Source organism: Hemicordylus capensis, chromosome 1, assembly GCF_027244095.1.
Source record: "Hemicordylus capensis ecotype Gifberg chromosome 1, rHemCap1.1.pri, whole genome shotgun sequence".
NCBI lineage: Eukaryota > Metazoa > Chordata > Lepidosauria > Squamata > Cordylidae > Hemicordylus > Hemicordylus capensis.
In genome coordinates this window covers 348,608,579-348,715,142 of record NC_069657.1, presented here as the reverse complement: position 1 = coordinate 348,715,142, position 106,564 = coordinate 348,608,579, and the positions used below count along the sequence as shown (strand labels likewise).

Here is a 106,564-nt window from a genome sequence, read left to right as displayed (position 1 = left end):
CACACTATGACACACGTGGGTTCCTGAGGGCACAAACAGCAACTGAGCTCACAAGAATATAAGAATATAAAACAGGTATATTTATGCAAATATGCATTTGCAGAAACATTTCAACACACACACATATTTATTTTCCCATTTCCCCCCTCTAAAGCAGAGGTCATGCTCGGCACCCAGCGCAGGTCACAGTCATGCTTGGCTACCCAGCGCAGATTGGGCCAGTGGCATGGCGACCACACCACCTGGGACAGACTAAAGAAGATTTGGGGGGCGCCCAGAGGGTGTGGAGGCCTGGACTTTGGCCTGGAAGACCAGGGGTAAGAGTGCCTCTGTTTCCATGTTTTACATTTTTAAATGTTTAAATCATAAACATGATTAAATAATAATGTTTAAATCATAAACATGATACTTCTAGCCATACTGGAGCTGCACAGTTGTCCAAACATGTTACAGATCTGTCAGATTCCACAAGGAGCAACAATAACAAAAGAAATTTCCACAATCCAGGTGGAAAACAAGTTTTCTGCTATGCATATTATATACTGTACCATGGGAAATACGTAGAGGCTGCAGGGGAAAGACAAGCCTGAGCACAGGTACACACCAGTTTAACCCACTGCCCCCATCCCCAGCAGCTGTTATGGCTCAACAGAGGTTTAATATAATGTTTCTGGTCCCATATATTTTTCTCTTTGTGTTAAGGTTTGGCAGGAAAATATACCTATCTTCAAATGGGTGATTCCCAGGGGAAAATATTTCCTGCTCTCCCTTTCATTCTATCCACTGGACTGGAACTTTACTGCAAAGTGTCAGACAATACAGTCATAGTATATTATGGTCCTTTAAAAAGCAAAAGACAAAAAAGGCCTCCGTTGTTTAAAGACGTCTCATCTACTAACTCCTCTACGTGAGAACCAGCTGCAGAAGCCAATAGAGCCAGGTAGGTAGGTGACTCCTCCAGCCTCCCAGAAGCCAGGTCAACCCTTTTACTTCCTATCTGGCCAGACACTCGACTGAATGGGACTATGTGCAAAGGAGGTTACAGAGTCTTATCCCCTGCAGATTTCAGCTGGTCAGATACATCCCATCCCAGTCTTTCCTGCCACATGGTCTTGGGCAGGAAGAGAAAACTATCCTGAAAAGCAGGTTTAGCATAATCCCAAAAGACAGTGAAGCTCTTCTCACAATCAGTGAGAAGAGCCTGGATGGAGATTGAGCTAAGCCGGCTCTCTCCGCAGACAAGCAGTCAGTCTACTCTGGGCAGCTGAACCCGCTGCCCACATGACTGCCGGCTCCGTTACGGAGCTGGAGGGGGCTGGGAGGATCAGGGGCTCAGACCCCTGAGCTGGGAAGCTGCTTTTAAGCCTCCCAGTTGGGGGTCTACTTGTGAGTTGCCGTGGCGTGGAGCCGCGCCACAGCAACTCACAATCGTAGAGCCTGGGTTAACCGCTTGGAGGCCTGGGTTAACGGAGTGCTCACTCCCCTAAACCTGGGCTTAGGGGAGGGTTACTTAAGCAGGTTAACCGCTTGGAGGCCACCGGGCTTGCCTGCGAGCCTGGTGGTTCTCACGGTCAGGCAAAATCAGGCTAGGCTCCCCTAGGCCGATTTCGCCTGATCGTGGGAATAGCCTCAGTGTGATATTGCAGACAGTATTTTCAAAGAAGAATCTGGCCCATTTTCTGAGTAAGTTTGAAAATGTTCAGCAAAGCTTAATTAATATTGTAAATGAACTAACAAAATTACTTACTGTGCCACCTCTATAAGAATTTAATGTATAGCAAAATCCACACTCCAGCAATAAAGGTCTTTGCCACCCTTTTGTTCTCCCAAACTTGTTCTAGAGTTGTCTTCAAATCAGTAAAAATTTAAACTGTAAAAATGTGTATAGTTTCCAGATTTTCCAGTGGAAAATGCTGTTAAAGGCTAAATCAGTTTCAGCTCAGCATGATATGAATTAAATTACTAATATTGTCAAGCTACATATGCGAGCAGGAATGAATCGCTTAAAGGAAATCTCTGTGTCCTTTGGCCCCTAATCTGGAAAATGAATGTGATGTGTGAATGTATTTCCCTACTCCACTCTCTTGAACTTTTTCCTTACACAGATAATAAATAAAGTGGCAAGAATGTAGACAAGGCAAGTGTGTTCATGCCAGCCTCTACTAACAGACCAACATGATTACACAAGCATTCTGTTGGACATGCTTTCAAGTTATACAGAATTCTTGATCAGGGAGACAGCTAATCTTTAGGTATACAAAGAACATAAGAACTTAAGAAGCGCCTTACTGGATCAGACCCAAGGCCTATCTAGTCCAACACCCTCTTTCCCACAGTGGCCAGCCAAATACCTCTGTGAAGTCCACAATCAGGAAATGAAGACATGCCCCGGTTGTATCCTAACCAGTTATCTTTTGCAGTTTGTTTGTCCGAAGGGGGATCCTGTAGAGAGTGTGGGGGAGGAGTCAGAAAGGGAAAGGGAGAAGAAGAAAATAGAGTTGTTGCTGAATAAACCTTTAGTTAAATCCACATAAGATTTCCTTGTGTGTATGAGGGAAGCAGCTATAAAAGCCTCCTCTCCTGCTGTTGCTCCCCTACAACTGGTATTCAGAGGCACCCTGCCTCTGAGGCTGGAAGTATCCTATAGTCATCAGAACTAGTAGCCACTGACTGGTTTATCTTCCATGAATTTGTCTGGCAGTAAGTCCCTTTTAATGACATCCATGCATCCTGTGGCAGAAAATTCCATTGATTGTGTTTGGTGAAAAAGCACTGCCTACTGTCTGTCCTAAATTTCCCAGCAATAAATTTCATGGAATGACCCCACCCCCAGTCAGGATTAATGTTGTGGAAAAGGAAGAAACAATTCTTTCTCTCCACAGCATGCATAGTTTTTCAAATTCATTCATTCATTTGATTTCTATACCGCCCTTCCAAAAATGGCTCAGGGCACTTTACACAGAGAAACAACAAACAAATAAGATGGAACCCTGTCCCCAAAGTGCTCACAATCTAAAAAGAAAATTTCTGTCGTGACTGCCCTTAACTGCCTTTTCCCCAGCAAGTTAGTTACAAATGATATATTTGTAGTTACATCAGGAAGACAATGGCCTAATCATGCCACTTCATACTCACATTTCATATTCACATAATAATATATTGAACATTTTGGTGGTTACATAAAGACTCAAAAATCTTTGGTTGGTGTATTGTTGCCTGATAGATGCCAACACAAGTGTTTAGGATGGAAATGAGGACCAGAACAGGCCATTTGCTGGAAGTACTTGGGTTTTTGTAATGTATTGGTGAATGGAGGGGAAAAAATGCAAAACCCATGAACAAAAAACCCAAAAGTAAATGATGGATAAATAACCAGCTCTCAACACACGTGGAAAATAATCAAACACATCATAACACATATAAAAATTCAATGGCATAATACCAAGTAGAATTACAAAATACAATGAAAAGAATGAGAAACCAGTATATACAGGTGTCCAAACAGAGTCCGAAATGTCTTCAAAATGAGAAATTGAAGAGTACATACAGTACAGGTAATAAGTCCTCAAATCCAGAAGAAGGAAACGATGTACTCAGTAAGATGGTGTGAATGCCTGTAATTCAAGGCATGAATCCTTCATTCAAGGAAAGCAAGCAACATGCTCTGTAATGACTGATAATAATTGCTGATGGAAGACAAAGCACACCAGGGAAAAACCACGACAGCCACCCCGGGATAAGGAGCTGTTTCGCCCAAAGCTTCATCAGGGGCTGGTTCCCATTAGTACAGGACAAAAGTAGAAAAGAAAAAGTAGAAAAAGCAATCTAATTTCTCCAAGCATGTTAAAGCCTCAGGGCATAAGTAATGAAGCTCATTTTCAGCATTTGCTTCCACATTAATGTGGACCTTTAGCACTCAGCATCAGGGCTGCATAATTTTGACCCTTCAGTGGTTGTTTGACTACAACTCCCATCACCCCCAGCCACAGTGGCCAATAGTGAGGGATTATGGGAGTTGTAGTCCAACAACAGCTGGAGGGCCAAAGCTGTGTAATCCCTGATCAACATGGACTTTGGTTAAGGTCACTCTCACAACCAATAATTATTTTTATTGGTTGTGAGAATGACCTCACAACCAAAACCTAATCAGCCTAGGGAGGGCTGGGCGGGGGGAGAGGCAGGAACCTTTCTGCCTTCTCCCACATGATCAGTGGTGCCACTCACGGGCTTCCCAGTGCCACGTGCCCACATGACCATCATGAAAGGCCTCTGGGAACAGCGAGGGGGGTGGGTGGAACCAGGCTGCAGCCTCCTGCATACCACAATGCACTGCACAAGGAGCGTGGTGTGATGGGGTTTTCTGCCTGGCTTTATGGGCACTAGGCAGCCCAAGTGTTCACACAAGCCTAGAGTGAGAGAAGAGGCATCCTTCTCCCTCACTTTTAGCCCAGGTAATAAATCTGGGCTACCTGGCTGGAGAATGGCTGGGACCGATACTTGTGTTCCAGTGACCAGCCCTACCCTGGCAGGACTGTCTAACCCAGATAGGATTGGTCGTGTGAACCACCAATCCTTTAAATGCCGGAAATATTGATGTCACATGGGTAGGCTTGGAAATTTACAAACTAGTTATAGTTGTACCTTAATAATACATTATAGAAATGAAGATGTTACATTTGATCACTTAATGAAGTAGTTGGTTGGCCTTGAGATGTATTGATAAATATCAGAAATGTTTGTATCAGAAGGCTTGTTTAGAATATTTACAAATCAGTCATGATAAACATTGTCCTTAACTGGTAAAAAATTACCCTTTACTGGAACTGAGGATGAAATGTGGTTATTTACTGGAGGCAGGGGCATAGCTAGGGGAGAGGGGGCCCATGTTCACCCCATGAATTATCATATTATTTTTACTTTTCCCATTGGCCTCCTAATTGTTTACTGATGAAGGTCAACACTCATCAACTTTCTTATATTTATCATTAATTTATACTGATAGCTTTGGGCAGACCTGAGCAATTATCTGAATCAAGGGAGGAGCATGGGAGCTCATGAGTCCCTTCAAATGCACCAGGCATGCCAGCACACTGCCTTCTAATTATTCTGGGCAGTTCATCCAAACCACCCCTAAACACATGTATAAATACTATCTGCCTTTTTAAATTTGCCCATTTAGGGCTGGTTCCCCTCCCTGTGATTAGGAGATGGAGAGCTGAGTGCCAGGCAAGACATGTGCACCCACACTCCTCCTCCCTCACACATTTACAATGGTCAGCAGAGTATTGTCTGAACCAGCCCTTTGTGACAATTGTTAGTCTCACATTTCTATTATTCAAATGCTTGAATAATATATTAACAAGTTGTCTTCTCCAAGAGTTTCCATTGAATACTTGGAACTTATTGTGAAGTAAGAATGTGCATGAACTGAGCTTCGAGCACTAGTTTGGTGCCAAACGGGTTCGGACTTGGTCCAAACTGGTTCGGTGCTGCAGGGAAGTGAGCAGCAAGCAGAAGCTTTAAGAAAGAGGAGAGCAGGTCCTTACCTGCTCTCTGACACTGAATGCAGTTTCCTACTGAGGTAGTGCTCATCCCAAGTACCTGCATTTAGTGCCAGCATGCACATGGCATCTGCACATGTGGGTACTTGGGACAAGCATTGCTCCAATAGGAAGCTGCATGGGGCAATATAAAGAGCAGGTAAGGACCTGCTCTCCTTTTCCCTAAAGTTCCTGCTTGCCACTCCGCTCCCCATGGTGCCAACTCAGTGCTCGAACCTCAATGGTGCCGACTTCACTCCTTAGAGCGAAGTCTGGAAGACAGGAAACCAGACAAGAAAATTTGGTGATCAGGAAATAAATTCCAGCTTTACCACAGAACCACTAGGTGACTTTTTACGGCTTAGGCTCATCCATTTCCCTCCATCTCAGCAATGAGGATAATAATGAAATACCACTGGATAGACATGTGTAGCTTTATATGCATGATCAGAAAGTTAAAAAAAAACACCACCCCAAACCCCCAACCATGTTAGTGGAGCTCTGTGTTGAAGAAAGCTATAAATAAGAACAACAATTATAGGAACTGTGATGACTGAGAACTAGTGCACTAATCCTAGATTAGTGTTGTGTGCACACTCTCAATTTCCGGTCATGTGAACCTGGAATATTTTTGGTGATGTTGGGTTGGCACTGCATCAACCTGACATTTACCTAACATTTATAATCTAAGTTTTAATACTATTACTATCAATGTTGGTGAATGGGTTGATGTTGGGTCAACCTGTTGCCAACGCCACATCACCAAGAATTTCCGAGTTCACATGACTGGGAATCAGGAGTGTGCATACCATTTAACATTTACCAAAGACTGCTGTAATTGTGTGAATTACTTAATATATAATTTTATAATACTGCTTTCAATAAAAACTCCTGGGTATTCATGTAATATATCATTTTGCAGTCCCATGACCTTTAACCCCATGAACACAAATTGCACTTTCAAAGTTATGAACTGCTGATGCTAGCAACAACCCAATGTTTTTAGTTTTCCCTTGTTCACTAACTTGCCCCAGCTTTTATCCAGAGGTCCTTTACTTCTTCTCTGCATATAGCCCTGTAAGGCTTGCTAACTTCCAAACAAATTAGCACACAGGCCACTGATGAACACATGAGTTTTAAACTAGGGAAGTAAGTATGTAAGAAAGCCTGATAGCTTGGAGGCAATGCTCTTTGCAGGCTCAGGGGACACTCAAGTTTTGAAGACATTTTCAGAACATCTGCCCCACTGAACCATGAGCCATGAAGGGAGGTGTTTGAGATGAAAATGTGAGGGCATGAACAGAAACTATTTCAGCTGAAAATGTCTGCATGACATAGTTTTAAGAGGAGGTTTCAAAAAGCAAATGTAAAAGGCTAAATGGAAACATGTGACCTTATGCCTTATTTTAGCACGCACCACTATTTGTGAATTATGTACCACACACTGCATAGAAAAATATCAACAGATTTCTAAAAGCTGATTTCTTTCCTTACATTAGGATGTTTAGTAGTTATTTCCATCCCCTTAATTCTATGATGTCACTTCACCCTTTACAGACTGAAGTGTGAAAATGTACATTATGATTGGACTAAGTGGGAAGTTCACCCTTCTTTTGCTGCTCCTTTGTTGTAATTTAGATCTTATTCCCTACATTTTCTTTACCCTACATACACAATTAGGGATAATATATTAATTTGCTTCAGAACTGGACATAATTCCAGAAAATATTTTGTGTTTACTTGAGTAGGGATCAGCCAGATGTGGCCTCTTTGGAAACTTGTTGGAATTTCTCTGCTTTAACTGCTTGTGGTTTGTTGTAATTTCTATTTAAAAGTGACCATAAAACATCAAGCCTCTCAGAATACTTTCCGTATACAGTAAGTGGTCTCTTTGCAGTGTTCAGAGACTAAGGCAGCCGTCCTAAACACTAACCCTGATTACTAAGGGATCCAGGTGAAAGAGGAACCATGCGAGTGGACTCTCATGAAGAAAGAGCCAGACAATGAACCCAAAGAATCTGTGCCAGAACCAGAAGCAGGTTCAGAAGGGGATACAGATTCAGAAGGGGCTGCACAGCCTGACCCAAAATTGAGGCACTCACAGAGGCCCGACAAAGAGGTTCCACCCCAAAGGCTCTCACTCATGACCAAAGGAGGAGAGATTCAAGAACCCACCAAATGAAGAAATATAGAAAAGATGCCAGCTGATGAAGCTGAGAAATGGAGAAAAGCAGCATTAGAAGAAATTGATTCCCTGCACAAAAATGAGATTTGGAGACTTGTGGAACTACTTGCAGGAAGAAAGATTGTGAGATGCAAGTGGGTCTTCAAAGTCAAGCAGGATGCAGAAGAGGATGTACAGTTCTACAAGACAAGACTAGTAGCCAAAGAATAGTCCCAAATCTATGGTTAGGACTACAATGAGACATTTGCACCAGTTGTGAAACACACTGCTTAGCGTGGACACTGCTCAGCATCACAGCAGCCAGAAAGATGCAAGTTGACCACTTGGATGTAAGACTGCCTGACTTCATGGGGAAATTGAGGAAGACATGCAACAGTTACCAGGCTTTGAGGTACCTGGAAAGAAGGGGCTTGTGTGCAAACTACAAAAGAGTATATATGGCTTAAAACAAGCAGCCAGAGCATGGAATGAGAAGCTGAATCAACTGTTACTTAAGTAGGGGTTCATGCAAGGAAAAGCTGGCCCCTGCCTATATTCAAGATTCAGAGACAATAGATGGACTTACATCCTGACTTATGTTGATGACGTCATTATTACATATGAAGAAAAACAAGACAGCTATGAGACTGTACAGCATCTGAACAAGGAAACAGAAGTGAAGGAACTCTGAAGCATCTCCTATTACCTTGGCATCCAAATAGAAAGAGAAGGGGATGGGGCATTCCTTCTCAATCAGAAGCAGAAGATAAAAGATCTTCGAGAATGCCTGGGACTGACAGATGCCAATGAAGTCAGTACACCAATGGATGCAAATTTTTGGAAGCAAGATGGAGACAGTAAGCCTTTACCAGCCAACAAAAAGGCAATTGGAAAGCTTCTGTATACAGCCACAGTAACAAGGCCTTCACCTGTGGAAATCCTGAGCAACAGTTAGACCCCTGCTAACTGGGCAAAGAGGCACCTTTTACCATGGTGATTCACTTTATTTAGCAGGGGGAGAGTAACTGGCCCTATCCACCCCCCAGCACAGTACCTCCAGTGACTGTTGCTGGTGTTATCTTATGTTTCTTTTTAGAATGTGAGCCCTTTGGGGACAGGGTTCCATCTTATTTGTTTATTTCTCTGTGTAAACCGCCCTGAGCCATTTTGGAAGGGCGGTATAGAAATTGAATTATTATTATTATTATTATTATTATTAATAATAATAATAATAACAATAATAATATTAACCCCACTATTACCCAGGTTCCAGGACACTATTTGTATGAAGAGCAATTAGAATAATGGTTGTTCCCACCCCTGTATAACTTGCAAGTGTCCAGCACATATACCTGACACTCAAAAACTCTGTCTGCAATAATCTTTATTATTGGTACGTGTCACATTGCATGTACTTTAAAGATGGACAACTAACCATGTGTGCAGCCAACACAGCATCTGGGATTATCAAGACCAGTTATTGCCTGTTCACATGGCTACTTGGGGGATTATTCACCACAGTTTATTGACAAACCATCTTCTGAATTCCAGCTAAGGCTGAGATTTATTTATTTATATCCCTCTTGCTTACCTCACACTCTGCTGTAGCCTGATGGCATTGTGGCTGTAGAGGAGGACAGAGGGGAAGGGCCAGATGAAAGCTCGTCCTCCTCAGGCCGATGGAAGGACCTCTCTGTTTGCCTTATCTTCCGCTGCAGCCCCATTTCCTTCTGGCTTAGTTACGCATTGCAGAAAATTTTAGGAAGTAATCAGTCATGATTTCTCCATTTCCTTGATTCAAAAAACAAACTCATAACTTCTTTCTACATTCTACAGAGTAAAGAGTGGAGGTTGAAAAGTCTTCAGGTCTAAAAGCCTTCAGATGTAAATGGATGAGTATCTCACGTGCAGGGGCGTAACTACTATTAGGCAAGGGGAGGCGGCTGCCTGGGGGCCCCCACGCCTCAAGGGGGCCCCCACGCCTCAAGGGGGCCCCCAGAGGCAAGTCACATGACTATATATTGTGAAGTGTGTGTGTGTATCAGCGAGGGGCCCATTTTAAAATTTTGTCTCTGGGCCCACTCCAGCCTTGTTACGCCCCTGCTCACGTGGAAGTAGAAATCAGTGTGCTATGGTGATATCACATTATTATATATAATATTATAGCATTTTACTTCTTGCTAACAGTATCTGAAATGAATCGGTATCCCAACTGCTAGTAACTAGAATTCAAATTTTGCCTATATAATTATGCACTAAAAGGGTAATAAGGGGCCACTTTCCCCACACTCACACAGCCAAGTATGACATTGTGATTAAAAGGTATCAATAGGGAATAAATTTTCTTGAGTATGTACAACCAATGTTTTTGTGATTCTTATTTAAAACTTTTGGGATGTAATTTTCACTGTGTTGTGACCTGCCCCTAAGCCCTCAAGATAAAATAGCATACAATGTCCAAAACAACTAATGTTCCCACCCTGCTGATTGCATGATAAGTTGTGGCTTGTCTAGACATCAACTTGCCCCTTGGCTGGTTTAGTGCTGTATACTGTTAAACTGCTTGGGTGGGGATGAAGGACCAAATGAAAGACAGAGATGCCCTTTTGTGAAGGGATTTTGCATTAGTGTCACCCTTTTGTACCACCATCACGTCCACTGATCCTTCCAAAACCTGTTGGTTGGACTAGCAAGAGATCAGGCAGAGGCACAACCATCTGTCAAGCGTGTGGCAAATCAGCACACCACTTGGCCCCTAAAAATGCCTCCACCTATAAGCAGAATAGAGGTTGTTGCAAACCTTAACACAAAATCTTGCACAATGATCCCACCATGGTTCAGTAAATTTGAAAAAGCAACTAATACTGATCTTTCCAATCCTCCAGTATGCTATTTGCACTAATAAGGTGTAGCATGGATGGAGACTGTTATTGTCCTTATGAGGCTTAGGGGTGCTGAATGTGCTGGACCTACTCGTCTGATGCTCCATTTGGAAATACTCAGATGCTCCCTGTTTATCCCATCAATTCTCTGTTAACTGTTTGGAGAGCACAGGGTCGGTCCCGTTCCCTCCACAGGACTGGCTGACAGGCAGAAGTGCAGCAAGCGCACCTTTTGCCCGGCATGGAGATAGAGGAAGGGATGGGGAAAGTTTCAGCTGTTGACTTTTAGCCTGCCAAGGGTCCTGACGGAATGGGGAGTGTGACGGGGTGGGGAGTGGTAATCCTGCTCTCCATCATTCTCAGGACCTGATCCAGTCCTTGAGAAGAACTTGTCCAGTTTTACTCGCTCGCCCTTCAGCTTTTTGCCCCACCACAAACTTTCATCTGCTCAGGGGTAGGCAAACTTGACCTTCAAGTCCCATCACCCCCGCCCCAACCACGACAAATCTCCACCACAAGACCCGGAGGGGAGAGCCAAGGTTGCCTTCTCCGGGTCCACCGCCTTCCACTATCCCTCCACCCGCCTCCAGGCTGAGGCTGAGCATCTGCACTTCTCGCTCTCGCTCATTGCCTGTCCTCACTCCCGCTACTGTCGGGGGCGGGGTGACGGGTTCCCGCCCCCTCCAATTAGCAGGCGCTGCCACTAGCGGAGGCGCCAAGAAGCAGCCGCGCTTCAGCTCCAGTCGAAGCAGGCAAGCGGTGCGCTGCGCGCTGGCGCCAATTCTGCCTCCGAGGGCTGGAGCGCGCGCGCGGCCGGAGAGGAGGATGCACCGCTGGGCGCTGCTGCTGCTGCTCTTTCTCTTATGTGCGCTGCCGCCTGCCCGCGGGCGCCACTACCCGCATAGCGCCGTGCTGGACGGGGCGTCCCGCTACCGGCTCTCGTGGGCTCACCAGGGCAGCACCATCGCCTTCCGCCTGGAGGTGCGCACTCAGGGCTACGTAGGCTTCGGCTTCTCCCCCACCGGAGCCATGGCATCGGCGGATATCGTGCTGGGCGGAGTGGACGGGGGCAAGCCATATCTGCAGGTGAGGGGGGGGGTCGAAGTAGGGGCTGAGGGTAAGGCAGAGCTTGGATTGGGAGACAGCAAAGTGGGGGCAGGTCCTTGCCATCCGTGCCGCCTCCATGCTCACCAAGCCAGCTCACAAGTTTGAAGTGGGACTAGGGCTGGACGCCCCAAAAGAGGGAACCTGAAACTGACCGCTGATGCTGGAGAGTGGCCTGATTCGAGTTGCTTACTGTGGAGGCCAGTGATGGACTCTCTGTGTATGCTCAAAGGCATACAGTCTCCTCTTCACCGGAGGGTCATTCATAAAAGAAGGAAGGGTATTAGTTGAAATACCATACTCATGTTTGTTTCTAATCATCAGTCGTATTTGTACCTGGTGCCAATAAGTACATTTTCTAAGGGTTAACTGTGGAAAGTATTAAAAAATATAAATACTTGCATGTTTCTTCTTTCAGGAACTTTTACAATGAGCTTTCTGTTTTGTCAATTAAAAAAATACAACCATAAATGAAAGTATGTCTTGCAAGCAATACAATGTATAATATTTTATTGGAGTATGTCTGCTGAGTCCTCCGCTGACATGACAGAGTGCAAAATTGTGTTGTTTTTTTAAAAGTGTGGCAGATTTTATGAACAGTCTTGCAGCCCAGGGTTGTGTCCTGGTGCTGAAACAAGGTCTGAGTTCACACATTGAGAGTTGAGCCATGAAAAGAGTGGATCCACTAAAGCCCTGTCTCAAGTGAGAGTCTGGATGCTACAGGACAGGAACATAGGAAGCTACCATTTACTGAGTCAGACCATTGGTCTATCTAGCTCAGTATTGTCTACACAGACTGGCAGATGACCAGTGTGTCAGCTGGAGGCATAGGCAAAGGCAAGCCTAGAACACGGATTTTCCAAAATTATGCTGTTCCAGAAATTAATATGGTTAGTAATGCCAAATATTCTCTCCTCTATGCCCATGCCTTCTCAACACTTTTTTGCCAGTTCTCTGCAGCCCATCTCATCTTCTTTGATTGATTGATTGATGGTTCGATTTTTATACCGCCTTTCATTAGATATCCCAAGGTGGTTTACAAAAGTTAAAATACAATAAAACTCTATTTAAAACTTAAAATTAATTAAACAATAAAAACCATAAAACAACCATAAAACCCCCCATAAAAAACCATAAAACAACCATAAAAAAGACAAACGGAAGCAGGAAAACTGAGAGACCCACCCCTCCCCTTTCTTCGGTACACTTCTGTATCCAGTCTGGCCACATGGAAAGTGTTCTGGGGTGTCTGGGTCTGGGATGGCTAATTAATTGGGCTGTCATACTTAACTTAATCATTAATTGTCAGTAAGTGCACACATGAGCAAAACAAATGATTTAATAAAAGCAATATCTGTAGTCGGAGTTAAGCTATGATAATGTTTGATTCATCATTTTGCATTTCTGTAACTCATATTTCCTAAGGAAATATTCATATTTCTTAACTGCTTTCCTTAAACCCATCTGGTCTGGGTGGTGACTATTTCCATGGTGTAGTATAGCTACAACTTCAGAGCAGCTCACATTACCTGTATTCTGCAGGGAGATAGCAGGGTTGGAGTAGGCTCTGGGACAAGAAGTGAAGATGGCCCTGCCCCCTCCTGCCCCCCAATTGCCCCTTGCATTCTCCTCCACTGCATGTCTTTGCTACAGAATGGTAAGAACATGATGAGGCTATTCTCACAATGGGGAAAAACAGGGGAGCCCAGCCCAGTTTCCCCCCATCCTGAGAACCAACAGGCTCGCGGGTGAGCCTGGTGGTTCTCTGGCGGCTAGGCCACCAAGGTAGCCCTCCCCTTAACCCAGGTTAGTGGAGCGACTGCTTTTTGACTGCTGTTTTCTGATCGTGTGCCGCCGCAGCAACACACGAGGAGACCCCCACTGGGAAGCTCAAACAAACCTCCCGGTCCCAGATGTCTCCCTAGGATGCCTCGCACACTTGCGTGGGGCATCCTGTGATTTCCGTGGGGCAGGTAGCCCTTGATCCCTGCAGCCCGTACCAGCTCCGTGACGGAACTGGTAGTCGTGTGGGTGGCCAAACTGGCTGCCCAGCAACAAGCAGCTGATTGTCTGCGGGGAGAGCGGGCTAAGCACGCAATACCCGGAGAACCTTCCCAGGCTCTACACACGGGTTCTTGGCATGCCCTTTCTCTCGCTCCTATGCAAATAATATCACACACTCCTCATGCACGAAACTGAAGAGTGAGCTCTTGCCCAGCCACAAGGTCTCCCTCCTTCAGGGTCCCAGGGACATTTGTCCCACCTTGGTCAGTTATCGCTATACACCAGTACTCTGCATGGTTACTTTGCTTATCTATGGTAATTGCTGTCCATTCAATTTATGAAGGCAGCAGCTTCTGACAGCTTGAGTTTCTTTTAGTACAGTGAGATGCATTTACCCAGGTTTAGATCCTTCTCTCCAAGCAGCAACAGCATAGCTTTTCTTCCTTAATTGACAAGTTGAAAATTAACAAGTTGCCAGGCCTAGAAGGCACCCACCAAAGAATTCTGAAAGAACTAAAATGTGAAAGAACTAAAAAGAAAAAGATAAGATGGCTAAAAGCACCTAACCAAAGGGTTGGAAAGTTTTCAAAAAGGGTTCCAGGAAAAAAGAAGCATAGTTTATCTGCTAAGTAAAATGGCAAAAAGTATTTCCTAACCTTAAAATTATTTCTACTATTTCACTTTAAAAAGTTGGGCTTGTAACAAAGTAGTTGGGCTTTCTGGGATCATTTTAAAAACAGAGGTGCAAATGCTACCTTCCAACCCTTTGATAAGATAGGTTTTAACCACATTACCTCCCCCCACCCCTTATGTGAAAGAACTAAAATATGAAATTTCTAATTTTAATAAAATTTAAAAACACAGAACAAGTTTTTTTGGGGAAGAATCAGCTGCAGAATCAGAAGTCTTTGCTCACCAATCTTTCAGAATTCTTTGAGTGTATCACCAAGCATGTAGAAAGAGGAGATCTGGTACCCATTGAGGGTATGCACATGTGCCCTACCCAGGTAGGACTGGTCATGTGGAGCACAGAGATTAGTCCTGATTCCGGTGCTCCTTGCCCAGGCAGCCTGGGCTGTTTTTTTTTTTAAACTTGGGCTTAAACTGAGGCAGAAGGGCAAGAGTGTGCCGTTCTATCCCAGTTGTGTGAACACTTGGGCTGCCTGCAGCCCAACCATTCATAGAGCCAGACAGCTCAAGCCCTCCCCTTCCTTCTGCAGCCACCTGTGCCTCCTGAAACCTCTGCCGAACTAGAGGCAGCACTTTTGTGCCTTCAGTGAACACAATGAGCTGCCCTGCTCCCCATCACCAGTCCACCTCCCAACTCATCAACCGCCATGCCACTCCTCTTCCCCCTTACTGTTCTTGGCCTCACCTTCTGGCATGCCGGCATGCCGCTGCTTCTTGCTTTTGCAGGCTACCAAGGCAGCATTCATCATCTGGTGGCAGCTTTAGCCACTGGCCTCTCCTTGTTGCCACTCCTCCTACTATGCCAAGCACGTGCACGTGCTCTCTTTCTCTCCCCCCTCCCTTTATATCTCCTTGTCTCCTTCTGTTTCACCCCTTCAGTACCACACCTGTGCATGTTGTCTTGGACAAGTTTGGTACTTGAGGGGAGAGAAAGCAGAAGGGGAAGAGAAAGCAAGAGGGTGCTGGCACAGTAGTGGAGGTGACTGGTGGCTGAAGCTGCAGCCAGATGCAAGTCGTTCCACTGGTCTGCAAAATCAAGTAACGGTGGTGCAACCCAAGGAGTGGCCAGTGAGAGGGAAGAGGACAGGGGAAGAGGCGGGGACAGGCTGGTGAGGCAGGTGGGGATTGGACCGGCAAGGCGGTGGAGCCAATGAGGGACAAAAGTGCAAAGAAAGGTGAGGGCAGTAGAAAGGAAGTGGGGCAGCAGGCAGGTGGAGAGTGATGCCTGCAGAGAGGCAGGCAGAAAGCACCTGCATTTGCTGCTTGAGACCGTCACCTCACATGGCATCATGAAGGATTCAGCCATGTTTTGGAAGCACTGGCAGCTGCAGAAGGAAGAAGAGATCACCTGAGTTGACCCCATCCTCCTCACAATGGAAAATCCTGGTGTGTCAGCGGTGGAGGGATGGCCTGCATATTGGGCCATTGTATATGGAGTGCCTTTTCAACATTGTGAAACAATATTCAGATACGAACCAGATCTATCAGATTTAACTGCTTTTCCTTTATTCTTTCAGTGGTTTTATTGATGCCTACTGACAAGTCATACCCTTAGGAAAAACAGTGTGTAGTTTTCAAGGTGAATGCAGACATCAAAACTCTTGTTTCTGCTACTGAAGGTGTATTTTGGATAAAAATAAAGTTATACTAGCAAGTAACTTTACTGTTATTTGAGTATTTAAAGCATAATAAAAAGAATTACATTGTGCTATTTAAATCAATATTACTATTTTTAAATATTAAGATTACAATAGGATAGAGTGAGCACGGTGTGCATTTCAAGCTCAATTGAACAGCAAGAGTTCCAAGCTCCATAGGAATGATGGAAATTCAAATGAAAGTGCTGTAAAACTGCCACTTTTTTCAGTTTAAATGAAAAAATGTTCATTTTTAGCATAATTAGCATAAATGTTCAGGAGCAGTTTCCATAGTCTCATAGCATAGATACTAAAATTTGGATAACTTGTTTGACTTTCATAATGTGAAAATATACTACTTCTGAAACCACTGATGTGTCAAAGGTGGCCACTATGCAACAGAGAATTATGTATGCTTAAACGATTTCAGTGAGAATTGGGTGTGTAAACAGGTTGCACAAAACAGTCAGATAACCTTTTCAATGTGGACATTTACTTTCTCCTCCCTTTAGTTATGCTTCTTTGTCCATGTTTCAGTTCTTAAGGGGTAACAGTGAATTGTTATTTTAGGTGCCATCAATAAACATAGTGCTTTATAATAAAGACAGGTAGATCTCTGCCCCTAAGGACCTTGCAATTCATGTGAACTTTGCAATAGTACTTTGCTTTAAGATGTAGTTGTCAGGTTGGGAAAAGTCCAAGCTGAAGACTAAACAGTGGAATTTTGCCATGTGGAAGAATTCTATATAGCATTCATAGGAAATACAAAACAAAAGGGCGGGGGAGAATCCAAGGTTTTGTCTTTTTTATCACACCAAGAATGAACTTTCTACATTCCCCCAACCCCATCTAATCTCTGAGTACTAGAGATCAGTAAAATCTTTAATAAAAATATGAAGTAAATGAATCTGTCTCTCCACCCCACTCCTTGATGTTCTCATTGTGTTTTACCTGGAGCTTTTGCTTCACTATCTGGTATGATGTAACAGGACTTGAAGAGAATTCAACTCCTTCTAAATAGATCAATCAGGTTGAAGGGTGTAATTATGTTAGGGAGGCAGAAAGACAAAAAAAGAACTTTACAAAGGGCCTGCACATTCTTGAAAAGACTAACATGGCTATCCCTCTGGAAATTCTTTAAAAGTGTGTGGCTGAGTGGAGAGTGAGCAGGGAATGATGCATTAGTGGCCAAGCATTCCAGGAGTTCAGAGATTAGAGTGGGAACCCAGCACTAACTATTTGGAAAGCGCAAGACTCAGGTCTAAATAAGAGTGGTCTCTCAAGCATGCTTAATAGGTCTTCTGTGAGGGGTGGGAAAAGGCAAGGGAAAAGAGTGAGGGTGGAGGTAAAGCGGGGGCGGGGAGTATAGAATTGAGAAGTGCTGTACAGCTAATCTCAGGCACTTTTTCAGACCATTTAGAGTAGTGTGGCTGAAGACTGGTGAGGCTATTGTGGATTTGTTTAAATGGATAATAAAACACACACCCCTCAGTGCAGTGAAGCAAAGATGCTTGATAGCGTAAAGATGGGTGCTGCCTCAGAGAAATTGCTCACTCTGTTCATGCTTGTAGTTATGTTTCCCTTGCAATATTGCCAAAGTAGGTTTTCAGTGGATTACTTGCCATGAGAGTGCTCAAGGCAGGTCTAACTTTTGCATCCAGCTTCAAAAAAACAACAACCCATTTTGTGCTCATGAATTGACACAGCTTGCATTTTTCTTGCTAAGGGTTCTAGGCCTCCTCCATGGTCTCTACTCCTCCTGTCTGGCATTGTGCATCCCTACCCGCAGCACGTAGTAGCTCAGATCTATTTTGCAGAAAGTAATCCTCCTTTACAAATGTCTGTTTTGTGCAAGTTATACAAGAGGGTTGCATTGTAAAGTCCTTCTGTCAAGCTCTTACCCCAAAATAGCCCTTACTTGAGGCATAAATCCTTTTGTGAATAGGGCTTCATTAGTACTCAAGAGTGCTGTATTATTCATTATAACCCTTGCTTGTTAGCTGACACCCAAATGAAAGGATATTTGTTTATCAAATGTATCCTATATAATTAATTTAGAGAGGCTTGTAGAGGAGTGCTCAGTATAGATTCTAAATTGCCAGAAAACAGTGAACTATGAACTCTGTGCTACTTTTAAATGCATTTATGCCAACAGCAATAAATATGTTTTAAAAACAAGCTGAAAGGCAACAAGAGGGAGATATTTTAGTGTGTGCCCCACTCATATTTCTCAGCTAATGCTTTGTTGGAGGCATTTCATGTCTTTGGGTAACTTGGGAAATTCGGCATATCTGTAAGGTGCCTGTCCCGGCATTTTAGTGTGGCATACAGAGGCATTGCTGTATGGTTTGCTGCTGGTTGGATACTGCTGTGCCGGTAGGGTGGGAGAAGAGGTAAAATGCTAACTCTTAAGAGCAATAAAAATTAATCCAGTCATAATTTGTAAAGTAATACTTTCATTTAACAGGCTTTTGTGGAGGTGGGGGGGATGCTATTCATATTTATTTCCTTTAAATTTGTGAGATATCCTTTATTAATAGGATAGGAAAATGTATGAATTAACTTTAAAGAAACCCTCTTCCAATTCAGCTCTATGAACTCGAAAATATGGGGGAGTATTTTGCAAAGGGTTTCAAGCCTGGATATTTGGCATTGGGAGCTTTCAGAAAAGTATATAGCTGAATATAAAACTGGCTAAAAGCTTTGGTTGTGCTAGATGATTTCCCCACAAAGATTGCAAATTACAAGTTCAGTTTTATATATCTACATCGCAACTCTGGTGTTCCTAGTTGTTATGAGTAGTTGTAAGGTAAACTTACATCTTTATGGCCATTTTCACATTCCACAACATTAACTGGGCATAATGAAGCCTCTCTGCATTGACTTCCTGATGGGCAGAATAGAAATCATAGAGTAAGGCTGTGACAGCACAGTGAAAGTACAAAAGCATTTATGCTGGAGAGAACAGGAGAAAAGACAAGTTACCAGACCATCTATCTATATATTTAATTCTCTAAGGCATATCCGTGGCTAATCCCGTGTGTGGCAGCTCTCGTGAGAGTTTGTGAGCAAAAGCACCTGACTGGGCAGTGGGAATTCCATATGCAGAGAGGGAGGAGGAACCTGTGAGAGCAGAAGCACCATGGTGATTGGGCAGTGGGGATTCCATATGCAGATAAGGAGGAGGTGCCTGTGATGGTTAAAGTCAGTTGGACTGCAACAGTTACTGGTTGGAAGATGTTCTTGATTGTAGAGGAGAGGAATATATATGTGTATGTGTATGTGTATATATATGTGTGTGTGTGTGTGTACACACACACACACACGGATAGTGGGCAGGGGTCTATGAAGAGAGGGGTTGTGAGGGAGGAAAGAGCCCCTTCAGGAGAAGGAGGTTGCCGTTGAGTGAATTAGATGAGGAAAAAATATGAGCAAGGTCTGTTAACTCAGGAACGGAGAGAGAGAGAAAGGAGGGAGGGAGGAGAAGACAGACAGAGGGGGAAAGCGAATGGTGGAGGGACAAAGAGGGAGAAAGGGAGGGGAATAGAGAAAGAAGGAAGGGCGAGGGATGGGCCCGAGCCTGTGAATGGCCTGAGGGGAATGAGCGGCCATGGTGGCAGCAGCAGCAAGGAAGGGCCCAGTCAACCACTGTGCTGTTTGGGACATTGGCAGAGGGAGGCAGGCAGGCAAGGGACGAGCCTGGGCCTGTCACCGGCCTGAGGGGAATGAGTGGCCATGGCGGTGGCAGCAGAAAGGAAGGGCCCAGTCAATTGCTGTTGCTGCTCCTGTGGGGAGGAGCAGGAGCAGAGCTCAGGTAAGGGTAGGGAGGTCTCTGGGGATAGGAGGCTGCAGCTTGGCCGGTAGGTGCCAGCAACGCTGTAGCCGTGACCAAGAGGGGTGAGGGAGATGGAGTAAAGGGATGGAGGAGTGACCAAGAGAGATGAGGGGCATGGAAGCAACCGGATGGAGGAGGAGCAAGAGTGTGGCTCAAGTGAGTGTGGAGAGATCTCTGAGGTGAGAGATGGTGTGGCAGGGGGTGAGGGAAGCAATCAAGTACTAGCATGCAGATGCTCTGTCCGGGTTAAGCTAGTTACTCCATATTACACTTAGTTCACTGAGGGACATTCTACACAACCATGGTGCTCACAGCACCTGCTTATTTTCAACCTTTATTTAAAGTAGTCCTGATAAATGAGCAAAGAGGCACCTTTTTAAAGTAGTCATTTTCTTTACTGAGCAGAGGGAGAGCAACTGGCCCTATCCAACCCCAGCACAGCATCCCTCCAGTGGCTGTTGCTGGTGTCCGTCTTCTGTTTCTTTTTAGATTGTGAGCCCTTTGGGGACAGGGAACCATCTTTATTTATCTATGTAAACCACTTTGGGAACTTGTATTGAAAAGCAGTATATAAATATTCGTAGTAGTAAAATCTGCTTGTGTTCAACCAGACTACTGAGGGATAGGTGGCAATTTTTCAATAATGCTGTAATTTTTTTTTTAAAAAAAATCTAAACCAAGAGGATCACACCAGAAGTCCATCTAATCCAGCATTCTGTTCCCCCTCGGTTCCAACCATTCTGTTCTCCCTAGGTGCCAGCCATATGCTTTGGGGAAGCCCATGGCAGGAGATGAAGCCCTCTCCTGCTGTTGCTTCACAGTAACTGGTATTCAGAGGCTTACTGCTACTGAACCAGGAGGCAGCATAATTTTATATGGATCTATCATGTTTCCGTAGCCATATATTTTTTTCTAAACTAAAAAGTCCCTGATGCTGCGGCCTGTGTTTAGAGGGAAGATGCTCCAGCCCCCTGATCATTTGAGCAGATTATCAGTGAGGCTATGCTCACAGCTTGCAAATGTAGGGCTGTCCATATCTCCTAAGGAGTGCATCATTGCTTCTGCACTGCTGTTGCCATTGGGAATAATGGCAGTAGCAATGCAACAGTCATGATGCAGCCCTTAAAGGACACAGAACAGCCCATGTTCAGAAGCTGCAACAAGCATGGACTGGGACTGTGTGTGTGCCCTGCTCTTGGATTCATGGCATCCATGAGATGCTGCACAGTATGTTGGCCATTTGAACTGTGCTCTCAGTTGTACCATATTACAGTCCCTTCCTGTTTTCATTCCAGATTATCCATACCCAATTTAAAGTATCATAAAAACCATATTAACCTGCTCTAAATGTTTCCCCAGTAGGAGATGCCTGAAGCAATATATACTTGGTTCCTTCATCAGTCTCAATTTTTAGAAAACCCCTTGCATTTCTTCAGCCATTTCTGCTTAATATGATTTTTGTTTAACTTTTACCTTGCTTCCAAGGAGTTCAGAGTGTCGTTTTATCCTCACAATAACTACCGTATGTAAGAAGCCGATTAGGATGAGAGACAGAAAGGTCATTCTCACAACCCAAACTTACATGGCTAGTACTGCACTCCTGGACTTCCCATTGCCACATGCCTACACGAGTGACATCTGATGGCTCTGGGAACAGTGAGGGAGTGGGAGGAAAGCAGGCTGCGGCCTCCACATCCTGCAATGCACTGCGTGAGGAACATGGTACATTGGGGGATTTCCCCACCCCCGGGCACTCCAGCCATACAACTGGGGTAAAAGGGTGTGCTCGTGCCCTTCTAGCTCAATAAAAGCCTGGGGAGAAAACTCAGGCTACCAAGTGGGGCAGCACTGGGATCAGGCCCGATCTCTGTACTCCACACATGCAGCTCTACCTGGCCAGGGCTGTGCAAGCCCAGATAGGGCTGCTTGTGTGACCAGGCAGCAAACACACAGTGCTAGCCCCTGCACTGGGCCCCACACTTCCAAAGCTCAGGCACTCATGTCCAAGGGCGCAGTTATTTCAGAGCTCTCTCGCCTTCTCAAAGCACTCTGTTAGGAGAGAAACATGTCCTTGAGGGCCAAGGACATGTTTTGCTCTGACAGCGCTTCCAGAGCACAGGGAAAGTTCGGAAATAATTGCACACTTCTGCATGGGTGCCTGCACATCGGAAAGGGACTATCATGGGGGCTATTGCTTTATACATGCTATTGGTTTAATCACACATGCAGTGATGTTCAGGATCTTAGCCAGTGACATTTGCATGGACTAAATATAGATTTCTTACATGCAGCCTCAATTTTATTTATACATTTCTATACTGCCAAAAACAAGTGTCTCATGGCGGTTTATAAAACAACAACAATAAAACCAAATAAGTAAAACAGTAAAAAATAATTTTAAAATAACAGTAACAACAATAAAGACCCCTTACAGCTGGTCAAAGGCTTGATTAAATAAATGTGTCTTAAGAACTCTTTTAAAGACTACCAGAGATGGGGAAGCCCATACTGTAAGATCTTAAAGCTATGCACATGAGCAGCCCAGCTGTTTGTTCTATCTTATCCAAACCCAATTTAAAATACTTTAAAAACCACACAGCCCAAGCACACACAGAGCCAGGCGCCAGGAGTGTGTGACTCACAGGGAACTCCTTAAATGTACTGCACTTGGGGCAATGCGGATTGTGTGGGCATCCCACCAAAGTCCATGCATCCCACCAACAAACATGGATTGTTTGGGGGGAAGATAGGTTCTTCCCTGCCTTCCCACCACCACCCTTCCCGCCACAGGGGCAGTCATGTGAATAGCCTTCTTGTGTAGTATTCACAAATAATAACTCCAGGCAGACACAGAGCTCTTAAAGTATTTTCATTGAGCAACTAAACACAGTAAGTAAGGAATGCAGATACAACAGTTTGGCAGATTCAACATATTCCAGTAGAGTAAAATCTATCTGCAGATTCACTACACAGTTCAAACATGGCCAATGCTTATAACAACAGGGACTTTATTCCATAGTCTTCTGTTGGTTATGCTGGCCATTGCAACATACTGGCTGTGTGGTACAAATTATGAAAAAACTCGGAGAGAACTTATACTCACTTGGAACATAATTAACATCTTGCAAGTATAATGGTCCTTATTGATACAACTGCATAATTAGATATTCTTGTGAGTTTCTTCTTTGGAGTGCGGCAGTACAGTTGAGTATTTTGTTCCCATTTCTCTTGTGAGAGGAAGTAAAATATCTTGCAGGTTATCAAGTGTTTGGCAGGTTTCTTCCTCATATAAAACACCTGTTCAAGCACATGATGACAGCTGTGATTTTCTCCTCAAGGTCCTTGTGCAGCTGTGCTTACATTCTTCAAGGATAAAACAGGGCTTATTTACATCTTTTTACTACATCCATAAGAAATTACTCTCTCTGCCATTTTGTATAGGGCTAATCAGAAACCATATCAACTGCAAATCCCTTTTGAGAGAGAGCGAGAGCAGGGTCAACAGCATGTGAGGAGCAATTCATCATCAGTGCCTTCATCTGTAGGAAATTATGCACCATATCTTTTATGATCTGTAAAATCAACTTACCATGTGTTGTTTCAATTTCTAAATGACTTCCAGCAAATGAAAGACATCTAATTGTTTGACTCCACCACCGGCCTATAATTGCTTAAGCTATTTATTTTTTAAATGCTGATTTAGGCAATGCCATTACTACAAAACATGCAATATGTTGTCATAATACAGCTTACATCCCAAGATGAGCAGTAAAATAAATGCCAGCTACTCATATCTTTCTTTCAACTTTCCCCAGCATTATAGACTTCTTGAGGGAGCTAGGTTTTCACATAATGTGTCCAAATGTGTCCAACGACATCCAGCAGCAAGGTGGATGGACTCGACGCTGACTTGACGGCACTCACTCACTCACTCAATCAGTCAATCATATCTCCCAATGAATCTGGACTGTAAGATGTGGAATACACTCTTCAATAACTTCAGTCCAACTTCTCTTTCAACATGTGTGGAAACTGGTTCTTTCACACATCTTTTCTGAGGTGTTCAGCAGGATTCTAATGGCTGTTATTTTGAGCTGGACACGGTTGCTATCACTACCAGATATGTGAGAACAGCAGCAGCGCACCCGACTTCTTGTGATAACATGACTTTATATACAGTTAAAGCAAGAAACGTTGATTTACAGTGATAGTTATGGGTGTGGCAGCTCCAACCAAGCTCTAAAAAGTGAAAAGATTTATGATATTCACCCCATGGGAGCATGGGACTTTGATGTCCAGTCTGAGATATTTTGACTGATTGATTGATTAAGTGCCATTAAGTCAGTGTCGAATCTGGGACACCCATTTCCCTAAGGATATTCCACAACTTGACATGGTCGACGCCATCGAAGGCTTTTCTGTAGTCAGTAAAGCACATGTTGACTTCTTTTTGGAATTCTTTGGCTTTCTCAGCCAAACTGTACTGGCTTACAAAATCATAACCATGGAAACACAGTTTGGCTAGATCCTCCATGCTCCAATACACTACCTGCATAGGCTGGTGGCAAGATCAACATCTGTGGATTAGTGTGACAACAATGTTTTAAGAATAATTTGGAAATGTGCCTCTGAGCATATGGTGAGTGCTGTTATCTCAATAGGCAATAACTACAATCAGCACATTTAGTAAAAAAGAACTGGAGAAGAAATGGATATCTTTACAATAGGGATGGAATACCATAGGGCTGTAGATGCAAAATAAGCTACTCCATACTGTGCTTGTCATTTTTGAAATTTAGAAAGCTTCTTTTGTGTGTTGCGGGTTTCACACTGAATGTGTCAGATATTATAGGCATCTGGCATGAAATACTGACAGAGGAGCTACTCGATAAACAAAGCTACTATTTTGTTCTTCAGTGTAAATCTTCATAAGTAGAGTTTGTCACCTCTGTTTTGCTCTGAAATGAAGGTAAAGCTGGGGATTAGTGTGACATCAATATTTAAGAAGAATTTGATAACATCTGCCAATGGGTATCAAAGCCTCTGTTACTGGTCTATCTGGGCCTAGAATTGTTGAGGCCATGAAGAGATTATACAAGCTCAACCACTCAGAAAGACCTCTGGTGAAAAACTGTTTTCTCCAGTTCCCCTTTCATGGCATTTCTTATCCTTGGGCCTTCTGATCTTATTCAGGCTATGCAATAGTCACCACTATTGTTCTCCCACACTCCTGTAGAGTAGGGTTTCCAAACCTGTGGTACTCCAGATGTTGCTGAACTACAACTCCCACCATCCCTAGCTATAATATATTGTGGCTGGGAATGCTGGGAGTTGTAGTTCAGCAACATCTGGGGTATCACAGCTTGGGAAACCCTCGGAAACCCTGCTCTAGACAGTGGTTGACACTGAATGCACAGCGCACACCCAGGCTGCGGGGTAACTTTCATCAATCTCTCTTTTCCTCTTTAGCTGACTTTAAGGTCATTCATGCAATCAAAAACTGTGTTCTACCCGGGTTTGAGAGCTGTGTGCACACTCCCACTTGTTGGTTGTGTGGAAGCAAGGTAAGGTGAAAACTTGGGTAGAAGTGATTGTGTGGAAGCAAGGTTAGAGGAAAAGCTACCCAGATTTTCCTCCTACCTTGCTTCCACACAACTGAAAATTGGGACCTCCCAGACCCAGGTAGAACACAGTTTTTGATTGTGTGAATGACCTTTGTGACTCCCAGCAATATGTCTGCACAGCCTTTAGGGATGTATTTTTGGGAGTCACTGTTGGCTACAGAGGGAAGGAGAAATTGCCGTTTCCCCAGAGCATGTGCTGCACATTTGATGCATGTGATCTTTGTTAGTCTGGATACTGGCCAATGTATTTGTCTTTTACTAATGTGGTTGGAACATATTTCATGGTTATATATTATGCTGACATGATTATCATGCTGACATAGTTATGTATCATGCTTACATGGACCAGATTATCCAGAGTATCACAGGAGCTACTCCAGTGACAAAGACTTGAAATCCTCTGAAATATTGCTCAAGCTAATGTCTATAATGAGTTTAATTTTGCCTCATAGCAGGCATAGGATGAGAGTGGGTGAAATGACTGCTGAAGGAGTGAGGCAGGAGGCGTACCATCTACAGGCTAGTTCAATGCTCATAGCAGGTAGAGGTTCAACTACCACCTTTGCGTTTGGGCCTGGCAACCATACACTGACCAAAAAGCAAACAAGTGTGCAAATGCCCTAGTCTCCAACACTATGGAAGTCCTTTTTGAATGAGCATCACACTGTTGCTTTTATGTCCGTAACTGAGGTTGTGGTGACCTGGAGAGGAGGGGCAGATTCAGAGAGCCAGCTGCATATTACGACAAAGAATTCAGAGGTGAAGAGGTTAATGACACTACATTACTGCGGCTGCTTACACATTATATCATACTTCTGCTATGTTGAGGGCCAGGATAATCTTTCCTCACCAAAAAAACCCACTTTAACATTCCTGTGATTTGCCATGTGAACAGCATGCAACAATATCATATTCTTATTTAATCCCCCCCCCCCCCGGAAAAAAAATGAACTAGCTTTAGAATAACTGATTTACTTACTCCCTTGAGTCTAAGCACATATACTGGGAAATAAGTTCAATGGAAATCAATCAAACTAATGTTCAATCAAAATGGATTTAGGATTGGAGAATTAAACTCTTAATTTTAAGAAGTCTTAATTTTTCTAAAGAAAATTGAATAGAAGAGGGCATTAAGATGCATGTCCTTTTTATGATTTTACAAAATTAGTTTATACATTCTACTGTTGCAAAGCTAAACCATAATTAAGTGCAATGCCAAGGAATACCAGCCATACACAATGCGAATTAGGATTAAAAAAAAAATAATTATTTTGTTGAAGCATGTTTCTGTTGTCGCTATTGTGGTTGCAGTATAGGTACATTTGATCTGTTGTCTCTTGTAGGGATGTGCAAACTGGTTTGAGGTCAAGCTGGTTTGACATCGAACCAGTTTGGTTTGACAATTTGGGGTCGAACTGAACTACCCCCTTTATGGTCTAACCCTGGCCCGAGCCCCCAGCCATTCAGGGGAGTTAACGAACTTTAATTTTTTTTCATGTAACCCCTCGGGGGGGGGGGTTCTCAGAGGCCATGGGGGGTCCACAGAGGTTCCCCCTCCCCACCGCTGGCCTCTGTTATGCCTTAAATCGCCCAGTTTGGGCAGTCTTTGGACCTTTCCGGGCCTTTCTCCTGTTGTGGTGGCCATTTTGGAGACCACCACACATGCCCAGTGGGCCTCTGTGTGGCCTGGGTCATGATTTTTTTTTTAAAAAAATTGCAAACCACCAACCCCAGACCGAACACCACCCCGGGGGGTGTTGATGGGGGGTGGGGAGTGAACTGGCCCAATCCATTTTGCGTCCGTTTTAGACTCGAACTGAACTGGGCCAGCCAGTTTCATGCACACCCCTAGTCTCTTGTACCTCCCTCTCCTTTTTGTGGGGTGTTCAGATAAAAAATCTGCATACTTTGAAAAGAGATCATGGCTAAATTTCACAAAAATTGTGAGGAGAAACTGTTTTCTATTAAGAGAAAAAAAAAATCCAAAAGCTCATAGCTGAGTAATATATTTCAGAGGATTTCATGTTTGCTAATCTAAAAGATTTGTTCAGGAAAAAAAAATGCAGGCTTTGTACTTTCTGCTTTTCCTAGAAAAAACTGAAAGGGTTGTAGCTTTCTGATCATTAGAAATAAAAAAATAACAGCAGGATGATGTTTTGGTTTGTATTTCAACAGGATTATTTTACAGCTGCAGATAGAACATTGAAAAAGGACTCTCAGCAGGACTACCATCTGGAGTACGCTGTGGAAAATAGTACCCATACCATACTAGGTTTCAACCGTCAGCTTCGCACTTGTGACCCCAATGACAAGAGTATTACGGTAAAGTGGCTCATGTTAAATCTGATTTAATGAGAGTTAAACAAAGACTGAGTAAATAAAACAGTTTTTCAAATATAAACCTATTTATTCTCAAGTCTGGATAACCTTTATGCTAATTATGCTATTGTTTCCGGTCCTTGCTATACCAGTGCATCTGCTAATCTGTATTTAATTGAGAGTACCTCTGAGTGGAAAGTATCTGTTCTTCTTCCTCTGTTGGCCTCCTTTAAACATCCTCACCACTAGAATACAGTGGCTGTTTTCTTATTATATGGCAGTGGTGAAGTGGCCATCTTCTTGGTGGAGGGGAAACTTTAACATACAGATGTTTACGGAAAATATTTATTCCACCTTCCTGATACAGAATAAGATGCTCAATGTGGCTAATAACACTAAAGTAAAAACAATGATATAACTATCATATAACTAAAAGCAGCAAAAAAAAATCAAGGATCAGACTGTATTATTGCAGCATAATAATAATCATCATCAAGCAAGCAAGCAAGCAAGCAAGCAAGCAGCATCAGCAGTTTAAGAATCAGCCAGATCAAAGGTGTAGTGAAGCAGAATAATAGTGTTTTCTAGGTGCTTCCCTCATACAAAGAAAACTTAAGTAGATTTAACTAAAAATATATTCAGCAACAACTCCATTTTCCTCTGAAAAATTGCCGCAGCAATTTTTGCTACCCCCCCCTCTACTAGGGCCGTTTTCTGCCCGCCCGCCACCTGCCCTTACTTCCCCCACTGCTCAGCCAGCCAGGCACCCAGTTGCCCACCCTCCCACCGCCCGCCTCCTCCCACCGGTCAGCCTGCCACCTCCGCTGCTGGTGGCCATCACTGTTTTCTCCCTGTTGCTATCCTGGCAGCTGCTCACGAACTCTCGCTAGAGCTGCCAGACATGGGATTAATGACAGGTATGTCTAAGTTAAATAGATTGATAGATAGCATGGTGTGTAAATGCCATGTAGGAAGGATCCAGTTGGCTCAGTGTTGTGACACAAAAGGCTCTTTCTTGCATTACAGCACAAGAATATAAGAAAAGCCCTTCTGGATCAGGCCAAAGGCCCATCTAGTTCAACATCCTACATTACGCAAAGGCTAGCCAAGTGCATCTGGGAAGCCCGCAAGTGGGGAATGAGGACAAACCCCTGCTCATTGGGATCGCTTAGGAAATCATATGCCTCAAAGGTGGAGACTTGAAGGATGAGTGGTCCAGAAGAACAAATCAGAAATGTAGAGTGATGGTATTTAATTCAAATGAACATATTAGGATATAAAGAAAAGCTACCTGATTGGCATCAACCAGTCATAACAAGAAATAAACCACATTGCTGAATATGATATTTGATTCCTGTGGGGTGAGTTGTAAAGTGTATGAATTGGGTTACAAATTGATTATGAATCGGGATTTGCGTTCTGGGTTGACCTATGGCTCTGCCATCTTGGTTGACCCATGCTACTTTAGCATGCTGTCCATCATAAGGTTCACCATCTTCCAATCCTAACTTGAGCCACCCACCAGTGTTTCTACTTTGCTTTGCTTGACTAACTGAATCTTGCTATTGCTCTCTGCTGTGCTTGCTGTTTTGCTGTTCCACTATCTGCTGGAGCTGGTTATTTGCTAATAAAGCTTTGAAATTTTATTCTGTGTAAGTGAGTTTTGTTCTCTTGGCAGCAGGTTGGAGTTGGAAGACCCAAAATAGGGTATCGCAGCTGGGCTTTGGCCAAACTGAGCTCCAGATTATTAAAGTAGGGCTTGTTTAGTGCTTCTACAGTGCTTCACTAGTCAAGATGTCAGCCAGTGGTGACACTGGAATAATTAACTCCACAGAAAATCTCAGTTTCTAGAGGAACACAGAATTTCAGTCTAAGTCCTGAGTAATGCCCCTTTAGAATCACAACAGTTGATATCAAAGCAAGATAATTTCATCTGCTAAGCTATGATGCGTGATTAGATTTTGTTTTACATCTAATCAGCAAAGTTTTTCTTTTTCAGGAGAGCACAGTAAGGGTGATATGGGCATACCATGACAAAGACTTTAGAAAAGGAGGTCAGAATTACCATGGTTCAAATCGTGGGACAAAGAGTTTGCGCTTATTGAACCCTGAGAAGACTGCTATTACCTCTCCCTCTTTGCCCTACTTTGACTTGACAAACCAAGACGTAAGTTACTTTGGGTTTTGCTTTTATTTAATATCAGGATAAAATGGGTAGAATTACTAGCTGAATGTACAGAGAACAAAAATATGCTTTTATATTAGTCTTCTCTTTTCCTTTTATTAAGACAGGTGCCTATACCAGACAAAGACACAACATATTGGTGCCAAATGTTTAAGATACCTGCAGTGCATGAAAAGCACCATGTGATAAAGGTATGTCATCCATCTAAAAAATGGAACCCAGCTTTATATGCTTATAATTGAGAGTTTGCTGTCATTTATTTATTTATTTATTTATTTAGTTTACCGCCCTTCCAAAATGGCTCAGGGCGGTTTACAATTAAAACACACCACTAAAACAGTAAAGAGCGACGATAGATGATAGTGGGCAGCATGCATTTTAGACAATGGTGGGCAACATGCAGACCAATGCTGTCTTTGTGTAAGAACATTTTGCTTGTGTAAGAAGTGATGAAGAGTGGGAAATGTTTGGCCTCAATTTCCCCTGGAAAATATGATCCTAAGGATCCTCTGGAAAATAATGAGGGGGCATCAGGGGCAGTAAAGAGAAGGGGGAGTTGGTGGAAATTGTCCCTCCGCTGTTGCACAAGTGTTTTTACTTGAGGGAAGTATTAATTTGGCTGCTGTCCAGTATTATTATTATTTTTTACTGTAACTTTCTTTCTAGATTGTATTTAAGGACTATTGAAGCTCTTTGAAGTATGGGGTCACATTATTAGCTTCTAAAAATCAGTACGGTTGCATTAATTTTACTACTTTTTTATTCCCTGCCAAAGATCTGTTGATAACATGTAATCCTAGATAAGTCAAACAAAGATTGATAGGGAATGGGATTTCTTGAATGAACTACCAACAGTTTTTTATATTTTGGAAATAAAGTTGAAGCTTTCAAAGTTTCAGTGGAAACAGGCAACCATTTTTTCCAGGATCTATAAGCCAAAACAATTCCCAGAAGAGTTTATAGCACAGAATTAGCAACTATATTCTGCAAGGGTAATACCAAACTCCATTACATACAACATCAAAACACTCCCTAATATAAAACTACTAAATAAGCAGAGCTGAACTAAATACAGCTAAATATTGAACTAAATAATTAATCCAGCTGCCGGCATCATGGGTCAGTGTGGGCTGCTTGCATCTCATGCTGACACAAAGGCAGGGGCCTAGAGCACTCATTCCCTGGGGGAATCCCCCAGTGCACTGTGCTCAGCACGCGGTGCACTATGGGATACATAGAGGCTGAGACAACGAATCCCAGACTCAGAGCGATCCGCCTTGCTCTGTGCTGCATGGAGCAGCACTGATTGTGTGGGAGCGTGAAATGCATTTGCAACAAGCACAACATGATTGGCTGGGGGGAATGCAAGTTTTGCAAAGCCGCCCCCTGCCCATCCAGCTGGTAGGTTGTGTGAATGGCCCCATTGTATTTTGAGTTGGCTGACTCTTGGATTCAGTAGGGAAGTTTGTCTAAATAATTATTTCAGGGTCAGATCTCCATATAATATTTCCCAAGATGGTGGCTTCCTGGTCTGGAACACACCTGGAAAAATGAGAAACTTCTCAAAAAAATTCATTGGTGGTTTTCAACCAGTGGAAATCACATATGGCAAATACAGCATCCTGCACTGGACCAGCATTGCTCCCTGTCAGTTATATGAACCAGATGTTGGAGCTACGACCCTGGCAGCATCAGCTCTCACCTGCAGTGTCTCATAGTGACCACTGGGGGTAGGTTAGGGTCATGGGTAAAAGTGACTGACTCCTCTCCTCTTTGTTCTTCCAGCGTTAGTCTCCATTTTTGTCTCTCCAGAGATGGCTGTTGGTTTTAGTGTCTCTCTTCAGCCATGAGCTACAGCTGAAATTAAGCTGCAGGCTTTTCCTCATGTGCTTGTAACCTTTTCTTTAAATAAATCCTTGTGTTTATTTTATTTATTTATTCATCACATTTATATACTGCCCACTACCAAAGTATCTAGGCGGTTATCATATCCCTTCCTATTATGTTGTAGGTAACATCACCAGTTGTAGTTATACAATTGGCCAAATGTTCAGCTACAGACTTTGTTTAGCTATTACAGTAACATACACAACTAGAAATGAAAACACTGAGGTCAAGCTGTGTTATGAAGAACAATTACATTGAAAATGAAAACAAAACTCAGCAACTTGTGTTCATCTATAAACTTTTCTTCTCTCTCTCTACGGATTGTAGTTCTTCAATACTAAAGAATTATCTCAAGACCTCTTGCTTTGCTTCTTTCTCACCAAACTTGTTTTGCTTTGCTATTTGGGGACTGAACTGCCATTCTTCCCCTGCAAAGGGTTATGGTCCCAGAAGCCAGTAAATAAAAGAGAAAAGCTTAGAGAGTTAAATAGAAAGCAAAACAGAGAGAAAAGCTTTGAAAATGGAGACAGCACAAGGATTCCAGGTGATTGCAGAGTTGCAAGGTCCTGAGTATGAGCTCTGGTCTTTCAAGATGGGGATGCTCCTCAAGAGTTATGGACTTGGCATTTTTCTGCACACCCAGCATCCTGCAGATGCAGGAAAGGAGCAGAAAGAATGGGACGGAGCAGATGAAAAGGCATCAGGAATGATTTGCTTGGTGGTGAGTGACCCAATCTTAGTGCATCTAAGAGACAAAGAAAATGCAAATAATATGTGGGAAACTCTGAAAAGTTTTCCCCATTATATAAAAAGAAGTCTGTGGTTTCCAAAGTGCATCTAATAAGAAAACTGAGCAATAAAAGACTTAGAGAAGGAGAAAGTCTGTCCAAGCACATAAATGACATATCAGAAATATCTAGGCAACTGCAAGCTCAAGAAGTAATCATGCCAGATGCAGTTTTGATAGGACTGCTGTTGAATAGGTTGCCACATTACTTTGATAGTGTTACTAGTGCCTTGGAAGTCAAAGAGGATGCAGACATACAATTTGTAATTAACCACCTAGAGGACTTTGTTTTGTGCAGAAGGGATGATAGGCAACCAAAGGAAAGTTAATAAAAATTTAGAACCTTGCAAAGAAATAAGAAATGCTTTGTTTGTGGAAGCACCAAAGACTTGCAGAATAAGTGTCCCAAGAACTTCATCCCAGGGTTTTCAGACAAAAGACAAGCAAAACAAAGTTGCAAAGAGAGGGAGTCATCTGGGAACACAGAGCACAGAGCTTACAAGCAATCAGAGACTAAAGCTAATAAGCAAAGGATATACCTTGCAAGAACAGATAAAGTTTTGGAAGCTAAGTTTGAGAAATGCAGCAGTGGCATCTGCATTGACTCAGGTGCTACAAGCAACCTGATTAGAGAAAGAAGGAGATTTATAAACCTAGATACGTTGTAAAATCCCTATATATTTGGCAGATGGAAAACTGATGTATGCAGAAGGGAAAGGATCTGCAAACTGAAAACTGCTCTAAAAACTGGAGAAAGGAGAAACCATTACTCATAAAGAGGGATTGCTTATGAAAGCAGTTTAACAAGAGAATGAATTGTTTGAAGTAGAATGTGTGACTGAAAAGGCCAAAACTGTGAAGGAATGCATGCACAAAGGATGTCTGAATTTGTGACACAGAAGGTTAGGCCATAGAGATGCCAAAATGATATGTCAGGCTGAGAAGTTGGATTTGGTCTAAAAATAGGCCCCTGCAGCAGTGAATCAAAGTGTGCATGCTATATCAGAGCAAAGGCAACACGGCCTGCTTTTCTTCAATGCAAAGAAAGAGAAACACAGCATCCTTTGGATCTGATTCATAGTGATGTTTGTGGAACTATGCAAGTTAATACATCAGGAGGTAATAAATATGTTCTTACTTTCATTGATGACTACCCTAGATACAGATATACATACCTGTTAAGTGAAAAGGGACAAGTACCAGAAGACTAAAAGAATATGTTGCAAGAGTGAGCAACAAGTTTGGGAGAAAGCCACAGATCCTCTGCACTGACAAGGGTGGTGAATACATGGGGAATGATGTCATAAGATTCCTGAAGGAGGAGGGCGTTGAACACCAAAAGACTGTTACTTATACTGACAGAAAGAAAGAACCATTCTCTTATGGAAATGACCAGATACATGCTTACAGATGCTGCTTTGGCTACTATACTTTGGGGAGAGACAGTGATGACTGCTACTTACCTGCAAAACAGATTGCCAACAAAGGCCACAAGAACAACAACACATGAGTTATGGCATGACAACAAGCCCACTTTGAATCATATAAAAGTGTTTGGATCGAAAGCATACAGCTATATACCAAAAGCCAAAGGGGCCTAACTCAACTGTAGATCTGAGGAAGGAATACTTGTTGGCTATTCCACAGGATGTAAAGAACATAGGATTTTAGATCTTGCCACAGAAACAGTTAAAATATGTAATGTAGCATACTTCAGTGAAAAGGAAAAAACAACCTCTAGTGAACTGCCAAATGAAGAGCCCAATTTTCAGTTGGAGAAAAAATCATGGCAATATGACCAAAATCAAGGATCCACTACGTTTTACACCTGGCAGCTATTCAGCAGAAAAGGATGCTCATGACCAACAAAGGGTGTGATGTTCAACATGACAAAATAAAGGAGTTCCGCTTTAGAAACATTCCTACATTGCAAAGGGAGAAAGGTTTCAAGAACCTAGGACGTGGAAAGAAATTGATAACTTACCTGCAACTGAAGCACAAAACTGGAAGGAAGCTGCAAAAGAAGAAATTGAATTATTGACAAAAATTATACATAGACTCTCACAGAGCTACTTGAGGGAAGAAAGACTGTGGGGCGCATGTGGATTTTTAAAATTAAGCAAAATGCAGAAGGAGATGTCCAGTGTTACAACATGAGACTGGTGGCAAAGGGATTCTTGCAAATATATGGGGAAGATTATGATGAGACATTTGCTCCCATTGTAAAACACACTTCAGTAAGGACATTCCTAAGCATTAAAGCAGCAAGAAAATGCAAGTGGATCACATAGACATGAAAACTGCATTTCTTCATGGAGACATCAAAGAAGATATTTATATGGAGTAGCCTACAGAATGTGTGGAACCTGGTAAAGAAAAACTTGTATTTAAGCTGCAGAAAAGTATATATGGACTAAAGCAGGCTGCAAGAACCTGAAATGTCAAATGAAACCAGCCAATGAGGGATTTTATTTTATTTTATTTTATTTTATTGTATTTATTTATTTATTTAATACATTTCTATACCGCCCAAAATGCAAGTTCTCTGGGCGGTTTACAAAGCAATAAAAACAGCCAATAAAATATTAAAACGTTTCAACAATTAAAATTAAAAGTTAAAAATATTAAAACACAATTATTTACCCAAGGAAAGCCTGGCCCTTGCCTGTACTCGAGGCTCAAAGACAACAGGTGGACCTATATACATACTTCTGTTGATGATCTGATAATTTGTTATGAAAATAGAGGACAGTCATGAAATGATAAAGCCCCTGAATAGTGAGACAGAAGAACTTGGTCCTGTTCCACACTATCTTGGGATACACATAGAGGTGATTCTCACGATCGCTCAAAAGCGGGCTAAGGGAGCCTAGTCCACTTTGGGGCGATCATGTGCTGCAATGGGAGCCGTGCAGCTCCTGGCAGCTAACCGCCATAAATACCCCTCCCCCTAGATGAGGTTAATGAAGTGAGCGCTCCATTAACCTCATCTTTTTGCTCGTGTGTTGCCACGGTGCGCGGTGACACATGAGTAGACTTCCGACCAGGAGGCTGTAAGCAGCCTCCCGGGCTTAGGGTTCTCTCCAAGGGGTCCTGGAACTTCAGGGGGCCGTGAGGCCCCCAATCCCTGCAGCCTCCGCTGGCTCCATGATGAAGCCAGCAGTCATGTATACTGCCCAGAGACAAAAGTTTGGGCAGTGTGCAAGTTAAATGAATGAATGAATGAATGTGGGTGGCCAATCCGGCTGCCCAGGGCTGCCTTCCGATCGTCTGTGGGGAGAATGGGCTAAGCCAGCGATCCCCTCAACCCCCCTTACGGCTCTTCTCAGTGAACATGAGAATCACCTCATAGAGAGATAAAAGGATAGAAGCTTTTTGCTCAATCAAAAGCAGAAAATAAGTGATTTCCTAGAGTATTTGGGACTTAGAGGCCAAAAAAATGAGTACACCTATGGAAACAGGTTACCTAAAACAGGAGGAAGAGAGTGAACCTCTGCCAGACAATACAGTACAATACAGTGATTGGAAAACTTTTATATGTAGTTGTAACAAGATGTTATAGCTGCATCTGTGGGAATCTTGAGTAGGAAAGTAAACACACCCAGCAAAGATGACTGGACTGCAGTAAAGAGACTAGGCAGGTACCTAAAAGGGACAATCCATCTAAAATTAAAGTTGCTTGCTAGCAGTGGACCCAAATTAGTACGTTATATGGATGCAGACTGGGTTGAGGATCAAACAGATCGGATGTCAGCTGGTGGTTATGTATTCTTTTATGGTTGTGGAGGAGTCAGTTGGCACAGCTTCAAGCAATCAATAGTTGCTCTCTCATCTACTGAGGCAGAATATGTATCTGCCACTCAAGCATGTCAAGAGGTGGTGTGGCTGCACAAGCTAATGTCGGATTTCAACATAGATGAACCAAAACCCACTGAGATGTTCGAGGATAATCAAAGCTGCATCCAGATGGAGAAAATTAAATTTAGAACAAAACACATTGAAACAAAATACATTATGTGTGGAATACGCAAGAAAAGGGGCTTGTAAAATTGATGTTTTGTCCAAGTGAACAAATGGTAGCAGATGTGCTAACTAAGCCGTTGCCCAGGGATTGTTTCAAAACCTTGAGAGAGAAGTTGGGACTTATAGACAGCAGCACAAGCCAGTGAGAAGGAGTGTTGGAGCTAGGGCCCTGGTGGCATCAGCTCTCAGCTGCAGTGTCTCATAGTGACCACTGGGGGGAGGGTTAGGGTCATGGATAAAAGTGATGGATTCCTCCCCTCTTTGTTCTTCCAGCGTTAGTTCTCCATTTTGTCTCTCCAGAGATGGCTGTTGGTTTTGGTATCTCTCTTCAGCCATGAGGTACAGCTGAAATTAAGCTGCAGACTTTTCCACATGTGTTTGTAACCTTTTAAATAAATCCTTATAGTTCTTCAATACCAAAGAACTGTCTCAAGACCTCTTGCTTTGCTATTTTCTCACCAAACTGGTTTTGCTTTGCTATTTGGGGACTGAACTGCCTTTCTTCCCCTACACCAGAATGGGTTGCAACTTCCGGAGAGTTTGGAGTGCTAAAACAATGCTCCCTGACCTCAAAAGCAAGATTTGAACAAGTCCTTAGAAAAGCTGTACAGCTTTTAACATCAGACTTTGATGTACAGGTTATACTTTTTCATTGAATATGATGCAATTAAAAAGCACTAACTATTGCCTTGTTTCTAAGAGCTGCTGAGTGCACATAAATATTCAGGGTAGTATCTGTTAACAGCTGTGACAGCTCAACATAACACACATAAAATGTTATGCTGGCACTGCAGACAGACATGTTGAGGCAAATGTATAGGAGCTGGGTGGGCAGTTTGATGTTACTCTGATTATGCATTATGTTAATATGGCTGTAATATAATTTATAGTTTTCAGCAGTTATTCAGTAGTTGCCTGTAAACATGATTAAAGTGAATGATATTCTATTGCACATGTGTATTGACAACAATAATTAAGGCTCTTCTGTTGTTGTTGTTGTTGTTGTTGTTGTTGTTGTTGTTGTCAAGTAGCAGTTGTACAAGGCTGTGTTGAAGACTGGAGAAGTTATGCTGGGGAAGAGAACATTAACCCTTCAAAGTTGTTGATAGTGCAACATTTCCTCAGAAAAACTAATGGCAACTTTGGGGGAATGGGGAGATTTAGATTGTGGGAATGATGAGAAGCAAGATGTTTGACCATCCCTCTTACAGCACCAGCTCCTTCATTTGCCAAAGCAACTGTGTGGGACTGCCTATTAGTCTTTTTTTTTTAAAGTCAGGACAGGAGTTCATGGCCACATATCTCCTATGTCACACTGTTACTAGAACTGCCCCAGAATGCTGGCTAGACATTCCAATTATGCTTTTGTCTAAGGTGGAGGAATCAGTTTGACTTGAAGGAGTAGTTCTGTTCCAGTAGCAATTTGAGCAAGTTTTGTGTTTTGGAAAAGGACGAGGAGACAGACATACAGCTTAGAAGTTTTATTGAAGGTAAAGTGGGGTACAGGAAGGCAAAATTTTGATTAGGCAAGGCAATAAAATCTTAACTGATAGTTTCAACAATAATCTCACTGGAGGCTATTTAGCTTAGGGTCCAAATTGCAAGTTAAGGCTTGCCATAGAAAGCGCTTGAGAGCAGGAATAAAGGAAAAAAGAGGAAATGAGGAGCCTCAGAGAGGCAAGAGGTTGATTTTACCTATCTTTAGTCTGGTGGTGCATTCAGTGCACTTGCAGGTCTCCTTAAAGGAAACAGGCAGAAGAGCAGGAAGAAGAAGAAAGGCACAGTGAAGAGCAAAGGCTGTAACTTGCCGGTATGAGATTCTGTAGGATTGTATTCCAAACAGACTGAGGTCATGTGCTTTGGCCACGTGTGTGTGTGTTGTCTGTCTATCTATCTATCTATCTATCTATCTATCTATCTATCTATCTATCTATGTTGAATCGTGCCCTGAGGCAGTTTCCAAGCCATGCTTCCTCCCTGGAGGGGTAGAAACTCAGGTCGAACTATGAAGTTGATAATTACATGAACTAGTCAGTCTTGCCAAACAAAAGGCAAGAGTGGCTTGTGGAAGTGCATGTGTAGAGGTGAATAGCTGGGCTTAAGGGTTCTCTTGAGATGGAGATGACACTCAAGGGCACTTTTCAGATTACACACTACAGCCGTTTCACTGTGTATCTGCTAAATGTGAGTCTGAACTACCTGTGTTTTGACATCGCAGTCCCTGCACTGACTGCAAAGTGCCATTCACATATCCTTTGCCTTCTTTCGGGTTTTATCTTTGTGTTTCAGTGCTACAATGTTGCATGAGTGTTGCAGGAAAATAGCTGTATTTTTCCATCTTAGGAGGGCTACAATGCTGTTTTGGTGGTGTAAGTGGTGTGGTGTGGAGGGTTCATTCAGTAGTTTAAGGATTTGTTAATATCTTAATCTCCTCTCAGGTTTTGATATGATTATCTTTTTTAAAAATAATTGTTCACTGTGGTTTTTGCACAACAATGCAGCAATGCAATCTCATTTTTATTTGCTTTTCGCCTCTTGTTAACTAGTTGTGCTCTTCCATCTCTCCTTCAACCTCTGCCAGTGGCTTTTTTAAAAATGGTGATCCCACAGTCCCAATGGCATAGAGGGGAGCTCTCTGTGCTACCCCAGAATAGACCTGCCTGGCAACAACATCTACTTGATCCTGAGGCTGCATGGCTACCCATGATTGATCTTCCAAAAAAATTGCAACAGGAGGAGACAACTAATCTGATTTGGAAATCTGCCTGGAAGTTTTTCACACGGGGCTTTTAAAGCCCTTTAACTTGCAACTCCTCCAGAATGGAGGGGATGCATTCACATATCGGCCAGATTTACCCTGAAGTCCCTGCAAGTTAACGGGGAGCAGTTCACACACAATTTCAGTTTTTCACTGTGCATTAGAGTGTAGCCCAATTTATATTGGGGTAAAAAAATCCACTATTTGCGTCAGTTTTTGGGGACAACTTTGAGTTCACAGTTAAGCCTCCCAGTAAACCCGTGGTAAAGCCTGCTGTGTGTAAAAGTTCCTGGTGAGGGAGTTAAGGGTGTTTAACATTATCCCACTATATAACTTTACTGATCTAAGTTGCCCACCCAAAGCTGCTAATTGATTAATGGAAGAAAAATTCAGGCATGACATAGGCAGCTGTATTTTTTTCTTCTATGGAGAAAAGAGCAATACTGGGGCAAAGAGTGAGTGATCTGAGAAGCAAAGAGCTTCTCAGATCAAAACAGCAACACCACTCTCATCCCCTGAAGAAGGTGGCTTGCTGGTCTCCTTTGTGACCTCAGAGTAAAATTGAGGTATTTTGTGTGTGCATTGTTACCTAGATTTAGATGGGCTAAACATTTAAATAACTGGAACAATCTTGCCCATAGATCCTTCCTGAAAAATCCATGTGGGTGACCTTCATACTATTCATACTATACTGAGCCATTTTTGGAAGAGCGGTATAGAAATGGAATGAATGAATGAATGAATAAATAAATAAATTCCCAAAGCACTTTCACAGAAGCAAAACAGTATGTGTGGTCTTCCTCATACTTTTAACTAATTTATCTGAAATATTTTGTTGAATATTACTTGAAGTGAATGCATGTCAGCAAAAGCATGGAGCTGTTATCCAAGTTTAAAAAAACCCTTCCCTTCCCATATTTACTCTATTTGTTATGATTGTAAAGTTTTGTAAATCTTGAAGTCTAAGCCACATGCATTCTTCATATGTGAAGCCAATAACACTTCTTTATACCTACAAACAGATCTTTTAGCTAGATGTGCACTCGCATTATGCCATGGTTTGTTCAAGCTGTAGAACTCCACAGATGCCAGAAGCACAATTACATGCATATAATTTCTGCCTCTATATACACAAATAATTTCTTGAGTGTTCTAAAGTACAAACACCGGTCCATGAATTATGTATATTGCTCAACATACTAGCTTCCATGTACTGAAAATTAAGAATCACAAACTCTTCACTAGAATTAGTAAACAGTTACTATTTAAAATAATGATGACTGACTGACTGAAGGTACAGTGGTCTTGAATGGCATGGCCAGAAGCATATGTGTTGGAAGCAAATATTTATTTCTCCATTCTGGGACTAAGATCTTTAGTTGTCTTTCTCTTTTGAATATAATAATCTAATCATAGATTATTGCAAATAGAAGGTTAAACAAACATTTCTATGTATCACAAGTAGTGGTGGCCAGTACAGGTGGATTGAGGGGGCAGTAAACAAGCCTCAGGTCAGGCTTGTTCTCACTCCTCTTGCCTGGTCCAGGCTGCCTTGCTATCTGTTGTATTCTATCCAGTATCTTTTATGTTTTGTTGTTTAGGACAGTTTGTCCATGTGGGGATCCTGTAGTGTAGAGAGTGTGGTGGGTGGAGTCAGAAAGGAAAAGGGAGGGAAAGAAGAAGGAGAAAATGGAGTTGTTTCTGAATAAACCTTTAGTTAAACAAACATAACATTGCATTGTGTTTATGAAGGAAGCAGCTATAAAACCGTATCCCTTGCCATGCCTGGCATGGTGTGGTCAGTTTCCCAACTTGGCAAGTGACAAGTCCATGTGCAAGGAGTTAACCCCATGGCCTGGTGAGGGAAGAGAACCTCACCTGAGGCTCATTTACAGTCCCCCCTGCAGTCTGCCCATACCAGTCACCAGTGATTATTCCAAAACAGACTAGATTTGATGACTCATTTCCCCCACCTTCCAAAAGAAGATACGTACCATAAAGAGTTGCAGAATAGGCAGACATCCAGCAGATATAGCCTGTTTTTGACATGAAGAGGCTCAGCAACTGTTGAATCTGTGGTTATCATGCAGTCCTTAGAGGCAAAATGCAGATGTCAGTCCTGCTCCAAAAAAACATGTTCCTTGAGTCTAGATGTAGCACTGAGTCCACATATCCCTCACTTTCCTCTTTACTGCTCCTCTTGTGGGCCTGACTGGAACAAAGACCATATTCACACCTAACAGGGAACTGGAGTTGCAGGGATCTGCGGTTTCCTTGTTATTATGTCCGAACACATGCAACTCTGGCCCCGTTCGTAGCACCATTCAAGGTTTCGCTTGGAAGATGCCAATTTGAGCCCTCAGTTTGTAGGGTTTTGAGTTTCGTTGCTCAAAACCGAGAGTTCATAGAGCCTCCATTCCATCTGAATGCAGCACTGGAGGCTTCATTCAGCCAGACTGGAGTTGAGGGAAGAAGCTCTCCCTCTCTCTTTCCATGATTGGATGTGGGCTGTCCTTCAAGCAAGAAAGAAGCCTGCACAGCCAGTTTCCCCTCCCCTCTGCAATCTCACTGACTGCAGAGAGGACACTCTCCCTGTCGTCTGAATGTGGGCAGGAGAGTGGGGTGGGGAGACTGGAATCACTGGTCCATTGGTCCTGTGGTTCTGTGTGACATGTAAATGTGGCCAAAGTAATCCAGAAAACCAAAGGTTTCTTAAATAAAAAACTAAAGGTTTTTAAACCAAAGGTTTCTTAAACCACAATTTTGCATTGCCTTCATATTTTATTTTATGAAGGTAATAGATTTTTAAATGTGAATGCTGCTTTTTGCCTTAAGGTCCTCAAAGTGGCAATAAAACAACAAATTCATGTTTAAAAACGCAATCTATTTGCGTAAATAAATAAATTAAATATCAAATCAACTAAGACAGCGGGGCTATTCTCATGATCGGCAAAAATTGGTCTAGGCTCTGCTAGCCCGGTTTTTGCTGATCGTGAGAACCACCGGGCTCAGCTGTGAGCCCACTGGTTCTAGAGCTGGTAACCCACTCAAGTACCCCTCCCCTTAGCCCGGGTTTGCGGAGTGAGCGCTCTGCAAACCCGGTCTATCTGATCATGAGTAGCCACGTTGTGGCTCTGCGCCGCAGCTACTCATGAGTAGACCCCCGGAGGGGAGGCGAAAAGCTGCCTCTTGGCTCTGGGGGTCTCCCCAGTATGCCCTGTGCACTCGCGCAGGGCATACTGGGGCTTCTTTCTAAGTACAAAAGGTAATGGGTTGAATTATTAGTTTTTAGAACTAATTGAAGTATTAATTTTTAGATTTGAGGGTTTTTATAACAGCCTTTAAGGACATATAGTAGGCAATCCTAATCCTATATACCATACGATAATAAAATGATTAATTAATTCACCCCTCTCCCCCTTTTCTTTCTCTATATAGAGAGATGAGGCCATGTAAGCCTACTGTTACATGACAGCCATAGTTCAACAGGTGTAGATTTTGCCATTACTATGTTTCTTTGCTAAGCAAACACAGAAAGCAGCACCTAGGTCCTCCCTCTCCCGCTGCACCTCTCTCTCTTTGTCAAAAGTTCTCCTAGTCTTAACCTGTCTCCTGAAGAAGAAACAAGAGGCAGCTCGGCAGACCTCCCTGGGGAATGATCTGGGCACCTCTTGAGAAAAAGTTCTGTTTCTAGTGGTCATCTCTCTGCTCTGTTCTGTATCTTTTAAAGAAATGTGTCCTTTTAAGATAAAGAAGCAGTGGGCTTGCTTTAAGGTGTCTGGTTGTTCTGCAGATAATCATTTTCTGTGAAGTCTTTCCAGACTCTCAAAAGCAGTTTGATTTCCTCTTGTAGTTGCTGTGTAGATATCCTCCATATATTTGATACCCTCCATATAAAAATTGGAATGTATCGCATTTTTAAAGAAAACCCCTTTAAAGTAAGTCGGCTATTAAAACAGGGTAACTATTCCCCAACCCCCACCCGCAGATATCTGTGAAGGTTTCACATCTGTACAGAACTTAAATTCCCTTCCTTCCATTTCTGATTATTAGCCCAACAAGATTAGAGGGATGTTTGAAAACCAAAGAGGTGGGGTGGGGTGGGGTGGGGGATGAAGTGCAAGGGATTAGCAGGAAACTTGAAAGGTGAGGTTGTAGAGCTATTTACACTTGGAACTGACTCAAAGGGTTTCCTGCTGCCTGTCTCTGAGCTTTCCTTCAGCAACGGGTTGGGATGGAAGACTGATCGTGGCAATTTGTCAATATACCGAGGGCTTCCTTGAGGATTTTTCAACCCACAGTGTGCTGTAAGCTGCTGCAGACTCACCTCTTTGATCAGAGGGCCTGGACTCAGCAGATCAAACATGATTTCTTCCATTATGAGTTAGTGTGTATGCTTGTTTATTAAAAACTAACCTGCTACTACACAAGCTCTATTCAGACATTATGCTGTAGATGCATACAGACATTTTTGTACACGTGTGGATGACTGTAAACTGTTCATTAGAAAAATGAACTTTTGGTATAGGCCCTCCTAGATGTATGTTTCTGTACATACATACATGTTTTTGTGTGAATGACTGTATAGGTGTTCATTTGAAAAGTGAACCACGGTACATGTCCCTTTAAATGCATAATACATATAGGAAGTGTACTATTGAAAATAATGTGTGAATAAGAATATGTGGATGAAGAGCTGTACATGTGTATGCTGTAAACAAATTGTGAGGCTCTTCTCACGATCGGTGAGAAGAGCCATGAGGGGGTTTGCGAGTCTCCTTGCAGACGAGCAGTCAGTCTGCTCTGGGCGGCTGCAGGGGCCGCCCACACAACTGCCAGCTCCATCACAGAGCCAGCGGGGGCTGGGGAGTTCGGGGGCCATGCACCCCCGGAAGTTCCAGCATGCTGTTTGCAGGGCATGCTGGAGAGACCCCCTAGCTGGGAGGCTGCTCTTCAGCCTCCTGGTCGGAGGTCTCCTTGTTGGTTGCTGCGGTGCGGAGCCGCGCCACGGCAACTCACAATTAAAAAAACCTGGGTTTGCAGTTAAGGGGAGTGATAGTTTGGCGGGTTAACCGCCTGGATGACACCAGGCTCGCCTGCGAGCCCCGTGGTTCTCACGGTCCACTGAAATCGGGCTAAGCTCCTCTAGCCCAATTTCGGTGGACCGTGTGAATAGCCTCAGTATATGTGTTGAACATAACATGTGACTAGGGCTACTGTGATTGTCCAAAGAGGTGCCTCTGATAGGAAACAGTGAAACATTGCTGTTAGGAAATATATACACATTTGTATGACACAGAGAGGCTATTTCCATGATCACTGGAAAGCGGGCTAAGAGAGCTTAGCCTGCTTTCCAGTGATCATTGGATCATTCGCTGCTTCCAAGGCGGCTAGCCTGCCTAATTCCACTTCCCCTTAAAGCGAGTGCTCTGTTGACCTCAGTTTATTTGCTCATGTGCCGCCGCGGTGTGTGACAACACATGAGTAGACCCCCGACCGCCAGGCTACAAGCAGTCTCCTGGTCTCGGGGGTCCCCCCAGAAGGCCCCATGCACTTACACGGAGCATCCTGGGACTTCAGTGGGGCCGAGTGGCCCCCAATCCCCACAGCCCCTACTGGCTCTGTGACAGAGCCAGTAGTTGTGAGGGCAGCCAGTCCAGCTGCCCTGAGCTACACGTTTGATCTTCTGCAGTGAGTGTGGGCTTAGCCCACTCTCCCCGCAAACCACTGCGAGGTGCTTCACACTGATCATGTGAAGCGCCTCAGAATTTCCTTTGTATTACTAACACAACTCTTCTATTTCAAGAAATAGGGCTCAGGGACATACTGTATTTTTGAACGGCACAGTAGGTTTCAGAGGAAAGGAGAGATCAGCGGAAATGGTCTTTCCCCTCCCTTTTCCTCATGCAAAGGCACAACATTGCTCTGGATGTCGGCACTGTTACACCAGTGCAGTGCCACTCTGGATGTCAGCCATTATTTTGAAATTATTGTCAGTTGTTCGACCATTTTCTGCTGTTTGATATTCATACATAATGGCCAAGTTGTTTTATTGTGTTTATGCTATATGAATTTAAAAAAATTGGAAGATGATAAAATATTCCTTACAACCAAGACTGATGATTTAATTTGTAATGATGTTAGCAGTTATGTAACAACTTTCCAGAGGGTATGGGTTTTTTTTTTTTTTTTAAAAAGAATACAACTCCATCCCCAATTGTATTTTTTATTTGTATTAGAAATGGTAACATCTAATGACCCAGGCAGGGATGTGTGAGCTGGCTAGAAACTGAGCCAGTTTGCACTCAAACTGGTTCGGTTCAAGGGGCTTGACCTAGAACCAAACCGAAAGGGCCAGTTTGGGCCTGGTTCGGAACTCTACCTACTTTACTGGTAATGGGGGGAGCGGGAGCAGGGGGCTTCTATAAGTATTCACAAGTCTTACATGTAAAGTGAAGTATGTGCCGGCGGTGGTAGCCGCATGTTGGCAGCTCTTCTGGCCCCTGCTTGCCTCTTCTTGTGTTTCCAGGGCCGGCTCGGACCCACCAGGCCCAGTTCCAGCATTCTTCTGCCCTTCAGGCCTCTGTGCATGCACGAAGACCATTTTAAAACTTCCACACATGTGTGTGGGCCATTTGCGTCATGTGCGGAGGTAAAAATGGCCTTTGCGCATGCGCAGAAGCCTGAAATGGGCTGAAGAAGGCTGGAATCAGCCCAAACCAGCTCTGGACACTCGGGGAAAGGCTGGCAGGGACCAGGGGAGCTGCCACCACACCCCTCACTGCCACTGCTGCTGCCTGCAGGTACTTCGTTCTACATGTGAGACTTGTGAATAGTTTCTGAATACTTATAGAAGGCCTCCTGCTCCCACTGGCCCCTTTACTTGCAAAATTCCCATTTGCCGGTAGGGCTCCAAACCAAGCCTGAACCAGTTCTAGTTTGAACCAAACTGGGGCCCATTAAAGAGGGGGGTAAATTGAAACTGGTCTGGCCCAGTTCAAATCCGGTTTGGATTTAAACCGAGTTGGGAAACCAGCTTTGTGCACACCCAGGTATTTGTGTAGCTATCCTTTTTTAAAAAGAAAACAAAAACATTTTATATCCCGCTCTTCTTCCAAGGAGCCCAGAGCGGTGTACTACATACTTAAGTTTCTCCTCACAAAAACCCTGTGGAGTAGGTTAGGCTGAGAGAGAAGTGACTGGCCCAGAGTCACCCAGCAAGTATCATGGTTGAATGGGGATTTGAACTCGGATCTCCCTGGTCCTAGTCCAGCACTCTAGCCACTACACCACACTGGCTCTTTTTATTACTTTTTAATACTTTAATATTAATATTAAATATTAATTTTAATATTTTAATATTTGAGAAGTTTCACTTTTGTGTGACTTCAGGATTGGATTAGATCAGATCAAAATGAATCAGTGGGCTTAGGTACACTATTGGGCTGTTAGATATTTCTTCTAATTTGACAAATACAATTTTAGTATTTTAAAAAAGTGAATAAGCTTTGTTTGTTTTTAACCAATAGTTGTATTACCATTAACGCATACAAGAATAATCAACATTTCAGCTCTTGCACAAAGTAAACTAGAGATAGGCAAGTCTCTTTTCCCCCAGAGCCCAGGAGTCACCATCTTATCAAAACTTGTAAAAAATCACAACTTGAGATAGAGCCAGTCACAAAATAGCACTTTGGAGGACAAAGCTTGGTGATTCATGGTAGCATAGGCCATTGGAGCTAATGACTGGAGGAATAGGTGGCAAGCACGAATGCCCAGCAGGTAGGCTGGTGGCATAGCCACCATTTGAAAGCTGAAGGTTGAAAAAAGCTACCAGCATATCCCTTTCTATGTACCACATCCCTTTCTGTGTATAGTCTGCCGCTCTGAAGTGCCGTGCTATGGTGCCCTTCATAAAAAATGATGTCAGGTAGATATTAGAGCATAAGTATGGGGCCAGTGTGGTCAGGACAGTCAGGATGGTTATGGCTAACTTGAAATCACCCTGAAGTCTACTGGTTGATCTTAATGAATGCTCTGGCCTGCCTGTCAGGTTTACTTATTCATTAAATGAAAAGTTTTTCTTAAAAACGTATTTGCAACCAAATTGTTAGTAAGGAAAATTTCTATCATTAATCATAACTCACCACTGTATATTAATAGTTTCACTTTGGAATGAAACACTTTTGCCTCGGTTCAGAAATGGAGATCTGTGTGTAAAAATGGCATATGTATAGATTATCATTTTCAACTGGGATGATGACAGTTAAACTTTGGTGTCCATTCCTATTCAGTATGAAAATAAATCATTTACAGATTTCAAGTTATGCATGTCCTGCATCTCCCTGGTAAGGAAAATTTAAAGTGTGCCATCGAATTGGTGTTGACTCCTGGCCACCACAGAGCCCTTTGGTTGTCTTTGGTAGAATACAGGAGAGGTTTACCATTGTCGCAGTATGAGATGATGCTTTTCAGCATCTTCCTATATTGCTGCTGCCAGATATAGGTGTTTCCCATAGTCTGGGAAACATACCAGCAGGAAACATACCAGCGGGCATTCGAACCGGCAACTTCTGGCTTGCTAATAAAGTCATTTCCCCACTGCGCCATTAACTGAGCAAAGAGACACCTTTTTAAAGTGGTGATTTTCCTTATTTGAGCAGGGGGAGAGCAACTGACTCTATCCTACCCCAGCACAGCATCTCCTGCAGTGGCTGTTGCTGGTGTCTGTCTTTATGTTTCTTTTTGCATTGTGAGTCCTTTGGAGACAGGGATACATTTTTATTTAATTTATTATTTCTATATGCAAACTGCTTAGGGAACCTTTGCTGAAAAGTGGTATATAAATATTTGTTGTAGTAGTAGCACTTCCAAGATGATTTATCATATCCCACTCACCACAGGTTTTTCCAGTGATACAGCATAAGAATTATGCTCTACACAATTAAAAACTCTACCTACACTAGAGAACCAAATAGATTAAGAAATACTGATTTAATACTTCAATAAAGAATCACTATCATAATATATAACAGCAAAATTCTAAAATAGCATGTAATAATTGTTCCACATATAAATACTCTCTTATGCAAACATTTAAGATGAAACCTTAGAAGTCCCAAATAGGAAACGTCTTTCACAGTTCTTGTAGAAGCCAGATAGCAAAATCTTTCACAATTCTTATAAAGGTCCAATGATCCAAAGCAAACATGATACAAGACAACTATGTGATGTAGGCCTCATATGTAGAGAAGAAGATTCAGTGTATGATTCCGATTTTTAGAAACCAGTTATTTTGTATTTCATATCGGCCATACACATTTTGACCCTCCTTGGAACGCTCCTTGAGTCAATGGAACACTATGAAGACTTCAACTTTTTGTACATAGTCTTCTTCTCAAAAGCACCAACTCTCACCCAATAATCAATTGTTACAATAATTGTTATAAATTGTTACAATGATAAGGATTATGCTATTGCTGACAGAGAGCAGCATATGGTTAAAGAAGACTGAACAATTATAAAATTCAAACACGTTTGTAAATAAACTAATGCTATAGTAACACATACAGTAACAGACCCTAGGACCCATGCATGGGGCTAGAGGAAAATACTGAATATGTTCCAGAATGGGTCCCTGGGAAACTACAAAGGCCCTATAATGGTCTCTTTCTTGTCAGCTGATGTGACAAAGGTTTTGGTTTCTGGAGTTGCGATGGGCTTGGTTTCTGTTCCCATTGCCTTTCCCTTCTCCATCTAATTTTTTTTTTTGCTGGCAGGACAAGAAGAAGGCTTTGCCTTATAGAAGCAACCTCAACAGCTCTCAAACCCACAGCTCCCATTTCCCACCACATTGTTCTTTCCCGCTGAGTTACCAGCCAAGTCAGAGTGCTGTCTTCCATGACCTTATTGCTGTAGTTTTTGTTCTTCCTTGTCCTTGTGACCTCCTCCATCCCTCTCACTTGCTTGTTTCCCCACACATATTACATACACCAATATAAATGTGTTTTGTGTCGTTTTATCAACATGGGAGAATGACTGAGGAACTCAAATCCTACTCCTAGTTTATTTCTAGTGTGTGGGCTGGTTCTCATGATCATTTCAATGTCACTTAAACAAAAAACAGAGATCCTGACAGAGGATTTCTCACCAATCTCAGATGGTCACCACAACCAACTGACATTCAATGGAGATTGACCAGCCAACTTCTAAACTAAGATTATCAGATCTCGGTTCAATGTTGGTTGGTTGGAGCCCATAGGAACATAGGAAGCTGCCATCTACTGAGTCAGACCATTGGTCCATCTAACTCAGTATTGTCTACACAAACAGGCAGCGGCTTCTCCAAGGTTGCAGGCAGGAGTTTCTCTCAGCCCTATCTTGGAGATGCCAGAGAGGGAACTTGGAGCCTTCTGCATGCAAGCATGCAGGTACTCTTCCCAGAGCAGCCCCATCCCCTATTTTGCAGTGCTCACACATGTAGTCTCCCATTCAAATGCAACCAGGGTGGACCCTGCTTAGCAAAGGGGACATGCTTGCTACCACAAGATCAGCAAAAAATCCTGAGTTTGCATGGAATGCAGCACACACACCACTGGGATCTCTGGTTTTCATTTGAAATGATTGTGAGAAACAGCCTTATGAGTTCAACATGCAAGTCTGCTGGGTTGTGGAGGCCTGTGCTGGAGAACATGATACGGGCTCTTCATTGCAGTCTATTTATGCATTGGGTGGCAGGAGAGGATATGGACTGGGTTCCATAATATCTTCTTCAGGGCTGTCCTTAGAGAGCCATGGCGGGATGCCGGGCCTGGGGAAAATCAGCCAGTGTGGGGGCCCCTTCCCTTAATGGGTTTAAAAGAGCGGTGCCCAGGGTGGTCGCTCTGCTTGCCATGCCCTAAGGTCAGCTCTGATCTTCTGGGTGTATCTGCTGTCCCTGTGTGTTGATTGGTAGCTTCCATGTAGTGGCTAATTTGGAGGCATCATCAGTGAGCATAATTGTAATTGGTGGTTGGAGATGGAGTTGCCAGTGAGGGTGGCTGCTGTTTCCTGTGTTGGCTTTTATTTCTATGGTAATTCGTGTGCTTTTGACTTGGCTTCTTTAGATAGGATCCTAGGTTATCGTCAGAGTTAGCCCAGGCATAGTGGCAGCCAGCGTAGTTGGACATATGTTCTGCCTGTAAATGCACAGCCTTTCCTTAGACCGCAGTCCTGTTTTCACTTTCTTGATAATAAGTCTCACTAAATTGAGTGGAATTTGATATATATGCATATTATTGGGCTGCATCTGTGTCCAAGTTTGTGATCCCTAGTTAGGAATGGACATTTTTACATGGACAGATTATAAAATATGAATAGAATTTTCTTCAAAAATGGACATAGGTGTTTTGGCATAAATAGGAAATGTGGATCTAAGCACAGAATAATACCAGTCTTAGTGTTGTCTAAAGACCTAAGAAAACTGAAAGAAAAATATGCTTCACAATTTGTATGCATATGTCAGGATGTATGTACAATGTAACCTGTCCTAAATGTGTCTCTTTGCCTAAAAATGCAATAAAATATATTATTTTAAAAACATCAGTATTGACAACTTTCAGCATTATTGAACTTGTATACCATGAAAGATACTAAGCCTCTAACTGGGGCCAAGAACAAAATAGTTTATCTGCACTTGAACAGGCTAGTAGCTGCTATTTAAATATAATTTTTAGAGCCATCGTAACCTCTCATTAAAAAGCAGAGTCCCTTAAAAATCTTGTTGTCATGGTTAACTAGGCTTTTTGACATAGGAACGTATTAGCAATGCCAAAGCCCACTGCGTGAAAAACACAAAGAAGCTCCAGTTTAAGAGCATGATTGATCACAGGCCAAAGAGGCAGCTACAGCATTTGACACTTAATGGGGGCACTGTTTCTTATCTTGAATGATAGACAGTAACTGCTTATTATTCTGCGGCCAGCTCTGTGTTTTGCTACATGCAAATTGCATCACTTTTTCTGAAGAGAAATAAAAAGGTCCCAAGAAGTTTTGTATTCTAAGTATTTGCTAGCAGTACGAAGCACTTTCAATACCATAAAATCAGGTTGACTGTAAATTGTTCAGCAGGGTATCATGAGACTTACAGTATGTGTTATGGAGCCTTTGAACTGGCAGTTTCTCTCTGCATTGCTGGCTTTCTCTCTACATTGCAAGCTTAGCTATGCCTATTAAACTAGCAAGATTATTTATTTAGATTTATAACCCACCTTATCATTGACAGCTAAAACTAGGTAACAGCATTGAAAATGGCCAGCTGGTTTAAAAACATTTTTAAATGTTACACTATTGACTGTTAATAGATTGTGATTTTCTAAAGCAAACTTATTAACACAAAAACATTAGATAGTTTTTCATTTCCTATTACAACCTGTTCCACATCTTTAGAGCAATAATTCTTTCTACTGCAATAATTCTCTCTCTCTCTCTCTCTCTCTCTCTCTCTCTCTCTCTCTCTCTCTCTCTCTCTCTCTCTCACACACACACACACACACACACACACACACACACACACACACACACACCCCTGGACCTTGGGGACTGGATCTGATCCTCCAAGGTCTGGGGGCCCTTCCAAATGGCCTGGGCTGGGGACCTCTGGCAGCCGCCCTGTGCCCCACGCCCACCAAAGCTCCACTTTAAAAAAAATGCTTACCATAGCCGAGGGGTGGTTGAGCAGTCCTTCTCCCCCGCTCCCTGGCGGCGGCGGCAACCAGGAGAGATGCTGGACCTAGCCATTCAGGCCAGTGTCTTTAAGAAACTGCATGGCGCACCTGCACAGAGGAGATTGTTACAAGCCTGTGACATCACAGGCTTGCAACAATCTCCTCTGTGCAGGCGTGACTCGCAGTTTCTTAAAGACGCTGGCCTGAACGGATGGATCCAGCATCTCTTCTGGTTGCTGCCACCAGAGTGGGGAGGACTGCTTCACTACCCACTGCAGCCACGGTAAGCATGTCTTGTATAAATTTGTACAAATAGCTGTGATTCAAAAACAGGCAAAGCTGTGACTTCAAAGGAAGTAAAGCAAACAAAAATGATGGGAAATAGTAATAGGCAAAGTTCCTCAAGTTTCTGATGAGATGACACCCTAAGAAGAAGTAGGACGTCTCCATGTACTTAGGGCCATCTGAATTTTCTCTTTGTTTAACCAGAAATTAATGGAATTTTTAGGTATACTGTGCTTGTTATAATCCTTACTAAATCTAGTACCCATTCCAGCTGATGTTTTAACAGCTTTACAGATGGCCCTCTGTATCCGAGGTTTCACGTGTCCGTGATTGGGTCTTAGAGACGCAGTTTCACACAGAAAAATAGGCGAAATTCGCCTATCTACAGTTTTGAGTGGCCAGAAATGACTTCTGATGTCATTTCTGGCCACAATGTTCCAGCAGAGATCCATTTTATAGTTCCTTTAATATATATAAAGAGCCACAAAATGGATCTCTGCTGGAAAATTGTGGCTAGAAATGACATCAGAAATCAAAAACTGTTAAATATTCATCTGCACATGTGCATGCGCACACACAAACACCCAGGGGCGTAACAAGGCTGGAGTGGGCCCAGAGACAAAATTTTAAAATGGGCCCCTCGTTGATACACACACACACACTTCACAATATATAGTGCACTCACACTCACATCCCCATTATGCCAGCTTCTCTAGAAAACTCCACTCCCTCATTTTAACCCCGTCCCTCCACCCTCCCATGGGGAAGAGCGCTCCCGGCTCAGAGTTGCTTCTGCAGACAAGGACTTTGTTGCATGCATGCAGCCTTTGCTCCGAACTTGGGGTTGGCTTTTCCACGGCACCGAAGCTCTGCGGGTGTTGGGGAGTCATGTGACTTGCCTCTGGGGGGCCCCTCGAGGCGTGGGGGCCCCCAGGCAGCTGCCTCCCCTTGCCTAATGGTAGTTACGCCCCTCCAAACACCACACACACACATTTATATATATGGGGGAGAGCATTGCTGGAGACCTAGAGAATAAAGTACTGTCCTTTCCTTCTTTTATTTCTGCCCCTCTTGCCTTTTAGGTCTAGTTGTTGTTGTTGTTGTTTGTTGTTAGGAACCTGCCCCCCCCCCAATTCCCATTGACCCAAGATTTCATTATTTGTGTCCATATCTGCGCCTATAGGGGCAAGCAGAAGCCCCATGAATAATGAGGGCTGCCTGTTTTTTCAAATGTTAATCCCATTCAATATGTTATGTTTGTATTTACAGCACAAATATCTGAAACACTGTGACATGAACCCTGCTGCCACAATTATTTTGTCTGCTTGCTTTGTGGGAGGTATAAGGAAGCATTTCACAGAGAGGGAGCGTACACCTTGTTTGGATGGGACACTAGAAAAATCTATATTATTAATCCTCCAAGACAGGCCGTGCGTGGGGATGTGGTAGAAAGGAGGCGATTGGCTGACAGAGTTTGCAAGCAGAAGCACCTGACTGGGCAGTGGGGATTCCATATGCAGATAGAGAGAAGGAGCCTGTGAGAGCAGAAGCACCATGGTGATTTGGCAATGGGGATTCCATATGCAGATAGGGAGGAGGAGCCTGTGGTACTGTGGTGATTGGGCAGTGGGGATTCCCTATGCAGATAAGGAGGAGGAGCCTGTGATGGTAAAGGACAGTTGGAATGCAAATGTTACTGGTCGGAAGATGTTCTTGATTGTAGAGGAAAGGAATCTATATGTATAAAAGGATAGCAGGCAGGGGTCTGGAAAAAGATGGGTCATGAGGGAGGAAGGAGCCCCTTCAGGAGAAGGAGGATGCCGTTGTGTGAATTAAATGAGGAAACAAGATGAACAAAATCTGTAAACTCAGGAAGGGAGGGAGGGAGGGAGAGAAAAAAACATGAAGGAAGGGGGAAGAAAGAGTGGGGAAGAGCGAGTGGAGGAGAGAGAAAGAGAAAAAGAAGGGAGGAGGAAGAGATACAGAAGGAAGGACAAGGGACGGGCCTGAGCCTGTCAGCAGCCTGAGGAGAATGAGCAGCCATGGCAGCACTAGCAGCAAGGAAGGTCCCAGTCAACCACTGCTGCTGTTTGGGGCTACCGAGGCCATTGTCAGAGGGAGGCAGGGAGGCAAGGGATGAGCTTGGGCCTGTCAGCAGCCTGAGGGGAACAAGCGGCCATGGTGGTGGCAGTAGCAAGGTTGCTGCTTCTGGAGGCAGGAGCAGGAGTGGGGTTCAGGTGAGGGTGGGGAGGTCTCTGGGGATAGGGGGCTGCAGCTTGGCCAATAGGCGGCAGCAATGCTGCAGACATGACCAAGAAGGGTGAGGGGGATGGAAGCAACGGGATGGAGGAGGAGCAGGAGTGCAGACCAGGTGAGGTGGGGAGATCTCTGAGGTGAGGGGAGCAATCCAGTACTAACACGCAGATGCTCTTGAGCGTGCATGAGTTCCAGCATTGAATTGGAGAGAAATAATGGCGGTGGTCAGGATGGAGAGATGGAGGGCTGGCAGGCGAAGCTCCTCTGGCCAGAAGAGGTGGGTGGATGGCGGACAAAGCCCTGTTGGCCAGGAAGAGGAGGTGGTGGTGGGGAGAAATAGTGGCGGCGATGAGGAGGTGAGCAGACGGCGGACAAAGCCCTACCAGCCAGGAGGAGGTGGGAGGCGGTGGTGGGATGGCCTGGCCCTGGCCTGCCCAATGGGGAGAGCTGCGGGGGGGAGAGCGAGTGAGAGCGCTGCGGGGGGGAGACCGAGCGAGAGCGCTGTGTGGGGATGCCACAGGTTCAGTGCACAACTGCACAGATGCTCTGTGCTTGGTCAGCTAGTGGAAATTATTATAAGAATAGATTTATAATTATAATGTATACGAATATTATAAGAATGGAAATACATTTTGGTTTTAATATATATATGCCAACTTTCCACCAGAAATCCTCAAGGTGATTTACAACAATAATTATAAAAGTAATATACATTAATCCAAACAAAGCTAAAAGAACACTAAAGTAAAAGGAGTGGGAAAAAGAACAATAACTGTCTTCTGCTAACTGAGCAAAGAGGCAGCTTTTTAAAGTGGTGATTCTCTTTATTTAGCAGAGGGATGGAAATTGACCCTGTCCATCCTCAGCACAGCAACCCTTCAGGGGCTGTTGCTGTTTTCTATCTTACGTTTTTATCTATCTATCTTTCTATCTTAAAATTCCCAAAGGGAATTTTTTGTTGAAAAGCTGTTTATAAATACTTGCCATATTCATATAACCAGTTAGAGCGCCATGAGGACACTCGTGCACAGGCACATGCACACACAGAGGCAGCATTTGCACGTAACACGAAACCGCAGTTAAACAGGGCAGAGGTTGGAACTCCATTACATCCAAATGCATGCAAAAGCAACCTGAGGTTTGCCTCGCAAACTCCAGTTTGAACCTTTGTTTTGTAGTGAGTTTTGCTGCCATAACCTGAGGTTTTTTGGCAGCAGCATAATGTCAGAATGGAGATGGTGCCAGAATTGCAGTTTACTTGCGTTTCTGGAACTGTAATCATAAAGACAGCGGCACGGACTCACCTGGGATCACATCCACTCCATGCCTGTGGCGCTTTTCACTGGCCACCTCTCTGAGCATTTGCCCTGCCCCTTCATCTGATCCAACAAAGCAGTTGCCTAACAACAGGATGCTGCCACCTCCCATTCCAATTTGTCAGCCTGTCAAATGGCAAAGTCAAATGGGGGCATGCCCTCTTCCCACTCAGTCCCTTGTCTCTCCCGCTTCCCCGCCAGCAATCAGGAAAGAAAAGAGATGATATGTCAAGACAGGCACTATGTGTTCTGCTCTCCAAAAATGAAGCAACAAAGATGTATCCAGATGAGGTGGCAACAAAAGCAGGGCAGCCCCATTGAAGTGTTGGAACAGCAACAAATGGCAGGCTGGTGATATCTGGGGTTGGTTTTAAAGGGCAGTCCTCCCAACCAAGAATTCTTGAATGGCTCAGGTCTATTTTTTGTACAATGTTGTTGTAGGGAGCACACAACATGTGTTCTCCCTAGGCTTACTCATGAGATGGGCCAGGCAGCAGCAGCAGCAGCATTGCCCCCAGTGAAATGAGCGATTCAGCATATGAGATGACAACAGATGCTGTTCCGGAGCAAACCGCTCACTCATGAGAGTGTAAGGGCATTGGGCTACCCTTCACAACGAGAAGAACCGTATGTTAGGACAGGAGTGTTCGGCAGAAACACTAATGATATCTGATGACATCCCTTCTCCATGGACCACTCTCTTACGAGAGTGTCAGGCCATGGAGTCATGCATGGGGGCTGGATGGCAGATGCTGCCCAGCCAGGTTGCTCTCTACAAGCAAGCCATGAGGACGGATACCCTGGCAACAGCTGTCTTGGTGACTGCTGTGAAGAAGCTGTCAGAGCATGCCTTCTGCCAGTCTGTCCACCCATTTGAACATGTCCATCTTTATTTTCCCCTGTAATGGCAACCCCACTCACATGGGGTCACTGGAAATAGGGGGGCCCATCTCCCATGATCCCCCACAGTGGCAGATCTGCATACAATGCAACGCTGGTCCGAACCCGGGAAATTTGAGTGAGAGTAAAGATCTGACACATGGATCATCATAATTTATTATTATTTATTTACACAGTCAGACAGTTGTTATTGACTGGTTTGTTTTATCCAGACAAAGTCCTTCCTAAGGACCTGGGATGGCTGAATTTTGTTATCAGTGTTGTTGCTGTTATTATAGATATCGTCGCAGAATATAGGCTGTTCCCAGTAAAGTTGCTTTTTGTAATTGGCTGATGGTGATTTCTGTGGCCCCTATGGTGTTGAGGTGCTCTTTGTTTTGGAATTGCACCTAGGGCACCAGTTACCGCTGGGATTATTTTGTTCTTCTGCCACAGCTTTTCAATTTCAATTTGTAGATCTTTGTATTTGGTGATTTTTTCCATTTCTTTTTCTTCTGTTCTGCTATCCCCTGGTATTGATTGCTATGTCAATTATTTTAACTTGTTTTTCTTTCTTCTCGACTACAGTTATATCTGGTGTACTGTGTGGCAGATGTTTGTCTGTTTGTAGTCAGAAGCCCCATAATATTTTTACATCTTCATTTTCTACCACTTTTTCAACTTTATGGTCCCACCAATATTTGGCTACAGGTAGCTTGTATTTTTTTGCAGATGTTCCAGTGTATCATCCCTGCTACCTTATCATGCCTTTGTTTGTAGTCAGCCTGTGCAATCTTTTTACAACAGCTGATTAGGTGGTCCACTGTTTCATCTGCTTCTTGACAAAGGCGGCACTTGCTGTTTGTTGTTGACTTTTCGACTTTTGCTCTTATTGCATTTGTTCTTAGTGCCTGTTCTTGTGCAGCCAGTATTAAACCCTCAGTTTCTTTCTTCAAGTTGCCATTCTTAAGCCATTGCCAGGTCTTGGTGATGTCTGATTTTCCACTTATATTGTGCAAATATTGACCATGCAGTGGTTTCTTTTTCCATTTTTCTGCTCGGTTCTTGCCTTGTTCTTTTTTGTAGGCCTGCTTTGTTTCATTGGTGTTGAATAGTTTCTCATTATTGACCATTTTAAGTGCATCTTCTTCACTGTCCTTTATATATTCTTCAAGGCCCCTTTTCTCCTCCTCTACTTTTTGATGGACTTGCAGCATTCCTCTTCCACCTGAGCTGCGAGGGAGGTAGAGCCTATCTACATCACTGCGGGTGTGCAGAGCATGATTGATGGTCATAATTATCCTGGTCTTATGATCCAGCGTCTCTAGCTCTGCCTGGGTCCAGTCTATTATCCCTGCAGTGTATCTAATAACAGGTATAGCCCAGGTGTTTGTCTTGTATGGTGTTCCCGCCATTGAGTTTGGACTTGAGGATTTTTCTAACTCTCCTGATGTATTCACTTCCAATTTTTCTTTTAACTTCAGTGTGTGCAATGTTATCAGCCTGGAGAATGCCCAAGTATTTGTAATGTTCTTTCTCTTCCAGGTTCTTGATGTTGCTTTCATTGGGCAGTTCTATTCCTTCTGTTTTTGTTAATTTTCTTCTGTTCATTATTAATGCAGCACACTTGTCTAGTCCAAACTCCATTGCTATATCGCTACTGAATATACGGACAGTGTTTAGCAGTGATTCGATTTCTGACTGGGACTTTCAATACAACTTCAGATTGTCCATGTACAGCAGATGGTATATTTTACTTGATGTTTTAGATGTTTGGTATCCGAGGCCTGTTTTGTTTAGTATTTGTGAAAGTGGAGTCATGGCGATCACAAACAACAGAGGGGATAGTGAGTCCCCTTGGAAAATACCTCCTCTAATACTAACTTTCCTTGAATCTAGGTGGTATTTTTGGATCAGATACTGTTTGGTGTTTTCATTCTTCAGCTTCTTGTCTTTCACATCTTTCAGTTTACTAGCATCTGATCTAAGCGTGGTGATTTTATTTTCTAATCTTATCTTCTGTTTAGGTGATGTACTACTTTCTTTTTTTACAGGGCTACTTTCTTTTTTTACAGGGCCGAGCTCTTGTGTTGTTGTTGTTGCTGCACTGTACATTAGTTGGTTTGTTTCTTGCAAATTATTGGTTGCTATTTCTGCAAGTGCAGCATTGACATCTTTTAATGCCTGAGCAAGTTGTTTTTTGGCAACTGTTTTTAGAGCTGTAAGTCGAACCCTGGTGGTTGTTTGGTTCATGTGCTCTGTTATTTTTTGCTTTAGTTCTTGTTGCTTTTTTAGGTGAAGGCAAAGGGGAGGTTGTCTGGTTTTGATTTTGAAACAGTTCAGCAACAGTGGCATCCTCTATTTCCAACACCTCCTCCACCTGTGCCTGAGCAACTTCTTCAGTTGGTGGTATTTCTTCTTCCATATCTTGAGCCTGTGTTGCTCTTTGCAGTTCTTCTAGCTCAACTCCTGTGAATACTTTATTTCTTATTATGTATCTTCTCTGGTCTGCTAGCCTTTGTTCTGTTATTTCTCTATCTGGATGCTTCCCTTTCCAAATTTGGTACATTCCTTTTAAATAACCTCTTCTAGTTGGACTAGACCTGTAATAGCAGATCATGATTTCCTTGTTGGCATTTTTCGTATTTTTTTTCGGTTAAGCGACGTTTCTTCCAGTAGCTTTGCTGTCTCCAGCCCTGGTTGCTCAACTGAAGATCCTGAGTCCTGTAGCCCACTTGCCACCAGATGTCCAGGGACTCCAGAACCTGGCGCTGTCCTTGTTGACCGGGTGATGACCAATCCGGTATAGATTTATTAAAGTTACGTCTCACTATATTGTTGGTGGGAGAGGCACTCTTCGTCTGGCTCCTCTGGTGTTGTTGTTGTTATTATTTTACATATTATATCCCGCTCTTCTTCCAAGGAGCCCAGAGCAGTGTACTACATACTTTCTCCTCACAACAACCCTGTGAAGTAGGTTAGGCTGAGAGAGAAGTGACTGGCCCAGAGTCACCCAGCAAGTATCATGGCTGAATGGGGATCTCATTTGGATGTGTGAAAGGCTTCCCTGGAGAGGACGGAATGGCTGTGCAAAAGTTCTATCATTACCCAGAGATAATGGGGGCCCCACACAAGCAGGGGGGCCTTTTTATTTTATTTTATTTTATTTTATTTTATTTTATTTTTTCTCCTAAATTTAAAATATTTCTATACTGCCCCAACCTTGCGTCTCTGGGCGGTTTACAATTAAAATCATTTAAAATATTAAATCAATTAACAATTATAATCTTTTAAAAGATTAATAACATCTAAAACCCAGTATTAATATTATTTAAAATTAAATATCTAATCAAAGGCCTGTGTGAATAAATGTGTCTTGAGTGCCTGGAGATGGGGAAGTTCTTATTTCAACAGGGAGTGCATTCCAAATTCCAGGGGTGGCAATGGAGAAGGCCCTTCCCAAATAGCTGCCAGATGAGTTGGCGGCAGCCGCAGGCGAACCTCTCCAGATGATCTTAGCAGGCTTCTTCATGGTGAAGAAGAAGTTCTCTTAAATTCCCAGAGCCTAAGCTGTTTAGGGCTTTATAGGTAATGACCGGCACCTTGTATTTTGCTCAGAAACGTATCTGTAGCCAGTGCAATTCCTTCAAGACAGGAGTAATATGGTCTCTCCTAGATGACCCAGAGACCAACCTGGCTGCCACGTTCTGAACCAACTGCAGTTTCCCGACTACGTACAAAGGCAGCCCCACATAGAGCGCATGTCAGTAATCCAGCCTAGAGGTTTCCAGCAGATGTACGACTGTTTTGAGGTCGTTCCTTTCATTTTTTGCAATAGTTCAACTCGTCATTGTTTTTTGCAATAGTTCAACTCATGAGTGCACAGCCCAATGAAAGACTGAAGGTTTTCGTGCCTAAGTTTCTCCCCAGTAGACTGGCCCTCTCATGAGAGTGCTAGTCTGCTGGTGGGAAGCTGCCCTGGGGGCAGGAGTGTGGTTTGGTCTCCATGGACTGCTTTGCCAGGGTGAGCCATCACAAGAGCATCCTTGGTCATAGCGGGCCAGACCCCAGGATCCCTGCCCTCCCTCAAATACATATCCCCTCCTAGGAAGTCCTTTCCCTTTCCTGAGTAACAGGAAAAAAGTGTCCCCAAGTTCCTGCCCCCCCCCGCCCCCAGAAATTGTGCTTGTGTAAGACAGTTTTGTTTCGAGGCTCTCATGAGGGTGGCAGTGCAATCGCTGTCAGAAGAAGGGCTTGAATGGCAAGGCATTTAAAGGCTTTTTCTGCCGAGGGAGGGAGGGTCATTCAGAAAAGGCACAATCATACTTGGTAAACACCCCTTGAAAATCGTGGCCAATGGCAGCTGCTCTGGAGACATGCTAACGTCTTGCCTACAGTCAGGTGACACGAGTACTACGGAGTACTACGGTGTGGCCTCAGTGGACCAGGAAGACATAGTGGCTCCCCTGTCTTGAAAACAGAGGTTTCTGCACTGTGGTTGGATGAACATCTGCAGTGTGATTCATGGTTTGAAAAATTAACCACGGGTTCAGCAACCTCCGGTTTCACATCACGTGCAAAAGCGGCCAGAGACTGTACGGTAGAATATGCTCAAAATGTCCCTGTTTGCCCAGTCTAGCCTAGGTTTTCTCAGTAGCACTTCACTGTCCATATTTTTTGTCTTCAGGGCAATAATCTGAAGTGTAAGTTGCTAGTATTGTCATTCTTCAAGGTTCCATTCCCTCCTCAGATTTCTACAAGTTAAAACTGAATGGGTTGGCAGATGCATCTTATCTGTGATGCATATGTGCCATGCATGCTATGCATATGTGCTATACATCTTGTCTGTGATTTATATGTGTGGTGTAATACATACATTGCCATTTCACACACTATGGCTGCTGAGGTATGTTTTGAACTGTTGATCGCCTATTGTAGGAGAATTATATTTTTCTAATATCTCTTTAACCAGAAGAGCTGTTACTTTTTTGACCTTTAAATCAGTGGAGATCAGAGCTGTTGCAGAATAAATTAATACAGTAGGCACAGAAGAACCTTCAGGGAGTGGAGTTCATAAAGTGATCCTTGGTATGAGAGCATGCTTTTGAAAATACAAACAGAAGTAGTGAAATGTTGTTGCCTTTGCTCATACATTAATCTTTGATGTTCACAGAGCTGAGAATTCCAAGCCCTGCATTTTTCATTCATTCATTCATTCATTCATTCATTCATTCGATTTCTATACCACACTTCCAAAAATGGCTCAGGGTGGTTTACATTGAGAAATAACAAACAAATAAGATGTAACCCTGTCCCCCAAAGGGCTCACAATCTAAAAAGAAACATAAGGTAGACACCAACAACAGTCAATGGAGGTACTGTGCTGGGGGTGGATAGAGCCACCCTGTTTTTGGAACTGATATTGGGTTCCTGCTACTCATGCTCATTGATATGCCAGTATTTTTATCCTTCTACCACCACATATAAGGGTCACACTGGCAGGGATTAGATAGGCAACATGAAGGGTGGTGGAAATCCAATCCCAATTTTAGACCCCTGATGGCAAGGCAATTTTGAAGAAGCCACAGGCGAGGAGCTAAAGAGAGTTTTCCTTGCCTTGAGGCTTTCCAGACAGGGCTGTTACCCTGAATCTCCTCCAAAAGAGTGTCTGTGCGTTCACACACTAGCCAAACCTACCAAATTGTAGCTTATCTTGATGTATTTCCGGGTTTTAAAAATGGTGGTTTTAAGCGAGTTTTTCTGAAAATGCAGGAGCAAATAGGGAGAGGCAATGGTGTAGAATCATTATCATGATAAGAGGGACACACTCTTTTAGGAATATAGATATAGGCTTTAGAAATCTCTCCACCCACCCACCCCACCATTGGCTGGAAGGAAAACATGGAGGCATGTGATGTGAACCTGCACCAAATGAAAACCCTATAGGATAGGGGAGGTGCTGGTTCCCTCAATGCCGCAGGTGTAATTTGGAGTGACTTTGTTCAACATTTACTCTACAGCATGAAGCCATGTGTGAATAACTCCCTAGAGGGTTTTTCATGTCAGACAGAGGGTGCTGGAGTAGTTGTCTGTGCTTACTGCAGCTTAATAGGATCACAAACCTTTGAAGGAATCTTTTATAACATGGTGAGCCGCATGAATACATCCCCAACTGCACCCTATAATTTATTTTAAAATAATAAACAATAAGGTTTTTAATTAAGCCCTTTAAAAGGTTTCGCAATCTAACACTAGATAAACAATTCAAAATTAATCTCTGCTAAAAAGGCATGTCATGCAAGACAAATATTCAAACATCTGGCTGTTTTCTTTTTTCTCATTTTGCATTTATGTAAAGAACTGTAATTTTGATGAACTGCCCAGCCACAAAAAAGTGGTTTCTCTTTTTCTTCCGTAAGCAATGTTTATTATAAACCATAATGAATCATTCCTGGTAAAATGCTGGCTACATGTGCCTTTGGGAAAGTCTCCTACATGTTGTTTCATGTTCTCCTCTTTGAAGCTGAGTAAACAGAATAGTTGTGGCAGATACAACTTTTTTTGCTCTGAGAATGTATTGATTTGTAACAGTAGATGATGGCACAAAGCCCTGCCAGGGGCTGTCATAGCTTCTACCAGATGCATAGCTTCTACCAGATGCATTGGGGTGAATCCTTGACTGTAAGAGATTCAAAGTAGGCTACCACCATCCACTTTATTTTAATGTGGGACAAACCACTCTTTCCACATGATTCCTGGTGGGGGTGGGGTGGGAAAGTAGAAAACCCCTCCCTAGAAGGGCTGAGCAGTCCTAGGCCTCCAAAGGCATGTAACTAAGGCAGACCCAAAATGAAGAATAGCACACTTCAGCAACAAGAATTTATTATTAGATTAAAAGAAAAAGGTGTGCAATAAGAACAATTGTCTTTTTGTTTGATTGTAAGAGAAAGAGCTTTCATTAATCTGGCAACTCAGATTCAAGCAATACAATAAACGAAAATAACTTCCCTCACACATCTAACTGAACTGGTCCCTATCTTATTACTCACAGGCAGGGATCTTGGCCTCCCATTTCCCCAGCAGCTTCTCAGCCAGCTGCTTCCTCAGGGCACTCATGGGACAGAACAAACTAAAGAAAAGGCTTTCTTTTCTTCTGCTGGTGGTTGTGGGTGTAGTTCCCACCCAGTCCTCTAGGTTGGTACTTCTGTTTTGATTTCCCCAAGTCATTTTCCTTATTATGAAAGCCCCCCATCCCAGCAGTTCCTCTAAGTTAGGCCTAGTGTGCCCTGAAAACCTTCCTTTACTATAGAGGCTTATGCTTTCTATTGGTTTTAAATAGAGTTGTGTTTTGGGGCGGGGGTTAAACAACTGCATTTTGAAAGGAAACAAGGCATAAATTTGGTATCTTTCACATACACACTAATTTTGCAAATTGTTTGTTGCCTCCAATCCAGCTCCAGTTGCCCGGTATTCCCATCCACATCCAGTCAATTTATTGGAGAGTGGATAAGCATCATGATGCAGTTTCTGAATCTCCATCAGCTATGCACACAAATTCTGTGGCCACCTTTGGACATAATGGGAAACCGAGGTAAAGTCACCTCAGGTTGGCCCTGTAACATCTGAATAATCAGAACGGAAATTCCAGTTCTTCCCCCCAACCTCCGATGAAACTCTTGGTTGCAATTTCTGGAGGCTCCATTGTCCGGATTGCCAAACTGGAATTAAGGGAGAAAGCTCGTCCTGCAGCTTCAGTGCTATTGGCTGGCACGGGCTGTCCTTCCAGGGTTGGAGGGAGCCTGCACAGCCAGTCCCGCCCCCTTTGCTGGCTCCCAGACTGAAGATCCTGATAGTCTGGGAGCGCGTCGGGGGACTGCATCCAAACTGTGGGTTCGTTGGACTTGCAGTTACAAGGTACATACAAAGGCTGCCTATATGTGGAGCTCCCTGACATGATCAGAAGAGCTTTCTTTTAACTATCTTAATAGATAAGATTAAGATCTCTTTCCCCAGTGAAAGAGATGAAAGACATTATGCTCCTTTCTTATAGACAGCCTTGTGTGTGTCCTTTTTAGAAAAGCCTTATTTATCAACAGATGCTTTTCCATTGGCACAGATAAAACTTCATCTCTTGTAGCTTGCAGTATGAGAAATTAACTTAATCAGACTTACTATTTACCAAAGTCATATGTAATTTGGAGATGTCTTGTAGGAGAGGAAGTGGGGGGAAAGGCATGTCTCATATTCTGGCTACCTTCAAATCATACTGATTGCATGATAATAGCAGTTGGATTTGATGACCTCAATCATGAGGCCTCTGGTATTGATGAATGTGCAGCAGAAACCCATTTTTGCCTATGATCTATATATCTATATCTATATATTTAATTCTCTAAGGCATACCCGTGGCTAATCCCATGTGTGGCAGCTCTCTCAAGAGTTCAGAGAGCTGCCGGATAGCCACGGGATGAGTGGGAGGGAGGTGTGTGGAGAAGAAGGCGGGGGGGGGGGAGCCAGCCGGCCAGAAAGCGGGGGGCAGAAGAAGCAGGCAGAGGGGAGAAGAAGCAACTAGAACGCAGGGGCGGCAGTCGGCCATAAAGCGGTGGGGAGAAAAAGTGGGCCGGCTGGCCAGCCAGAGAGTGGTGGCGGGCAGAGAAAAAGCGGGTCAGCTGGCCAGCCAGAAAGCAGCATGCGGGGGGGGGGGAGAAAGAAAAAGGCAGCGATGAGCGGGTGGGCCGGCCGGAGGTGCAGATGCTCTGCGCCCAGCCCAGCTAGTAGTACAATGTCTCCTAAAGACTTGTTCATGAAATGTCTTATACTTGAGCCACATTCAGACATTGAAGAAAACCCCTGCCCATGGTTACAGTGCTGAAAGCAGGTAGGAAACCACATCCCAGTGCTGTCACTTATTCCCTTTCTCTAGCCACTCATGGTTACAGTGGTGTTTGCACAGGGAAATGCCAAAAATCCCCTGCTAACTAAGCAAAGAGGCACCTTTTTAACGTGGTGATTCTCTTTATTTAGCAGGGGGAACTGGCTCTATCCATCCCCAGCACAGTACCTCCAGTGACCGTTGCTGGTGTCTATCTTATCTTTCTTTTTAGATTGTGAGCCCTTTGGGGACAGGGATCCATCTTATTTATTTATTATCCCTCTATGTCTGGGCTGCACAACTCAAATGCCCTAGTGGGCCGGAACCATTCACAACTTGACGTGCAGGGGCCAAGGACCATTTTTAGCATATTACATTCAAGTTAAAAATATTATTAGTTACTTGTGGATCTATTCCCCCTGTCAATCAACTCATAGTTTTAAACAAGGATAGTGGCCAGAAAATAGGTCCTGTCTCTGCTCAGTCAGTGGGGCCCTGGAGTGCATGCCAGCCCCAAACAAATGTCAAGTCCTCTCCTCTCCCTAAATTGCCGTTGTTTTCAGGCTGCAATCCTAGGCATGCTTATATAGGAATAAGCCTCACTGGGCACACCATGGAGCATATTTCTGAGAAAACATGCATAGGATGGTGCTATAAGGCCGTTCCCAGCCCCTGTGTTGCTGCAGGATACCCGAGGGCCAGTCAAACAGTCCCTGCGGGCCGAATCTGGCCCCTGGGCCTTATGTTGTGCAGGCCTGCAAGTCTATGTAAACTGCCCTGAGCCATTTTTGGAAGGGCGGTATAGAAATCAAATCAATCAATCACCGTTAGAGCAGGAGCTCCCATGATCAGCAGCCTGCATCACCCAAGTCTACCAGTCACAGAACCACCTGCCCTCCCGGTTACAGCATTTCCTTGTGCACACAAACACTGCTGTAACTGAGAGAGAGAGAGTGGGTGAGTGACAGCCCTGAGGTGGGACTTCCTATGTGCTTTTGGCGCTGTAACTGTGGGCAGGGTTGTTTTTTTAACGTCTGAATGGGGCTCTAAACTTTCAGTGATGCTTTCTTGCATGTTAGCATCTAGAATGCAAACGGTATTTTGTGAAATCAAGGGGCAAAGTTTCATATTGCAGCAGGTAATTTAAGATCTGTTGCTTCTAATACACTCATGCACCTCACAAAATTGCCTAGAACATTCTATTACTTCATGATATATGAAATCAATACATATAAAGCATATTATAGCTGGAAATGATTAATGATTGCTCTGGAAACACTGGACACAATCTATACACTGAACACAATCTACCGTTCGGTTTTGCTTAGTAGTCCTTTATTTTACACATCGTTACACAGGGTCCGGGTCTTTCCACTGGTTCCATACAAGGTTGATATTGTGGGTGATATTGAAGGAACCCTGCTGTGTTAATGAACAAACTATTTTTATTTTGCTTGGCAGTTGTGAAATGAAGTTGGAGCTGTGAAATGAAATTAACAATAAAACTAAACAAATATCCAAGAAGTTATTATTACCTCCAGATATTAAAATTAAATATAATTATTTGAATAGAACTGGAAAAAATAGTTTTGTCTTCAGAAAACAAGCTGGGTGTCTAATGCATTTCCCCATAATCACAGTAATAGCGTGGTTCTTTAGTCATAATTCCTTCAGTTTCTAGACAGATGTCCTAGGCCATTTTCCATCAGGTGCTCTGTCCAAAGCTGTGAACCAAAGGGGTCAGTCTGTCTTATTGTAGCTTCAGTGCTTGGGTGTTTTTGTTTGTTATTTTATAAACTGGCAGTCAGCCTTCATGGATTTAAATGTGTATAAATTGCTAATCCCTACTGCTAGGTTCTTGGTGATGATTCCATGAACTTTGACCCTACCTTAAAAATATGCTTTTCAGCTGTTCTTATGTCACAAACATGTTGTTGTATTGTGTAATCTCAGCCTGAAATACATGCTTTACCTTCGGTATGTACTCAGTTAATGATAGGGCTAAACTAATTGTCTAGTCCAGTGAAGTATATGATTGCCTAATCTGTGAAGTATACATCTTCACAGTGTACATCTTTTTGGCCTTCTCTCTAATTGAGAAGAGTGAAAGGCATTTGTTTGGCTCTAAGAGCTGACCTAGGCTGTATTCCTGGGGCTGTACAATTTCAGGTGGCAAAGAATGGATTGTATGTTACTGCTGCTTCCCAGTCTCATGCTTCCCTATGTTTAACTGATTTATCTTCATAATTCTTTATTTAACGTTACCTCATTTTTTCTGCTTGCTTTCTGCTTCGTTTTTTCTTCCACACATACACTGTTAGCTAGATTTTAGATTTGCTACCATTTAGTTCAAATCCTTTGACAAAGATTCTCAGTTTGTGGTAGTCATGATTTGTGGCTGTCATTACCAAAATCGCTCTTTATAACCAGGCTGCCTGAAAATCTATGTTCATAAAAGCTTCTGGACTTTCCTTCTCTTTCACATAATTTATTTTCCTCTCAGCTAGTCTACACCACATAGTAAAGTACTAAATAAATACCAAGAATTTAAGTGGTTTCTCCTGGAAAAGAAAGTTAATACACCCAATATCATAACTGCTTCTGTTTAACATGAAAACATGCTTATTAAGAAAGAAAACACACAATCAAAAGCCATTTCAGAGGGTAAATCATAAATAATCTTAGCATTACCTTGACTGCTACAGAATTCAGCACCATGTTTCATTGCCTTGGACCAACTTGTTCAGATTATCAAACAGTATGTGAATACATAAAGCCAGGTCCCAGCATTCTGGCTCACTCTTCCAACATTCCATCACACTCGGCTGTGACCAAGAAACACCATCCTATACGATTTGAGAAAGCACCTAAAATATATTAGATAAATATTTAGTATACATAAATCAAACCTGCACATAAAACCTAGACAGGATAAAACCTTCATTTTACACAGAAGCAGTTATGACATTGGGTGCTCATGACTTAAATAACCCAGGATGTCACTATGGTGGGGATGTCTTTGGATTTCAGATATTTGGTTGCCTAGTGGCCTGGGCCATGCAGAGGAGGAAAGCATAGTAAACTGTCAGGTCAAGGGCAAAGTTAAAAGCAACATCCTTCTCTTCATGCCTGGTGCTGGGAAGACCTGCGGGTTGAGATGAAAGTGCCATGTATGAAAATGAGTGTGAAAGTGATTTCCACTACTGTTACTCTTCTGCCACCTATTTTTTCCTTCTTGCCTTTGGGTCTCCTGCCCTCCTTAACTAACAGTAGCAAAACATTTCTATTCGAAACAGGCCATTTCGAGTGTCTTGAGCTCAAAACAAAATGTCCCTTAAATAAATGGCTCTGGTGTGATAAATGTCTCTGGCTGCAGTGTTCTTGAACACATCCAGAGATGATTGACCTCATATTCTCATAGAGATTGCATTCCAAAAACTAGGAATGTTCCACAGAAGAAATAATATATTTGTCTTTGTACTCTCAGGAAAAAAATTCTTTCCTTTTACCATATTATGAATGGAAATTCTTACTACAGTCACCTTAAGTTAGAAAGGTGTCTTTTTTTGTAACTTCTTTTTCTTGTTTGTGAAATAAAGTGGGGGGGGGACTCTTTAGATTGTGTTTGTGTATGTGTCTTATTCTATGAGTAAAATAACATTAGGAGCTATTTCCCCACCCCACCCTGAGTCTCTAGATGTAGAAGCAGCAATTTGTTAGTTCATCTAGTTGTTATGAGATCACTGTATTGACACTTCTAGTCATGCGTATTTATATATTTTTTTCTTAAAATGACAAAGCCTCCCACTGAACACACTGAAGATCAAGAAAAGAGTTATTCATAAACTTTTTTAGAAGACTTTATTTTATTTTATTTTTAAAAAATTGAAAGCTAACTGAACAAAAGAATCCTTGTTTGAATTAATGTTAATGTTTAGGAAACTGACAATGAAAGGAAGCCGATTGCTAACTTTGGCGATGTCCTGTTGCTTTGAAGAGGAGTTGTTTTTTTGAAGTTGTGAGTAGAAGCACAGCAGGTGAGGGATGTCCTAGAGAGGCAGGTGGGTGTATCACACATTTGGACAAGTACCCCATTATTTCAAGCAGAGAAAGAGAGAGAACATTCCCATAACCTTTTTACCAATTTGTGTCTTATTTTATTTATATGTTCTAAATTATATGGGATTCTCACCCTATTAAAATTCTGCCTCACATCTGTGTAGGTGGGTGTGGATTTTCTCTCTCTTTATTTTATGCACGGTAGGACTTGATGAAAAAATGTCCATTGGTTTCAGTGCAGCAGGACTGCAGTTGTCATTTATTTACAGTATATTGTTACCACACTTGCTCACACCCATGCATGCTACTACACACACATGGGCATCTATGCTCTAAGACCAACATGGGGGAAATTACTCAGTTGTGGTGCTATTTTGCATACGTGCCAATTCATATGTGATAGCAGTATGGACCAGAATGACTACTAGAAAGGTCAAAGTCCCCACCCAGTACTGTATAATGAGCTTTACTGTAAACCTCAGTATTGTACACTAAGCTAAGCACCCAAGTTCTGCCATCTATAACTTCTACATAATTCTATATTATGTATATAGATATACATATATCTATGTATAATAATAATATAAAATTATTATTATTATTATTATTATGTTATTCTTATTAGCCTTTTGATTTCAACTCACACCTCTCAACCATCCTTTCTATTGCACACACACATGCACATGCACACTCTCTTATGTGTACAGCACACACACATCCAGGATTTCTACAGGGCTGGATTGTGATGGGGTTATAGCTCAGTGATAGAGCATTCTGCATGCAGAAGCTTCTAGGTTCAATCCATGACATCCCCAGGTAGGGCTGGGAAAGATAATATTGAGTTGAATGGGCTAATGGTCTGACTTCCTATGTTCCCAACATGTTCCTAACATTTGAATGGGTTGGACTGAGGTATCAGAAATAGCTATGGAATGGCCAAAGGTAAGAATAAGATGGTATAGGGGAAGAGAGGGTCTAGTTACAGGTCTGGATGAGATGAAGCAGAGTGAAGCCTGTGGTTGAGAGCTACTTGTCTTGTGTGCAGATGGGAAGCAATGTGTATAGTCACCACATATCCACAGTGCTCATACCACTCTTCTTTCTTCCTTGCTTCCATTTCACAGCTAGCCTGCCAAAGCCACTCACATGCTGGAACAGGCCTGCTCAACTTTTGCCCCCCAGCTGTTTTTGGACTACAACTCCCATTATCCCCAGCCCCAGTGGCTAATAGCCAGGGATTATGGGAGTTGTAGGCCAACATCTGCAGGAGGGCTGAAGTTGAACAGGCCTGTGCTAGAAGCTACTTTTGGTTTTAAAGGGGACAGCCTAAAGCACAAAGAAAATCTGTAAAGCTTGTGTGCCCAGAGACACATGGCAGTGCACAAAAACAAATGAATGTGTGATCCAGGGGCAATTACATCTCTTCAATGTCCTCTCCAAGCTTTTGAAATGCTGTAGTCCAGGGGTGGGGAACCTTGGCACTCCAGCTGTTGTTGAACTACAATTCCCATCATCCCCAGCCACAATTATTGTGGCTGGGGATGATGGGAGTTGTAGTTCAACAACAGCTGGAGTGCCAAGGTTCCCCACCCCTGCTGTAGTCTGTATAACAGTAGTTCTTCATAGCTCCACTGAGATCAGTTCAGTATATAACTAATTATACAATTATACTATTCAGTGTATAATGAATTATACAGTATATAATGAATTATATCAGTTCAGTATATAATGAATTATTATAATGAATTACACAAGCTTAGTAAGTGCTTGGCTACTTTATTACTCATTTTACATGTTTTGACTAAAGCCCAAGTTATCCATTATGATGGATAAGCATGTATAAGCTCTCTTTACATTTTATTCAAATATAAAAGGGGGGATGTAGATCTGGACTGTGGCGTGGGAGAAGGTGTGAAGGGTTAACCTTTTCCCCATGCTGTTTTTCTGATGAAGATTTCCACCAGACCAGCTCTGATCAGAAAAACTTGTGCAGATACCCTTTTCTGATGGGCACAAATAGCTGCTAAGGCAAGTGATTTTAATCAGGAAATGGTGAGGAGGATGGTGAGGAGGAAAGCCCCCTCTACCCCCTCCCCCCACACACACACCATGGTCCCAATGTCTAGATGCTATTTGTAAAAGTTTAGAGACAATGGAATGCATTCACTCATCTCTAGTTTGTTTCCAAGTAAATAATGACTATGTTATTGATATTTTAATTGCCGGCTGATGCACTTCAGCTGCTGTTAACATTTGCTAAAAGAAATCTGAATCAAACTAATAGACTTTTTAATTATATTAACAGGTTGAACCACTGATAGAGAAAGGCCATGAGAATGTGGTACATCACATTCTACTCTATCAATGTAGCAGCAGTCTAAATGATAGCATATTGGATTATGGTCATGAATGCTATCATCCAAACATGCCGGATTCTTTCCTCACCTGTGAAACAGTCATTTTTGCTTGGGCCATTGGAGGAGAGGTAGGATAAATAGTTGTTGTGATTTATTTATTGAACAGACCATATGCAGTTTTGTTTTAAGTTTTTTTTAATTGACTGGTCATGAACATTTTAACAAATAATAGAAGTTTCTTAAAATGTTGACAAACTGGCAGAGGAAGGTAAGTATCACGGATCACTAAAGGTAGGATTTGCAACCACAACCCACCTCTGCAGGGGTGAAGGACCCATTTGGTTGGTCTGCCTGAGAAGGCTATTGGTTCAGGTTGGCTTTGCTAGTGATTCTATCGATGCTCTGGTTCAAACATAGAATAATGAACTTACTAGAGCAGTAGACACAATTGCTCCTAAACGTCCTCTCCAACCCACTTCACAGTCATTCCCATGGCACTCAAGAACTACAGGAGCTGAGGCTGCAGGGTAGACGACTAGAGCGCAAGTGGAGGAAGACTTGGCACGAATCCAATATATCGCAACACAAAGCACATTTGAAGATCTATGCCCTGGCAGTGGAGGTAACAAAGAAGTAGTTCTTTTCTACCTGCATTGCTTTCACAAATTCACATCCAGCTTAGTTGTCTAGGGTTATGAGGGGGTAGTTTATGCCTCCTCCCCTTTGAATTTGAACTTGGAACCACCTGTTACTCGCTACAATGTCTTTAATAACTTTTTTTGCGGCTAAAATATCTTGCATTTGTGCCAAACTGGATTCCACAGTTATTTTAGAGTCTGTTGTAGAGCCATCCAGAAACTCCTCTTATAGAACTAGATTGGATCACTTTCAGTTTGTGACCCCTGAGGATGTGGACAATCTGCTTCGGACTGTGCATCCTACAACCTGTTCTTTTGACCCTTGTCCAACTTGGCTTATTTCATCTGGTAATCATATTATCAGAGAGGGTCTGGCAAATATTGTAAATGCTTCTCTGAGGAAGGGCAGGATGCTACCTTGTCTTAAGGAGGCTATCATTATACCTTATTTGAACAAACCTGCATTAGACCTCTTGGAGTTGGCTAATTTCAGACCCGTTTCTAATCCTCCATGGTTAGGCAAGGTGATTGAGCAGGTGGTGGCCTCCCAGCTCCAGGCACGCTTGGATTATACAGATTATCTAGACCCATTTCAAACCGGCTTTCCAGTGGGCTATGGGGTTGAGACTGCCTTGGTTGACCTGATGGATGATCTCCAATTGGCTATTGGCAGAGGGAGTGTGACACTGACTTTTGGATCTCTTGGCAGCTTTCAATACCATCGACCATGGTATCCTTCTGGACCGCCGGAGGGAGGTGGTATTGGGTGGCACTGATTTACAGTGGTTCCGTTCCTATCTCTCTAGCAGATTCCAGATGGGGTCCCTTGGAGACTGTTGCTCTGCAAAGTGAGAGCTACAGTGTGGAGTTCCACAAGGCTCCATACTGTCTCCATGCTTTTTAACATCTACATGAAGCTGCTGGGAGAGATCATCAGGAAGTTTGGTGCAGTGTGTTATCAGTATGCTATATATCATCATGTATATCATCAGGAAATGGCATAGCCTCCCTAAATGCCTTCCTGGAGGCGATAATGGGCTGGGTAAGGAATAACAAACTGAAGTTAAATCCAATTAAGACGGAGGTACTGACTGACTGTAGGGGGTTGGTGCCCAAGAGATATTTAGATCTGCCTGTTCTGGATGTCCCCCCCAACCCCTGAAAGATCAGATATGTAGCCTGGAAGTGCTCCTGGATCCAAAACTCTCTCTGGTTTCACAGGTTGAGGCAGTGGCCAGGAGTTCTTTTTATCAGCTTCAGCTGATAGGCCAGCTATGTCCATTTCTAGAGGTAAATGATTTTAAAACAGTGGTGCATATCCTGGTAACCTCTAGGCTTGACTGCTGTAATGCACTGTACGTGGGGCTACACGGAAATTACAACTGATACAAAATGCGGCAGAACGACTGGTCCCTGGGTCAACCTGAAGGGACCATATTACACTGATTTTGAAAGAATGGCACTGGCTGCCAATATGTTTCTGAGCTAAATACAAAGTGCTGTTTACTACCTATAAAGCTCTCAATGACTTGGGTCCAGGGTACTTAAGGGAGCACTTTCTTTGTCATGTACCCTGTTGTCTATTAAGATCAGCTGGAGAGATCTGCTTATGGTTGCCAGCAGCTCATTTGTAGGGATGTGCATGGAACCGTGGAGCTGCATTTCGGCACTGGGGTGGGGGTTCCTTTAAGGGTGGAGGAGGCTGTACTTACCCCTCCTGCCGTTTTCCCCCCACCGGCGTGCGGTTGTCAGCAAAAGGCTTCAGAAAGCCTTTTGCGTGTGCGCACATCGCGCGCGCGTCACATCTCCGCATCGTGCCTGCGTGACATGCGCACGTGCAGAAGGCTTTCTGAAGGCATTGGGGGAAGGGGCGGCAGGGAGGTACCCTGCCGCTCCAAATGCTTTCTAAAATACATGTGCCAGCGGGGGGAAAGCGGCGGGAGGGGTAAGTACACCCTCCCCCCGCCCTTTAAAGGACCCCCCCAGCGTTGAACTCCCCCATATCTGGACCGGTCTGGAGGCCTTTAGAATGGCCTCCGGACCGGTCTGTGCACATCACTACTCATTTGGTGGTGACCCAGGACCGAGACTTCTCTGTGGCTGCCCCAGAGTTCTGGAATATGCTCCCTGCAAGACATACCTGTTTCCCTAGGCTTTTAGCAGAAATTTTAAATTATTCAATATGTGTTTTTCTTCTATTTTTACTTGTTTTTGTTACTTTTAACTGTTTTATAGGGTTTCACATTTGCTATGTTTTTTAGCTTTGTACACCACCTAGATTTGTCTATATTAGGCAGTATAGAAATATGATAGATAGATAGGTAGATAGATAGAGTATTACCCAGACAATGAAATCTAAAATATAGCTATAACTTCTATATGAGACATCTGGGGCCTTCAAATTTATTTGGAACTTGTAGATACACCCTGGCACTATGTTTGTAGTTGGAAACAGGAGTACTCTCTTGATCTGCAATAATTTGCCAGCAGATCTTTAGCTAGCCTCACCTAGCAGAAATATCATTTATGGAGCAAATTTCACTTGGCGTCCAGAGGATTAATATATGGTTTGAAAATTTGATCCATCTACTGCAGAAAAATGGATACAGAAAGAGTTACTTTCACCAATGTAATAAAGAAAAATAGTAAAGAACTTTAAAATTAGAACTCAAGATTTCTTAGGTATGTTAAGATTTTTCCTTGGCATAATCTACTTATCCAAGACTGATAAATTACAATTGAGAAGAGAACTCACTCTAGCGACTAATACCATCTGTTGTGCTAGGGGATAGGCTGTTCAAGATCCTATATAATCTATGTTTTTGCAATTGTGGGAGTAATCTGATTGAAGACCTCCCTAATTATTTATTTGATTGTTCATGACATAGAGAGGTTGGGAGAAGTGTTTTTCAGATATTTCAAAGAAATGTAATAACTGGTCTGTTTCTCTGCTTTTAACAGTGATTAAGGCAACCTGTAAAGTTGCTACATGTTTAATGGCATTAGCAAAATCACAGCTTTTGATTTTATTAAGCATAGTGTAATTGACTGTACCATAAAACCTGTTTTATTATGGTTTTTTTAATCATGTGGCTGTAATAATTTTTCTGGATGTGTTGTCTTGGCTAATGGCTGGAACAGTAAAATAAAACTGAACTGAACCGTTTTGATAAGCATTCAGTATGTCTGTAAGCTATTGGACTCACTTGTCCTAGGCTCTAAAATCTGGTCCATATCCTACTATATATCCATTATTTCACCTTGGTCAGCAAAATATAAGAGGTGGCTGTCATTAATGAAATGGAAACGGGAAGTGGGGTAACCATACTTCCATAACCACTACCTATATTCTTTTTGGTGGAATGATGGACAAGAGTGCCGTGCAGTGCAGAGATGTAATAATTCAAATACATTAATTAAGGTAGCTAAGGAGCATTCTACACTGGGCCTGAGTCAGCAGTCCCTGGAATGTGCCTATCTAGGGAATCTATCAATTTCTTCAGCTAATGAATCACTAAAGATACGTTCCAATCTAGTATTCTAATTCAAGGTGGAACCTGATTAATGAAGTTTGCATTTTTCAAATTGCAGGGTTTTACATATCCACCTCACGTTGGCTTATCCCTTGGCACGGCAACAGATCCTCAGTATGTGCTTATGGAAGTCCACTATGACAATCCATCATATCTGGAAGGTACATCACTCCCTTTTAATTTACAGAATACTAAAATATGCCTGAATGCATATGTTGCTTTGCCTGTTTTTACAAAGCAGTGGAAATGAATGAACAGCAGATGGACGTCCACATTTTCTAACAATGCAGCTGAAAATCATCTGTGTGAACATCCAAGTGCTTTCTCTAACTACTTTCAAATGGAAGAGTGGCCCAATATATTATGGCCCTGGAATGCCAAATACTGTTGCCCCCATTCCCAGTACTTGGTGAGGTGTGGGGCCTGGGGCAAATCAGCCAGTGTAAGGCCCCCTTGCAATTAATTTTAATGGCAGCAACAAGAGCAGGGCCCAGGCAGTCACAACAAGAGTGGGGCAACAACAAGAGCCCCTGCTTGCCCTGCTCTAAGGATAGCCCTGTTCTACCTCCCACCAGCCCCACTTGTTCCCATCAGCCCTTTATGGGGCTGAGGGCAACTTACCTTCTGCAGGTCATGTTGGACAAAGCATCATGGAAAGATGTTAAGGAAGTGAATTTAGGATTGATGAGAATGAGAGTGCTGTTGTGCCTGGCAGTGATGGCAGCCACAAAGGAGGGAGAGGAAATGGAAGAGGAGGTAGAGGATGAGGAATTTCCACTTATAGCATTGGTGGTGCCACCAATAAAGGTTGCCTAGAGTGGTGTTGCTGTAGCCCTGTGGTGCAGAAATATGTGAATCAATTCATGGCCAAATTGATTTGACTCGAATCTGGTCGATTAGAGTAATTTGCCCTAAAATAGAACCCCCCTTGGGGACAGTGACCAGATTTGAAATCGAATTGAATTGCCTTAGATTCGAGCTGAAATTGATTTGGCGATTTGAGTTGCCATTGAAATAACTTCTTCATAGGTATTCACTTTGAAGAAGTTATTTCACAACCGAGAATCCACAACACATACAAATTCTGAAAAATTCATCCCTTTGACCGATTCCTTTTGGGATTGGGTAGTAGTTGGCACCCATGGGGCCCTACCACCCTACCAACTTGGGTACCCCCTAGACCTTAAAGGTTTGGCCAAATTGATTCGAATGGAATCAAATCAAATTTGAATAGGATCAACCCCTGAGTTACTCACTCCATCATGCTTCATAGATAGGTCTGTGCTTTGCATACCTGTTTACAGTATACAGTGAGCACAGTACCCATTTTTTGGAACCATGTGGTCAAGGGAATCAGTGCAGCCCGTTGTAACTAGGTATGCATGTAGATCTGGTTCACATGCTATTTGGATTCATGCAGATTTGGACTAGCCCCAGTCAGATGATGTTCACATAGAGGACATACAGCAACAGTTGTATAAGTATGAACTTGCCCCATACTGTATCTTTTTGACCTGTCTTCATTAAGTCTTCATTTAAAAGTAATAGGAAATCTGTGTCCACAAATAATTTCAGAAAAATACTTAGGAATGCTTAGCTATTAACAGTATATCTGTTCAAATATTGTTTCTTTTTATTTATGGGGTTTTGTCCCTTGGAGAATTAATGTTGATTTATTAATTTATTAATCTTGATTTGTTAATTTTTAAATTTTAGAAAATAAGAACATAAGAAAAGACCTGCTGGATCCGCTTCTTAAAAAGAAAAATGCTAAAGCAGAGATTTTTTATTTTTTTTAAAAGGTTTAGTGATATACAAATATGACCTCTAGTTCTTGTTTAGATTTGTTTCATCATTCGCTTTTGGTTTTCTGGCTCATTTTCTGGCTCATTTTCTGACTCATTAATGGCCCTCACTGAAAAAGGTGTCTTTACAGTATTTGTTCTGCCCACACACAACTGTACAAACTGAATGTGTCTTTCTGTAGCATAGCTGGCAGTGTTGTAAACTGATAGTCGTTCAGTTATAGCTAACAAAGACATCAACATTAATAGCTAACAAAGACATCAACATTAAAGCTCTTGCTTGGTAGTAATGTGTGGCTGTGGACACATCCAGACTGAAGAATTGTTAAGTAACAGCTGCACTGAATAAACACACCTACAAGCCATGCCAGGACTGCAGTATTTCCCACACTAATCCAGTAAATTAGCATGATTAGTCTAAGCAACACAGTCCAAGTCAGTCCAGGCACTAAACCCCCGCAGTAAGGAGCACCTTATTCTAGAGATACTTCCCACCCTACAGTCACACTTCCTTCTGAGTGCACTGATTAGTAAGTTGGCATCTGGATATAAACTGTGATGGTTTAAAACATGCCTGCACAACTTGTGACCTGCCCATCCAAATACAGCCTGTTAGCCACAAAAAGCTCAACAAACTTCCTGTTCTTGTAGCTGGAATGGGGTTGCCAAGCATTTGTATGGTGCATCTGCCTGGCAGGCTACATTTGTCTTGGCGTGTCAGTAGTTGGATTGGCCGGGATAAGAGCATGTGTGGTAATTTTGATGCTCACTCACTTCTTAAGCAGTGAGCAGGATTGCAGCTCTTTAAACCATAGTGGTTCTGTTTCCCTGGCATAGCTCAGTACAATACATTTTGCAAAGGAACATGTCCATTATGCTAATGTAAGAAACTTAAAGCCAAGTATGAGAGCCCATGCACAGGCCTAGTGGCTATAAAAAAACAAGACAGCACATAAGCAGGATCAAACAAAACATTTGTAATTTGAGCACACTGAACGTTAGTAGGAGTTCAAAAATTAATTTCTGAAAAAGATTAAGAGACTTAATATAGAATGTTGTTAAGCTGCCGTACTGGAGGATATATGGATATCTGGCAGATGGCATGAGTAATTTAACCCCTATGCAGAGTGCTGAATATTTTGTTTATGTAATCAGGAGGTCCAAGTTAAATTAACTTTTTATTGTCTTGTTATGAGTTGTCATGACAGACACTGTGGGTGAAAGTTTCCCCTCTTCTAAGTCACTACTGTAATGCACACTTAATATACCAATTACACTTTTTGCCAGTTTTTTATGACAACAAACATTCTTTTACTCTATTCCCATGTATGTAATGATATGAAGTGGATGTCCTGCTATTAATATAGACTACACACGCGCACACACACACACACACACACGAAATATAGGAATTACCCTGCAGATCTCATGCATCTATTTAGTCTTCCACTCTGCCTCTCCAGCAGTGGTCAGCTACATATACCTGTGAAGCTCATGAGCAGGTCATGCTAGTGAGAGTCATCTGTTGTTTGTCCTCAGCACCTACCAGAGATAGCCTTTGAATAAGGAGGCTTCACTCTAGAGATTTCCTTTATTTCATTCTAAACTAAAAAGTCTGATTTTCTTAAGCCTTTCTTTATATGATCCTTTCACCCACTCCATTGAACTTTTTCTGTATGTTCTCCAGTTCTGTTATGGAGGCTAAAATCCTCACTAATACTAACTCAGAAATACAAAACTGGTGCCTCTGACAGTATAATCATAGGCCTGATCCAGTCCCAGTGAATCTAAACATTGTGGTCACGAGATTCCCATCTTTAGTGTCAAACGGTACAGTGCGTTGTATGGAGATGAAGGGCTCTGTTTCCCCATATAGCCACAATGTTGTCAAAGTCATTTTCTGTGCCACAGTTGGCATCAGCCCAAGGCACTATTGGGCACCTGCAAAGGGCCAAATTTCCCAGGAAGCCCTCTTGCTGATGCGAGTCCTAGTGCACTGGGGATGGTTGGGGCCAGCCACCAGCTGAGTAAGACCCTTTCACCTTCCTATGGCAGTGGACATGGTTTTTTCTTTCTTCATGGGCCAACAGCCACAACAGCATTCTAGCTGGTGGTTGCTGCCTGCCATGTTTTTTGCTCCCCTAGGGGCCCCATGCAGCATTACTTTACCCAGTGGGTGGCAGCTGCTGGCAGCTTTAGTTGCTGCTGCTGCTGATCTGCCAGCAATAAAATAACCCTGTGTCTGCTGCCAGGTGGAGGGGGGCTCACCCACTAGACATCACCTTGCCAAGGGCCCCCTCAAATCTGGAGCTGACTTTCTTTTATGGTCAAAGTAGTTACTGTTTACAGGCCAAAATGGCAAATTGTGTAAATAACTTTTCTGAAGCTGTACCATTTGTACTATAAAGTGCTAGGGGCATGAGGGCATTCTGAAAACATGGAGAGGGTCGCCACTATTTGTTCACAATGATTCTGGCACCTAGGGCTTCTGTGGTGGTGCCTTTCCTTTGTAAAAGAAAAGCTTCCTTGCCTGTCTGGCTGTGCCTGTGAAATTGGGTGCCCTATTTACTAAACTCTGCATGTTTGCCGAAGGCGGCCATGGCCCCAGAGATGCTGAGCTGTGGCCTGGGGTGAAATGATAAGCAGCTACTTGACCACGGAGCAAAAGCTCAGGTTTTGCTTTGAACTGAGAGATCAACAACCCCCATCACAGCTCACAGCATTGGGGAGGGGGGTGGCATTCAAAACAACAATTAACCTTTCAAAAACATTCTCATGTAAGGTCTGGGATTTATTAATGAAAGGTTCATATTAATGATAAAAGAGTGCTTGGGACAGCAAAGATAAGAGATTGCAAAACAGACTTGGTCACTGGGAGCAGTTATGCTGATAACTGTCTATAATTTCCTATCTGCCTAATCATATTTCCACAGGGGGAAAAGCACTGCAGAGGTTTGACTGAAATACACCTACCAGTGACACTGAGAGGCTGTTCTCACCAGCAGCCAAACCCAGGCTTCAGCAGCCAAGCCTGGGCTTGATTGCCCATGAGAAGTGCCGGGATCCACATAGATCCCAGTAGTGCTGCAGTGTTAAACCCAGTGCTGAAGCCCAGCTCTTAGCTGAGGTTAAGGCATCCTTAACCCGGTTCCTGGCATTGTGTGACAGCACGAGCTGCTTGCAGACAGAAGCTCATCCTGACACTCTGGTGATTCCCCCCTGGGGAATCCCCCAGTGGGCTGCGCTTGGCAGTGCACTGGGGGAACTAGCGGCACACATGTAGGCTTACACATGGGAGATTTTTGTACTTTTCCAATAGCAAGAGAAAGAGAGCTTTCCCTGGGAATTCCACCCCAAGCCCAGGGAGGTTCAAGCTCTGTGATAGAGGGGCGTGGTGGTGGCAGCCATTTTTGAATCTACCAGAAATAAGAAGAGTTTTAAGAGTAGCCTTTGCCAGAAAGCTCAGCAGGGGTGATTCAGCATTTCTTTCTCTCGCATGAGCTTGCTCTGAGACAAAGGCTTTAATCTGTTACAATTTGAGGCTATTTTCATGATGGGGGGGAACCGGTGTACAGGAGCCCAGCCTGGTTTTCCCCCATTGTGAGAACCACCGGGCTTGTGGGCGAGCCCAGTGATTCTCTGGCAGCTAGCCCGCCAAAGTAGCCCTCCCCTTAAATAAGGTTAGCGGAATGAGTGCTCCGCTAACCACATTTTGGCGATCATGAGTTGCCATGGTGCAGCTCTACACCATGGTGACTCATGAGGAGACCCCTGCCGGGAGGCTAAAACAAGTCTCCCAGTCTCAGGGGTCTCCCCAGGATGCCCCACACACTTTTGTGGGGCATCCTGGGCGCTCTGGGGGCTGGGTGGCCCCCAATTCCCACAGCCCCTACTTGTCCGTGACGGAGCCAGTAGTTGTGCAGGCAGCTGATCCGGCCGCCCAGGGCTCTGTGGGTGATAGTCTGTGGGGAGAACGAGCTAAACCTGCTCTCCCCGCCGAACCCTGTCTGGCACTTCATATGGATCATGTGAAGCACCTCCTAGTCTTTGTCTTGAAGGACTGCATGAGCATTCCCTCACTTGAGAAGTACAGATGGGGAGCATTCAACCTTGAGACAAGGAAGGGTAGATAAAAACATTGAAAACGTTCATAAAGTTGAGACACAATCTGAGACACAAATGAGTTGCTCATCACCGACATCATCACAAGCTTTGTTAAATAAGCAGCCATGCCACTTGCACAAGCCTACTCTTACACAGCACTCCAGATATCAATAGATGTGCTAGCTGGGAAGAGATCAACTTCTTTCCCCAAGGCCCAGATTCCCTAGGGACAACATCACTGACATTTGAGTGCTGGGTCACTGAAATATCCCTACAGAGATGTGCTTCTTGTGAAAAGACATCTGGATCTACAACATCTACAATGACTTAATAAAACTGTGCATTTATTGTGCTATAAAACTGATGTCTGGAAGCACCCAGACCATTAGCATACATTTTCTGTATGAGTTAAAATAGTGCAGAGGTCACCCTGCTCTCCTTAACCACCCTCCTTTAACTATGCTTTATTTGCAGCTTTTCTGATTTCTGTGACCTCTGTGACCCATCTCAAGCACAATTCCTCCCTTGTATTATTTTCTTGCATAAACTTGACAAGCGGGTCCCAAAGCAACTTAAAACTGATAGGATGTTTTATGCTGATTTGTCGCTGCTGTTGACAATTGCTCTTTTGTTCTCAGGAATGATAGATAACTCCGGACTGAGGCTATTTTATACTCCAGACTTAAGGAGATACGATGCTGGAGTTATTGAAGCGGGTCTTTGGGTCAGCCTCTTCCACAACATCCCACCAGGCATGCCTGAATTCATGTCAGAGGGTCACTGCACTCTGGAATGCCTGGAAGAAGTATGTCTCCTGACTAGTGTGTTTAATTTGTGATGCTGCTGTGCATTAACTGAAAATAGAATGTTTGAACTGATTTTTTCCCCCAGAGGGACATAATGAACATTGGTATAGTTTCCAGAGCACAGATATTTGTAGCACACTACATCTTGGATCAAAAGGTGGGACGTGGGTGCATGGGGCAGATGAAAACTGCACATGTAGCTCAATTTCACTTTTCTCTGTAGCAGTTCCAACTGTCAGAGAAACCACTAGACCCCTTGTCTCTTTGGCGGTGGGAACTGCTGAAGCATCAAAGCTGAAGCTCCAGGACTTGGTTCTGTCCCAGGCACACTTTTCCTTTATTTAGATCTTAGCCAACAGCATGGTGGTTGTTAGTACCATCAGATGCTCCTGCACAAAAGGAAGCTTGCACAAGGGAGCAATTCAGCCCTCTTCTTCCCACAGCAGATCCCTGCACCCACCTACACACTGCTCCTAAAGGTCAGGGGACCCTTCAGAAATGGGATGGGACATGGGGGCAGTGGTGGGGAATTGCTGTGAAGTAGGCAGAAGCACCATCTGAAAAAAGTGCTCCACTCATAGAAGGTGTCTCTGAACAATTTGAGGCAATTCCCATCTCCCTCTGGAGCTCCCCATGGCTTTTTGTGGGGTTCAGACAGAGTGCTGCTGTGGGGAATAGGGCAGAACAGTTCCCTTGCATGAGTTTTATTCGGCGATGGCTCCAACCCCAAGTCTTCAGTCCATTGGTTTTAAAGCTTTGAATTGGCATCAACAAAGGGCCAGTTTGGACCATACCTTCCCTGGCCACACAAAAGGGTAATGTCTTGATGCATCTCTTTATTTTTATTTATTTATTTATTATTAAAAGTTTATACCGCCCTTCCAAAAGGCTCGAAGTGGCTTACATTAAAATCAATTAACAATTAAAACAGAAATTATAAAACATCACAAAACAACAATAATTAATTAAAACATCATAAAACAACAATTAAATAATCAGAACAATTTAAAAATAAGTTTTAAAAAGCTGAGAAAGCTTGGTTGAAGAGATGTGTTTTCAGAAGTTTTTAAAAAATTGCCAGAGATGGGGAGGATCGTATTGTAGTAGGGAGCGCATTCCACAATCTCGGGTCAGCAGCCGAGAAGGCCCGTCTCTTTGTAGCCACCAAACAAATGGGTGGCAACTGGAGACGGACCTCCTCAAATGACCTGAATGGGTGGTGGGGCTCATAGTGAAGAAGGCGCTCTCTTAAATACCCAGGGCCTAAGCCATTTAGGGCTTTATAAGTTATAACCAGCACTTTGTATTTTGCCCAGAAACCTGTTGGCAGCCAGTGAAGCTCTATCAACAGAGGAGTAATGTGGACTCTCCAAAATGACCCAGAGACCAACCTGGCTGCCGCATTCTGAACCAACTGAAGTTTCCGGACTACGTACAAAGGCAGCCCCACGTAGAGTGCCTTATAGAAGTCAAGTCTGGAGGTTACCAACAAATGTACCACTGTTTTGAGGTCCTTGATCTTGAGAAATGGGTGCAGCTGGCGTATCAGCCAAAGCTGATAGAAAGCACCCCTGGCCACCGCCTCAACCTGAGAAACCAGGGAGAGATGTATCATGTAGGAATGTGTGGCTGTTTGTTCAAATGGCCATTCTATTCACGATTGAAATATTACTTTAAAGTAGTTGTGACCAATGAATTTGGACAATTAGTTTAGAAAATGTATTTGGACAATTAGCTTAGAAAAAAGATAACTGACGGGCGACATGATAGAGGTCTATAAAATTATGCATGGTGTCGAGAGAGTGGAGAGAGAGAGATTTTTCTCCCTCTTGCATAACACAAGAACCAGGGGTCATCCCATGAAACTGATTGCCAAGAAATTTCGGACCGACAAAAGGAAGTACTTTTTCACACAACTTATATTCAGCTTGTGGAATTCTCTGCCACAAGATATGGTGACAGCCACCAGCCTGAATGGCTTTAAGAAGGGCTGATATAAATTCATGGAGGACAAAACTCAATGGCTACTAGTCTGAGGGCTATAGGCCACCTCCAGCCTAAGAGGCAAGATGCCTTTAAACACCAGTTTCAGGGGAGCAACAGCAGGAGAGAGGGCATGCTCTCAGCTCTTGCGTGTGGGCTTCCCAGAGGCATTTGGTAGGCCACTGTAGGCCACAGGATGCTGGACTAAATAGGCCTTGGGCCTGATCCATCAGAGCTGTTCTTATGGGGGGTGGTTGGATGGAGAGTCTATAGTAAAAGGTTGAAAAACTGCTTCCTTAAGCTTTATGCAGATTTTGATTAATTTTGAAATATATATTTTTAGAACACAATAAAAAAAAATTTCTGATATCTTAATCACTTAATTCACAGCATAATGTTCTACATTAGCTAGTCCATCACATATGTATGGATCTTTATAGTTTACACTTTGGAAAAAAGTGTATCTATTGATTTCCAAACCTGCTAAATTCAAATAAAGTAAAGTGTGTCGTCAAGTCGATTTCGACTCCTGGCGCCCAAAGAGCCCTGTGGTTTTCTTTGGTAGAATACAGGAGGGGTTTACCATTGCCTCCTCCCACACGGTATGAGATTATGCCTTTCAGCATCTTCCTATATGAAATGAAACTTCATGGTATCGAATAATATTGCATTTGTCTTTTGTATAGACAGTCCAACTCTAAAGTTAGTTGAGAATTGGGCTTCATAGAAAATATGTATAAAGTAGATGATGTTTTAACATAGGAACATAGGAAACTGCCATATACTGAGTCAGACCATTGGTCTATCTAGCTCAGTATTGTCTTCACAGACTGGATAATCTGATCAGGAACTTGAAACCTTATGGAAAGTTTAAATCTAAGGATTTATAACACCACCACAACAAATACCTCTAGGCTTGACTATTGTAAGGCACTCTATGTGGGGCTGCCTTTATATGTAGTCCGGAAACTACAACTGGTACAGAATGAGGCAGCTAGATTGGTCTCTGGGTTAACCCGAAAGGACCGTATAACATTGATTTTAAAAGAATTGCACTGACTGCCAATATGTTTAGGAACAAAATACAAAGTGAGGGTTATTACCTATAAAGCTCTTAACAGCTTGGAGCGAGGATACTTAAGACAGCACCTTCTCTGCCATAAACCTTGTCGCCTATTAAGATCATCTAGAGAGGTCTGGTTATGGTTGCCACCAGTTTGTTTGGTGGCGACTCATGACCAGGTCTTCTCTGTGGCTGCCCTGGGGCCCTAGAATACTCTCTCTTTTGAAATAAGAGCATCTCCTTCTCTGCTTGCTTTTAGGAAGGACCTCAAGATGTACCTGTTTTCCCAGGGTTTTAACTGAAATTTTAATTTTTTTAAATATGTTTTTATATTTTGAGGGGTTTTTTTAACTTGTTTTGTGAATTTTAACTGGTTTTATTGTTTTATATTCACTATGTTTTAACTGTGTACACCGCCTAGAGATGTCTATATCAGGTGGTTCAGAAATATGATAAATAAATTAATATGTACATACATACATAAAATGTAGGGTGAGGGGGAGAGATGTTGAAGGAGGATGTCAGTCTTGATTTGTAGTCCTTTTCGAGGCCATTTTTCTTTCTAATAATTGAAGATTATGCTTTACAGTTCACCCGCAGTTAATAACTTTGACTTAACTCTAGACTGCTCTGTTATTGAGTTTCTTGCAGCTGGGCAAATGAATTTCCAAGCTGCAAAAGATAATTGCAACCAGATGTCTGTTCATATGTGTTCTCTTCTCATACATTGGCAATGCCAAATGTTTTGTTGTGGGAAAAGTTTAATCAAATGTACAACAACAACAATATGGAGAGCAAATGAAAGCTCATGAGAAATCAGAATTTGGGGGTTGATGAAGTGGGGTTACTGAGGGGACTTAGGACTGCCTTTGCTCACTGTTTCTTAACGATCTCTAAACTCCCCTGCATTTTGCATCTTGCTAAGCTTTGAGAACATGTTAGGAAGGCACAAGAACATTTAAAGAGGTTGCAGCTGCTGCCCAAGCAACACCTTGAACACTGCACATGCTAAAAAGGTCCACATGTATCTTAGGAATTTTTGAAGGGCTCCTTTTTATTTTTGGAAAGCTCATTTCCATTAAAGATAATATCTGTGGGGGTGGGGAGAGAGCAAAATGTATCTATGAAAGTGAGTGGTCCAAGCGGAGATTAACTATCGCATGATACTTAACATCGTGTTTGCACATTCTGTGGCTGACATCCTGACTATTGAAGTGTGTGCCTAAACAGTAGCTTCACACATGCATTGGGACCATCCCCGCAGCTCCATCAGTTCCCTTGTTTGCATGTTTTTGCACAACAGAGCCAGTGGCACGTCTCCTGGAGCACGCTCCCAAAGCCCTCTGATGCAGTAGAAACATGTTGTTGAGGGCAGTGACCTGTGTATGCTGTGACAGAGGGTTTGAGGAGTTCAGGAGAGCCCTCCAGGAGAAATGCCCACTGGATCCATTGCACACACAAAAAAGCATGCGTAAGAAAACCAGTGGAGCTGCAGTGGTGGTCCCACTGCGTGGGTGAAGTTGCTGTTTATGCTCACACGTTGGTAGTCAGAATTTCAGTCACTCTGTGGATTGGGAAGGCTGGGTGTGTTGTGGAAATGAACAGTCTATGTATCCTTCTAACATCACATGTGATCTCAGCCACACTGTCTGTGGTAAGCTGATAGGTTTTATTGGTATTTCTCAGGCCTTGGATGCTGAAAAGCCGACTGGGATTCATGTGTTTGCAGTTCTTCTCCATGCACACCTTGCTGGAAGAGCTATAAGGATGCGCCATTTCCGCAAAGGAGAAGAACAGCAGCTGCTGGCCTATGATGATGACTTTGACTTCAACTTCCAGGAGTTTCAGTATCTAAAAGAAGAAAGAACCATCTTGCCGGTATGAATATAAAGTGTTCCAAATGATTTTAGAGTGAGGTTGCTGTCATATTATATTTTGTGTCAAGAATATCCATATTACATGCATGCAAATCCTGTAGCTGGCAAATCGAGATTGGTGGAGGAAGTAAGGTGTGTGTGTTGGGAGTTCATTATATTGCTTACATATGTGAAACTTGGTTCTGCTTTCATGTGTGCATTTTGCAAATCACAACCAGGGGTGCAGCTAGGTAATTTTGGAGTGAGTTACTGGTGCCTCCCCCTCCACACACTCCTCCTCCTCCTCCTCCTCCTTGTAGTAGTAGTACTATTTGTATACTGCTTTTCAACAGAAGTTCCCAAAGTGGTCCACATAGCCCCATGGTTTCACACAGTTTCCCATTGGCACAGGCAGGCAGGAACAGGAAGGCAGACAAGACTGAGGTAAGCAGCAGAGCACTCTGCCTCAGCCAGCTCCTCCCACCTGCCGAACAGCTGAAGAATCTAAACACCTTCTTGTAATGGACCCACAAACCCATAGGTGTAGGCTAGAGTGCATTTGGGGCTTGGGGAAAGATTATGCAACCCCTCAAAGAATCCATATACCTTCTTGATCATTCATCAGAAATCCACAGCTCTGGGCCAGTGTGCATTTGCTAAAACAACAACAAGAACAAGAACAACAACAACAATAATAAAGGCAACACCACTCCCAATAGATTCTTGACCATTCACAAACTAACTGGGACACAACACATGTCCCTTGCTCCACAGTTCAAACACACAGCTGGATCACAAATGAGCGTGCATCTGTAGTGCATTTGTATGGGGGGAAATGTAAAAGCACACCACATGCCCCTTGCTTCACAGTTCTCACTCAGACCTTCTGGATTGCAAACCAACTTGAACACAGGGTATTTATTTATTTTTTATTATTATTTTTTTAAAAAATATCTTGCTTCAATTTAAATATACAGAGCCCTCCCACCCTGCCCTACATCTGTGCCCAATATCAAAGCTCTAAGCCAAACCATTGCAGGATATCTAAAAGGTGGGGCAAAAATGGGGAGGTACCTTCCAACCGCCAGGCAAGCCTCCCAATGACAGCCAGTCCCAAGCTTCAGCCCTGCAGGGCACAGAGGAGGCATCGTAGAGCCGGCTGTGGGGCAGGGAAGCAGGTGCACTGGGGCCCCCCAGGAAAGGAAGGCGGCCACGGACATGCACCCCAAGTTGTAGGCCTAACGGCGCTTCTGATCACAACTATGTTTTTTGTGTTTTTTTGAAAGAAATCACTTACCCCAGTACATTAATGTGCTTCTATCACAATAGCATTGTAAGTATGGAAAGTTGTGGATGCTATTTAAAAAAGTGCACTGGAAAAGAACTGTGCCATGTGAAGACTGCAGGAAGAGAATGAATAACTATTACAATGGCATCCTAAGGTCACTGTTGGCCCCAGCATGTGAGGTTGGACCAAGGCTAAAGCACATAGCACATACAAATGTACAATAGTACCCCAAAGACTGCTTTTTAAAGAACACAAAAAGCAAGAAGTCATGAGAGGGAGAGATGTTTAAACCTCTTTACCCATCTGCCAGTTCTCCTCTCCAAACTTCTACTGTTATTAGTATTACTACTACTACCATATTTATATCTTGCTTTTCAACAAAGAAAATTCCAACACAGTTACATATAATAACAAATGTATGGGAAATCTGTCCCCTGTCCCCAAAGGGCACAATCTAAAAAGAAACACCAAGGAGACAGAAGCTATTCTGGACTGAATAAGGACAGTTGCTCTCTCCTTGCTAAATATAAGAAAGCTGCCCAGTTAGCAGATTTTCACCTGTGGGGAAAATGTTTTGCCTTTACGAGATATGCATCTTGATCCGAGCAGGGGGAATGTTACTAGGGGAGAAATGTCGAGTGGATAAATGGTAGGGGAAGCATTAAGCACACATACACTACTTTTTTGTCTCTGTTCAAGTCCAATTGCTTTCTCCCCAGATGGCTTTTATTGTTTGCAAAGGCCATTGGGATTGACCATTGCACTCATGTGCATGCACTGTGTACATACAGGTGAAACTCGGAAAATTAGAATATCGTGCAAAAGTCCATTAATTTCAGTAATGCAAATTAAAAGGTGAAACTGATATATGAGACAGACGCATTACATGCAAAGCGAGATAAGTCAAGCCTTAATTTGTTATAATTGTGATGATCATGGCGTACAGCTCATGAAAACCCCAAATCCACAATCCCAGAAAATTAGAATATTACATGGAACCAAGAAGACAAGGATTGTAGAATAGAACAATATCGGACCTCTGAAAAGTATACAGTGTACTGTGCTTGATTGGCCAGCAAACTCGCCTGACCTGACCCCATAGAGAATCTATGGGGCATTGCCGAGAGAAGGATGAGAGACATGAGACCAAACAATGCAGAATTGCTGAAGGCCGCTAATGAAGCATCCTGGTCTTCCATAATACCTCATCAGTGCCACAGGCTGATAGCATCCATGCCACGCCGCATTGAGGCAGTAATTGCTGCAAAAGGGGCCCAAACCAAGTACTGAATACATATGCATGCTTATACTTTTCAGAGGTCCGATATTGTTCTATTCTTCAATCCTTGTCTTCTTGGTTCCATGTAATATTCTAATTTTCTGGGATTGTGGATTTGGGGTTTTCATGAGCTGTACGCCATGATCATCACAATTATAACAAATTAAGGCTTGACTTATCTCGCTTTGCATGTAATGCGTCTGTCTCATATATCAGTTTCACCTTTTAATTTGCATTACTGAAATTAATGGACTTTTGCACGATATTCTAATTTTCCGAGTTTCACCTGTAGTTTGGCCCTCAGTGCTGTGACCCATAGGAACAGTTCATATGCCTATGTTTATTCAAAGTGCCCTCCAAATGATTCTAGAATCCTATGTTTCAATTCCTAATTCTCTAGTTATAGCATTTTGAATTTTCTTTGATACTCTGTATAAGCTAAACTTCTTCGGGATGTTCCCATTTTTGTTACTGGACAGGTTTGGCTTGTGATAGAAGTAAAATCATAGTTGCACGAGCCTGAAACAGCTTCTCCCTGCTTAAATCTGTCAGCAGTGGTCAGCTGCCTTGTCTGCCTCAGAGCTTTGAGGATGGCTAGTCATGACAAAGAGTGCTCTGCCTTTGCAACATGGAAATTTATCCTCCTGTAGCAACCTTATTATTGTGAGATAATTTAATTATAACATTTAAAACACTCATCTTGTTTTAATAAACTACTAAATATCAGGGTGTTGGGGGTTTTAAAATAAGAGAATGTGGTAAATGCAGTAGTGGTGATGCTAGATGTATTGAAGTTATTATCACCAGTAGTATTAAGGTTGATTTACATGTCCATTGGGCATATTGATGTGAATGCTCCAAAAAGGATTATCTGTGATTTTTGTAGCTGGGTTGCACATTTTGGTTCTAAGGAAAAGTAGAACTGGCTATTTAGATGCCAACACATTTTTGAACTACCTTTTACAGCAGGGTTCCTGTTCCTGAGGAGAAATAGTGGTTGATGTTGTAGGACAAATTAATTACGATACGATAGTCTTTATTGTCATTGTCCTGTACAGAACAACGAGATTGAAAGAATCTACAACAACCTCTATAGGATCTAACAAGAAATAGCTAAATATATCCCAATATAACCGCCCCCCATATACCCATTGCCCTAAAAAACTCTAAAAAGAAACACTAAAAAAACTCACACAAAAAGTTGTGTGGCATATTTTATACCAATCAATATAAATGTCATGCAGCACATGAAATTTCAGTATACATTTTACATCTTTAAAAAAACTCACTTTTCAATGCTATCATGCTCTTAAAATGTCTACCTATCTGCATGTTTATCTAAAATGACTCAAATATTGCATTTGTAACAGTGAATTTCTTAAATGTTGTGTTTCAGGGAGATAATTTGGTCACTGAATGTCACTACAGCACTCTTGATCGATCACATATGACTTGGGTAAGTAACTTTATGAAGTGGCTTGAAATTGAATGAAAATGTCTTCAGTTTAAAATATTGACAGCAGACATTCTTTTCAGATTATAAAATGTAGACATAATCAGAAACGATGAACTAAAACAACTTCCTCCTGCCCTGCTTTTTCTATGCTGATAGAGAAAATAAAAGAGGAAGCAGGTTAGGGTGCTATACAGACATTTGTTCTTATTTACCATAAAAATGTAGTATACAACATTTTTGTAAAATTGCATTTTATAAGTAGAATAAAACCAGAATTATATAAATGTCAAAAGATGGAAGATAGTGAGGTATGTCATTATTGATCATCCATGTTGAGTTCATAAGGTGTATAGCAAAACTGTATGCTTTGGTGCTGATAAACCTTTCAGGAAATTCAAAGAATCATGAGTGTGTCAATCTTGTTGTATGCTACATATTTCCAGTCCATTGTTTGGTATGACATGGATAATATTAAGCCTCACATGAAGCTGTATGGGATCAAATGCTAGTCTGAGGTTACACCATGGGAATTGTTTTCTTTTGCAAAATTTAGATTAAGGCAATCAGTAATAGCCAGAAAACTCTAATGTGTGCACATTACCATCCTTGGTAATCCTTTTCAGAAATGAATGTCAGTTTCATCTGGCAGTGAGATTTTATGCTAGCTGTAGGATACTCCACAAATACGGGATTAACCATCCTTTGTCTTTATTTGTGCTTTGTATGTACTATACTTAGGCTTGGTTATTAACTAATTTACCCTGGATCTATGGAATCCAACTTGGATCTATGGAATCCAGTTCCAATTCTGAGAATTCAGGTAAAGCGGACTTTAGTTACTTTGGCATAAGCTTTTAGTGGTCAAAATCACCAGCACAGAGGTCCTCTCCATCACATTTGTGTCTGGCCTCTGGTTAAACCTTTTACTGTCCATTGCTATTTTCTTTGTACTGTTTGCTCCCAAATTCCCTACGTGTTTCTTCATAGTTTCTTTCCACGGAGACAATGTTTCAGCAGTTAGAACATCTGCAGACAGGGGAGAGACTTGCAAACAACTTGAAAATATCTATTGATGTATCTTCATTCCCACTAGGAGCCAGAAAAGTATTAACAGGCCCGACCTATGAGAGAAAAAGGCCCGACCTATGAGAGTCTCTAACATTTGGCTATTTCAGCCGCCATTTCCAAGCTGGGGAAATTTCCAGTTATTTCCAAAGAGGCCTGCTGTGGCCACGAGATTCTGCAGCATAAAGGAAGTTGGAACATTTGAAGACTGGGGGGAAGCTGGTAAAAATGTTTTCCCCTCCAGTCCCATCCATCTGAAACCTGAAACCAGAATGCTCAGGAGATACTGAGAAAGGAAGTCCCAAGTGAGGGAATCTGAAACCCAGGTTGTTTTGAATAAAATTGAAATATATAATAAACTGCCTTGAGAACTTTAATTAATTAGTAGAAGGGTTATAAATATTTCACCTGTTCTTGAGGCTGCTTAATATACCTTCATAGATTATTTTCAGTACTCCTAAGCAGGTATCGTCACCTTAAGTGGCGCAGCAGGGAAATGCTTCACTAATAAGCAGAGGGTTGCCGGTTCAAATCCCCACTGGTACTATATCAGGCAGCAGAGATATCAGAAGATGCTGAAAGGCATCATCTCATGCTGCATGGGAGGAGGCAATGGTAAGCACCTCCTGTATTCTACCAAAGAAAACCACAGGGCTCTGTGGGCACCAGGAGTTGAAATCGACTTGATAGCACACATTACCTTTAAGCAGGTATTTATTTATTTATTTATTTATTTATTTAATTGTTGAATTTATATACCGCCTTTCATTAAAAACAATCTCAAGGCGGTTTACAAAAGTTAAAAAACATACAATAAAATGACAATAAAAATATTTAAGCTAAAAATATAAAAACAGACCAAATTTAAAAACTATAAAATACAAGCATAAAAACTATATACAGGTAAAAACACATAGAAGCAGCAATAAAAACAATCATGTAAAAGCCTGGATAAAAAGCCAAGATTTAACAAGCTTTCTAAAAACTGTGATGGAGTCTGAGGAGCGAATGGCCACTGGAGAGAATTCTAGAGTCTGGGGGCAGCAACAGAGAAGGCCCTGTCCCGAGTGCACAACCGCTGAGCCTCCCTCATTGTCGGCACCCGGAGCAGAGCCCCCTCAGATGACCTCGTCAAGTGGGCAGCAACCCTTGGGAGCAGGCGGTCCCTCAGATACCCCTGGCCCAAACTGTTAAGGGCTTTAAAGTCAAAACCAGCACCTTGAATTGGACCCGGAAACGAACTGGCAGCCAGTGCAACTCATTCAGAATGGGTGTGATGTGCTCCCACCGGGCAGCTCCAGACAAAACCCTAGCTGCCACATTTTGCACTAGCTGCAGTTTCCGGATATTCTTCAAGGGCAGCCCCACGTAGAGCGCATTACAGTAATCCAGCCATGATGTGACTAAGGCATGGGTAACTGTGGCCAGATCTGCCTTCTCAAGAAAGGGACGCAGCTGGCGCACTAGCCGAAGCCATGCAAAGGCACCCCTGGCCACCTTCTCCACCTGAGCTTCCAAAAGCAGAGCCGGGTCCAGTAGTACCTCCAAGCTGTGTACTTGCTCCTTCAAGGGGAGTGCAACCCCATCCAGAACTGGTAAAATCTCCTCATCCCGATTGGCTCTCCTACTGACCAACATTACCTCCGTCTTGTCCAGAATCAATTTCAGTTTATTAGCCCACATCCAACCCATCACAACCACCAGCCCCCGATTCAGGACATCCACCGCCTCCCTAGGATCAGATGGCAAGGAGAGATAGAGCTGAGTGTCATCCGCATATTGCTGACAACTCAGTCCAAGTCCCTGGATGACCTCTCCCAGCAGTTTCATGTAGATGTTAAACAGCATGGGGGACAAGACCGAACCCTGCGGGACCCCACAGGTCAGTGGCCACGGAGCCGAGCAGTTGTCCCCCAGCACCACCTTCTGGACCCTCCCCTCAAGAAAGGACCGGAACCATTGCAACGCAGTACCTCCGACTCCCATACTTGAGTGGTGGCCCAGAAGGATACCATGTTCGATGGTATCGAACGCCACCAGAGGTCCAGCAGAACCAACAGGGACGCACTCCCCCTGTCTAGTTTCCAGCGTAGGTCATCCACAAGAGTGACCAAGGCAGTTTCAGTCCCATACCCGGGGCAAAAGCCAGATTGAAAAAGGTCCAGATAATCCGTATCATCCAAGACCCTCTGCACCTGGGACGCCACCACACGCTCTATCACCTTGCCCAAAAAGGGCAGGTTAGAGACCGGTCTATAATTGTCCAGGTTGGAGGGATCAAGGGAGGGCTTTTTAAAATAATGGTCTTACCACCGCCTCCTTGAGGCATGGTGGCATCCTGCCCTCCCTTAATGAAGCATTAATAGTCACCTCCAACCATCTACCTGTACCGTCCCTGGCAGCTTTTATTAGCCATGAAGGGCAAGGGTCAAGAGCACACGATGTTGTCCGCACACTGCCCAGGATCTTGTCCACATCCTCAGGCCGCACTAACTGAAAAGAATCCACCACAACAGGTCCAGATGGTACCAGAGGCACATCTGCTGGAACTGCCAAAACTCTGGAGTCCAAATCGGCACGGATGCGAGTGACTTTATCTGCAAAGTGGCAAGCAAACTGATCACAATGAGCCGTAGATGATTCCTCCCCCATTACCTGGGGGGGATGTGTGGAGCAATGTTTTTACCACACGAAACAGCTCTGTTTTTCTGCACTGAGCAGATGCAATGGAGGCGGAGAAAAATAATTTCTTTGCCGCCCCCACCGCCACGGAGTAGTCCCTAAAATGGGCTCTAGCCCATGTTCGGTTGGATTCGATACGACTCTTCCTCCAGTGTCATTCCAGCTGTCCAGTTGTTTCATCTCCCTAAGCTCTGAGGAAAACCAAGGAGCAGATCAGGCTCCACCAAGTCGGAGAGGATGTTTAGGAGCACCCGTGTCAACAGCCTGGGCTGTCTCTCCATTCCAGATCAGGGCCTCAACAGGGTCACCAGCTTTGGACACTGGAAACTCCCCGAGGGCCGTCTGGAATCCAAGCAGGTCCATAAGTCTCTGGGGGTGGACCATCCTAATTGGCCCACCACCACTGCAGACGGAGCAGTCAAACTAAACCCCACCACCCATCCCCCGCCGCCCGCCCATTTCTAGCTAACTTGAGGTCGGGTCCGGGGCGAGATTTAAGGGGGCGGGAGGGGGGCTTCAGGGGGCGGCGGCAGCAGCAGGGTCTTCAAGGGGGCGATATTTTAACCACGGAGGAGCCAGCCATGTTATTGAATGAAGCAGGCGGTGAGGGATCCTGCCGCCGGGACTTTTTCAGTAATTACGGCGCCAAACTGGAAAGCGCGGGAGGGGTAAGTAAAGCCCCCCCGCCCTTAATGGAACCCCCCACCCTACTCTCCCGAACCCCGAACCGCCCTGTGTCCGGACCGATCTGGAGGCCTTTAGAATGGCCTCCAAACCAGTCCGTGCACATTCCTACCCACTACCTGTGATATTGCGCCTCCATTCCATCCCTGCTTTTCTGCTCTCCCAGACACATCTCCTCAGCCTAACCAACCACAGCTCCTTGGCTTGATAAAAAACCAAATCCAGACCTATGCAGTCTCTTGCTCTTGCTGACTTCTTTGTAGCAGGAAGCACCTGGGCCCCCGGCAGCTCACCCCACGGCTGAGAGCCACAAGGACAAGAGCCCTTGTGTTCTCACCCTTCGGCTCGCGCCAAGAGGCTCGCGCCCTTGGGCCACCTGAGCCCTTGTTCTTTGATTGATCTAATATAGGAGGCCATGCCAGTAGCTGCAGGCATGGCTCTCAGGACTATCAGAAAATACAAACCCCACCACCACAGCAAGGTGAAAATGCCATAAGGGAAATTTTGACAGTCACTACTCTGCAAAATAAGTAGAACTTGCTTGAGATGGAGTTAGAACCTAGGCTATTAGTGAGGGTCACTATCCAGATTTGGAAGTCATTGAATCTCCAGTGATTAGCTCTTTTTGTTCTTCCCCATGTTATTGTCTCATGCATGACTCCATTTTTCCCTATCTGCCTTTTGCTACCACTGTTTTCATTGTTATATACATATGAACACAATGTCAGAAGTTGCAGTGATGGCAGAGAAGTAAAGTAAAATTCTGCTGTCGAGTCGGTGTTGACTCCTGGTGACCACAGAGCCCTGTGGTTGTGTTGGTAGAATACAGGAGGGGTTTACCATTGCCATCTCCCACACAGTATACGATGATGCCTTTCAGCATCTTCCTATATCGCTGCTGCCCAATATAGGTGTTTCCCATAGTCTGGGAAACATACCAGCAATGATTCGAACCAGCAATGTCTTGCTCCCTAGGCAACTTACTTCCCTGCTGAAGTACATAGAGGGAAAAGCACCAGGGGAAAACAATGAGCAGATTTTGGAGCAAACTCAGAGAAACCTGGATCCCGGAACTGATTTGGTGATATTAGGTCTGGTCAAAATTAGTGTGCATAGCCCAAGTAAGTACACAGGAGAAAAGCTATGAGAAAGGTCAATATAGTGCCCTTTCCCACCATTTGGCTTAAAAAAAACTCTTCTGCACCTGTTGTGCATAATCAATTCCTTCATTTTATATCAGTTTCACTTCAGCTACAATAAAAAAGAATGTAAGTTTTACAACTTGCAAAGACAGTTGGCACAGAAGCAATGGCTTCTGTGACAGTCATAGAGCTGTAGCTGTAGGTTATTTGCTGTTTCTGCTTTGTGTGATGTGCACTTTAAGTATGGATTTCTTGTAATTATTAATAACTATATAGTAGTCTTGGGAAACATTCCCCATATCTACCCAATGAAGATACTGATCTACCGGAGAAATCCTGAAGCCCATATTGTTAATCTATTTAAATTTTCAGGGTGGTCTTAGCACCAGAAATGAAATGTGCCTTTCTTACCTTCTGTACTACCCAAGAATAAATCTTACCCGGTGTGCAAGTATTCCAGACATAATGGAACAACTTCAATTTATTGGTGTTAAAGAAATATACAGACCAGTAAGGTAAGTAGGGTATATTATGGACTGTGCTATTGCAAAACTGTATGGCATTGGATATCACTGGAACAGCCCCCTTGAGACACTACTAAGCACATTCTTGGTTACTACTTTCTGGTTGTACTTCTCTTAAATTGTGTTGAAAGAAAACTGACATTTTCTGTAAGTAGACTGCTCTTCAACCTCCAAGGATCAAAGCTGTCTGGACTAACGACAGATATGCATATATTAACACAATCCACCTAGTCTCATGCTGTATCCTGTGTCCTGATACTTTTCATGCCTCTGCTGTGCAAGCTAAGAGAAGCATGTTCTCCAAGGGCCTAGGGAGGAGGCTGTGGCAAGGTGAGATGTGCCACAAATTCCCAAATGCATTGCAGCAGGCCCTGCACAACTACAACAACATGTGTGCACAGGGGCTGTCAGGTAGGAGAGGGGATGGTTCTCCTAAACTCCTATTGGGTGACTTGCAAGCTCTTTTCCATATGTCTTCATGCGGGGAGAGGATCACGTCCACAATGTTTAAGAGTTGAATTGCTTATTTCCCATCGTATTTTCAGACAGTGTTATGAACACTTAGAGATGTCTATACACATGTTTGTGTAAATGATTGTATATGTGTTCACTTTAAAAGTGAACCTGGGCACAGACTATCTCAAATGCAGGGCGCAGTTAGGAAGTGTGCTGCTGCCCATGTGTTCAACATAACATGTGAATAACTGTATATGTGTGTGTAGTTCTGTATGCTGATACACTGCTTCCCTGTCACTGCTGTGGCCAGATAGGATTGAGAGAAGGGGAACAGGAAGTGGTGGGGGGGGGATAGTGGAAGGACTAGCAGGAGGCATTGGGCAGGGAGGCTTCTAGCCCCCATTGTGCTCCCAACAAAACTGTCAGCACAGCAGGTTCTTGGTATGAAAACTAGAGCTAGTGGCCAATATCCAGTGCTTTGTGCAGTGAACCGGGCACAGAGAAAGAGGGCGAGTGGTTTTGCTTCTCTCCCCTTCCTCCAAAAGCTCTTTCCACATGCATAAATCTGTTCCTAGGCTATACAACCATCAGGAACATATCCTAGTGGGAAAGGCTTTTGGAGGGAGGATCTACTACATAAGAAGCCTTCAGTACTTGAACATGGATCCACAGCCCTTCTTCTGCATCAGATGTTGCCTCTTATCTTATCTTATCTTGCCAACATCCAATGCTTCAGGGGTACAATGCACTGGGCTCTTTGGAGAAAGAATGGGATATAAATGCAAATAAGTAAATATAAAGTCTCCCACCCCAAGTTCATACAGAATCAAGCCAGGGAGACTTTGTCCTGCACTGTTGCAAATAACTGTTGTCTGGACTACTGTGGTAAAAGAGTCCACAAAGTACAATATTAAAGAGACTGGACAGTGCTGAAATTAGTCTGAATAAATTAAAGAATTAAGGCTAACGATGTGTCTTTAAATGATTAACATTTCTGTGTTTTCACAGTTGGGATAAGTATATAGCTGATATCCAGCAATGCTTTAAAGACTATACTTTCGGTAGAGTTTTATACTAAAAAGTGATCAAGGCATAAAGGCTCACATGACCACAACTACTGGGTCACTCCCGGCCCTGCTGCACCGTGCACCCACATGACCAATGTGCAAGTACTCCGGCTGGAGCAGCAAGGAGGATGGAGGAAACCTGGCTGTGTCTTCCAGTATCCCACAATGCACCATGCAAGCAGCGCGGTGCATTGGGGGAGTTCCGTGCTGCCAGGCCACTCCTTCTTCCTCCCGGTTCTATGGAAGGTTGGGCTGCCAGCAGCCCGAGTTTCCACATGACCAGGCGCTGAGGTAGGAGGGTGCAAACATGCCCTTCTACCTCACTTTTACCTTAGTACAAAACCCAGGCTGCCCGGTGTAGGAGCACCAGGATCGGGACCAATCGTGCGGCTTCTCATGACCAGCCCTACCCAGGTAGGGTAGTTACAGCCCTGATAGGGCTGGTTGTGAGAATGACCCCATAGTTCTAAGTACTGTTTCAGGGACAACCCCCCTTGGAGTACAACACCTGTAGAGGCTATTCTCTCAACACAAGCTGCCTAGGGTAACCCAGGATGCTCATGAGAGGAGAGCTGGTCTTGTGGTAGCAAGCATGACTTGTCCTCTTGGCTAATCAGGGTCTGCCTTGGTTGCATCTGAATGGGAGACTTGATGTGTGAGCTCTGCAAGATATTCCCCTCAGGGGATGAAACCACTCTGGGAAGAGCAGAAGGTTTCAGGTTCCCTCCCTGGCTTCTCCAAGATAGGGCTGAGAGAGATTCCTGCCTGCAACCTTGGAGAAGCCACTGCCAGTCTGTGAAAACAATACTGAGCTAGATAGACCAATGGTCTGACTCAGTATATGGGAGTTTCCTATGTTCCTATGACATCTGGAGTGCTGGGAGCCCTCTGTTCCCGGCTGCACTAGAAGAAGGTAGCCCTGTTTTTTTACTTGGCATTTTACTGAGGTAAAATAACCTGTGGTCCAGAGGTGGGGGAAGAGCAGCTGTGCCAAGTACGGCAGCTGCTCTAATGAGCTCAGCCACCACACTTGTGGTGCAGGACACTCTGGAAAGTGAGAGTGGGAAGTCTTCCCATTCCAAGCTTTTGCCCTCATCACACCACCACTTGTGTGGGCACATGGCATGGCAAAAGTATAGATGATGATGCTCTTCTGTCAGGGAAGGCAGGCAAGCTCCTTCCTTACCCACAGAACTCCCCAGTGGGGGACTGAGGTCATGTGAACGACCTCATAGTCTTTCTTTTGCTGGCTTCATTTAATCTCTCCTAACTGCTAGGGAGAAAACAAGGTTCTAATTTAGAGCTTGCACATCCATCTTTTTGATCTTTTGATTTTGAAAATCAACAAGGCTAACTAGTGAAATGCTCTCTTAAATGTTCATTCATAATAACGTCCCAAGGAACAACACAACAGATTTGGCCCGAGGAAAGACAAGTTGCTTAGCTACTCCAAAAATGCAAATTGTGTTTCTCGGATAACATGGTAATTAATTGAAGAGACTAATAATAGTCCTGGCTTTGAAGACCTGATTCAGAGTTCCTATTTTGTGACTTACACTTAAATATATGTGATGAAGCACTTCATTATCAATCAATCAATCAATCAATCAATCAATCAATCAAGTGCCTAAAATTTATTAATTGTTGTAAGAAGATAAAATAGCAAAACAAGTATACCTGCTAAAAATCTGATGTGCAGCATATTAATGGTGGTGGAAAGATGTCTCCCTTTTCATTTCATAATTCCTCCAGTGACTGTTGCTGGTGTCTATCTTGTGTTTTGTTTTGTTTTTAGATTGTAAGCCTTTTGGGGACAGGGAGTCATCTTATTTATTTATTATTTCTCTGTGCAAACCGACCTGAGCCATTTTTGGAAGGGTGGTATAGACATTGAATGAATGAATGAATGAATTTTCCATAAGTTTGCTATTCTCCATGTTTTTCAGAGCCTGTCTGCAGCAAAAAAAATAAACCCCACACACACACACACACACACACACACAATGCAGTAAGAATTTCAATAATATGTTTTATTTTTAAATGCAGGACTTGGCCATTCATTATCAAGAGTCCAAAACAATACAGAAACCTCTCTTTCATGGATGCAATGAACAAGTTTAAGTGGTCCAAAGAACAGGGTCTCTCCTATAATGACTTTGTTCTTAGGTTGCCAGTGAATGTAAGATGCACCAAGACTGACAATGCAGAGTGGACGGTAAGGTTGATCCTGCTTTAACTGTGCTTCAGCCTACAGTTGAATAGATTGGAGAAATAGAATAGTATGGAGAAATTGCCTATTCTCCATACCCCATTCTTCTTTGCCTGGATCAGATTAAAGGTCCATCTATTTCAACATTCTGTTTCCAACAGCAGCCAGCTAGATGCCTTTGAAAAAAACAGAAACAAGGCATGATCATGATGACTGTCCCCTTTTCCTGGCCCCCAACATCTGGTAATCAGAGAAATACTGGTTGGTAAACTGTGCAACATTACTAGCGCCCTGTAACATAATGTTCATGCAGTTGCACAATGGTACGGCCATTACTTCCAAAGGCCATGCCAGCACATGATTATAGTGGTATAATGCCTCTGATCATGGAAGTTTCAAGAGCAATATTTATTTATTTATTAATTATTAAAACTTTTATACCGCCCTTCCCTGGCCACACAATTAAAAGGGTAATTTCTTGATGCATCGCTTTATTTTTATTTATTTATTATTAAATGTTTATACCGCCCTTCCAAAAGGCTCAGGGTGGCTTACATTAAAACAACACCATTAAAATCAATTAACAATTAAAACAGAAATTATAAAACAGCACAAAACAATAATTAACAACTAAAACATCATAATACAACAATTAAATAATCAGAACAATTTAAATACAAGTTTTAAAAAGCTGAGAAAGCCTGGTTGAAGAGATGTGTTTTCAGAAGTTTTAAAAAAATTGCCAGAGATGGGGAGGATCGTATTTTAGTAGGGAGCGCATTCCACAATCTCGGGGCAGCAGCCTAGAAGGCCCGTCTCTTTGTAGCCACCAAACAAGTGGGTGGCAACTGGAGATGGACCTCCTCAAATGGCCTCAATGGGCGGTGGGGCTCATAGTGAAGAAGGCGCTCTCTTAAATACCCAGGGCCTAAGCCATTTAGGGCTTTATAACTAGCACTTTGTATTTTGCCCGGAAACCTATTGGCAGCCAGTGAAGCTCCATCAACAGAGGAGTAATGTGGACTCTCCAAAATGACCCAGAGACCAACCTGGCTGCCGCATTCTGAACCAACTGAAGTTTCCGGACTACGTACAAAGGCAGCCCCACGTAGAGTGCCTTACAGAAGTCAAGTCTGGAGGTTACCAACAAATGTACCACTGTTTTGAGGTCCTTGATCTTAAGAAATGGGTGCAGCTGGCGTATCAGCCAAAGCTGATAGAAAGCACCCCTGGCCACTGCCTCAGCCTGAGAAACCAAGGAGAGACATTGATCCAGAAGTACTCCCAGACTTCGAACCTGTTCTTTTTGGGGAAGTGTGACCCCATCTAGAACAGGTAGATCAAAACCGTCTCTAGAGTTCTGACCCCGCACAATAAGTACCTCCATCTTATCTGGATTCAGCTTCAGTTTATTCTCCCTCATCCAGCCCATTACTGCTTCCAGGCAGGCATTTAGGCCAATATAACTATGGCTCAAACTTCTGAAATCTAATTTTGCTTATTTATACCCCTTCACATTCCAAGGGCTCGTGGCAGCTTACAGAAATTTTGTCAATAGCCTTAATTTTGCCATTGTCCCCAATGTGCTCATTATCCAAATCAGATGTTGGATTAAAACACTCATCAGCCCCAACTACTGGCTACTGTGGCTGTGGTTGATGGGAATTGTAGTTCAAAAACATGGGGAGGGCTGGAGTTGTACAGCCCTGACTTAGATAGTGAGCTCCTTGGGAAGAAATCTGCTAAATCAATACAAATGACGAATAATGAACATGTTATAATCATTGATTATAAATTATGCATTGGTGGTGATGGTGATGCCAGCTAAGTTCATATCAGCTATTTAAACCAGGACAGTTTCTCAGTCCTTTAGTGTATGTAATTTTATTTCATTTTAAATTGCAGATACAAGGAATGATGGCTTTACCACCTGAAATTGACAGACCGTATGTGACAGAGCCAATTATATGTAGCTCATCTTCTTGTTTAAACGGCAGAAGATTTTTAACCCTCTTGATTGCTCTGTACATCTCAGCCACTGCTCCAAGGAATAGTGGGCCCTTTGTATAATAATCCTGATCATACTCATATATGTTCTCTGTGCCATGCAAGTCCTGATACGTTTGCACTGTTGCTCTTGTAGAGTTATTTTTTTACATGTTCATAAACTAAATCTGTTTCAAAAAATGTCGATGCCCTTTGAAAGAAAAATTACTGGTTTTTTTAATTTACAATATATTCTGTACATAAATTTCATGGCTTTGTGACATATTATTGAAATTGATTTATATAGTTCCATTTGATTCATCCTGGCACATCACTTTGTGACTACAAAAGCTGCTCTGTATTTGGATACCATTGTAATAAACTAAACTTTATCTACGTAACCTTAATAATCTTGAAGTCTGCCAAGTTATTTCACCCTCGGCTCTTGACATCTTAGTTGTGTAAAGTGCCTCTTTCTTTTCAAAAAAAGATCACAAACCTGAACATGGCAGAATCTCTGAAAGTGTATTTTATGTTCACACTCCAGGTCCTTTGTCTTTCCACTGGGTCTGTTTCAAGCCTGCTTGGAATTTTTTTAGGGAACAATTTAGAGAACAGTGCTTTCCTCTGCTAACTGAACAAAGAGGCACCTTTTAAAAGTGGTGATTCTCTTTATGGAGCGGGGAGAGAACAACTGGCCCTATCCAGCCCCAGCACAGCATCCCTCCAGTGGCTGTTGCTGGAGTCTATCTAATGTTTCTTTTTTAGAATGTGAGCCCTTTGAGAACCAGGAGCCATCTTTATATATTTTTACTTCTTTATGTAAACCATTTCAACTTTTGTTGAAAAGCAGTATATAAGTATTTGTCAGCGTCGGAATTTCGTTTATTCCTGCTTCAGGTAACATATCTCCTCTGGTTCTTCATCTTCAGGGTTTTATTTATTTATTTTCTTTTATTTAACACACTTCTATACCTCCCCAAACTCACATCTCTGGGCAGTTTACAACAAACAAAAAGCTAAAATATTAGTTAAAATAAATGACCAAAAAACCCCACCTTAAAACAGTAGTTAAAACAAAATAAATGACATAGTAAAAGTTAAAACATTACAACAATTTAAATTTTTAAAACAACATTAAAACAATGCTAAAACTGTTAAAACAATATTTAATTAATATAGGCTGAAAAGGTGAGTCTTTAGAGACTTTTAAAAAGTTGTTAGAGATGGGGAGGCTCTTATTTCAGCAGGGAGCACGTTCCAAAGCTCTGGGGCAGCAGTGGAGAAGGCCCGTCCCTGAATAGCCACCAAATGAGTTGGTGGCAACTGCAGATGGACCTCTCCTGATGATCTCAGTGGGCAGTGGGGTTCATAATGAAGAAGACATTTTCTTAAATACCTAGGGCCCAAGCCATTTAGGGCTTTAGAGGTTATAAGCAGCATCTTGTATTTTGCCTGGAAACTTATCGGCAGCCAGTGTAGATCTTTCAATTCAGGAGTAATATGGTCTCTGCCGCATTCTGAACCAGCTGTAGTTTCCAGACTACACACAAGGGCAGCCCCACATAGAGTGCTACAGTAATCCAGTCTGGAGGTTACCAGCATATGTTCTGAGGTTGTTTATGTCAAGAAACAGACACAGCTGGCAGATCAGCCAAAGCTGATAAAAAGCGGGGCAATCGGTACACCAACAGAAGTCCCAGTCTATCCCTGGTCCCCAAACTTAAGTACACACATTTGATATGGTCTGACACCTCAACAGGGATCCTGGTAAGGGAGATATTGTTCTTATAGACCACAGCCACTCCACTTCCCTGCCCGCGGTCCCTCACCCGCTCCTCAACAGAGTACACTGGAGGGAGAAGCTGGGACCAGACCGGGCTACCCAACCAGGTCTCCATAATACATACCAGGTCGACGCCTTCATCCAAAGTCAATTCATGGATGGTTTCTGATTTGTTCTGGACCAACCTGGCATTACAGAGGAGCAAGGTGAGGTTCCCAGGGTGGTTGGTACTGCTCCTCAAGGTCAAAGAGCTGAGAGGACAGCCGGAAGGGGAAACAGCTATTAGATTTCCAAGTCCCCTTCCCCTGTAATGGCCCGCTGATCTGCCAATGTTACTTCTTCTGTTCCCCACCAACACTGGAATTACCACCCCACAGTCAGTGGACACGCCCCCTGTCTCCCCATCTCAAGGTAAGCCCAGACACATTCTAAACCAATCTCACCCAGGACTAATTAAAACAGAATTAATTAAACAGAAGCCCCACTATTAAATGCCCCCCTCCCCACATACAAATACCTGGGCCATGAGGCCTGGCCCTTGCCCTCACTGTCCTCCAAAGTGGCTCCCCCAAAGGGCTGACCCCCTTTAGTGTCGCCCCTTCAGTGGTGACCCAGCCACCACTGGCAGCACTCTAAATAGCCCTGAGCAGCAAGTTCTGTCAGATGGAGTCCAGGAAACTGCCAAGTCACCCCCTGTGGGCCCCAGTCCTGCAAAGCCTCACCACAGTCCAGCAGCCTGTCCTGGGGGGCAGATAGAAGGGGGGGCAGAAGCAGACAGGCAGGCACCCAGTCCCTCACCCTGGAGGTCCTCCTCCTCTCCTCCTGCAGGCTTCTTATGTTCAGTGTTTTCTTTTTTAATTAGCGTGAGAGGACTCAGTTTATTTTCTGCTGGGCTATGCATCCAAGGTGGGAAGGGAGACTCCTGGAGATAGGGAGAAATGGAAACTGGCCCTACAGCAGTGGGTAAAATTTACTGGAAGTGTAC

The 106,564-nt window shown here is 43.1% G+C and overlaps 1 protein-coding gene and 1 long non-coding RNA gene across 4 annotated transcripts; one reads left to right on the top strand and one right to left on the bottom strand.

Annotated features, from left to right (window-relative positions):
- The first annotated feature begins 11,305 nt into the window (after positions 1-11,305).
- On the top strand, positions 11,306-104,197 carry MOXD1 (monooxygenase DBH like 1). Of its 3 annotated transcripts, none has more exons than XM_053287502.1 (12): positions 11,306-11,672; positions 27,656-27,802; positions 29,799-29,966; positions 30,092-30,175; positions 72,116-72,295; positions 76,397-76,499; positions 82,886-83,052; positions 87,786-87,977; positions 91,919-91,978; positions 97,924-98,066; positions 101,645-101,813; positions 103,713-104,197. In XM_053287502.1, exons 1-12 carry the CDS (start codon positions 11,412-11,414, stop codon positions 103,875-103,877), a joined length of 1,839 nt encoding a protein of 612 aa, XP_053143477.1. In that variant the 5' UTR covers positions 11,306-11,411; the 3' UTR covers positions 103,878-104,197. The 3 variants fall into 3 exon arrangements, with proteins under 3 accessions (XP_053143477.1, XP_053143487.1, XP_053143496.1); XM_053287512.1 differs by lacking the exon at positions 11,306-11,672 and adding an exon at positions 19,602-19,835; XM_053287521.1 differs by lacking the exon at positions 11,306-11,672 and adding an exon at positions 19,933-20,035.
- Positions 41,435-52,267, bottom strand: LOC128341258 (uncharacterized). Its single transcript, XR_008314291.1, has 3 exons — positions 52,134-52,267; positions 47,587-47,649; positions 41,435-41,531 (listed from the first exon to the last, which is right to left on the bottom strand). It is a non-coding gene; the product is annotated as an uncharacterized LOC128341258 (long non-coding RNA).
- Positions 104,198-106,564: the final 2,367 nt, after the last annotated feature.

Coding starts and splice junctions, on each gene's coding strand:
- MOXD1 (XM_053287502.1), top strand. CDS start 11,412: ATGCACCGCTGGGCGCTGCTGCTGCTGCTCTTTCTCTTATGTGCGCTG. Junction 11,673..27,655: donor GGGGCAAGCCATATCTGCAG/GTGAGGGGGGGG, acceptor GTATTTCAACAG/GATTATTTTACAGCTGCAGA. Junction 29,967..30,091: donor TTGACTTGACAAACCAAGAC/GTAAGTTACTTT, acceptor TTATTAAGACAG/GTGCCTATACCAGACAAAGA.